Below are 118,885 nucleotides of genomic sequence, written 5' to 3' on the forward strand. Positions count from 1 at the left end.
GGATTTATATCCTTTGTGGCTTTCGAGGAATAATTTTAAATGAAAGGTTTTTTTTTTTCAGAGTTATGTTTTGTATGAAAGTTGTGAATAAAAATGGAGAAGTTTGTGGGGAAAATGTAATTTTTTTATTAAAATAGTGATCTGGAAATAAACAAAACACCAATGTACCCAACTTATAGAGTGGTAAGCTGATCAATCAAATTTAGAATAAAAAATCTGTAGCTTTATAAAGTTGGTAAGAGGCTACTTTTTTTCTCAGAGAATAGGTTCAGGAAGCCCCCCTTTTCAAGTCACCCCTTGTCTTTGCCCCCTATCCACCTCTGAGCACCGTCCTTTGGTAACCAAGTATCATTTTGTGGTGCTAAGTAATTTGTATAGATTGTATTAATAAGCATTAAGATATACACCCTTCTTTCAACAATAGATCCTCCCTTTCAACAATAGACCCCTCCCACAACAAAATGACCCTCCAGTAACAAAAGATCCACCCTAGTAACAACAGATCCACACCTGCAACAATAGACCCCTATCAGCAACAACAGATCTACCAGCAGCCAGCATCAATAGACCCTCCAGCAGCCAGCAACAGTAAACCCCTCTGTCATCAGGAGAACCCTCCCAGCAACAATAAAGCCCGCTCTCATCAGGAGAACCCTCCCAGCAACAATAAACCCCTCTCTCATCAGTAGATCCCTGCCAGCAACAATTGGCCCCCAGCAACTATAGATCCCCCAGCAGCCTGCATCAATAGACCCTCTAGTAGCCAGCAACAATAAACCCCTCTCTCATCAGTAGATCCCTCCCAGCAACAATAAACCCCTCTCTGATCAGTAGATCTCTCCCAGCAACAATAAACCCCTCTCTCATTAGTAGATCCTTCACAGCAACAATAAACCCCTCTCTCATCAGTAGATCCCTCCCAGCAACAATAAACCCCTCTCTGATCAGTAGATCCCTCCCAGCAACAATAAACCCCTCTCTCATCAGTAGATCTCTCCCAGCAACAATAAACCCCTCTCTCATTAGTAGATCCTTCACAGCAACAATAAACCCCTCTCTCATCAGTAGATCCCTCCCAGCAACCATCCCCCCCCCAGCAACAATAGATCCCCCAGCAGCCAGCATCAACAGACCCTCTAGTAGCCAACAATAGACCCTTCCCTCAACAGTAGATTCCTCCCATCAACAATAGATCTCCCAGCCCCCAGCACACCCCAGCACCCATACATACATTCAGTGCAGGAGGTGCCGGAACTGCGTTCCCCCACGCTTCCGCTGGTTTTTAACGGGTAGAACATTGACAGACTTAAAAAACAGCTTTAACCAAAAAAAGAGAAGTGGAGAGTCTATATTTATACTGTATAAGCACTCAAAGTGGTGTTCCACCAACCAAAAAAAATAAAAAAATGGCATTAATGTACTTGAAAAAAGAAAAAGAAATTTACTTATTTTTTTTTCCCTGTTGCTATGTGGTCCCTCAAAATCTGCCTCCTCCAGTGCCTGGGCTCCTGACGTCAGTTCCCTGCAGAAAGGGAGATCGCCTCTTCCCCCCACCCCCCCCTCCCTCTGTCAATCATCTGGGACACATGACAGGTCCCAGATGATTGCGCGGCCAGTCATGGCGCTCGGCGCGGCTCGCGTATGCGCAGTGGGTGTCCGGCTGTGAAGCCACAGCTGGGTGCCCACAGTTAAAATGTTGGCGCCGCTAAACGGAGGGGGAGACGAGCGGGACTTCGACCCCCCGCATCGCTGGACCCTGGGACAGGTAAGTGTCTGAAGTCAGCAGCTGCAGTATTTGTAGCTGCTGAATTTTTTTTTTTATAGTGGGAACATCGCTTTAAGGACAGGAAGGATTTACCCTCTTAATGACCAGGCCATTTTTTGCGATATGGCACTGTGTCGTTTTAAATGACAATTGCACAGTTGTGCGACGTGGCTCCCAAACAAGATTTTTACATCCTTTATTTCCCACAATCAGAGCTTTCTTTTGGTGGTATTTGATCACTTCTGCGGTTTTTATTTTTTGCGCTATAAAAAAGAGTGACAATTCTGAAAAAAAGGAAATATTTTTTACTTTTTGCTATAATAAATATTCCCCCCCCCCCCCCCCAAAATATAAAAAAACGAATTTCTTCCTCCGTTTAGGCCGATATGTATTCTTCTACATATTTTTGGTAAAAAAAAAATTGTAATAAGTGTATAATGATTGGTTTGTGCAAAGTTATAGCGTCTATAAAATAGGTAATAGATTTATGGCATTTTATGGCATTTTTTTTTTTATACTAGTAATGGCAGCGATCTGTAATTTTTAACAGGCCTGCGACATTGCGGTGTACAGATCGGACACTTTTGACACATTTTTGGGACCACTGACATTTATACAGCGATCAGTGCTATAAAGATGCACTAATTACTGTGTAAATGTCACTGGCAGTGAAGGGGTTAACACTAGGGGGGCGATCAAGGGGTTAAATGCGTTCCCTGGGAGGTGTTTCTAATGCCGCGTACACACGAGCGGACTGTATGGCCTACTTAGTCCGTCATACAATCCGACGGACAGTCTGTCATACTTTCGAATGAACGGACTTGACCACACACGGATGCACAAACAGTCCGTCGAAAGTTTGCGCGATGACGTGTACAGCACGTACGACGGGACTAGAAATAGGAAGTCCAATACACAGCAAAGCACCCTTCCGCCGTGTAAATCCTTTCTGGGCATGCGCCATTCTTAGTCCGTCGAACTAGCCTACTCACGAGCGGATTGTCCGCTGAAACCAAAGTACGACGGACAGAATTTCGAAAAATCTGAAATTCTTAGTACACCAGACTGCACGCTGAAAAAGTCCGCTGAAGCCCACACACGAGCGGACTGTCCGCTGAAATGTGTTTCGACGGACTAAGTACGCCATACAGTCCGCCCGTGTGTACGCGGCATAACTGTGAGGGGGATGTGACTGACTAGAGGAGGAACCAGATTGCTGTTCCTACTTAGTAGGCACACACGATCTGTCTCTCCTCTCCTGACAAAATGGTGTTGTGTATATTTACACACACACACACAACCCCGTTCTGGCTCTCGTGCCCACGATCAACGCGTGGCCGGAGGACATTGTGGTCGCTGGCCACGTGCATCGTGTCCCCCGCGCCGTGCAGCGCGCGCCCGCTATGGCTCTTAAAGGAGCCGACGTACAGCTACGGCCATTCGGGGGAACGTGACGACCTGCCGCAGTATAATGACAAGTGGATAACTGTTTGTCTAACCTGCCTGGATGGCATTGAAGCAGATGTAACCCCTCAACGAATGGCATTTAGTTTGCTAAAGCACTGCATATCATAAACAAATGCCATTTGTTAAATTAAACTAGTTTTCATCTTTTTTTTTTTTGGTCCTTTGTTACAGCTTATTGCTGCTGATCTCCGCAAAGCTCTTTGCAGCCACTTTCTGTCTACACAATAATTCGAGCAATGGCTGCATGGCATTTCTCGGGGCAGGTAATGGACCATGCCTGCGCAATGTGTGTTGCAATAGGCACTTGTAGTCTCCATCACAACCCATGTGACAGGGTGACAACAGAGGAGCACATATGAGAGTTGGGGTGCCACCCTATTATTAATATTATTATTATTATTTATAGAGGGTTTAAATAGCCCTAACAGTTTGCTCACCCTATAATTCTATAACAATAAATTCCTGAGGGACTATTTAAAGTGGAACGAAAAATAAAAAAAATAAAAAAATACAGCAGAAAATTGGGCCAATAAGAGCTTCTATAGTATTCACAGCATATTAACACATTATGGCGGACTTATCCTGAAAGCGATCCCCTCCAGTGCTTCGGTGTCAGTTAACCGCTTCAGCCCCGGAAGATTTTACCCCCTTCCTGACCAGAGCACTTTTTTGCCCCGTACACACGAGAGGGATTAAGTCTGACAGACCTCCAAAGGAGTTCCGACGGAGTTCCGACGGAGTTCTGGCGGACTTTTCGACCGAACGGACTTGACCACACACCATCACACCAAACTCCGACGGAGTCGAACGTGATGACGTACGACTGGATTCGACGTAGGAAGTTCATAGACAGTAGCCAATAGCTGCCCTAGCGTCGGTTTTAGTCCGTCGGAGTAGCACACACACGAGCGAATTTTTCGAAGGGGACCGGGTCCGGCGGAGTTCCGTCGGGAAAATTTGAAGCATGCTTCATTTCTAAAGTCCGTCAGACTTTTGCGAAGCTAAAGTCCGTTGCAGCCCACACACGATCGGATAGTCTGACGGACTCGGTCTGACGGACTTTGGATGTTGAAAAGTCCGCTCGTGTGTACGGGGCTTTTGCGATTCGGCACTGCGTCGCTTTAACTGACAATTACGCGGTCGTGCGACGTGTCCAAACAAAATTGATGCCCTCCCCCCCCCCCCCACAAATAGAGCTTTCTTTTAGTGGTATTTGATCACCTCTGTGGTTTTTATTTTTTGCGCTATAAACAAAAAAAAGAGCGACGATTTTGGAAAAAAATCATTATTTTTTACATTTTGCTATAATAAATATCCCCTAAAAATATATTTAAAAAAAACTATTTTGTTCTCCTCAGTTTAGGCCGATACATATTCTTCTACATATTTTTGGTAAAAAAAAAAAATCGCAATAAGCGTTTATTGATTGGTTTGCACAAAAGTTATAGCGTTTACAAAATAGGGGATAGTTTTATGGCATTTTTACTAATTTTTACTAATAATTTTTGGCGGCGCTCAGCGTTTTTTATCGTGACTGCGACATTATGGCGGACACATCGGACAGTTTTGACACATTTTTGGGACCATTGTCATTTATACAGAAATCAGTTCTATACAAATGCACTGATTCCTGTGTAAATTACACTGGTGGTGAAGGGGTTAACCACTAGGGGGCAGGGTAAAGGAGTGTTTCTAACTGTGGGGGGGAGCGTGGCTACCTGTGACACATCACTGATCTCTGCTCTTGATCACAGGGAGCAGAGATCGGTGACACTATCACTAGTTCTGTAATTGTCATCCATCACTATTCCCCCTCCCTGTGTGGGCCCCCTACAAGAGGACCGGTGGTCCCTCCCTATCAGCGGACCTGCCCCACTGTACTTACCTTTGTGGGTGAAGAGCTGTTAGTGCCCATACAGCTGGTGTAGCGGTTCAGGAATTTGAAATCCCAGCTCATCTTTCTGTAGAGATTCTGGGATGAATCAGAGAGATTCTGATTGGTCAAGGCGGTCCTGTGCCAGTGCTCTGATCCATCCGGGAAGCCAGAAGAGCAGGGATTTCAAATCCCTGAACCACTACACTGGCTGTATGGGCACTGACAGCTCTTCACTCACTAAGGTAAGTACAGAAGGGACTCAGGGGGTAGGGAGTGTGTTTGTTTTTATTTTTTTCTGCAAAAAGCGAACTAACCCTTTAAAGAGGTTGTAAAGGTAAACGTTTTTTCACCTTAATGCGTTCCATGCATTAAGGTGAAAAAACATCTGACAATACCGCCCCCCCCCCCCATTATACTTACCTGACCCCTCGTAAGTCCCGCGCTCGCCCCCGACATCCTCTTCGCCGCTCACCCTGGCTGTTGATTGGCTAGAGTGGATGGATTGAAAGCAGCGCAGCCATTGGCTCACGCTGCTGTCAATCACATCCAATGATGCGGCGCGCCGGGGGCGGGGCCAAGTGATACAGCGAGTGGCTATGGGCGCTAGCTGTATCATGGGAGCACACCCGCAAGCACTCCACACTATGCGAGGGAGCTCGCATGAAGTTGTGGAGTCCTTGCGGGAGGAAGCCGAGACAGCCGCCGAGGGACCCCAGAAGACGAGTTTCGGGGCCACTCTGTGCAAAACGAGCTGCACAGTGGAGGTAAGTATAACATGTTTGTTATTTTGAATTTTTTTTTGCCTTTAGTGATCCTTTAAAGGGTAACTCCACTTTCATGGGGAAAAAATAGCAAATAAAAGAAAATTCATCTGGCATATACAATGGGGACACAAGTCATATTGTAAATGAATATCATTAAAACGTGTCTTTTGTTTTCATTCTGCAGTGCTGTAATTTTATTTAAAATGCAATATGGCTACCTGGGGGCGTTCTGTACAAAGATGGTATACAGAGCACCCCCAGATTTGTCTTTTCCTACCTGTACTTACTGATTTCCCCAGAAGTCTGTACTAAGGTACAAGTCAGATTTTGGGCATCCTCTGCAACAAAAATGTTTGTTTTTTTTGTTTTGGTCAGCTACTACCAAAGGGAAATCGCGTCTAAAGTGATGTAGATCCTGCCACTCTCCTCATTAGAGCTCTGCAAGTGCAGCAGCTGATTGAGAGTTATAAAGTCACTCCCACACAGATTCACTTTCCACATGGACACAAACAGCTATTTTTTCAGAATAAGAAAAGGTAGGAATCTGCAACAAAGTTTATTAAAATCACTGCAATGTACATAGATCACCCAGAGGGGAATATTTTTTTTTTATTAACTAAAGTGGAGTTACTCTTTAAGTTTAATTCTGCTTTAAAGCTAGGTTCACACTGTTGCAATCCGGTTTTCAGTGTGATTATATAATGATACTTGGATGTGGTTTTCATATTCTTTGGGGACAAAATCAGGCTGAGGTATATTGATGTGACCAAGCACCATTGAAAATAACGTGATTTCCATTAACATTTCAGAGCCTCGCATGTACCCTTCGTCAGGCATGGGACCTTGGATCACATCATTACAGAAGAAGCAACATTTCAGAGCCTCGCATGTCCCCTTCATCAGACATGGGACCTTGGATCACATCATTACAGAAGAAGCAACATTTCAGAGCCTCGCATGTCCCCTTCATCAGACATGGGACCTTGGATCACATCATTACAGAAGAAGCAACATTTCAGAGCCTCGCATGTCCCCTTCATCAGACATGGGACCTTGGATCACATCATTACAGAAGAAGCAACATTTCAGAGCCTCGCATGTCCCCTTCATCAGACATGGGACCTTCGATCACATCATTACAGAAAAAGCAACATTTCAGAGCCTCGCGTGTCCCCTTCATCAGGCATGGGACCAGCAATCACATTGTTATAGTAGAAGCAACGTTTCCGAGACTCACAGGATCTCTTCAACAGTCATGTGACCAGCAACTGCATTGTTACAACAGAAGCAACGTTTCGGAGCCTCACAGGATCCCTTCATCAGTCATGTGACCAGCGATTGTATTGTTACAGTAGAAGCAACGTTTCCGAGACTCACAGGATCCCTTCATCAGTCATGTGACCAGCGATTGTATTGTTACAGTAGAAGCAACGTTTCCGAGACTCACAGGATCCCTTCATCAGTCATGTGACCAGCCCTTGCATTGTTACAGCAGAAGCAATGTGTCGGAGCCTCGTCGGATCCTTCATCAGGCATGTGACCAGCAATCACATTGTTACAGCAGAAGCAATGTTTTGGAGCCTCACCGGAACCCTTTATCAGGCATGTGAGCAGCAATCACATCGTTACAGCAGAAGCAGCATTTCCTGAGCCTCGCTGCACCCCTACATCAGGCATGGGACCAGTGATCACATAGATACAGCAAAAGCAACATTTCAGAGACTCACAGTATCCCTTCATCAGTCATGTGTCCAGCAACTGCATTGTTACAGCAGAAGAAATGTTTTGGAGCCTCGCCAATCCCTTTCATCAGGCATGTGACCAGTGATCACATCGTTACAGCAGAAGCAATGGTTCGGAACCTTGTTGGACCCCTTCATCGGGCATGTGACCAGCTATCACGTCATTACAGCAGAAGCAATGTTTCAGAGGCTCGTATGACCCCTTTTGAAAGCTAGCAGGATCCCTTCTTTAGGCTTGCGACCAGTGAGCACATCGTTACAGCAGAAGCAACGTTTCAGAGCTTCACCAGACCCCTTCATCGGGCATGTGACCAGCGATCACATCATTACAGCAGAAGCAATGTCTTAGAACCTTGTCGGACCTCTTCATCGGGCATGTGACCAGCTATCACATCGTTACAGCAGAAGCAATGTTTCGGAGGCTCGCAGGACCCCTTTATCAGGCAGGTGACCAGCAAAGCAACGTTTCAGAGCTTCGCAGGACACCTTCAGGAATCCTACGAGATTCTGAAACGTTGCTCCTGCTGTAACAATTTGATTGCTTTTTTAAAGCTTTGGACCCATATTGGAGATCCGTGGAGTGCTGGTGAAATTTTTTTAATTCAGTGTGACTGAAGTCTGATCTGAAATTACACCAGTGGGAATAGAGCCTAAAACTGAAGCTGACTTTTGACTTTGAAAATGATGTGAACATGTTAAAGCTTTTACGATATTTTGCTGATTAGGTTTACATCTCCTTTAAGTAACTTTTAAGTTGGTGAATCATCTATGTCTAATACCTGTCGCCTATTTCTTTATTCTTCCTTGCAGCGGATTAACCCTTGAAGGGGAACACATGTTTCTTTCTTGCTTGAAAAATGGAAGCAAATCCCCAACGTTTCCTGTGTCATATTACTGGTATGTAAACTCCTTCAAGTTTCCACTAAGGGACACCCCTTCCCCAGCTTTCACCATAGCCTGCTTAGATGGGGCACTAAAACTTGGGCTCTCATTGCCTGCTAAGCCTGACTTCTCTCTCTCTCTCTCTCTCTCTCTCTCTCTATGGGTGTGACTTTGACTCCCTCCCAGTTATGACACAACTCCAGTTCCTTTGAATCAGAAGAATAACTCTTCCAAAGTTACAAGGCTCTTTAATTGCACGGTGGCTGCTTTTTGTACCTCTTGTGGGAGCCCCAAAATTTCAACGCTACACAATGTCTAAGTTGCTGTGGATGGTCTGTTTTGGATTATGCTGCTGGATCCGTGTTTCCCAGGCACAATATGGTAAGAGACTCAATTAATTTCATTCATAGACATCAAGCTTTGATAGAACAGTTTATTCACGTAAAAAAATCGGCAACCCTCGTAGAAAGTAGACGTAGCATTCTGTTTATATCATTTCTTCGAGAAGGTAGTTTACTCCAGCAACAGTTGAGTATATCTGAAGAACGAAGGAAGGATCCCACAACAATAACTCTTTTGTTGCTTTTTTTAGTTTGGGATTTTCTTATAGGATATGTTCGGCATCAGAGGAGACAAAAGTGCCTTTATTTTTGATCTTCGGCTGATGGCGGTACTAATGGGAAATTGGATGTTGAGTTCTTTCTCCCTGGAGACTGGCACAAAACTCAGCTCAATACCATTCCATTTTTGGGATTTTCTCGCCTAGAAGCATTTGGGTCTCTTGAACTTTGTCATGTGTAGGCGCAATCTGCGTAGCCTTAGTTCCGACTCGCAGTGATTTAATTTCTCCCACTCCAGGGGGGACTACAAGTTCCAGCAATCTGAGCCAGGCATATTGTTATCATTTTTACGCTTGAATTTTACACAGTTGTGCTGCTAGGGTAATATTTCTTCCGAATTTTTCAATTTTCCATTGTGTACAACTGAGGCTAGAGTATGCTGCAGAGGTGGGAGTATCCGCAGCTGGCAGCATGTTGCATGTGAATGCACGTGTTCCCCATGTAAGCTCCATTGTAGAATTGCAGAGCTGTGATGGGTATGCAGAGCTGTGTCAGACTTGGGGAAGGTCCAGTCTGACAGTCCGGTCTCTGTTCTATCCGGAAGGATTCGGAGGCATTCAGTTTATTTTGGCAGTGTGAAGAGCAATGACAAGGCGTAGAGGCTCATTTAGTCTTTCATTAGCAGCCACAACAATGCCAGATGACTGGTGATTGGCAGCTGGGAGTTTTTTATTTATTTTTTTGTTTATTGCCTATTGTCTTATAATGTCGGTGATAATCCACACTTCTCCATCTTCCTTTAGTTAAAACTCATGAATTTTACTGCTTGAAATGCATTTTAAACACAAAGGCTGTTCTTTTCAATGCAGTTGGTTCACACCTAGAGTATTTTTAAAGGGAAAATATAAGGACCCCTTCACACCTACTGCAGTAGTTGCAATAGCCATGCATAGGTATGAATAGGTCCTAAGGGTGGCCAAATAAAGGACTCGTTTTTAAGCATTGTTTGCCACCTCTAGACCAAGTACATTAACAAGCACCTCCGATAGATGGACCTTGTTCAACAGAGAGGAATAATCAAATGCCACTCCCTCCCTTTGCTATGGGGAAAATAATACACATTTTCTCTGCCCATGGGTAGCTGCCATCCATCAGCTAGAAGACTGTGGTTTCTCCCGATATGCATCATTCAAGGATAGCCAGCTATATTACCACCTGTAATTAAAGCCTTTTTGTGGTCCACCCAAGCCTGACCATGTCTCATGATATCCATTGTTTTAGCATTGTTTGCTACCTCAAGACCAGGTGCATCAACGAGCACTTTGGATCAATGGACGGGATCATCATTGTATGAAGACCTTGTCCAACAAGGTGGAGTAACAAATTCTACTCTTCCCCTTTACTATGGCGAAAAGGGGTCAAATTTTCTCTGTCCATGGGTAGCTGATATCCGTCAGCTGGCAGGAGGACCACGGCTTGTCCAGGCATGACTCATTCAAGGATTGCCAGTTATATACCACCCATAATGACAGCCTGTGTTTGGTCAACCCATACCCAATCATGTCTAATGATATCCATTATCTGACCACCGCTTGTTACCTCTAGACCGGGTGCCCTTAACAAGCACCTCTGTGTGATGAAAGGGATCATCGTTGTATGAAGACCTTGTCCAACAAGGTGGAATAGCAAGTTCTGCTCTTTCACTTTACAATGGAGAAAAGGGGTCACGTTTTCTCTGACCATGGGTAGCTGGGGGAAGATTGAGGCTTGTCTTGGCATGATTCATTCAAGGATAGCCAGATATATTATCACCTGTAAATACAGCCTGTGTATAGTCAACCCAAGACTGATAATGTCTAAAGATATCCATTGTTTGAGCATAGCTTACTAACTTTAGATCAAGTGCCCTAAATGCCGCGTACACACGAGCGAATTGTCCGGCATACTTAGTCCGGCAAACAATACGGCGGATACTCCGGCGGACTTTCTACCGAACGGACTTGGGCCACACACGGACACACAGAAAGTCCAGCATTTGCTAGCGCGATGACGTACAGCACGTATGACGGGACTAGAAAAAGGGAGTTCAATAGCCAGTAGCCAATAGCTTCCTTTTTCGTACTTGCTTCTGAGCATGCGTCATTCTTAGGCCGCGTACACACGGGCGGACTATCCGTCCAACTAAGTCCGTCAGACAATCCGACAGACAGTCCGTCCTACTTTTGAATGAACGGACTTGACCACACACGACGAACAGACAGTCCGCTGAAAGCTTGCGCGATGACGTGTACAGCACGTACGACGGGACTAGAAATACGACGTCCAATACACTGCAATGCAACCTTCGGCCGTGTAAATCCTTTCTGAGCATGCGCCATACTTAGTCCGTCCAACTAGCCTACTCACGAGCACACTGTCCGCTGAAACCAAGTTTGGACGGACAATATTACGGAAATTCCGAAAGAGTTAGTCCGCCAGACTGTCCGCTGAAAAAGTCCGCTGAAGCCCACACACGAGCGGATTGTCCGCTCCGTCAAACAGTCCGCCCGTGTGTACGCGGCCTTAGTCCGCCAGACTAGCATATTCACAAACGTATTGTCCGCTGAAACCCAAGTCCGGCGGAAAGATTGGAGTGCAAAACTACTTTCTAAGTCCGCCGGACTTTACGCTGGAAAAGTCCGCTGAAGCCCACACACGATCGAATTGTCCGCTGAAATGCATTTTGGCGGACTAAGTACGCCGGACAATTCGCTCGTGTGTACGCGGCATAACAAGCACTTCTGATCGATGGACAGGATCATCATTGTATGGAGACCTTGTCCAACAAGGTAGAATACCAAATTCTACTTTTTCTCTTTATTATGGAGAAAAGGTGTTAAATTTGCTCTGCCCATGGGTATCTGGGGGGAAGATTGAGGCTTCTCTCTGCATGATTAATTTCAGAATAGCCAGCTGTATTACCACCATAATTAAAGTCAGTCTTTGGTCAGCCCAAGCCTGACCTTATCTGAAGATTTTTATTGTTTGAGCATTATTTCCTACCTCTTGACCAGGTGCATTAAGAAGCACCTCTGATTGATGGACAGGATCATCATTGAATGAAGACCTTGTCCAACAAGTTGGAATAACAAATTCTACTCTTTCCCTTTACTTTGGAGAAAGGGGGTCAATTTTTCTCTGCTGCTGGTTAGCTGGGAGGGAAATTGTGGACTGACTCATTTGAGGATAGCCAGACTTTAATTACCACCCATAATTAAGGTCTGTTCTTGGTCAAACCATGTCAGACCATGCCCAACGACATCCACATATGACACATATGTAGCCAGTAATGTGGCTGATCTCACTTCTGTTTATTTTGGTTTCTTGGCTAAGTGATTGTCAATGACACCACTAGTATTTTATAACATTCTTGAAAATCTCAGATCGATGAACGGGATTATCATTTCATGAAGACCAACAGGGAGGAAAATGGGTGACTAGTTCTCTGCCAATGGACAGGTGGCATCGCTACCTCTAGACATGGTGCCCATAACAAACATCTCTGTTTGATGGGTGGGATCATCATTGTATGATGACCTTGTCCAAGACGGTGAAATAACAAGATCTACTCTTTCCTTTCACCATGGTGAAAAGTAGTTAATTTCCTCTGCCCATGGACAGGTGACATATGTCAGCTGGTAGGAAGATCACAGCTTGTCCTGGCATGACTCTTTCAAGAGCTATATTATCACCCAGAATTACAGTCTGTGTTGGGTCAATCCAGGACCGACCATGTCTGATAATATCCACAAATGACACATACACTATATTGTCAAGAGTATTGGGACATCTGCCTTTACATGCACATGAACTTTAATGGCATGCCAGTGTTAGTCAGTAGGGTTCAATCTGAAGTTGGCCCACCCTTTGCAGATATAACACCTTCAACTCTTCTGGGAAGGCTGTCTACATCCACAAGGTATAGGAGTGTGTCTATGGGAATGTTTGACTATTCTTCAAGAAGTGCATTTGCGAGGTCAGGCACTGATGTTGGATGAGAAGTCCTGGCTCGCAGTCTCCGCCATAATTCATCCCAAAGGTGTTCTATCGGGTTGAGGTCAGGACTCTGTGCAGGCCAGTCAAGTTCCTCCACCCCAAACTCGCTCATCCATGTCTTTATGGACCTTGCTTTGTGCACTGGTGCGCAGTCATGTTGGAACAGGAGGGGGCCATCCCCAAACTGTTCTCCTAAAGGTGGGAGCATGACATTGACGCCTTAAGAGTTCCCTTCACTGAATCTAAGGGGCCAAGCCCAACCCCTGAAAAACAATCCCAACACCATAATCCTCCCTCCACCAAATGATTTGAACCAGTGCACAAAGCAAGGTCCATAAAGACAGGAATGAGCGAGTTTTGGGTGGAAGAACTTGACTGGCTTGCACAAAGTCCTCAACCCGAAAGAACATGGGATGAATTAGAGTGGAGACTACGAGCCAGGCCTTCTAGTCCGACATCAGTGCCTGACCTGACAAATGCTCTTCTGGAAGAATGATCAAACATTCCCATAGACACACTCCTAAACCTTGTGGACATCCTTCCCAGAAGAGTTGAAGCTGTTATATCTGCAAAGGGTGGGCCAACTCAATATTGAACCCTACAGACTAAGATCGGGATGCAATTAAAGTTTATGTGCGTGTAAAGGTAGGCACATGACGTTTGACAATATAGTGTATGTAGCTATTGATGCAGCTGATCTGACCTCTGTTTGTTTGGGTTCATTAGCTCAGCGATTCAGCGATTGTCGTTCAAGTGTTTGTTAATATCCTTGAAAATCGCTAATATTAAATTATATATTACAGAATTTATATAACGCCGACAGTTTGTGCAGCACTTTACAGAATTAAGAGAAACAAAACAATTACAATTGAATTCCAGACACTAGGGTTAGAAGGGCTCAGCTGTCAAGAGCTTACAATCTAAAAGGGAGGGGCAAGCGATACAAATGATAATTTTAGAATAAGATTGTTTAAAAAAGAACTGATTAAAAGAAAACAGAGGAAGGAGGGAAGTAGAAATTAGGATTGCTACAGATGTTCAGCTATTGTTCAGAAAATGGGCAGACATCGATTCTTCTGTAACGTGAAAGACATTTCCCGTGACCATTTTAAATAGTTTGCCAGATTTGTAGCCTCCATGGGAAACAATGTAAAGAAAAGCCTTAGGGTCCTTTCACACGGGGCGGATCAGTTCTGATCCGCCCCGTGGATATCCGTTTGCTCAGCGGGGATCACTCCGTCGATCCCCGCTGAGCAGGGAGATGACCGGTCCGTCTCTGCACACTGCGCAGGGACGGATCTGTCACAGCGCCGCTCTCCCCTATGGGAGATCGGATGACGACAGACCGCAGTGCCCGTCGTCACCCGATCCGATCCGCAGACGGATGGAAAAATAGCTTTTTCCTCCGTTACACTTTTTCGGATCGGAGCGGGTCGGATGTCAGCGGACTTGTCACCGCTGACATCCGACGCTCCATAGACCTCTACGGAGCACCCGTTCAGGTCCGCCTGAAAAACTGACAGGCGGGCCTGAACCGGACGTCAGTGTGAAAGAGGCCTTATATGGAACTGGCAATGTATGTGGCATTGAGGCCGTCCAACCCCAGCCATGCTTAATAATGCAACCCAATTTAGAAAGATTTGGCGCCACACATGTATGTCCACATCTACCCAATTTTATTTTTTTCTGTATTCACACCACGGTTGCCGGATTGGCCACATATAATGGCCACATACACATGCCACAAATAGTTTGGCTAGTAACAAATTACTGTAGGTCAAATTTCCGACTTCAGTGTGCAAGCAGCTACAGTTAAAGTGGAACTCCAGCTAACTAGCAAAACGTTCCATTGGAATTATTGTCCTTGTGATTCACCCGCCTCTACAGACATAAATAAAAGCCACCAGGGAAAATCCCCCCCCCCCCATGTAAACTTCAGTGGAGAGAGTAAGACCTTCCTGTAATGGCTGTATGAATGAGCTGGGCAAGGAACTAAGCAATGATGTCCTCAAAAGAGATGCAAGAAGCCGGAGGGTAAGTTCACCTACACTATATTACTGAAAGTAGCTACAATCCAAAGCTGCATTGTAGCCATCAAAGGCAACCATGCCACTGTGGGTTGACACCCTCACAAGGTTATTGCATTTTTTTTCCAGCAACCCATCCCTGTGATGTCAGTTGGGAAATGGGTGTATATTATAAAAGAAAGGGCAATTAAATAAAAACAATTTATTTATGCAGGTATCATGAAAGAATTTTGCTGCTCCTTGAATTGGGTGGTGCCATAGGCAGGTTCCTACGTTGGCTATTTCTCAGATAAAATACAAAATGAGCCTCTCCCTTATTTTTGATATAGCTCCATACATCAGTGGTCATCAACCCTGTCCTCAGGGCCCACTAACAGGCCAGGTTTGCAAGATAACTGAAATACATCCCAGGTGATATCATTTGCTGCTCAGTGATTGCAGTATTCTAGTCTGCATCTAAGTAATACATAAAACCTGGCCTGTTAGTGGGCCCTGAGGACAGGGTTGATGACCAATGCCGGTCAAGATGATCGTGTAGTGTTAATAATAAGAAAAATAATAATATTTGTACAGTTTGAGTTTATTCAGCTTAAAGGGGTCTTCTGCCCATAACTTGTATTTCAGTTTTCTGAGGATGCATATACACTATATTACCAAAAATATTGGGTCACCTGCCTTTACACGCACATGAACTTTAATGGCATCCCAGTCTTAATCCGTAGGGTTCAATATTGAGTTGGCCCTCCCTTTGCATCTATAACAGCTTCAACTCTTCTGGGAAGGCTGTCCACAAGGTTTAGGAGTGTGTCTATGGGAATGTTTGACCATTCTTCCAGAAGTGCATTTGTGAGGTCAGGCACTGATGTGGCTGAGAAGGCCTGGCTCAGTCTCCGCTCTACTTCATCACAAAGGTGTTCTATCGGGTTGAGGTCAGGACTCTGTGCAGGTCAATCAAGTTCCTCCATCCCAAACTCGCTTATCCATGTTGTTTTTTTTTGGACGTTGCTTTGTGCACTGGTGCGCAGTCATGTTGGAACAGGAAGGGACCATCCCCAAACTGTTCCCACAAAGTTGGGAGAATGAAATTGTCCAAAATGTCTTGGTTCCCTTTTTACTGGAACTAAGGGGCCAATCCCAACCCCTGAAAAACAACCCCACACCATAATCCCCCCTTCACCAAATGATTTGATCCAGTGCACAAAGCAAGGTCCATAAAGACATGGATGAGCGAGTTTGGGGTGGAGGAACTTGACTGGCCGGACCTCAACCCAATAGAACACCTTTGGGATAAAATATAGAGCAGAGACTGCGAGCCAGGTCTTCTCGTCCAACATCAGTGCCTGATCTCACAAATACAATTCTGGAAGAATGGTCAAACATTCCCATAGACACACTCCTAAACCTTGTGGACGGCCTTCCCAGAAGAGTTGAAGCTGTTATAGCTGCAAAGGGTGGGCCAACTCAATATTGAACTCTACAGACTAAGACTGGGATGCCATTAAAGTTCATGTGCGTGTCAAGGCAGGTGTCCCAATACTTTCGGTAATATAGTGTAGGTGGACTTACCCTCCGGCTTCTTGCATCTCTTTTGAGGACATCATTGCTTAGTTCCTTGCCCAGCTCATCCCTACAGCCATTACAAGAAGGTCTTACTCTCTCTGAAGTTTTCATTTATTAAAAAGTGCATTCTTAAAAATTCAGCAAGATAAGGGAGACTCTGTTGCTGTGATGGGGAAGGGGGGGGGGGGCTGACAGGGCTGGGAACTCCAATAGGGAGATGCAGTTAATGGATTATTTGCGATTATCTGCTCCGGTACCATTCACCTCTAACGGCGGTTAGACTTTAAAGATATAAGAGTTCATTTTTAAAAGTAAGACTCTGAAAATAGATCTAATAAAAGAAACAAGTACGGCCCTAAGACGAGGAGCGCTATAGTTAACACTATATAAATCCGAGACCAAGGGTGTCCCTTTGGAGTGGGTGACCCAGGCCGGTGACCACTGTGCCCTGCCCTACAACTGTCAATGATGGGAATATATAGTCGTGGAATCTGAAGAATGTTTTTGCAACAAAATGCCCAATGGAGAATGAAATGAAGCCTGGAATCAAGTAACACGGAGCGGGGAATGTGGAACCCCACACTCATCATTTGGGTCTTATCTGCCATCGCTGAGTCTTATTAGCTGTGACATTAATAGCAGTGAGTGCAGTTATTGATGGATTCACTGCTGGGAGATTAAAGAGGGGTGCCTGTCCCTATAGAGGGGCCCCGTCTGCAATTCAAACTTGTAGATCTCCTTTTTTTATTGATACATTGTTGCATATTCTATGTGCTATAACTTCTATAGTTAAAATAACAATCTTGAAAAGGAACTTCAAGCCGTAGCAAACCCAAAAATTTAATATATTGCAGCTTACCAACCATTAGATGAGGTGGCTGCATTTGTTTTTTGTTTTTTTAGGCTTTTTTTCCCCCTCTGTTTTCTCCTGGTGATCCGGCCAGTAACACACCTCCTTTATTAGAGCACCCCCAGTCTGGATGAAGGAGCACAGGGGACACATTTGGATAGCAGCATTGTCAGTCTAGAAGGGAGGGGAGTGTTAGATGGACTAGTAGACTAATAAATTAAAGCCAACCTCCAACTAACACTTTATAATCAGTTACAGCAAACTGTTTTTTTTTTCTTTTTTTGGGATAAAGCTTCTACATAAATAAATAAAATCTAATCCTTGTAAGCACCCCTGTCAGTAGTAAATGGTTTGTCTCCTCCCTCTATCTACCTCCTGCTCTCTAGTTCCCTCGTCACCTCCTCCCATGCTCGCCTCAAGAACTTTTCCAGAGCCTCTCCAATCCTATGGAACTCCTTACCCCAATCTGTTTGATTATCTCCTACTCTATTAGCTTTTAGACGATCCCTGAAAAGCCTTGTCTTCAGAGAAGCCTATCCTACCCACACCTATTTTTATTTTCTCCATCAGATCATACCGCACAGTTATTACCTTTTGTTCCACTTGCATAGCTCCCAACTGTCCCGGATTTGGAGGGACTGTCCCTGATTTCGAGGGACTGTCCCTGATGTGGAGAAAGGGCCCTCTGTCCCTGATTTCGAGGGACCGTCCCTGATTTGGAGAAATGTCCCTGATTTAAGATGGACTGTCCCTGATTTAGTGCAATGTCCCTCTGTCCCTCATTCCTCCTCCTTTTGATCTGATCTATATAAATGTATATAAAATACACTTTTTATCTTTCAAAAAGTGTTTCCCAGTGCTAAACTTTTCATCCAAATTCTAAATTGCTGCATTTGTAAATTTTAAAAGACAATATAAAGGAGTAGTAGTGGTAAAAAAAAAAAAAGCTCTTGTGGATTTAATTAACCTTTTGTTTTGGTTAATTCTCCTTTAAGAGGGTGTGGCAGGGGGCGTGTCCTATGCCTACATACGTTTGCTAGTAGGTGTCCCTCATTCCCATCTCAAAATGTTGGGAGGTATGTACTTGACCCTCCCTCCTAGAGTGTAAGCTCTAACGAACAGGGCCCTCTGATCCCTCCTGTATTGGATTGTATTGTAACTGTATTGTCTGCCCTCATGTTGTAAAGCACTGCGTAAACTGTTGGCGATATATAAATCACGCATAATAATAATAATAATAATACTGCATTTGCAAGAGAGCTTGTACATTACTGGAATCGTCCATGTCCTCAGCCGCGCCCCAACAGGCTCGAAGATGTTCTGACTTCACACATACCTCCATATTCCCCTCCCCCAGGGGACCTTGCTCTTGGGAGAACCACCGCTAACCAAGTGGAAGCGCCATACCTCAGATGGGCCCTACAATTTTGTAACCATGTAATTACTCACCTACCCCCCCCCCCCCCAATAGACCCCTTGACCCGCCAACTGCTGTGACAAAATGAACATACACCATTTAGTAGATTTTTATTATATTTTTTATTTGAAATTTTTTTTAATAAACTTGATCAAAACTTGAGACACTAAACACCACCACTACCTGCACACCGCAGTGACCTCTAACACCAGGGTGGGAAGTTGCCTCTTCTTCTGACTCCTTGGAATGACCAAGAAACTAGCTATCCGCAACGACCCTCTCACCTGAACCCTGCCCATTAAACCTCTGCCTCCAATTAGGTAAGTACTACACCCCTACCCACCACACTGACCAAGCTGACCGTTTCCTGACCCTGTTCCTCCTTAGTCATGCAGCCCCTTTGTCTATTTTCTCCTCCCTCTCTTCTCACTTGATTCAGACACTCTTCCTTCATCAGAGATTTAAAGCGGAGTTTCACCCAAAAGTGGAACTTCCACTTTAAGTACTCCTCGCCCACTGACATGCCACAATTGGCATGTCATTTTGACAGGTACCCAGCTCCCACTTCCTAGTCTGGTCACCTCGCCTCCTAGGCAACTTCTCCTCTCCCTGCAATCTTACGGGACACGTCATTAGTCCCAGAAGATTGCCTGGCCACTGTCGCAGCCGGGCGCCCACACTTCCAATGCCGGCGCCGCGGAGAGGCGGGGGAGAGGAGACTCAAATATGGCTAAAATGACTGTAATTGAACCCTAGTGAAGGTTCTAGTCTTTTCCCGCTCTAGAAAAAAAAAAAAAAAAATCTAGCTGCCTATGCATCTCTTGGGCACGTTTCTCTTCAGTTCCAGCTTGGTTTGTCACTTGGAGAAGCAGCAAGAAGGGCTCTCCCCAAAAAGGACAAGCAATAAAACCTGACAGAAGTTTTACCTCTCCCCCACTCCATCTAAAATTACAAAGCTATGGCTGGAGGGGCCTCCCCCTTATCCTCTTTGCATTATTTTGTATAATGCCACGTACACACGGTCGAACTGTTTGACGTACTCAGTCCGTCATACAATCCGACGGACAATCCGGCGTACTTTCCAATGAACGGACTTGACCACACACGGATACACAAACAGTCCGTCGAAAGCTTGCGCGATGACGTGTACAGCACGTACGACGGGACTAGAAATAGGAAGTCCAAGACACAGCAAAGCACCCTTCCGCCGTGTAAATCCTTTCTGGGCATGTGCCATTCTTAGTCCGTCGGACTAGCATACTGACGACCGTATTGTCCGCTGAAACCAAAGTACTACGGACAGATTTTTGGAAAAAACAAAATTCTTAGTACTCCGGACTGCACGCTGAAAAAGTCCGCTGAAGCCCACACACGAGCGGATTGTCCGCTGAAATGTGTTTCAACGGACTAAGTACGTCAAACAGTTTGACCGTGTGTACGCGGCATAAGAATGACCGCTGCCCACCGGTTTATAGGCTCCATTCACACTAGCGCAACTCTAAAGTCCCACGATTTCCAGTGTGCCTTTGAAATGTTATTTTGATGCGACTTTACACTCTCTGGATCCAGGGCCGTCTTTGATATTGATTGGACCCCGGGCAAAACATTTCTTGGGCCCCCTTCCCCCCATGAAGTTTTGCTCTCCACCTGCTCTGAGACATACAATAAATAGCAGCTAGACTCAAAATCAGTGTATCATTATCGCTCACTGACTGGTTGTTAGAGGTTACAGTACACATTACGGCTCACTGATTAGTTACTAGAGGTTACAGCACATGATTTCTGCTTGTTGATTGGTTGCTAGAAATTACTGTGGATATGACCTCAGGGGGCATGATATACATATCATGTCCGCCAGCCGCCACCATTTACATATGAATGCCACTGCTACTTACATATGGATGCCGGTAATTTACATGTAAACACAGGGTCTGTAGGTGAGTCACATGCACACAACAATAAGGCAGAACTGGGCAGCATTAGTAGCAGCACTTCACACTGCGATATCGGGACACAACACAGGACTAAAACCTCAAGGGAATTTAAACCAGGATAGTTGGCAAGTATGAGGCAGCTGCTTTGGGCCCCACAACAAAGCTGCCCCTTTTGCCCTACCTTAAAAACGTCCCTGTCTGGATCAAATATGCATCAAAGTAGTGCAGGCACCTATTCAAAATTCCTTTTTTTTTTTTGTTTCCCCTTGCCCCCACCTTCATTTTTTCTATCTGGGCATAACATTAGATCCTATTTGGTACCTTTTTTCATTTTTTTCAGATATGCCATGCGTTTTCTCCTGATGAGTGGCAAATGGCCACAAAACGGGTAAAGCCTATCAATGTCAACATGTTCCCAACACATAGCTTGACCTCAACTGTGATTCGAACGAATAGGGACACCTATTAGCAAAAGTCTGTTTATTTTTTTTTTTTTATTTATTTCAGGTACTTATACCGCACCGTCATTTTACACAGTGCTTTACATAGAAATTGTACATTCACATCAGTGTTGCTATAAGACATGACACCCGTGCCACGCCCCCTTAAAAGGAGAATTATACAAAATAAATGATTAGTTAAACCCACAAGTGCTTTCTTTTGAAATTTTGAAATGTATAAATTCAGTAATTTATAAATTAAAAATTGGAAAGGTTTAGCACTGGGAAACACATTTTGGAAAACTAAAGTGCATGTTATATACAACTATATAGATCAGACCAAAATGAGAGAAAAATGAGGAGGAAAGAGGGACAGAGGGACTTTGTTCCAAATCAGGGACAGTCCCTAGAAATCAGGGACAGAGGGACTTTGTTCCAAATCAGGGACAGTCCCTAGAAATCAGGGACAGTTGGGAGCTATGGGTAGTAGACCTCAGTTGAACATCTCCAGCGCTCGTACTGTCTAATGTTGAGCAGGATGAGGGTTAAGGGTCAGTGATCCCGTTTATAGAGCCAGCCCTGGTTGCTGTACATAGTCTGCACACATGTGCTACAGCTAATGTTTCTGGGGCCGGGGGCTGGGGAGGTTTGGCTGGAACAGAGCCCCTTTGTCAGGCCGCATGCCTTGAGGTGTATTTCAGGAATCAGTTACATTGCCCTCAGCCCATAGTGTTCCCCTCTATCAGCTTCCTGGGAGATGGAGCACATGGCAGGGACATGCCTGCAAAACGCGTGTGTGTCTACTGATGACCAAAGAAGGTGGGGGGGGGGGGAGGGGAGCAAGCCAAAATAATTAGAGTAATAGGGAACGCATTACAACCAGGCACTGGAGACGAGCCTGTCTTAGCATATGGAAGCTGAAGTCAAAGCATTGTTCTCAACAGTTCCTCATTGGATACCAAATTCCTCTGCCTTTATGTTCTCTACTTTCTAGGTTGGAGGTATAGACCTTCATAAAAAAAATATATATTTAACTACCAAAGTTGTAGAGTACACTAAACCTTTTATTTAATTGATGGAATGACTGCATTTGTTATTTTGAAAAAACATTATAAAGTGTGGTGTGGGGGGTTTCTTCTCAGGTTGTATTGCTTACCAATGAGTTCACTCCAGCCCGATAATCCTGCTTTAGGGCTTCATTGAAAAAGAAAGTAAAAGATCCAGAAAACAAGGAGTTGTTTCCGCCATTTCTTCAAGTACAAATATAGATGACATTAGGCCTCCTGGTTTACTCTTGCAGCACCGTTGCTTAGGCCTCAAGCCCTAACCTTTGGCCTGGTCCCACAGACCAACTCACAGCACCGCTGTGCTCTTACCCAACCTTTGCACCTTATTTTCAGCTCTCATAGCTTATTCAGCCCTCTTGCAGCTCTCTGCTGCACTGGGCCATGTCCTGGCCTGGACAGGGGACATCTTGTCTCCCAGGTGGAGGCATGAACTACTGACACCCCCTTGCTTATAATGGCTGTGCACACCTGCGCAGACACAACCTGCTGGTCTCTGGTAAGACCTGAACACACGATTAAAGGCTTATGTTGTAAAGCGCTTCATAAACTGTTGGCGCTATATAAATCCATCAGTGGTGGCTGGTGCTCAAGATTTTTGGGGGGTGCAAACAAACTTGAAAAATCCTGAAAAAAAAACATTAACTGCAGCCTCACTGTGCCCATCAAATGCAACCACTGTGCCATCAATTGAAGCCCCTGTGCCCATCATATGCAGCCACTGTACCCCATCAAATGCAGCCACTGTGCCCATCAAATGCAGCCACTGTGCCCATCAAATGCAGCCACTGTGCCCATCAAATGCAGCCACTGTGCCCATCAAATGCAGCCACTGTGCCCATCAAATGCAGCCACTGTGCTCCATCAAATACAGCCACTGTGCCCCATCAAATGCAACTACTGTGCCCCATCAAATGCAGCTACTGTGCCCCAACAAATGCAGCCACTGTGCCCATCATATGCAACTACTGTGCCCCAACAAATGCAGCTACTGTGCCCCAACAAATGCAGCCACTGTGCCCATCAAATGCAGCCACTGTGCCCATCAAATGCAGCCACTGTGCCCATCATATACAGCCACTGTGCCCATCATATACAGCCACTGTGCCCAATCAAATGCAGCCACTGTGCCCATCAAATGCAGCCACTGTGCCCATCAAATGCAGCCACTGTGCCCAATCAAATGCTGCCACTGTGCCCATCATATACAGCCACTGTGCCCATCATATACAGCCACTGTGCCCATCCAAATGCAGCCACTGTGCCCATCCAAATGCAGCCACTGTGCCCATCAAATGCAGCCACTGTGCCCAATCAAATGCTGCCACTGTGCCCATCATATACAGCCACTGTGCCTATCAAATACAGCCACTGTGCCCCATCATATGCAGCCACTGTGCCCATCATATGCAGCCACTGTGCCCATCATATGCAGCCATTGTGCTCATCATATACAGCCACTGTGCCCCATCAAATGCAGCCACTGTGCCCCATCAAATGCAGCTACTGGCCCCAACAAATGCAGCTACTGTGCCCCAACAAATGCAGCCACTGTGCCCATCATATGCAGCCATTTTGCCCATCATATACAGCCACTGTGCCCATCAAATGCAGCCACTGTGCCCAATCAAGTGAAGCCACTGTGCCCATCATATACAGCCACTGTGCCCATCAAATGCAGCCACTGTGCCCCACCCAATGCAGCCACTGTGTCCCATCCAATGCAGCCACTGTGCCCCATCATATGCAGCCTCACTGTGACCACCCCTCCCCCCGCTCGCCCGTTCTTAGTCTGACCAGCACTTACCTCATCTTGGTGGCAGGTCAGGCAGCAGGTGACAGCGGCAAGCTGTGGGATGGGCAGTGGGTCAGACGATGGCTCCTGTGTCCTGCTTCCTGTGCATCTCTTCTGCTAGGCATCCAATAGGATCTATCCATTATGCATAAAGGTGGGTAGTGTGATAGAGGGGCCCTTGTGCCCTTAATTGATGGACCGCCCCTGTGTAAAATAATAGTAATAATCTAACCCCTAACCTCAGGTCTAATAAAAAAATCACAATTTAAGATCTACACCTAACCTTTAACCACTGTACCTAATACAGAACGTCAACCTAAAACTACACCTAAGGCAGCCCATAGATGATTCACTTTTTTCCATTCAACCAAGGGGGTTGAGCAATAAAAGATGACTCGATTCCCCCATTCACACATTCAAAGTGGATGGTGAAATCCTCGACGCTGAACCCTTGTATTCTAACAGCGGGGAGACAGAGTAACCACCAAAATTGAGAGTAACCACCACTGGTTGGGCAACACTGAAATATCTGTAGATGCTAAAAACAGGCAACAGGTCGGAACTGTGGCCCAGATCCAAGCCATACACCCCTCTGTCTCATTTTACTAAGCACAGTCTTCCCTGTGGTGGATGACGACCTCACTGTGGCCTAAATTTTGACCCACTTGACTGTACAGTGACCTGAATATTTTACGAGTGAACAAGCGTTTGGTAAGCGTGGCCTCTTCTTGGGGTTTACCACATATGACTGCTGTCAGCCGAGGTTGAAGCCTCTCGTAGTGCAGGGGTGGTTGGGAGTATGACTATGCCTGCCGCCATGTATGTAATGATTTATACCTTTATGTCTCCTGTCTGTTAACACCTCAATAATTAACAGGGTTAAATAAAGCAGCTTAGGTTAAACATAATTAAACAGAAGCAGGGATTGATTTTTCTCCCTTTAGGGCATGTAAAATGAAATCATAAGAGGAACTTCTTGTTTACCGATACAGACAATTAATTCTATTCATAATGGGGAATTCTTTGTAAATTCAGCTCCAGTGGGCCAAGAACAAGCAAATAAGATGATGCCATGAGAAACTGTGGTAGCGGTGCCCTCCGCGGGGTCGCTGTGTGTTTCCATTACCCTGCTTGGCCAGACATTCATCTCAGACACACTTTGTCAGTCAATGATCAGTCTTCGGCTTGTTTGTTTTTTTTGTTTTATTTAGGGGATTAAACTTGGATGGGGAAAATGGACATGGGAAGCCTAAATGATGAATATTACTTCATTGAATAAAGATGATTGAATCTAAATTTACAGTCTTCCAAACTTCTGACTCCTCCAGCACACTGCTTAAGATCACTTTGCTTCTCTGTACAGTCTTAGATTCCGTCACTGTTAGTACATAGTTAGGCCTCACTCTTAATAAGTCCCTACATCTTACCTATAGCCAGGGCTTTTTTTAAGGGGGAACTTGGGGGAAATCAGTTCCACCACCTCTGGCTCAGACCCTTTGGTGCCTACTCACCACAATCACTTGTAAACACAAAAGTCTGGTTTCTGTGTTTACAAGTGACAGCCCTGCACTCTGTATGTAATGCAATCCTGGTATTTAATGCCCCTTTAAGACCCTCCTACTGTTTTCATGAAATTTGACTGAACACACCCATTATCTGATGTGATTTGGAGGGTGTGTGCAGGGGGAGGGGTTTTGTAGGGCCGTGGTTAAGTTCATCACATATTGTTTGAGAAAAAAAGCCCTGCTGATAGCCATTTGCTGGCAGGGGCCTGCAGTCCCATCGGTGGTAGCAACCATTATTGAAGAGAAAAAAAGGACAATGTGCTAACTGAAAATTGGTGGACTACTGCCCACCCTTCTGGCTGCAGTGACTCCAACGACACCGCAGTTTCTCCCTCTGGCTCCACATCCAATCTTGACATGTCTCTCCCAGAGCTTCTCAGTGTGCTCCCAACTCACCGACCCCGGCATGTATCCCTCCTGTATGACTTGCCTGGCAGTGCTTCCAACTGTCCTCCCCCTGTTCCAGGACACCTCTCAATTACCATGTAGAGAGAAGCTCCCTACCAGCTCCCGAACTCCAGACCCGAGTCCACCACTATCTGTATGGCTGAACTCGCAGCGCTACGGAGATCGGATGTGATTTGCGGTGCGAATCACATCCGGATCTCCCCCCGCAGCAGTGTGAACCCAGCCTTAAGGAGAATTTGTCACCTAGAATCTAACTTGTAGAGTACACAACTCTAACTGACAACAAAGGTAAACCTCTGAGGGCTTCACAGAACAGCTGTATTTATACTGAGATTAAATTACACACAGGTGGACTCTATTTACTAATTAGGTGCCTTCTGAAGACAATTGGTTCTACTAGATTTTAGTTAGGGGTATCAGAGTAAAGGGGGCGGAATACAAATGCACATCGCACTTATCAGATTTTTTTTTGTTTGTAAAAAATTTTAATAACCATTTATCATTTTCTTTTAACTTTACAATTATGTGCCACTTTGTGTTGGTCTATCAAATAAAATCCTAATAAAATACATTTATGTTTTTGGTTGCAACATGACGAAATGTGGAAAATTTCAAGGGGTATGAATACTTCTTCAAGGCACTGCAGTTTGGATGTGCTAACACGTAAGCCGTTTGTGATGCCATCTGGTTTGTCCAAATATCTGGTCCAGGTTGCAGGCATCTAGAGATACTAGAGATACTGCTCGCAATTGCTGGAGTATTGATAAGCCTTGTTTTAAAGCTTGTTTGTGAGTATAATCTTTAGAAATACATTTTATCATTGGTAATGCACAAGTTGGTGCGCCCTCCTTCTCTTTTTGAAAGTTTTAGTAATGGCAGTTTTTCTTTTTTTCATAGAGTGATGAAAGGTTTTTAGGTTTTTATTGCTGTCTCCCCACTCTGTTTGTCACATTTTTGAGTTGTCACCAGGGATCGTAAATCCTCAAGTTGGGACACAACTTTCCAAGATAGGCTGTGTCAGGTTACCTTGAGGCGAGGTGACAGATGCACACCGTAGGGATCCGAAGTGCACAGCAAGGTTGTGGACCCTACGGCTGACTGCTGCAGACGGGGGACAGATCCCACTGGGGATAGAGCGTGAGATTCCCTGGGGCGCGGAGTCTAAGAGCCAGCAGGTGTTCACCAGAGCCTCCAGTGGTGAGGATGGACTTGGCTGCAACTGGCTCCAGGTCGCAACCCCCAGGGTCCCCCAGCTCACACCCACAGTAGGCAACAGGAGGATAGGGATGGTGAGGGACAAAGCCAAGGTCGGGGCCACAAGCAGACAAGGATAGTCGGGTACACGCCAAAAGGTCAGGGTCACAGGCAAGCAGGGATAGTCAAGACACGCCAAAGTCAGTAACGGAAACCAGTAGCAGAGCACACGGCAGGAAACAGGAAGCTGATACACAATGGATACACAATGGTTGATCAGCACTGAGGCCTGCAGTGCACAGGTTAATATAGGGCTCCCTGATAGGGCTTGGGGTGGAGCCATGCTTAGAGGAGAGGTTATAAAAACCCCCAGGTGGAAGTGGCTGGCTTCTTAGTCTGAAGACATGGGGGAAGGTAAGCAAACACAGGAAGATCACTGCATAACCATGACAGGCTGTTCATTTTGGAGAATTTTTTTTTTCTCATTTCCTGTTATCCCTTACCTAAAAAGTTATTAATACGATTCAAGTTCTCATTAGGAAAGACCTCAAACAAGTCTGTTTTAACTAAATTCAGGGCTAAGGCAGACGGAAGGAGTGTCCAAATAAAGTTAAAAGATACCATTGTTGTCTTGATGAAGGGGAATCTGCATGACCTAGAAACATCACATGTTTCCCATGACTCCATAATAATTCTGTTTGTGCTCGTAAAATGGTTATATCATTTAATAGTGAAACTAATCAGGCCTTACGCTTCGAATTTCAGCCGTTCCTGAGGAACCGTTGAAAACGTACTCAGTGGGTGGTCCTGCTGGTGGCACCTAACCAGCATCCCTCAATCGAGAAATTGAAGGAGCCAAGCAGAAAATTGTCCACTCAGCAGCAACTGCAACCAATCAAATGCAGCCACTGTCCAGGTATTTTGACAGCCGGTGGAACAAGCTGTCAAAATACAATAACCGCAGAGAAAGATTCATCCAACCCCATTGAATGGTGTGGATGGAGGAATTAACTGGATTTTTGTTTTTCAGTTCAAAATGTAAGCTGAATGGACAAGATCTAAAAGATCAGCTTTAGTTCCTCGACCCACGCTCTTTGGTTTTGCATTAGCTTTTAAATCACATTTAGAAGTACTTTCCTCTATGTTGTTTGGATTTAGTCTACATTATGATTTTTTTTTCATTATATTTTCATTTAAATTACCGTACTTTTTCAGCATGCCATAAAAGACCCAATTAAAAAAAGAAAATATTGTAGAACATGCTCTAACAAATCCATTGATGATAACTGAAAATGTTTTTTTTGGCTCTCAACCAACAGGTCATAGTCCACTGTTGGGCCACAGCTGTGCTTCACTTCGGCCTCCAGTCTAGGGTTGCCACCTGTCCAGGATTCACCTGGAAAGTCCTGGTTTTGAATCATGTGTCCGGGTTTTAGACCACCTGAAACCTTGACACATTATTCAGACTGGACTGTGGCTTCCCAAGTACTTAGGCGGGCGCATGGGCTGGACATTAACACTTGCCCCACAGACCTTACTGGTCTACCACTATCTGGTCCCTCTTAGTGGACCACACCCAACCAGAGGACACCATACCAACTGATTCCCCACTTGTATCCCACTGACAGATTTTATAACCATATCCTAGGAGTCCCAACAGCCATCTCCACGCCTGCACCCTAAAAAACTATTTACCCTATCTCAGGGAGGGAGGGCAGGATGTTCCTCTGATGGCTTTCTAACGTCGACTGCTACGGTACCACTAGGGTTGCCACCTCACCCCTTTAAAACCAAACACATATTAATTACACAGGCTCTGTGACTGATTAAGGTAGTAATTAAGCTCACTTGGTGCCTTATCTTCGTTAAATTAGCCTCAGAACCTATGTAATTCATATGTGTTCGGGTTTAAAGGGATGAGGTGGCAACCCTAGGTACCACCCCTTCCTCCAGTCTTTCTCCTACGCTCCTCCCTATCGCCCCGTCTACTCACCAACAGGGCTGGACTGGGACAGAAATTTGGCCTTGGACTTCATCCAGACCGGCCCACTTACATTTTGAGTGTCCCATCAGCACCCACTTACATCAGAGTGTCCCATCACCAGCCCCCTTACAACAGAGTGTCCAATCAGCACCCCCTTACATGAGAGTGCCCCATGAGCAGCCCCCTTACATCAGAGTGTCCCATCAGCACCCCCTTACATCAGAGTGTCCCATCAGCAGCCCCTTACATCAGAGTGTCCCATCAGCAGCCCCTTACATCAGAGTGTCCCATCAGCAGCCCCCTTACATCAGAGTGTCCCATCACCAGCCCCCTTACATCAGAGTGGCCCACTGAGCCATCGGCCCACCGGGAAACTCCCGGTAGTCCCGATGGCCAGTACATGCATGCTCACCAATCACGTAACTAAGAAACTACCCCTATCTCTTCGCATTGACCCTCAACTGCCTGGTTCCCCTTCCACCCTGTCATGCCAGCCCTATGCTTTATTCATTCCTCCTAGCTCCGGGCCTTCCTTAATTTATCCTAATTATATAAAACCAATAAACATATTTATATGGTATTATGCTATATATCTTTATTTGCAATTACTCTTTTTATGAAATTCCCATTGCATCCTCTCCTAAATGATGCCCACGTAGGAGATTGGGCCTGATCTCTCTCCTGCAGTGGTTCTTCTCAACCTCAGTCCTGAAGTACCCCCAACAGGCCATGTTTTGGGAATTTGGGAAATAGCTATCCAAAATACCAAGCCATTGCTTCTGATTGAAAGTACCTGCGCAAGATAAAGGAGAACCTGCAAACATGGCCTGTTGGGGGTACTAGAAGAGTGAGGTTGAGAACCACTGCTCTACTGCCTTCAGCTTGGCAGTGTTATAATGCATGCATTGGCTTTGGGTGGGGAAGATTTTAAGACCATAAACAAAGTTCAGGCAGGGTTCAGGCTGTCAGGAAATTAGATTTTACAGAAATAATTGTCATCCTTGACAGTAGCTGTCCCAGGGTGGCAATAAACATTTAGGATTATTTTACACAATGCTGTGTGATCTTCATCATGTATAAGGAGTGTTCTGTTCAGGCAACCCATTCATTGTGAATGGACTGGGAGAGCACCTGAAGGACTAATTCCACCCTTCATACAATATTTCATGGTATACCCATGTGTAACATTGTGCCATTCACGCCTCCTCTTGCCTGGATCGTGGGGCTCTCCTGCCCACAAAATGCTGTATATTTTTTGTGGATGGATTCACAGGTTCTATGAATGGAAAACAACAAGTCCCATCCGCCACCATAGCAGAGGGACTCATAGTTGTAGTCCATTAAATACATCCTACATCTGTATAAATTAATTGGACATGCCCCCCCCCCCCTTTTTTTTATGCAGTTCCCCCCAGCACACAGCTACAGTGCGGGTGTGTTTTCCAACAATGTGGTAGTGCCTTCGGTTGCCATTCCAAATGAATAACACCGCAATGCACCATAGTTCAGGTGTTAGTGTGCATTGTGGTTGGATCTTATTGGATCTGGATCTTATGATTGCCAACCAATAGTTATGGCTAGCTCTGGTCTTGTTCAGGACTGGAGAAAAGGAAAAAATCTGGCAGAGGCATCCTTTTAAAGTGGTTGTATAGTCAATTTTTTTACTTTTACCTACAGGTAAGCCTATAATAAGGCCTATAATAAGGCTTACCTGTAGGTAAAAAGAATATCTCCTAAACCTGTACGGTTTAGGAGATTTTCTCCTCACAATGAGCCGCTGACTTCAGCGGGGCATGCGCACCGGGGATTCTCGGCTAAAAGCCCGGCAGATGCCGGACCTAGCCGGAAAGAAGTCTCCCGCATGCACGTGCGGGAGTGGCGACATCGCGGCTCCGGACACTCAGCGACTGAGACGCGGTACCCGGAAGACATGCCGAGGGAAAATGTCAGCTTGGATCGGGTGAGATACCGGCGTCTCGTTCTAAGGTAAGTATTTCATAATGAGCTAGTATGCGGTGCATACTAGCTCATTATATCTTTTCCCTTACAGGTGTAGGAAGAAAAAAAAAAAGTCAGCGGCTTTAATACCGCTTTAAGTGCTGGTTAAGACCCCATTCACACTTGTGCGACTTATGTGACTTTGGACATCAAAGTTGCAGGACAAGTCGTACCCCATGTTTTCCAATGATAACTATTCATATATGTACGACGTAAGGTCACAGTGCCCCCACCCCCCGGTTGCACGATTTGTGACTTGCGACTTGTCATGCGATTTGACAGTATCATATCGCATGACAAGAGTAAGTCGCACCGTATTGCCGCACTGGACTCTGTCAGAGTCGCACCGATTTTGAAAGTAGTTCCTGCACTACTTTTTGCAAGTTCAGGTGCAACTTTTATAGACATCTGTGCATGAAGTCGCACAGATGTCTTCCATGTCGCACCTGAAGTAGCACTGAAATGCTACTTTGATATTGTGCTACTTCAAGTGAACCACTGACTTTGATTGACAGCAGCGGGAGCCCATGGCGCCCGCTTCTGTCTCAGACAATGAGGAGGGAGAGTCCCGGACAGCGGAGCTCACATGCAACATCACTGGATCGAGATAGGGCTCAGGTAAGTATTAGGGAGGCTGCTGCACACGGCTTTTTTATCTTAATGCATAGAAACCTTCTGCCTTTACAACCACTTTAACCACCTCAATACCGGGCACTTTCACCCCCTTCTTGCCCAGGCCATGTTTTAGCTTTCAGCGCTGTCGCACTTTGAATGACAATTGCGCGGTCATACAACACTGTACTCAAATATTTTTTTTTATCTTTTTCTTCACACAAACAGAGCTTTCTTTTGGTAGTATTTGATCGCTGCAGGGATTTTAATTTTTCACAAAAAAAAGACCGAAAATTTTTAAGAAATAAAAAGTTTTTCCTTTTTTCTGTCAGTACATTTTGTAAATGAATTGGAACAAAGGTGTAGGTATTGCGCTAGTCCTACTAGTAATAAAGAGTAGTGAGAAAATTTGGTTCTCCCAATAGGGTCAAAAACCTGAAGTTGAAAGTGAAAAAACTATAATCAATGAAGAAAGGTGTTATACCCTCTGCCGGTGTCCATATAACACCTTTCTTTTATTGATTATAGTTTTTGTTTTTTTCACTTTCAACTTAAAGCGGAGGTCCACCCTAAAGTAGACCTTCCGCTCATCGGAACCCTCCCCCCCTCCGGCGCCACAATTGGCACCTTTCAGGGGGGAGGGGGGTACAGATACCTGTACAGTACAGGTATCTGCATCCACTTCCGGGATAGCTCTCTGCGGAAAGGGGCGTATATTACGCCCCTTTCCGCAAGTGCCCGCCCCTTTCCGCAAGTGCCCCGCTGCCTGCTGGGAAAACACACAGATCCCAGAGGCAGCGGGGACCGTCCTTATTGCGCAGCGCGGCTCGCGCATGCGCAGTAGGGAACTGGGAAATGAAGCCGAAAGGCTCCATTTCCTGATTCCCATACCCAAGATGGCGGCGGCAGCACCCGAGAAACGATCTACAGATCGGCTTCGGGTGCCGACATCGCGGGCGCGCTGGACAGGTAAGTGTCACGATTTTAAAAGTCAGCAGCTGCAGTATTTGTAGTTGCTGGCTTTTAAAAAAAATATAAAACGCGGAGTCCCGGCGGACTCCCGCTTTAAGGTGGGGACTGATAGGTGGCTGATGGGCAGCACTGATGGGCACTGATGGGCAGCACTGATGGAAGGCACTGATGGACAGCACTAACTGGCATCACTTAAGGGCACTTATTGGTTGCACTTATGGGCACTGATTGGTGGAACTGCTCGGGCTTTCCTGTAATCAGGGCACTGATCATCAGTGCCCTGATTACCTGCCCAGGTCTCCTCTGCGTGGAGATGCTGCTGATCGGCACTCCTCGCCACACACTCTGTCAGTGTAAGGCGAGGAGAGCCGAATCACGGCACTTCCATATTTACATGTGATTGGGTGTGATCGGACATTGGATCACATGGTTAAAGAGCCGCAGCTCTTTACAGAGATCAGGGTTGTACTGTGTCCTAGCAACACGACGTGTGCGCGATAGTAGCCGTTCTGGGGCGCCGTCATATGTCGTCAGCCACACTGTCCCTCCGTTATTTGACGGTGGGCAGGCGGCAAACGGTTAATTGAACAAGCTGAAGTTAGAAGCTGATTGGCTACCATGCAGAGCTGCACCAGATTTTTGCTCTCCCCATTATTAGAAAATCAACCCCATAGAAAAGTTGTGCGTTTGCAGAGACCTGTGTCTTCTAGAAAAACGCAGGACTAAGTGGGAATGGGCCCTTTTTTTCTTGTTTCACAGATATATATATATATATATATATATATATATATATATATATATTTTTATATCTTCGATGGCTGGAATGCCTTTTTCATCTCTGGGAATGATAGAGACAATAGAAACATCTGCACAACAATCCAGCGAATGCGTCTCGCGGCTGACCCATTCCAATTAATGGAACAGATTAATAGATTACTTTTTTTTTTTTTGGTAAAAGGGAGGGAGTATTTCAGACATCCGTAATCCTCGATGATAAACTGTGTTGTATAACCAGTGGGAACATGTGAAAGAACTGGCTTAACCACATGCAAGTGTTGTACGCGTTGTTTTATCCTCCGTATTATATAATGAAGTCAGTCTGTGTCCCTTAGATGTCGGCGTTTGATCTCGGTGTCTGGGATTCCAATAAGTGTCGCATTCCAGCCCCAGGAAGATGAGCTGTTCCATAGACACAGCCCAGCTATAAAGTGGCCCTTTATTCTCGGTGTGTCACATCGATCGGCTGCTGAACTGGGCCGCTGCCGCTGGGGTGTGAATACCGATGAGTGCCGGATTGAGATGGTGAAATAAGGGCTCATTCACACTAGTGTTGGTCTCTGAAGAGTGATCTGCGTTAGGGGCATTTGTACGGCAGTTAGGAGGCATTGGGGGGGATTTACTAAACTGGAGAGTACAAAATCTGGTGCAGCTCTGCACAGAAACCAATCAGCTTTCGGTTTTATTGCCATAGCTTAATTGAAGAAGCTGAAGTTAAGTGGTGTTCCACACAAAAAATAAAAAAATGATTAAAATTCCTTAAAAAAAAAAAAAAAAAATGTTTTTTCTTAACTCACCTCTAAATGCCTGTTGCTAGGGGGTCCATCGTAGTCTGCCTCCTTCAGTGGCTAGTCTGATGATATCTCTTCCCCTCGGCGCAGGAAGGGCTCAGCTCTGCCCCCTCCCTCCTGTCAGACATCTGGGACACGTGACAGGTCCCAGATGACCACTTGACCACCCATGCAGTGGGTGCCCGGCTGTGAAGCCACAGCCGGGTGCCCACAGTTGCAATGCTGGTGCCGCCGAGCGGAGGGGGGGGATGAGCGGGGCTTCCCCCGCATCGCTGGTACCCCGGGACAGGTAAGTGTCCGATTATTAAAAGTCAGCAGCTGCAGTATTTGTAGCTGCTGACTTTTAATTATTAATTTTTTTAACAGGAACTCCTCTTTAGAAGCTCATTGGCTACTATGCACAGCTGCACTTGATTCTGAGTGTTCTAGTTTTGATAAATCCCCCTCAATGTATCACTTCCTGACCATCTGCTTTAACCACTGGCTAAAAGACAGAATTCAGAGAGTAGTGGTTAACCGCTTGCGCACCAGCCGCCGCAGTTCTACTGCAGCAGGTTGGCTCCGCTGCGCAAAATCACGTTATTGTACGTGATCTCGTGAGGCTTGGCAAGCGGGCGCGCGCTTGCGCTGCCAGGGGTGCACAAGCGTGCCTGCCGCGAGCTCCGTGAGTACGACAGCCCATCGAGTCCGCGGCCATACCTGCGATCGCCTCACGGAGAGGAAGAACAGAGACATGTTAATGTAAACAAGCATTTCCCTGTTCTCCCTAGTGACACTGATCACAGCTCCCTGTAATCGGGAGCAGTGATCAGTGTCGTGTCACACACAGCCCCCCCCCCCACAGTTAGAATCACTCCCTAGGGCACACTTAACCCCTACAGCTCCACCTAGTGTTAACCCCTTCACTGCCAGCCACATTTACACAGTAATCAATGCATTTTTAATTGCACTGATCGCTGTGTAAATGTGAATGGTCCCAAAATAGCGCCAAAAGTGTCCGATGTGTCAGCCATAATGTCGCAGTTACGATAAAAATCACTGATCTCCGCCATTACTAGTAAAAAAAAATGATTAAAAATGCCATAAAACTATCCCCTATTTTGTAGACGCTATAACTTTTGCACAAACCAATCAATAAATGTTTATTGTGATTTTTTTTTAACCAAGAATATGTAGAAGAATACGTATCGGCCTAAACTGAGGGGAAAAAAATGTTTTTATATATATTTTTTGGGGATATTTATTATAGCAAAAAGTAAAAAATAATGTGTTTTTTTCAAAATTGACGGTCTTTTTTGTTTATAGCGCAAAAAATAAAAACCGCAGTGGTGATCAGATATCACCAAAAGAAAGCTCTATTTGTGGGAAAAAAAAGGACATCAATTTTGTTTGGGAACCACGTTACACGACCGCACAATTGTCAGTTAAAGGGGCGCAGTGCCGAAAAAAAACACTTGTGAGTTTAACCAATCTATTTTTTTTGTGGACAATTCTCCTTTAAGGGGGGTGGCAAGGGGTGTGTCCTATGCCTGCATACATTTGCTGATAGGTGTCCCCAATATGCATGCATCATACATACTAGGGGGGAGTACAACTGGGGGAACCAATGGTGGAGAAGGATCTGGGGGATTTGGTAGATCATAACCTCAATAACATGCAATGCCAAGCTGTGGTTTCCAAAGCGAGCAAAGTCCTTTCTTGCATTAAAGCAGAGTTCCATCCAAAAATGGAACTTCCTCTTTAAAGTTCTGGTGACAACCTGACATGCCACATTTGGTATGTCATTTTTTTTTTTTTTGCAGGTGGGGAGACCCAGTTTTGACAGACACCCAGCTCCCACTTCCTCCCCTGGCGCCGTGGCGCCGGAAGGGAGATCCCCTCTCCCCCTCCCTCCCTCCCTGCAATCTTCTGGGACACGTCACAGGTCCCAGAAGATTGCTTGGCCATTCAAAATACGACTTGTTGCCAAGCATGCTTGACACCGTCTGAACCAAATATGTTTATCTTGGTCTCATCAGACCACAGGACCACATGGTTCCAGTAATCCATGTCCTTAGTCTGCTTGTCTTCAGCAAACTGTTTGTGGGCTTTCTTGTGCATCATCATTAGAAGAGGCTTCCTTCTGGGACGACAGCCATGCAGACCAATTTGATGCAGTGTGCGGCGTATGGTCTGAGTACTGACAGGCTGACCCCCCCACCCCTTCAACCTCTGAAGCAATGTTGGCAGCACTCATACGTCTATTTCCCAAAGACAACCTCTGGATATGACGCTGAGCACGTGCACTCAACTTCTTTGGTGGACCATGGCGAGGCCTGTTCTGAGTGGAACCTGTCCTGTTAAACTGCTGTATGGTCTTGGCCACCATGCTGCAGCGCAGTTTCAGGGTCTTGGCAATCTTCTTATAGCCTAGGCCATCTTTATGTAGAGCAAAAATTCTTTTTTTTTTCAGTTCTTTGCGATGAGGTGCCATGTTGAACTTCCAGTGACCAGTATGAGAGATTGAGAGCGATAACACCCAAATTTACCACACCTGCTCCCCATTCATACCTGAGACCTTGTAACATTAATGAGTCATATGACACCGGGAAGGGAAAATGGCTAACTGGGCCCAGTTTGGACATTTTCACTTAGGGGTGTACTCATTTTTGTTGCCAGAGGTTTAGACATTAATGGCTGTGTGTTGAGTTATTTTGAGGGGACAGCAAATTTACACTGTTATACAAGCTGTACACTCACTACTTTACATTGTAGACAAGTGTCATTTCTTCAGTGTTGTCACATGAAAAGATAGAATAAAATATTTACAAAAATGTGAGGGGTGTACTCACTTTTGTGAGCCACTGTATATATACAGTATATGTATATGCACATAGAGGAGGTTGCTCTGGGCAACATTTGCACTGTTGTCCCAGTTTCTGTGCACTGTGCTGTCTCCATGCGGTCTGACATCAGTTGTGAGTCCTTTTTTTTTTTCAGCTCCCCACACCCTGCATTTAAAAGTGACATTTATCCATGAAGGCTTCTCATAACAAGTGACACAGCCCACGCACTCCATAGGTGGATTTTCCTTTTTCCTTTGTACGGTATTTTGTTAATTGGGTTTTCCAGTGACTTGTACTTTTCATGATAGAAAAACAGGATTACTGCCTTCAACACCACGCCAATGCCACTTCGAGTTCATCGCCAACGGACTCGCTGGAACAAACTGTATCTGGGCGAACTCCTCTACTATAGTTATAATGAGCATTCAAGACAAAAGCAGAACTGTTACAGAAACATTGCACAATAAAAGAAGTCTGAAGTACAAGTACAAAACCTCCATTTAATATATATATATATATATATATATATATATATATATATATATATATATATTTATTGTCAAAAGTATTAGGTCACCTGCCTTTTTTGTGCGCGCCCGTGAAATGGTGACATACTTCAGCACCCTATGTTTTCTATAGAGGACGATGCAAAAGTCCCCTATAGGTCATTAGTTTAGTGTTACAGAGGAGATCTTCTACTAGAATTATTGCTCTCACTCGTGGCCTGTGTGGTTATATGTAACATGCACTATATTAAAAGTATTGGGACACCTGCCTTTACACACACATGAACTTTAACGATATCCCAGTCTTAGTCCGAAGGGTTCAATTTTGAGTTGGCCCATTCTTTGCAGCTATAACAGCTTTAGCTCTTCTGGGAAGGTTGTCCACAAGGCTTAGGAGTGTGTCTATGGGAATGTTTGACCATTCTTCCAGAAGACCATTTGTGAGGTCAGGCGCTGATGTTGAACAAGAAGGTCTGGCTCGCAGTCTTCGCTCTAATTCATCCCAAAGGTGTTCTATCAGGCTGAGCTCATGTCAAGTTCCTCCAGCCCAAACTCGCTAATCCATGTCTTTATGGACCTTGCTTTGTGCACTGGTCCAAATCATTTTGGTGGAGGGGGGATTATGGTGTGTGGGATTGTTTTTCAGGGGTTGGGCTTGGCCCCTTAGTTCCAGTGAAGGGAACTCTTGAGGCGTCAGCATACCAAGACATTTTGGACAATTTCATGTTCCCAAATTTGTGGGAACGGTTTGGGGATGGCCCCTTCCTGTTCCAACATGACTGCGCACCAGTGCACAGAGATTTGAAGCAAGACTTTTTTGATGTCACTGCTCGCTGTCCTCATTGCTGGAAGCCTTGACAAAGCCCTGCCTCTAACAACATGGCCACCTTCAACACAGAACAAGGAATGATAAGTCTGTAATGCAAAACGATCAGCTGCAGGGAGATCAATCACTTTTTTTTTGGGGGGGGGGGGGGGGGGGTTACAGCATCCACAGTTCAGTTCCTTATTGTAATCTTTTTAAATCTGCAGGTTTCATTTAAATAATACCTATCACAGAGGTCCTTGTTCAGCATTTATGGTTAACAGAGCACCTTAGAGAGACTATACTAGCTCCATGCCAATATTTTCCTTGGTTGGAGGTGAACACAGTCCTCCAGCAACCCATATTAACACAGGGACTTAAAGTGGTTGTAAACCCTCCCCCACAACTTTGTCCCATGTAAATCAGCATAAAAAACCCTAATGAACACTGCTTTTAGATATCTCCTTACTTGCTTAGTGTTGTTGTAATCCTTGTTGGTCTGTAGAATGAAGTCACTGAGCATGCCCAGATCTCCCCTGATTTAAGGCACACTCTCTATGTCTTATCTATCTGTTATCAGGACTTGCTACAGCACAAAACTGAACTCTGCTAATCACTCAGAGCTTCCTCCTACACACCATGTGACCTCACATAGTCTAAATATTCGCCATTACTGCAGTTTTATCAGCTGAAGCTGATAAGTCTGACAATGGCAAACATTAGACATTGGCACAAGTAAATACTATGAAATAAACAAGTTAGCTATGAATAGGGGAGCAGGGTTGCCATAGAAACTTTGTATTGAGAAGGAGGCTTGGTTAACAGTACAGGAAGTACTCAATGTAAGGGCGGAAATACACTCCACTGTGGACTCAGAAAACAATACTTAAGATGGCGCTGCCTAACCCCTGGAAACAAGTTTTTTAAAGTTTCTTTAAACAGTAAGTAATATGTGATTTGGGCTGGATTACAGTGGCTATAGTCTGATAATTACTTATTATAATGGACTAAATGAAAAGAAGCATCAGATTGGGAGAGTTTACTTCCTCTTTAAGTGTTGAGATTTGTGCTGCCATTCATTTTGAATGACACCTCAATACCTCTAGTTTTCTCATTACCTCTACCGAGCACCACAAAGCACCCCATAAGGCATGAATGTGAACATTTTTTGTGTTGTGGTGCTTTTTGCCTCCACAGTTGTACTTTACTGATATATATATATATATATATATATATATATATATATATATATATATATATATATATATATATATATATATATATATATATATATATATATTCCTCTAGAAAAATGTTAATTTTTTTGGTCTTATTATTTCTTTGTAGTTGGCATAACTTGGTACTTGGCGGGAGGTCTACCCTTGGCCTACAAAACTTTGTACTAAGGATGTGTCTTCTTCTTCTTCGAATCTCTAAAAGTTGGAAGACATGTTCTTGATCCCTAGAAGGACTAAAAAGGAACTTTACTGTACCTAGATACAACTAAATTCCATCTCTGTATGATAAAGAAAAGATACTTACTTGTCCATGGAGTCGGGACTTGTCCATGGAGTCGGGACTTGTCCATGGAGTCGGGACTTGTCCATGGAGTCGGGACTTGTCCATGGAGTCGGGAGTTGTCTTCCTTGGAGATGAAGTTCTCCTTGAGTCAAATGTGTTTGCGAGATGAGATGATGATGAGTTAACAATGAGATGATGATGAGTTGATAGAGGATTAGCGAAAGGGATAAGGATGAGAGGCATGCAGAGAAATAAAAAATAGAGAGCAGGGAGGAGAGCTATAATGGTGTAATGATTGGCTAAAAAAAAGTTGAATGGAAAAAAAAAAAAAAGAGAAGATAGTAGAGAACTCAATACTGCTGAGGTTACAGGTGACCACGTGTGTGGTATGTGCAATGTAAGGTAATTCACTTGTGGGGAGCACTTCTGTCTCCACACAGGTCTTACATCAGCCTTTTCTCACACTTTTCAACACAGAGGAACTCTTGGAATAACTTTCCGATCTCAGGGAACCCTTATAATTTCTATATCTACAACTCATGATACATTAGTGCAGCCTTTCTCAACCTTTTCAACACAGAGGAACCCTTGAAATAGTTCTCTGGTCTCGGGGGAACCCCTGCTAAAAATGAGAAATCTACAACTCATGATACATTAGTGTGATGGTCAGAGGGAAGAATGGTCCTTGCACTTGGGGTCATTGGGAAGAATTACCTCCTTACAGATAGCTAAAAAGATCAATGTGTGAGTGGGAACTTATCTGATCTAATTTCCCAATGCTGAAGGAACCCCTAGCAACCTCTGGAGGAACCCTGGTTGAGAATCACGGGGTGGTTTGAGAATCACGGGGTGGTTTGAGTTGCCGCAGGGGGGTTCAGTTTAACCGCCCCCCCCCCAAACAAAAAAAACACCAGTTGCCACTATCATGTTGATGCTCTGAGGAGACTCAAATCTGATGGGGCCTATCTATCTCTATCTGCGATTTGGGGAAGGAAGAGATGAAAGGAAGTTCATTTCATGGGTGAAGGGTAAGCTTCTAAAAATATGCTGTGTATCTCTGGCCTAATAACCTGGAATCTTGAGTTGCACAAGTTGCTGAAAATGATGAGCTTGGATTTTCTCATTTCTAGTTTGAATTAGATTTTTTTTTATGTATGTGTGATGATTACCACCTAAAATCAGGGCCACTGAAAGACAGTACAGCCAGTCCTCCTGTACTGGGCCCGAGCACCATCAGTTCAAAAGGGGGCCATGCTAGCTGTACTGTCTTATTGCAGCCTCTGATCCTCTTCTGACTCCCCCTGCAGCACTGCCAGCTTCTCTTCCTCTTTTTCCCTCCGGGTGCACTGCAGGGGGATTGGTCCTAGCACATGAGCCCCTTCCATTTACTGCCCCCCCCCGTTTGCCCCTTTCCCCCACAGCACTCCTGGCCTCCCTCCTCTCCCACTGGCTGCCACAGTGGGCACAAAGGTTTGAGGATTTAGAGCAGCAGAAGGGGCTGATAAATATGTCATTTACTGGCTCCTTCCTTTTTCTGAATGAACACAGTGAGCGATCGGTGCCAGTCACTGCAGTGTCCATTCATCATTGAAGCATAGCAAACTGTGTTTACCATGCTTCAGTCTGCGAATGAGCAGGAAGCCTCAGAGTGTTTTCTATTAATTTATCTGTGCTGCTGAGGCTGCAAAAAAAGGAAAAAAGGAATGATAAAGCTATGTGTTTGAGTCACTTTTGGCCGGTGAGGGGGGGGGGGCCTGTCAGGTAGGCTGTATGGGGCACCCCGTGATTTCTAACAGCAGTCCTGCCTACAATGCAATGTCTCTTTTCCTTCCAGTAGTAGTTTGCCTCAGTGGCAGCTCGTCCATAGGGGGCACCACCCCCCTAATCCATGCTTCCCCCCCTAATCTACATGCAGGGCGCCGGACGCATGGATTCCAGTGGGGGTTTTTTTTTTTGAAGCACATGATTAGAGCCTGAGGTTCTAATTGGCTTCAACAAAGGGTGAGCTCGGGGCGCAGAACACTGCGCCCCGAGCCCACCCAGTTGTATGACGATAGTGAATTAATATTGATTCTCCCCCCGATTCTCCCGCCAATCAGGAAGCAGCTTTTGAGACTCAATTGGCCAGGGAGTTTTAGGACTCCCAATCGTGTCTCAGGACACCCTGCCTCCTATGTTAAGGTTAGTCTCCGCTGCCGCCTTCTCGTCCATCTAACGCCCGGGGGGGGTCATTGCAGAGATTGGCGCCTTCCCGTCGGCCATCTGTCTCCCGCGTGCGTGCGGGCTGGGGGGGGTTCTTTGCTTGCCCCCCCCCCAAGAAATTTAGCACCAGCCACCACTGGGTTGCATGGTGGTGTAATAGATACCAAACCATCTCCCTTACTTTACAGGTGCGAAAAACTTGCGGTGAATACGATTCATCTCTCTCTTTATTTTATTTTTTCCTATTTTTTTTTGTTTTGTTTGGGATATAGAAGTCCTTTGTATAGAGAACGTATGCTTCAATAATTTAGGTGAAAGATTTCCAGGGACAACCATTGGAATCTCACAGCCAGCTCCGTTTGGCAAGCGGAAGCGACTTTTGGCGCCGCGAGTATTTAGTCACACAGTATGAAGCGCACAATGCCGCTTTATTCCGCTTAATAGATTTCTCTCTTTCCACAATGAAGCGTAGCAAAGGAAAACAGTAGCCAGGAATGAGAAGTTTGTGTTCATTGTATAATCTGTACCAGAAAATGATTGGATTATGATTGCTAGAGGAGACACCCTGAGGGTTTAAAAATAAACTTTCGGGCCCCGTTCACACCAGCACGTGCATATTATGGTGTGTATACCGCGCATGCATTGTGTGCATTATGCACATGCGCTGTGACATGTTGTCGCAAAGCATTACAGTGTTTTTTTTTAAATAACTCCTAGTATAACTTTATGAACAACAGTGCGTTGCAGCGTATTGATGTGCGTTGTCGTGCGTTCTGTGCATTGCATATATAGTACTTATGTTGATCCAAAGGCTTCAGTTACACTACAAGTCACCAGCTTGGGTCAGGGATACAGACCAGTTGTTCTGGTTTTCCTATAAATTTACCAGCTTCATGTTTGTGCCAGGCCTGCAATTCACAAAGTAATAGATCTTCATACAGAAGGGGGTCTGAATTATTTTAAAGCACACCCCACCAAATTTCCACCCCTCCACTTCAGGAGTTTCACCCCATGAACTAGGCAGAGAACCCTCCCCCCCCCCCACTCCCCCAGCCTGACTCAGCAGCTCTGCTCCCTCCTCCCAGCAGTGACTAAGCAGCTCAGCTACCATGCTAACCCCTACCAGCAGTGACTAAGCAGCTCAGCTACCATGCTAACCCCTACCAGCAGTGACTAAGCAGCTCAGCTACCATGCTCCCCCCTCCCAGCAGTGACTAAGCAGCTCAGCTACCATGCTCCCCCCTCCCAACAGTGACTAAGCAGCTCAGCTACCATGCTCCCCCCTCCCAGCAGTGACTAAGCAGCTCAGCTACCATGCTCCCCCCTCCCAGCAGTGACTAAGCAGCTCAGCTACCATGCTCCCCCCTCCTAGCAGTGACTAAGCAGCTCTGCTACTGTGCTCCCCCCCCTCCCAGCAGTGACTAAGCAGCTCAGCTACCATGCTCCCCCCTCCCAGCAGTGACTAAGCAGCTCAGCTTCTGTGCTCCCCCCCCTCCCAGCAGTGACTAAGCAGCTCAGCTACTGTGCTCCCCCTTTCAACCATTAATAAGCAGTCTAGCTAACCTGCTTTCCCCTCTGAGAAATCACACAGCAGATCTGCCCCCCCCTCCCAGCAGTGGTCTACCAGCTTAGCTACAATGCTTCACCTTCCAAACCATAACTGAGTAGCTCAGCTACCCTGCTACACCCCCCGCCAGCAATGACCCAGCAGCTCTGATCCCACCTCTCAGCAGTGACATAGCAACTCATCTGCTGTGCTCCCTTCTCCCAACCATAACTTAATAGCTCAGCTACCCAGCTCTCCTCTCCGAGCAATGACACAGCATATCTGCTCCTCCTCCCAGCAGTGATCTACCAGCTCAGTCATAGCTCCCAACTGTCCCTGATTTCAAAGGGGCTGTCCCTGATTTGGAGCAATGTCCCTCTGTCCCTCATTTCTCCTAATTTGTCCCTCATTTTGATCTGATCTATATAGTTGTATATAAAATTGACTTTTTATCTTTCAAAAAGTGTTTCTCAGTGCTAAACCTTTCATCTGATTTCTAAATTGCTTCATTTGTAAATTTTAAAAGCCAATATAAAGGAATAGTAGTCATGAAAAAAGTCCTTGTGGATTTAATTAACCTTTTTCGGGATTAATTCTCCTTTAAGGGGGTGTGGCAGGGGGCATGTCCAATGCCTACATGCGTTTGTTAATAGGTTTCCTCATTCCCATCTCAAAATGTAATAAAAAAAATAAAAAAATAAAATAAACAATGAAATAATAAATTTATTTATTGGCCCCTAACGCTAACCAAACAAACACATAAGTAAATAAACAATTAATTAATTAATTAATTAGCTCCTAATGCCGACATAACAAACAAATAAGTGAACAATTAAATAATACATTCATTAATTAGCCCCTAACGCTAACAAAACAAACAAATAATTAAACACTTAAATAATATATTAATGAATTAGCCCCTAAAACACTAACAAAACAAACAGCTTAGTAAATAAACAATTAAATAATTAATTTATTAATTAACCCCTAATACTAACAAAACAAACAAATAAGTAAATAAACAATTAAATAATTAATTTATTAATTAACCCCTAATACTAACAAAACAAACAAATAAGTAAATAAACAATTAAAAATCCATTTATTAATTAACCCCTAACCCTAATTTCTAAACCCTAACCCTTAATCCCTTACAAAAAATAAAAAATAAATGTAAAAATCTAATAATAAATAAATAATGAATAAAAGCGGATGAAAAAAGCTGAAAAACATAGCAACAAATGAGGAAACAGATGATGTTTTTTTATATTGGCTAATTATAAAACGCCAAAGCTCAAAAACGCTTTAAAGAACGCTCAAAAACGTGCTTACAAACGCTTGAAAAAAAAAAAAATCACTCAAAAGCGCGATGCTCACGTGGGAATGCTAACTGAGCAACTCAGCTACCCTGCTGCCCCCTTTCCCGAGCAATGACACAGTAGCTCTGCTCCCCCCTCCCAGCAGTGACTTTGCAACTCGGCTACAGCGCTCCACCCTCCCAGCCGTGTCTTAGTGTTCTGAAGCAGGCAGAACACCATTCACAAAACGAATGAGAAAATAAGGAGGAGGACCATGTAAAATGACCGGCCTCTCCTCCAATCACAGAGCTTTCTCTGCGGCTCCACATCACAGCTTGCATTTTATGACTGGCTCAGTAAATATGTGTATCCACTCTCTGCTGTAAGTGGGGAGTGTACTTTGCTGAAGGGCTGTGCATCATAAACAACCGCCATGCTTTTATTTTAATTTTTTTTATTTCTTCTTATTTTTTTTTTTATTTTTTTTAAATAAAATACTATTTTCACTTTTCCTCTCAATTTTGACATCTCAAAAAAATAAAATAAAAAATGTCCTCTACTTGTACTTGAAAACTTGCTGTGCACCTGTTAGAATAGAGGTGTGTATGGGTGACGGAAGGCGATCCGCAGAGTTCAGGAAGGTGTCAGGTTGCTTTCTGCGGTCTGCGGCGTGTTCTTCTCATAAACCATCGCCGCTGCCAAACAGATACATCCTGTTACAATGTGCAGCTTGAGGCTCTGCTGAAACGATCGCCCCATAAGAGCAACAACTAAAGAGAAACCCGTCTCCAGCCAAACACAGCACTGATAAACCCGCCCTCTGAAAATGCTTGTTGCCCGGCTGCTATGCTCTGGCTTCCATAGGCTGGAATGCTAACCTGGAACAAGCACGCAGATAAGGACTTTTACTTATTTTTTTTCCTCTGACTTTCCTGATCTGGTCAATATCTGAGTAAAGCGGTATTAACCACTTCAGCCCCGGAAGGATTTACCCCCCTTCCTGACCGGGGCCATTTTTTAGGGATGCGGCGCCGCCATTATTTAACTGACAATTGCGCAGCCGTGCGACATTGTACAGAAACAAAATTTACGTCCTTTTTTTCTGCACAAATAGAGATTTCTTTTGCTGGTATTTGATCACCCCTGCGTTTTTTATTTTTTGCGCTATAAACAAAAAAAGAGCGACAATTTTGAAAAAAACGCATTATTTTTTACATTTTGCTATAATAAATATCCCCAAAAATATCTAAAAAACTTTTTTTTCCCCTCAGTTTAGGCCGATACGTATTCTTCTACATATTTTTTGGTAAAAAAAATATCGCAATAAGCGTTTATTGATTGGTCTGCGCAAAAGTTATAGCGTCTACAAAATAGGGACTAGATTTACGGCATTTTTTGTTTTTACTACTAATGGCGGCGATCTGCAATTTTTAGCGGGACTGCGACATTGCGGTTGACAGATCGGACACTTTTGACACATTTTTGGCACCATTGACATTAAAGGGGTTGTAAAGGTAAAAAAAAAATTACCTTAGCGTTTACAAAAAAGGGGATAGTTTTATGGCATTTTTCTTAATATTTTTTTTTTTACTAGTAATGGCGCCGATCTGTGATTTTTGTCAAGTTCCTCCACCCCAAACTCGCTCATCCATGTCTTTATGGACCTTTCTTTGTGCACTGGTGCGCAGTCATGTTGGAACAGGAAGGGGACATCCCCAAACTGTTCCCACAAAGTTGGGAGCATGAAATTGTCCAAAATTTTGTATGCTGACACTTTAAGAGCTCCCTTCACTGAAACTAAGGAGCCAAGCCCAACCCCTGAAAAAAAATCCCACATAATCCCCCCTCCACCAAATGATTTGGACCAGTGCACAAAGCAAGACCCATAAAGACATGGATGAGCGAGTTTGGGGTGCAGGAACTTGACTGGCCTGCACAGAGTCCTGACCTCAACTTGAAAGTAGAGTGGAGACTGTGAGTCAGGCCTTCTCATCCAATATCAGGGCCTGACCTCACAAATGCTCTTCTGGAAGAATGGTCAAACATTCCCATAGACACACTCCTAAACCTTGTGGACGGCCTTCCCAGAAGAGGTGAAGTTGTTATAGCTGCAAAAGGGTGGGCCAACTCAATATTGAAGTGTACCTATGCCTCCATTTGTACCTATGCCTCCAATATTGAAGTGTACCTGATGTTTGTTAGCCTCCACTCAGAATGGAAATGATCCGTACAACAAACAGTCCCCTGACTCAGCTGAGATACAATCTGGTTGCACAACCCTACAGACAACGCCATGTAATCTGCGTGTGATATTTTATATAACCTGATTACAACATCCACGGCATTGTAATAAAAGAATGGGTGTGATATCACCTCTTATTCCACACATGCACCATACATGGGCCTAACTAAAGCTGAGCTCTAGACAGATCCATACCTCCCAACGTTCTGAGATGGGAATGAGGGACACCTACCAGCAAAAGTATGCAGGCATAGGACACACCCCCTTGCCACACCCCCTTAAAGGAGAATTGTACAAAAAAAAAAAAGATTGATTAAACCCACAAGTGCTTTTTTTACCACTATTATTCCTTTATATTGGCTTTTGGAATTTACAAATGCAGCAATTTAGAATTCGGATGAAAGGTTTAGCACTGGAAAACACTTTTTGAAAGATAAAAAGTGCATTTTATATACAACTATATAAATCAGACCAAAATGAGGGACCAATGAGGAGGAATGAGGGACAGAGGGACATTGCTCCAAATCAGGGACAGTCCCTCGAAATCAGGGACAGTTGGGAGTTATGATGTTACTTTTAATCCCAGATCCCATATAATTTCTAAAAATATTAAAAAGTAGGGGTCCCGACACTGAACCTTGGGGTACACCACTGATAACCTTAGACCATCCAGAGTAAGGGTCATTAACCACGTCAGCCCCAGAGGATTTGGCTGGCCAAAGACAAAGGGACATTGTTCCAAATCAGGGACATTCCCTCCAATTCAGTTGGGAGCTCTAGACAGATATGAAGTATAATAAATACGTATATTAGACATGTGTGATTCAATTTGGTCTGAATATAAATTTAGGCAAATATTTGGTTATTCGGATGTATCCAAATCTCCAAATGAAATAATAAACAAATTTAGGTGAAATCTGTTTCATTTTGTTCCGTATATTCATTTCCTAACAAATTCCAAAACTTCAGAACTATTCAGATTCGGATCGGTCGAAAAACGATCGACTGATTTGAATTCTGTGTGAAGAATCGCTGGTTGTTAAAGCGGGAGTCCACCAGGACTCCGCGTTTTTTTTTTTTTTTTTAAAAGCCAGCAGCTACAAATACTGCAGCTGCTGACTTCTAAAATAGTGACACTTACCTGTCCAGCGCGCCCGCGATGTCGGCACCCGAAGCCGATCTCTAGGTCGTCTGTCTGGTCCTGCCGTCGCCATCTTGGGTATGGGAATCAGGAAATGGAGCCTTTCGGCTTCACTTCCCGGTTCCCTACTGCGCATGCGCGAATCGCGCTGCGCAATAAGGACGCTCCCTGCTGCCTCTGGGATCTCTGTGTTTCCCAGCAGGCAGCGGGGCACTTGCGGGAAGGGGCGGGCACTTGCGGAAAGGGGCGTAAGTTACGCCCCTTTCCGCAGAGAGCTATCCCGGAAGTGGGTGCAGTTACCTGGATTATCCAGGTAACTGCACCCCCCTCCCCCCTGAAAGGTGCCGATTGTGGCACCGGAGGGGGGGAGGGTTCCGATGAGCGGAAGGTCCACTTTAGGATGGACCTCCGTTTTAAGAAAAGGGCTGGGAAGCCGGCCGCCACGTCCTTAACCGCCTCTGGACCAAGCCTATTTCTTACACTTGTTTACAAGTTAAAATCTGTATTTTTTGCTAGTTAATTACTTAGAACCCCCAAACATTGTATATATATATATATATATATATATATATATATATATATATATATATATATATATATATATATATACAGTGGTGTGAAAAAGTGTTTGCCCCCTTCCTCATTTCCTGTTCCTTTGCATGTTTGTCACACTTAAGTGTTTCGGAACATCAAACCAATTTAAACAATAGTCAAGGACAACACAAGTAAACACAAAATGCAATTTGTAAATGAAGGTGTTTATTATTAAAGGTGAAAAAAAATCCAAACCATCATGGCCCTGTGTGAAAAAGTGATTGCCCCCCTTGTTAAAACATACTATAACTGTGGTTGTCCACACCTGAGTTCAATTTCTCTAGCCACACCCAGGCCTGATTATTGCCACACCTGTTCACAATCAAGGCATCACTTAAATAGGAGCTGCTTGACACAGTAAGGTCCACCAGAAGATCCTTAAAAGCTACACATCATGCCGAGACCCAAAGAAATTCAGGAACAATTGAGAAAGAAAGTAATTGAGATCTATCAGTCCGGAAAGGGTTATAAAGCCATTTCCAAAGCTTTGGGAATCCAGCGAACCACAGTGAGAGCCATTATCCACAAATGGCGAAGACATGGAACAGTGGTGAACCTTCCCAGGAGTGGCCGGCCGCCCAAAATTACCCCAAGAGCGCAGCGACGACTCATCCAAGAGGTCACAAAAGACCCCACAACAACGTCCAAGGAACTGCAGGCCTCACTTGCCTCAGTTAAGGTCAGCGTTCATGCCTCCACCATCAGGAAAAGACTGGGCAAAAATGGCCTGCATGGCAGAGTTCCAAGGAGAAAACCACTGCTGAGCAAAAAGAACATCAAAGCTCATCTCAATTTCTCCACAACACATCTTGATGATCCCCAAGACTTTTGGGACAACATTCTGTGGACCGATGAGACAAAAGTGGAACTCTTTGGAAGGTGTGTGTCCAAGTATATCTGGCGTAGAAGGAACACTGCATTTCATAAAAAGAACATTATACCAGTAAAATATGGTGGTGGTAGTGTGATGGTCTGGGGCTGTTTTGCTGCTTCAGGACCTGGAAGACTTGCCGTGATAAAAGGAACTATGAATTCTGCTGTCTACCAAGAGATCCTGAAGGAGAATGTCCGACCATCTGTTCGTGTACTCAAGCTGAAACGAACTTGGGTTCTGCAGCAGGACAATGATCCTAAACACACCAGCAAGTCCACCACCGAATGGCTGAAGAAAAACAAAATGAAGACTTTGGAGTGGCCTAGCCAAAGTCCTGACCTGAATCCTATTGAGATGTTGTGGTATGACCTTAAAAAGGCCGTTCATGCCCGAAAACCCTCTAATGTAACTGAATTAGGACAATTCTGCAAAGATGAGTGGGCCAAAATTCCTCCAGGACGCTGTAAAAGCCTCATTGCACGTTATCGCAAACGCTTGGTTGCAGTTGTTGCTGCTAAGGGTGGCCCAACCAGTTATTAGGTTTAGGGGGCAATCACTTTTTCACACAGGGCCATGATGGTTTGGATTTTTTTTCACCTTTAATAATAAACACCTTCATTTACAAATTGCATTTTGTGTTTACTTGTGTTGTCCTTGACTATTGTTTAAATTGGTTTGATGTTCCGAAACACTTAAGTGTGACAAACATGCAAAGATGCAAAGGAACAGGAAATGAGGAAGGGGACAAACACTTTTTCACACCACTGTGTATATATATATATATATATATATATATATATATATATAAAATATTTGGGGGTTCTAAGTGATTTTCTAGCAAAAAATACAGATTTTATATATATATAATTATTATTTTTTTTTAGCAAAGGCTCTGCAAAATAAAATAAAATGGCGGTCCTTGCAATATTTTATTTCACACGGTATTTGCGCGGCGGTCTTTCAAACACAATTATTGTGGAACACTTCACTGAATTTTAAAAAGACTGAACAGTAAGGTTAGCCCAATTTCTTTGTATATTGTGAAAGACGACTTTATGCTGAGTAAAAAGATGCCTAACATGTTACAGTTTAAAATTGCGCACGCTTGTGGAATGGCGGCAAACTACAATACTTAAATATCTCCATAGGCGATGCTTTAAAAATGTTTAACATTTACCCGTTTAGAGTTACAGAGGAGGTCTAGTGGTAGAATTATTGCTCTCGCTCTTAAGATCGTGACGATATCTCACATGTGTGATTTGAACACTGTTTACATAAGCGGGTGCGACTTAGGTATGCATTTTCTTTGGTGTGCGAGCACGCGGGGTGCTTTAACCACTTATGGACCACCCGCTGTCGTTATACGTCGCTATTTTGACGTTAAATACCATTGTTATGGCAGCAGCTAGCTGCCATATCCTCTGTTTTTTTTTAAACGGTTGGCGGTCCTCTTTTGGATAAAAGTGGTCTCAGCGGCAGATTCACAGCGAGATCACTTTTATCAGGGGGGCCTGGAGAGGGGCTCCCGCCGCACTCCAGTCATCTCCGCCGTTCGGCTCCATAGCATTGGAGGGAGGAAGCAAAATCAAACGTGACTTCCGCCCAATGCTCTTAAAGGGGAATTTTTTTTTTTTATTACATTTAATTATTATTTTTTTTGCATTTTAATGTAAATATGAGATTTGAGGACTTTTTGACCCCAGATCTCATATTTAAGAGGTCCTCATGCTTTTTTTCTATTACAAGGGATGTTTACATTTTCTTTTTTTAAAAGGACAGTGTAAAAAATAAAAAATAAAAAGCTCCCGCTGAGCTCGCGCGCAGAAGCAGATGCATACGTAAGTCGCGCCCGCATATGAAAACTGTGTACATGGAGGTATCGCCGCAATAATTAGAGCGAGAGCAATAATTCTAGCACTAGAACTCCTCTGTAACTCTAAACATGTAAGCTGTAGATATTTTTAAAGGTCGCCTATGGAGATTTTTAAAGGTTTGTCGCCATTCCACGAACGGGCGCAATTTTGAAGCGTGACATGTTGGCCATCAATTTACTTGGCGTAACATCATCTTTCACAATATAGAATACAATTGGGCTAACTTTACTGTTGTCTTGTTTTTTAAGTCAAAAAACGTGTATTTTTGTTGAAAAAAGTGCGCTTGTAAGACCGCTGCGCAAATACGGTGTGACATAAAGTATTGCTATGACCGCCATTTTATTCTCTAGGGTGTTAGAAAAATATATATATATATAATGTTTGGGGGTTCTAAGTAATTTTCTAGCAAAAAAAAAAAAAAATGATTTTAACTTGTAAACACCAAGTCTGAAAAATAGGCCCGGTCGTTTAATGGTTAAAAAAAATTCTTATTTATTTTATTTCATTTTTTTTTTTTTTACACTGTCTCTCTAGAAAAAAGAAAATCTGATCACTTTTATTGCTGTCACAAGGAATGTAAACATCCTTTGTGACAGTAATAGGCAGTGACAGGGACCTGAGTAAAGACACAACACGAGTTTTTGACAAGTCCTTTATTAAAAAAAAAAAAAATGTGTAGAAAAGCGATCCTAATTAGCCCTAACACCTTCTTTCCCTTCTCCCCTAACTAATATTTTCCTGTTGATTGTTTTTTTAATTTCTGTTTTTGTAAACGTTATATTTAAACTTTTTTTGTTTTGTCCATTATTTTTATTTTTAGTGTTGCATTAAAATATTTGTAACTATTTTTTATTTTTTTTTAAACAATGCTTTGTACCAGGATCATAATGTTAGTGTCATAATAAAATGAAAAAATGATAGAATAACATTTATACTTTTTTCTACAACAAAACTAGTTTTTTTTAAATACACTAACACCGATCAAAGTAGAAAAAAGTGAGTTCCTTTTTTTTTTTTTTTGTAGAATTGTTATGTTTGATTGCATCAAATGTAATTCTCTGTGGTCTAACTGCAAATTTGGTGAGCCGGGGGGGAGGAAGGGGGAGGGGGTTCTGGGGCACGTAAGCACTGACTACTACAGAGTTCCTAAAGCGGGCCTTCAGTCATTTTTTCATCTTTTCACCTATTAAATCTTCTGCTCTTGTTGTTTTAACTTTGGATAGTAAAACATTTTTTTTTTTTCTGCCAGTAAATCCCTTATACAGCCCACTTCCTGTTTCTTGACTGGTCATTAGCCTAGGGCAGTGATGGCGAACCTTGACACCCCAGATGTTTTGGAACTACATTTCCCATGATGCTCTTGCACTCTGCAGTGTAGTTGAGCATCATGGGAAATGTAGTTCCAAAACATCTGGGGTGCCAAGGTTCGCCATCACTGGCCTAGGTTTATGACATCATGCACAGCTCTCTCTCTCACTCTCTGAGAGTTTGCAAGGAAGGGAGGAGGGATGAGTCATAAGAGGGCCAATGAGAGCTGCAGAGCTGGAGGTGTGCCTGTGTAAATCCAGGAAGTGGACAGGGAGCAGCTTCAGCTGCCCACAGTTAAAATGGCTGCAGCCAGACTCAGTGGAGGGAGATTTCTGCAGAATATTTGGCAAGTACAGAATCACAGTATGTATAATATGCAAAGTGGATGGAGGGAAGCTTCAGAATGGCAAAAATGTTTCTATTACAAATGATGTGAGCAGACTGCAGTTCTTCTTTAACCCCTTATTAAGCCTCAGATTATCTTAATCAGCCCTAATTTACATAGTTTTTTTTCCTTTTCCCCTTAAAGTGATTGTAAAGGTTTGTTAAAAATAAATAAATAAAATAACAAACATGTTATACTTATCTCCTCTATGCGCTTGGTTTTGCACAGAGCGTCCCAGATCCTCTTCTTTGCCCCCTCAGCAAGCAGCTTCCTATGGGGGGGGGCACCCAAGCTGAGTCACAGCCCCGTGTGTCTACTCAGATATGGAGCCCGGCCCCGCCCCCTCTCTCCCCTGATTGGCTGACTGACTTTGATAGACAGCTGCAGGAGCCAATGGTACCGCTGCTGTGTCTCAGCCAATCAGGAGGAGTGTCCCCAGTGGCTTAGACATTCGTGGACATGGCTGGAGAGAGATGGGGCTCAGGAAAGTAATTAGGGGGGGGGGGGGGCTGCTACACACAAAAGGTATTTTTTTATCTTAATGCATAGAATGCATTAAGATAAAAAAAAACCTTCTGCCTTTACAACTCCGTAAAACTATTATTTTACTGCAGATTTGTTTAAAGTTTATTTTTTTCCAGCCATTAATATTTAACTTCTATTCATTCATTTTTTTGTGCTGCATCAAAAAAAAAAAAAAAGGGAAATTAAAAAAAAAAAAACTTTTATTTGTAGTTTTTCATGAAAAATATGGTAATGCTTTGTACCAGAATCGTAACTTTAGTGTCACTTTAAAGTGAACAAATGATAGAATAACATTTATAATTTTTATCTACAGCAGCAATAAACTAACACTGATCAAAGTAGAATTTATTTATTTTTTTAGATTTGTTGCTTTATATGACTGATATTGATATTGATTTGATTGATATAGATTGCATAAAAAAATAAAAATTCCCCATGGTGCTGCTGCAAATTTGTGAATCAGGAGAGGGAATGTAATGTATGCACTGACTGCTTACAGTATATCACTTAACCACTTAAGCCCCGGACCAATTTGCAGCCAAAGGACCAGGCCCCTTTTTGCGATTCGGCACTGCGTCGCTTTAACTGACAATTGCGCGGTCGTGCAACGTGGCTCCCAAACAAAATTGGCATCCTTTTTTCCCCACAAATAGAGCTTTCTTTTGGTGGTATTTGATCACCTCTGCAGTTTTTATTTTTTGCGCTATAAACAAAACAATAGCGCCAATTCTGAAAAAACGCACTCTTTTTTACTTTTTGCTATAATAAATATCCCCAAAAAATATATAAAAAAAAATTTTTCCTCAGTTTAGGCCGATACGTATTCTTCTACATATTTTTGGTAAAGAAAATCGCAATTAGCGATTATTGATTGGTTTGTGCAAAAGTTATAGCGTTTACAAAATAGCGGATAGTTTTATAGCATTTTTATTAATATTTTTTTTTTTACTAGTAATGGCGGCGATCAGCGATTTTTATTGTGACTGCGACATTATGGCGGACACATCGGACATTTTTGACACATTGTTGGGACCATTGTCATTTATACAGCAATCAGTGCTATTTAAATGCACTGATTCCTGTGTAAAAGACACTGGCAGTGAAAGAGTTAACCACTAGGGGGCAGTGTAGGTGTTATGTATGATGTTATGTGTTTTTTTATTGTAGGGGGTGTGGCCTGGCATATGACATCACTGATCGTCTTTCCCTATAAAAGGGAACAGACGATCGGTGACAGCCACAGTAGGAAGCACGGGGAGAGGTTTGTTTACACAGACCTCTCCTCGTTCTTCTGCTCTGTGACCCGATCGCCGGACACCATCGGCGATCGGGTCGGCTGGTCCCACGGCCACGGTCACGGAGCTCAGGACCGGGTCGGGAGCGTGCCAGCGGTGGCCCGCTGCCGACCCATGGCTGGGCACTTAAAAAGCAACGTACAGGTACGTGCTTGTGCCCAGCCGTGCCATTCTGCCGACGTATATGTGCAGAAGGCGGTCCTTAAGTGGTTAAAGTGAACCTGTTTCTGTGAAAATCATGGCCAATATACAGGTTCTTCTTTTTTTTTTTGGCTGGGTTGAAGGAGAGCACTTGTGAAATATAAGAGCATCCTTCTCACATACGAGTGTCACCACACCTTGTTATGCAAGGAGACCGGGATGGTGAAATATTCTCTGACTGCCAAGGAAACACTACACACCTGTTTTCTCTGCACGGATGTGATTACCCCCCCGGGGGCATCCACTGGAATCGAAATCACATTAACAAGGCTGTGGAATTTTACAGAGCCATCTGGGCCACTGTCACATGAATCCTAAAGGTTAAAGTGTAAGGCCACATAAAGGTGATATTTTATTTATGGGTGGATTGTGAAGGGCTACCGAAAAAAAATGATTTTTTTTCCCTTTTAACCACTTAAGCCCCGGACCATTTTGCAGCTAAAGGACCAGGCCCCTTTTTGCGATTCGGCACTGCGTCGCTTTAACTGACAACTAACAAAATTGACTCCCTTTTTTCCCCACAAACAGAACTTTCTTTTGGTGGTATTTGATCACCTCTGCGGTTTTTATTTTTTGCGCTATAAACAAAAATAGAGCGTCAATTTTGATAAAAATGCAATATTTTTTACTTTTTGCTATAATAAATATCCCCCAAAAATATTTAAAAAAACATTTTTCTACATATTTTTGGTAAAAAAAATCGCAATAAGCGATCATTGATTGGTTTGCGCAAAAGTTATAGCGTCTACAAAATAGGGGATAGTTTTATGGCATTTTTATTAATAATTTTTTTTTTTCTAGTAATGGCGGCGATCAGCGATTTTTATTGTGACTGCGACATTATGGCGGACACATCGGACAATTTTGACACATTTTTGGGACCATTGGCATTAATACAGCAATCAGTGCAATTAAAAATGCACTGATTACTGTAAAAATGTCACTGGCAGTGAAGGGGTTAACCACTAGGGGGCAGTGTAGGGGTTAAGTGTGTGTGTGTGTGTTTTTTTACTGTAGGGAGGCGTGGCTTGGCGTGTGACGTCCTGATCATCTTTCCCTATAACAGGGAACAGACCATCAGTGACAGGCTCACTAGGAAACACTGTGACAGCTCTGTGACCCGATCGCGGGACACTGGTGGCGATAGGGTCCGCGGGTCCCGCAGCCATGGTCCTGGAGCTCAGGACCGGGTCGTGAGTGCGCCGGCGGCGGCGGGCGCGTGACCCACGGCTGGGCACTTAAAGGGAACGTACCTGTATGTGTTTGTGCCCAGCCGCGCCATTCTGCCGACGTATATATCGGCGTGAGGCGGTCCTTAAGTGGTTAAACATTTTTTAAGTAGTTCACAGTGATTTTTGTGCTGTTTTTTTTTTTTTTTTTATAAAATGTGTTCCTAGCTAACCCTTTAGTTTATCCTAAGGCCTGATGCACACTATTAGATTTTCTGCAGATTTTTGTCTTCAGATTTACCAAAACCATATAATATGAGGTCAAACCTTAGGAGTTTCAATTTGTATGCAATCAGGCAGGCCCTTTATCAAAACTACATGGTTTTGGTAAATCTGAAGAAAATAATCTCCAGAAAATCCTGATAGTGTGTATGGGGCCTAAGAGCCCTTTCACACTCAGAGCCTTCGCTTTACCTTCGTTTTAGCTCCATTTTGGGCGCTTTTAAGGGTTAAAAGCATCGGCTTTGCCTTCGCTTCGGCAGCACTGCCCATTGATTTCAAAGGGCAGAGGCGATTTAGGAGTGGTGTATACACTGCTCCTAAAGCGCCTCTAAGCCCTTGTACGCACGGTCGGCCATTCCGATGGAAAATGTCCGATCGGACCGTGTTGTCCGATAATCTGACCATGTGTGGGCTCCATCGGACTGTTTCCGTCTGAAAATCCGACCGACAGAGTTTTAGAGCTGGGCTATAAAATTTTCCGACAACATGATCCGATCGGACTTTGTCTGATCGTTTGTAGAGAATTCCGATCGGACAAAGTGCCACGCATGCTCAGATCAAATTCCTAGACCAAAGCTATTGGCTACTAGCCTGAACGTAGTCCCGCAGTAACGAAATTATGTCATCACGTTACGAACGATCAGATTTTCCGACAACTTTGTCCAACTGCGTGTATGCAACACCAGTTTTGGACAAAATCCGTCGGACAAAATCCGACGGATTTTGTTGTTGGAATCTCCGACCGTGTGTACAAGGGCTAAGAAGCTGCTTGCAGGACGTTTTTTTTTTACGCCCTGCCAGCGCACCGCTCCAGTGTGAAAGCCCTCGGGCTTTCACATTGGAGTGACAGGAAAGGCACTTTACAGATGCTTTGCAGCCGCTATTTTTAGCGCTATAGCGCCTGTAAAGCGGCTCAGTGTGAAAGGGGTCTAATTAGCCCTATTTAACTTTTCTTTTCCCTTTTATCTTGACATATTTGCCGCCTGAATTTTTAAATAAGTTGGCAATGTTTTATAAGAGGATCCTAATTTTTGTGTAATTTTAATTGAGACAAATTAAAGACAAATTATACTGTAACTGTATAAAAGTAGCATTTTTTTTCCCACTTTGATAGGTTTATTAAATACAGATTTCAAAATGTAATTATTTTTGCAAAACAATTAAAAAATAATAATAATAATTGTAAATTGTAAATATATGTGTTATACATGTATATAATATATATAGTATTAAAATAAAATATGGATTAAAAATGATATATGCATTATATTGTTATTTTAAGTAATACAAAAGTTATTGTTGAATAAATAGGCCCATAGCAGAAATGTAAAATTGTGCTGGTCCATTGACAGCATACAGGTGTGAGAGGTGACGTGTATTGTAAACAATTTACTTTTTTTTCTTTATTTTTTTTTAAATCTCACTTTTGTAATTTTTTTTGCCTTTCTCATCTCAGGGCTGTTAATCTGCAAAAACAACAAACTATTTTACTTCCTGCTAAATATTTTTCTTTTATTTTCACTGAGACCTTGATTGGGTTTAGCTAATGATTTGCCTATTGGCAATAACTATATCAAATGTTATTATTTTTTAAATCTTTTTAGGTTGTTTTAACTGACATCCTATGCAGATTAAAGCTCTTTGATCTGCAGATGAATGAAAATAGAGGAAATACAATGTTGCTTTGCATCTCTCGTTCTTCCATCTGCAGTGTTTATAAGCACTTTTCCAAGTGTCCATTTTTTGACAGAAGCAGCTATTACAGCCGTTGCTTTTAACCAGTGGAGAAACTTCCCTGTAAATTGGTGGTCAGTGGAAAAGTGTTCTGGTTTTCCATGGCGTGGTCCCATACATTGGTGGCCACTGGGAGATGGATTCACTTGTATTTTTGGTCAGTGGGAGAAGATTACCCTTACATAGATGATCAGTGGGAAGACTACCCCCTTTACAGGAAAGGAAAAATACTAATGCGTAAAACCTAGACTCACTCAAATAAACAAAATAAGGATAAGAGAAGCTGCCAACATATAAAAGTGTTCCCACATAAAAAAAAAAAAAAATGAGTATAGAGGTACGTGGCGTTAACTAAAAATAAATAATTAATAAGTAAACAAAAATAAGTGTGTTAAACACACGCAACACTTCCAAGACCGTACCCCCTTTACAGACTGCTTAAAATTCATGATGTCAGTGGTTACTGAGACACAGAAACATTTTAGGCGTTTGATTAAAATTTAAGGCTCGTTCACTACCCTTCTGAATTGCGATCTGTTGATCACCTTTCAGAGGCATTTGACAGACGGATCATTTTTTGATGTTTAGCTGATCATTTTCCACCAAGCTCTGTTGACTTTTAACTCCAGTTTTGTTGGCCCATTCGACGCTTGCAGAAATCGGCTGAAATTTTAAAGAGGAGTTCAGCTTAAATAGAAAAATTTAAAGTCAGCAGCTACAAATACTGCAGCTGCTGACTTTTAATAATCGGACACTTACCTGTTCCAGGGTCCAGAGATGCGGGGGAAGCCACGCTCATCTCCCCCTCCTCTCTGAGGCGCCGGCGTTGTAACTGTGGGCGCCTGGCTGTGGCTTCACAGCCGGGCACCCACTTCCCACATAAAAAAAAAAAAAATGAGTATAGAGGTACGTGGCGTTAACTAAAAATAAATAATAAATAAGTAAACAAAAATAAGTGTGTTAAACACACGCAACACTTCCAAGACCGTACCCCCTTTACAGACTGCTTAAAATTCATGATGTCAGTGGTTACTGAGACACAGAAACATTTTTTTGCTTAAGGAACCCCCAGCAACCTCTGAAGGGCCCTCCATGGAACCCTGTTTCAGAACCTGTCATTTTCTCAAGAACCCTGGCAACCTCTAAAGGACCTTTTGGGTTAGCACGCATCTTTTGCTTAAGGAACCCCTAGTAACCCCTGCAGGATCCTTAGGGTTGCATGGAATCCTGGGTGAAAACTTTTCTTTTGCTCAAGAACCCCTAGAAACCACAGTACTCTTAGGGTTCTATGGAACTCTGGTTAAGAACCAGTGTTTTGACCAAGGAACCCCTTGTATCCTGTAAATGATCATTCAGGTTCCATGGAACCCTGGTTGAGAACCTGTCTTTTGCTCAAGAACCCCTAGCAACTTCTGAAGGACTCTTAGGGTTCCATGAAACTCTGTTTGAGAACCTTATTTTTGCTCAAGAAACCCAAAATAACCTCTACAAGGACCCTTAGGATTGCATGGAATCCTGAATGAGAACCTGTCTTTTGTTCAAGGACACCTACCAACTTCTGAAGAACTCTTAGCCCTTGTACACCCGATCGGAGATTCCGACAGAATGTGTCCGATCGGAGCGTTTTGTCGGATATTCCGACTGTGTGTGGTCTGCATTGGACTGTTTCCATTGGAATATCCGTCGGACCAAATTTTCCAACTTGCCGGAAATATTTTCCGACAAAATGCTCCGATCGGACATACTCCGATCATGTGTAGAGAATTCCGATCGGACAAAGTGCCACGCATGCTCAGATCAAATTCCTACACCAAAGCTATTGGCTACTAGCCTGAACGTAGTCCCATCATAACGAAATAACGTCATCACGTTCTGAACAATCGTATTTTCCGAGAACTTCGTCCGATCGTGTGTATACAACAGTTTCGGACAAAATCCGTCGGACAAAATCCGACGGATTTGGTTGTCGGAATCTCCGACCGTGTGAACAAGGGCTAAGGGTTCCATACAACTCTGGTTGAGAACCAGTCTTTTCCTCAAGAAACCCCTAGTATCCTAAAGGATCATTACAGTTTCATGGAACCCTGGTTGAGAACCTGTCTTTTGCTCAAGAACCCCTAGCAACGTCTAAAGGAGTCTTAGGGTTCCATGAATCTCTGGTTGAGAACCTTACTTTTTCTCAAAAAAAACCAAGTAATCTTTACAAGGACCCTTAGGGTTCCATGGAATCCTGGATGAGAACCTGAGTCTTTTGTTCAAGGATGCCTAGGAACATCTGAAGGACACTTAGGGTTTCCTGTAACTCTGGCTGAGGATCAGTCTTTTGCTCTAAGAACCTCTAGTAACCTCCGAAGAACTCTAAAGCCCCATACACACTATCAGTTTTTCTGCTGACTTTTTCCTTCAGATTTACCAAAACCATATAATATGAGGTCAAACCTTAGGAGTTTCCATTTGTATGCAATCAGGCAGGCCTTTCTACTACATGGTTTTGGTAAATCTGAAGGAAAAACTCAGCAGAAAAACTGATAGTGTGTATGGGGCTTTAGGGTTCTATAGAACTTTGGTGGAGAACCTATTTTTTGGTCACTCCTGTGAAGGAGCTTCCATAGAACCCTGGTTGAGAATGGATGATGTTAAGCCTGGCTAGCAGGGATGCTGGAACTTGTGGTTCTTCAAAGGCTAGAAGTGAAGACTTTGAAATTGCTCTAGTTCCAGACAGATCTCATGCGGCACAGAATATATCAGCTTCCTTCCTTTTAAGTTTACATTGTAACATTTTTCTTTGAGTTTGCTGGTAACGGCTTCCCGCGGTCGGCTCTAAGCACATCTGCTAAGAGACTGTTGCTATGCTGTGTGTCCTGAGACAGACTGCAGTGTCAGGTCATTAATTGTGGCTTTCTTCTGTAAATGAAAAGATATTTTTAACCGCCGAAGTCTCAGAGGAATACAAAACAGCTTCAGAGACTTTCTGGTCTGAGTGCAGATGTTGGTGATGGTGAGATGGAGTTTGGTGCATGCAGAGAGAGAACATAAACAATGTCACATCATTTTAACCCTTTCTAAGTACCCAGTCCTGATGGCCCTTTAACTGGTTATTTTTCGCCAGGGGACAGGATGGACTTTCCACTCATATGATCACTGTGATTGGCTGTCACATGATGGGGAGTCCATCCCACTGGTTCCCGATCATAACCAGAGACTGGGAGCTGTATGTGACAGCTTGGTGACTGTGCTTGGCGTGTGCGGGAAGCCACCTCTCAGCACAAAAACCTAAACCTTCATGGATGCATATATGTGGTGTGTGGGTGTTAAAGCCCACCCTCCTTGCTACCATACATATGTATTACATAATTGACTAGAGATTAAAGGACAAGAAAAACAAAGGCAGAAAAACTGTACACAAGGGTGTAAAGAATAGGCGTTTGATTAAAATTTAAGGCTCGTTCACTACCCTTCTGAATTGTGATCTGCTGATCACCTTTCAGAAGCATTTGACAGACGGATCATTTTTTGATGTTTAGCTGATCATTTTCCACCAAGCTCTGTTGACTTTTAACTCCAGTTTTGTTGGCCTATTCGACGCTTGCAGAAATCGGCTGAAATTTTAAAGAGGAGTTCGGCTTAAATAAAAAAAATTAAAGTCAGCAGCTACAAATACTGCAGCTGCTGACTTTTAATAATCGGACACTTACCTGTTCCAGGGTCCAGAGATGCGGGGGAAGCCACGCTCATCTCCCCCTCCTCTCTGAGGCGCCGGCGTTGTAACAGTGGGCGCCCGGCTGTGGCTTCACATCCGGGCACCCACTGCGAATGCGCGAGCCATGCCAGGCTATCATCTGGGACCGGTGACGTGTCCCAGATGATTGCTGGTTGGGTTGGCCACCTCTGATCTAAAGGTTCGGGGGTTTTTTCAATTTTTTTTTTTTTAGATAACATTTCAACCATGGGTTGCAGGAAAGAAAATCCCTTGACTGTCGATGGGGAAATCCCTCCCGTGGAGCCTTTGTGTTCTCCTGGTAAAGCTGGGAAAGACAACCACGTCTGAAGAACACAGTGATTATTGCTAGTGGCCGCAAGCAATTGTGGCATGCCAATGGCTTTGGGTGGGTGTGAGCGTTGTGCCGTCATTACCTTGGCTGGATTTGAACATCTTAAGTGTGTAGCCCGCTTTTTGGATGGGTGATGCCAAAACATACTGGAAATAGAATTTGGGTTTATAAACACTTTTTAATGTTTATGTGGAATATACCTGATCTGTCCAGGAGTGTCAAACTACACCTCGTTATTCTCAGAACAGAGAGAACTATGTACCCAAAGACTCTCGCCAAACAGTTCTGCAGCAGAGCTAATAAAACATAGACAATAAACAGTGACATGCCCTGAGCGGGCACAGAGGAGTGATGAGGATCAGCACCTCCGGTACAGTATATCTCCACTTAATGGGAGACTGCTGTGTGAAACATTGGTACATAATGCTAGAGCAGAAACCACAGATATTCAGTAACAATAACTCATCCCGACAATTACGGTAATTTTAAATACGTTTTTAGGAGAAATTATGAAATGTATTTATTCAAAAAAAAAAAGTATAGTTAAATTATGCAGCATCTGGGAAGTCAAATGTAGAGATCATTTATTTAATAAATCAGCAACATACTATTTACTGCTGCTGTATATACTGCACATGCAGAATTAGATACATAAAAAGCAGAGCCAATTAGCAATGAGATTTGGGCAGTGTTCCATGGTTTATGTATTTATCTATGCTTTATTCATATTCTATTTTTTTTTTTATGTAAAGCCCAACAGCAAAGTCTTACAAATTCTTATAATTACAATATTTTCTTTAGAAAGCAGCTCCAGATGAGTAGAAAAGCCTTCCCACTACCAGCATGTTGTAGAGAAGGACCATTGCTCTCCATCTGGAAGCAGTATTCAGTATGTTGCATAGAAAAGCCTTAAAGAGGAAGTAAAATTTCAGAAAAAAAAAAAAAAAGAACCCCTGCAAGACAAAGGCATAATGAGCTAGTATTCGTAGCATACTAGCTCATTATGAATTACTTACCTGAGATCGAAGCCCCCAAAGCGATCCTCATTCCCCTCCTCCGACGCCGCCATCTATCCTGGAGTGACTTCCGGGTATCGCGGCTCTGGTGCTGTGACTGGCCGGAGCCACGATGACGTTGCTCCTGTGCTGGTGCCGTCACTCCCAAGCATGCGCGCTGGTGACGCCGCTAATGGCATGATCGCCATTAGAAAATGGCACGCTCAGTGCACCTGCGCTCGATGCCGCTATTTCTGCGAATATTTCTGCAAATATCTCCTAAACCAGTGGTCATCAACCCTGTCCTCAGGGCCCACTAACAGGCCAGGTTTGCAAGATAACTGAAATACATCACAGGTGATATCATTTGCTGCACAGTGATTGCAGTATTCTAGTCCGCATCTCCCCCCAAGGTAATACATAAGACCTGACATGTTAGTGGGCCCTGGGCACAGGGTTGTTGAACACTGTCCTAAATCTTTTAGGTTTGGGAGATATTTCTTGCACCTACAAGAAAGCTTTAATCTAGGCTTACCTGTAGGTTAAAGTGGTTGTAATGGGTTTACAACCACTTTAAAGTCCAAATGAAAACCCATATTAAAGTGAATCTAAAGCAGGGGTGCCCAACCAGTAGCCCGGGGGCCACATGTGGCCTGCGGAGTGCTCCAATGTGGCCCGCGACCTCCTGATCTGGGATGGCTGGTTGGCAAGCCCAGATCGTGGGTTGCCGACACGCCATCCCACAGCATCAGGGTTGTGAATAAGTCTTTGTCTATGGCGAAGTGCAGCTAACCCACAGGAAAGCCACAGGTGCACTGTGCTGCACCTGCGATGTGGGTAAACTGCAGTGCATCCATGTGAATGTAGCCTTAGGCCCCTTTCACACAATCGGTCCAACCCAATCGGACCCTCCATTTACCTCCAATCCAATCTGCTAAGAAAAAACAGAAGGGGATCCGTCCCCTTCCATCTGGGCAGATCAGATCAGAGGGCCCATGAAGCAAATTGGGCTGTGTCCATGTCATATGGACCTGTCATCTGCCCGCTCCGCTCATTGTGGCCTGTGACCGGTTACCAAGTCACTTAAGTGGCTCTCACTCTGCAAAAGGTTGGGGCGCACCTCTGATCTAAAAGTTCGCCCCCCCCCCCGTTTTTTAAATAACAAACATTTCAACCACGGGTTGCAGAAAGAAAATCACTTGACTGTGTTCATGGGGGAATCCCTCCCGTAGAGGCTTTGTGTTCACCTGGTAGGGGGGCTAGGAAAGGCACCCACGTCTGAAGAACAGTGATAATTGCTAGTGGCCGCTAGCAATTGTTGCATATAAAATCCCACAGGCTGGTTGTACCCAAGTTGATCGATCAATCAATCAGCCTGCCCATACATGGTTCGAACATTGGCTGGTTCCTGCTGAACCGGCCAAGATTCAAACCATTTATGGCCAACATTAGGGAGACTTAGCTATATTCTCAGTGGCCCCTTCGGTGGTAAGCACTACAATCATAAAGTAATTAAAAAAAAAATTTTTAATAGCTTTTTTGTCCAGGCACCTCCTGGTTTTCAGTGGGCACTGATAACTTGGCCTCCCAGTTGCATGTGCAGTATGAGATCTGGAACGCGTTAGTGAACAATAAGCCCTCCCAGATCACATACCCATACCTCCCAACATTTTGAGATGGGAATGAGGCACACCTACCAACAAATGTATGTAGGCATAGGACACGCCCCCTGCCACACTCCCTTAAAGGAGAATTAACCAAAAAAAGGTTAATTAAATCCACAAGGGACTTTTTTTTTTACCACTACTATTCCTTTATAATGGCTTTTAAAATGTACAAATGCAGCAATTTAGAAATTAAATGAAAGGTTTAGCACTGGGAAACACTTTATGATAGATAAAAAGTGCATTTTATATACAATTATATAGATCAGACCAAAATGAGGGACAAAGACAAAGAAAGAGGGACAGAGGGACATTGCTCCAAATCAGGCACAGTCCCTCAAAATCAGGGACAGTTGGGAGCTATGCATACCCCACACACACTAGGTCTCCTTACGGCACATGTGCCATTCAAGATTTTGGGTGACTTGTTGTTGTTCAATAAGAAGCCAACCCAGATCCCATATGGCGCATACACTAGGTCTAGCACAATGTCATCTGTAGGCCAGCAAAGAGCAAGGATGAAGAAGCCAGCCAAAGATGACTTGATGCAAAACCCGGGGGGGGGGAAAGACCTCTCGGAAAAGGGGCACGAGAGTAAAGAAAAAAACAAAACATGTTTGTATTAGTCTGTTTATTGGTTTCCCTGATGCCTTTAGCTAGCTTACGCGTTTTAGTAAGCTGCTTTAAGGAAATGTGAACTGAACCAGAATAATTATAAATATAGAATTATCCTTCTTTCTGAGGATTTACATTACAGATTGCCGTAAGGTAAACTTGTATTCCTTGTCTTCTCATATAAGCTGTTCAAGCCTGAAGGACGTAGTCATAGTGTGGGTACTATGTACACATAATAGGTCGCCGGAACGCAGTGTGTTGTTTGCTGTGGGTTTCCCCTCCTTGTTACTCCAAGCATGATTCATCCGGATCTCGGTAATACACAGCTGCAGACAGGAGTTTTTACAGTAAGATTGCATTGTGCTGGAAAAATAATGTAGGCTAATAAATAATCCAGTAGGGTTGGAGGAATTAAAACAAAAAAAAAAACAAAAAAAAAAAATACTTACAATTAATTACAGTAAAATTCCATTGTGCTGGAACATGCGGTATAGAATGGAAACATAACCTAGATTATTAATGAATCCAGCAACAGGAATAAAATAAATTACATTTAAAGTGATATATCCAAACATTCAGATGATATCCAGTCTGGAAATTTAGCTTGGTTTAAAGTTTATCTTTTTCATGCTGTGAATTATATTTTTGGGAAATTTGATGTTTTTTCATTTTTCTGCTAGATATATAATTAATAATCGTGGAATTTGTTTAATGACTTTTTTTTTAAATGCATTTGATAATCTGTTGTGCCTAATCAAGCTTGCTAATTCAGCTATTAATATGTGGAGAGGACACTGGTCACTGTGGAATGTGAACTAGGCAGCCCATATGGCCAGCAGCCTAAACAGTGGTGCTCCATTTTTTGGGAAGGGGTTAGCAAACAAACCCCCCCCCCCCCCCCGTTTGCCAGCCCTGCTCGCAAGCCCACCGGCTCCGCACTTACCCCATACAGATAGCATTGGTCGCTTCCCCTGGCTTCTCCTCCAGGCCAATCCAGACGCTTCTCCTCCTGGCTAATCCAGTCTAAAGATCCACTTCCTTTCCCAATTGGCTGGGAGGAGAAGCAGCAAGACAATAGAGAATGTTGATTCGCTATTGTCACAAGTGGGTGGGCTCAGGACGCAGTGCTCAAGCCCAACCTTTTTGAAGCCAACTAGAGCCTCCGGCTCTAATCATGTGCTTCACCAAAAAAAAAACCCTGCATGGAGATTAGGGGCCTGCGCATAGAGATTAGGGGGGCGGCGCCCCTGCACCCCTTATGGACGGGACATCGCTGAGCCTAAACCATATGGAGTTTATTAATAGATGAACTCCAGACAGACGGCTAAAGTTATTTCAGGCTGCCCTGTCTTTCGTCTACTTTCTGAACAAGTCACGTCTAAAGCCCAGTACACACCGCAATATGTTTTAGCTCAGTTGTGGAAAAATGTGTTATGGGCTGATGAAACCAAGGTTGAACTTTTTGGTTATGATTCCAAAAGATATGTTTGGTGCAAAAACAAAAAACTGCACATCACCAAAAGAACACCATACCCACTGTGAAGCATGGTGGTGGCAGCATCATGCTTTGGGGCTGTTTTTCTTCAGCTGGAACAGGGGCCTTAGTCAAGATAGAGGGAACTGTTCCAAATATTGGCACAAAACCTTCAGGCTTCTGCTTCAAAGCTGAACATGAAGAGAAACTTCATCTTTCAGCAGGACAACGACCCAAAGCATACATCCAAACCAACACACCAGAAGAAGATAAAACTGCCCAGCCAAAGCACAGACCTGAATCTGATTGAAAATCTGTTTGGTGATCTGAAGAGAGCTGTGCACAGGAGATGCCCTCACAATCTGACAGATTTGGAGTGCTTTTGTAAAGAAGAGTGGGCAAATATTGCCAAGTCAAGATGGGCCATGCTGACTCATACCCAAAAAGACTGAGTGCTGTAATAGAATCAAAAGGTGCTTCAACAAAGTATTAGTTTAAGGGTGTGCACATTTATGCAACCATATTATTTGAATTTTGTTATTTTTACTTCCCTCCACCTGAAAGATTTCAGTTTGTTGTTCAACTGAGTTGTACAGTTTATAGGTCACAAAGGTGGAAAATTACGATTGTCTGTACCAATTCCGACACGCAAAATTCCTACGCATGCTCGGAAACAATTCGACGCATGCTCGGAAGCATTGAACTTCATTTTCTCGACTCATCGTAGTGTTTGTTGTTGTACGTCACCGCGTTCTTGACGGTCGAAAGTTCAGCAAACTTTTGTGTGACCGTGTGTATGCAAGCCAAGCTTGAGCGGAATTCCGTCTGAAAATAAATTTTTCAAACGGAAAATCCGCTTGTGTGTACGCGGCATTAGCGTTCTAGTTGCTTCTTTGGAGCAGGAATTCACCATGAACTCTATACCTAGATTCCATTGCTTATGCTTAGGCTCTTTGCACACAGGACGTTAAAATAACGTTATAAAAACGCCAGTAGCTTTGCAGGGAGACTTTCAACGTTTTTTAATATTTTTGCAATAGCGCTTATTTGCGTTTTTTTGCGTTTCTCCACGTTAGCATTTTTTAGCCTTTTTTTTTATTTAAATTAAAAAAAAAATTTCAATAGTTAAAAAATGTTTAAAAAACGCTGGGGAGCCACATGTTTGAGCGTTTATCAGCGTTTATCACCGTTTGCCGTTTTTTGTGGTCAGAAAAGCGACTCCTGCACGCGATTTTATGGCGTTCAGAAAACAGCCCATAAACTCCACTGCTGATAAAACATCCAAAAACGTCCATGTGTGCTTGGACACATAGGATAACATAGAGGGGAGTTTATGGGCTGTTAAATATACAAAACGCCCAAACTCCCAAAAAAACGTTGGTTTATGTGCTGCAGTGTGTATGGAGACTTTATTAAATGTAGCGCTGTACAATTAGGGGAAGACTGAGGGACAGGTTTTATAAGTTCATTAACAGACAATACATGTAATACTGACATATAATCACACACATTGGACTTGTGTCTTTTTTCAACCTCACCTACTATGCAGGGCTGGACTGGGACAAAAATTTGGCCCTGGACTTCATCCAGACCAGCCCGCTTTAATTTTGCAAACAAGCACTAAAACAGTATATAAAACTATACGTAATTGTGCAAAAAAACATAAGTAGCATAACATAAGGAGTCCTCACTAACCTCTTTTATTATTTCACTTATTCTCCTGTGTATTTTTCGCATCTTTCTCACATCACTGCGTGAAGTTGAGGGCAAGCCGTGCAGCCATTACTTTGTCACTGAAACTGAGCCATCGGCCCACCGGTAAACTCCTTGTAGTCTCAATGGCCAGTACATGCCTGCTACTATGTAGTTACTATGTATTACATGTGCCACCCAAGTCTTTATATCTTAACCCTTTGTAGGGCAGATATCTAGTTTACAAAGGACAATAAGATCTGCCAGCACAGTGTTAATTATGATCTCCACTTTACCATTACACAGAAATTAAGTAAGATTGTTATTTTTTAAGTAATACATTGTGAATGGGAACAGGTAACAAATATAAAGTTGGTTTTGTTTGAATTTGGCTGCAAAAGTGCAAATACGCTTTAAGTTCCTCTTTACTTCATACTGAAAAAAGAAGAATTCTTCATCAAACTATTGTTCATTGTTCCATGACTTTTATCTCCTGTTTGCTTTTCTGATGAAGTCACACACGGCTTACCTCTCATTGCTTTCAGATATCAGCTGCCGGTTCATGGGTGTTTTCCATGTGGAGAAAGGTGCCAGATACAATCAGACAGCCGAGGAGGCCAGGAAAACCTGTGTTGAGTTGGGTGCCATCATTGCAACTGAAGAGCAGGTGGAGCTTGCTATGAATTTTGAATTTGAGATCTGCAGGTACAGCGCTGTTATTTTCTATTACCGGTAATTGGTAATTGATAACTGTGAAGAGCAATTTTAAATTAATCGTCTATAAACTCTCAGTTTTGCTCATCCCTACTGTCTATCATGGAGGCTCAGCATCACATGTAGGGGGATCGGTGTGCAAATACAGTCTGCGTAGAAATGCCCACTCCTCCGGACTGGCATCCACCCATAAAGGTATTTTAATATTTGCACATCTGCGCTCAAGAGCCAGCCTGGGCTGAGGGCTCTTGATAGGGGTACTGAGGCCGGGTGCTGTGAGGTTTCCAGGAAATTATGTAGGCACTCCAGAACTCTGCAGACCAGATCCTTAGTGAAATTCCTTGATTAGTTCCAGAGACTTTCATTAAACAGCCTCCCGGATTTACCGTGGCTGGGACCTTGACGAGCATAAGTAAAATTTCAGCTTGGCAGCCTAGAAGGGCACCAGCCCTGCAGGCTGGGAACTCTCCTCCTGGACAAGAACTAGGACATCTCCAGACCCTAGATTATTTATGCACTCCCCAGCCACCTTCTGGGCACCATCCCCCAATGATTTGCCTAAGACAACATAATTATTCAGGCTGCTGATTTGCCTTTACAGCCCACTACATTCTAGAATCCTCCAGAAGGCAGGAGGAAACAATCAAACCTGCAACGTGTGGAGCCCAGAACAGCCCAAAGCAATCACAAGCTGCTCCACTGATTACCGAGTTGCCAAACACTGAAAAATACCTTAGTACATTTTTTTTTTTTTTTTAGCACATGGGGGGGGATGAGCTAAAAATTTAAAAAAAGCCATAATTGGTCTTATTAGAAATAATCGGTCAAATCTGAAATATTTGACTTATCAATTAATCTAACAAATTAGAAACCGGCATGGGGCAGCATGTGGCTTCAGAGCAGAAAGTATGCTGCAAACATTGGAATGGGAGACACTTTGTTTGCTACCTTTTGCTACAGTTTAAAGCAATGGTCTCCAAACTGAGCCCAGGGGCTGAATGTGCTTGATTTTATCTGGCTCTTGGGGCATTATTCCCCCCCATTGTCAGTAACAGTGAGGCATAGCTCCTGCCACTGATGGAACACTATTCTTCCCACTGATACCAATCATGGGACACTATTCCTCCCACTGACACCAATAATGGGGCACTATTCCTCCCACTGACACCAATAATGGGACACTATTCCTCCCACTGACACCAATGATTGGGCACTATTCCTTCCACTGACACCAATGATGAGGCACTATTCCTGCCACTGACACCAATGATGAGGCACTATTCCTGCCACTGACACCAATGATGGGGCACTATTCCTCCCACTGACACCAATAATGGGGCACTATTCCTCCCACTAACACCAATGATGGGGCACTATTCCTCCCACTGACACCAATGATGAGGTATTATTCCTCCCACAGATATCACTGATGGGGCACTATTTCTCCCTCTGACACCAATGATTGGGCACCATTACTTCCCCTATTACCACTGATAGGGAATTGTTTACTCCCACTGATGCCAAGTAATTTTCTTCTCCCACCTAAAGTTGAAGGACAGTAAAATGGCCCTTTGTCTACAAAGTCTGGAGACCCCTGGTGTACAGTTTAGGACACATCTCCTCCAAACCTCTACTCCGTATGAGATAATGATGGGGTTGGTTCACAGATATTAATACACAAGTTGACACAACGTAAAATATCTCTAACTTCATCCTGGAGATAATTGTGAGGTTCTTCAAGCTGTCTATTGTGGAGAATAGATAAAGGAACCCCCTCCATGTTCTCACTCAACCTTGTCGATCATCAATGGTTGTTGGCAAGGAGAATATCTGCAGATCATGTCTACTCTATCACAATGGTTGATAAATCTGGCTTTCTTTTACAGGTATGGTTGGATAGACAATAACACAGTGGTCATTCCTCGCTTAACACAAAATAAAAAATGCGCTAATAACTTCGTAGGACTCTATGTGCAACACCCCAACGTTACTACTATGTGGGATGTCTTTTGCTACAATGCCTCAGGTAAGCATGGATAACAAATGTTTTAAGTTGTCATTTGCGTGAAAATACTGACTAATTGTCTATGTGTGGCCCAGAGTGATACAAATCCCTATTCCCTATGCTTCGCTTTTTAAAAAGTTCAAAATTTTTTTTTTTTTTTTTTTTAGGTTTGGATGAAGTAGGAAAAGATTAGAGCACTTGTCAAGTTTTTGTTGTTCAATATTTTTAAGTGTTGAAGAGCATTGGATTACTCAATGGGGTTGATTTACTAAAACAGGAGAGTGCTAACCATGCCATAGACGTCAGACAGCTGCAGCGCGGCTCTGTTGTTCTGAGAGGGCATCCATGGACATCTTTCCAGAACACGCTTCCCCTGCACCCCTTCAGACACAGCGTGAGGAAAGGAGAGCCGGTGACCAGCAAGTCAGCAGGCATCTCGGCCGTTCCCTCGACAGTGCTCTGAGCAGGGCTGATGTCAGCAGGCATCTCAGCCCTTCCCTCGGCTGTGCCCGGAACGGAGCTGACATCAGCAGGCATCTCGGCCCTTCCCTCGGCAGTGCCCGGAACGGAGCTGACATAAGCAGGCATCTTGGCCCTTCCCTTTGCAGTGCTCGGAGCGAGGCTGATGTCAGCAGGCATCTTGGTTGGGCTGATCTCAGCAGGCATCTTGGCCCTTCCCTTGGCAGTGCTCGGAGCGGGGCTGACATCACCAGGCATCTTGGCGGGGCTGATGTCAGCAGGCATCTCGGCCCTTCCCTCAGCAGTGCTCGGAGCAGGGCTGATCTCAGCAGGTATCTCGGCCCTTCCCTCGGCAGTGCTCGGAGCGGGGCTGATGTCAGCAGGCACAATGACCCTTCCCATGGCTCTGCTTGGAGTGGGGCTGACGTCAGCAGGCATCTCTGTCCTTCCCTTGGCAGTGCTCGGAGCGGGGCTGATGTCAGCAGGCATCTTGGTCCTTCCCTTGGCAGTGCTCGGAGCGGGGCTGATGTCAGCAGGCATCTTGGTCCTTCCCTTGGCAGTGCTAGGAGCGGGGAAGAAGAGTTCAGATGGATCACGTGAGTGCCCAGCGCCACTGTAAATAAGATATTTTTCGACAATAAAGTTACAAAGAGAAACTCACTGGACAAGATATAATATTTTTACAAAAAGGATTATATATTTTTGGGATAAAAAATGTCATAATGATGACAGCGGGAGATTGGGAGAGAAAACAGGGGACATAGATAAGACATCCCCCGAAAATAAGCCCTAGTGTGTTTTTTGTAGCAGAAAATAATATAAGACCCGGTCTGATTTATGGGGAAAAACTGTGTAAGTACTTGAGCTTGAGGTGGTAGGAGCCTCTTGTCATCTCCTGTACAGCAGCATTCACACTGGGAGAGGGAGGGACAGGAATAGGAGCCAATCAGATGTGCTGACAAGGAGCTTGCTGACATGAGAGAGAAGAGTAAGTAGAGGAGTGACCTATGAAGGTGCCTCTGCTCCTTTGCTATCCAATCACAGGCTGGAGGCAAAGAGGTGGCCCATTCATTCAGGTCATAAGGCTGGCTGATAAAACAGCTGCCATATATGCATTTCAACATATTTAGCTGTTTGCCTGGAGATCAGTTTTAATCAGATACAGAATAATAACCTGAGAGTTGCAGTGTTCCTCTAAGTCAATCCACTCGTCTTATTTGGTAAGGCTGACCAGCTTCAAACTGACAGCCCTAAAAATGATTTTGAAATAGACGAAACCTGCACACCAGATTATATATATCAGATAGTGTTTGTAATTTCATAACGGCACACCACACCCATCTATTCGTGGTATGGGGTCAGGGTGGAGTGAAGCCATTCATGGCATTGCCTTACAGTGTCCCAGTTTTGTAGGGTGGCAGTTTGGGAGTAACGGTTGGATTGTAAAATGATTATATGATCAGTCACAGATAATCACCGGTAACATAACAGGTAATTAATGTTCATACATAAATCACAGGCCTGTAAATAGTAAATGCATAAATAGCAGGCCCAGGGGCGGATCCAGAGTCTAGTCTCGGGAGGGGCATTTCCAGAAAATACGTTTTTTTGCGGGCAATTTATCGAGGAAATATCGCTTTATTGTGGCACCATGGATGATTAAAGGGGATTATTTCTATTATCACATTGTTATATAAAATGAAATGGTTCAACTCACCATAATGCAGAGTCAGTGGGAGCCCTGAGTGTGTCACTTGCCACCGTCGCCTGCAAACAGATGCGGATTTTCACTTGCCACGTCACCTGCTACACGTTGCGGATTGTCACTTGCCACCAGATGCAGATGGTCACTTACCACGCCACCTGCCACATGTTGCGGATTGTCACTTGCCACGTCACCTGCCACATGTTGCGGATTGTCACTTGCCATATCACCTGTCACCTGTTGTGGATTGTCACTTGCCATGTCACCTGCCACATGTTGCGGATTGTCACTTGCCATGTCACCTGCCACATGTTGCGGATTGTCACTTGCCATATCACCTGTCACCTGTTGTGGATTGTCACTTGCCACGTCACTTGCCACACATTGCAGATTGTCCCTTGCCACGCCACCTGCCACACTTTGCGGATTGCCACTTGCCACCATCGCCTGCCACCAGATGCAGATTGTGGCTTGCCACGCCCCCTGCCATATGTTGCGGATTGTCACTTGCCACATCACCTGTCACGCGTTGCGGATTATCACTTGCCACGTCACCTGCCACTTGTTGTGGACTGTCACTTGCCACATGGTGCAGATTGTCCCTTGCCACGTCACATGTCACTCGTTGCCGATTCTCACTTGCTGTGTCACTTTCCTGCTAAGGTGGGGATTGTCTCTTGCTGTGTCCCAGAGTCAGGCCACAGAGAGATGATGTAATCTCTCTGCTGCCCGTGGCTGCCTGCATAGTAAGGGTGCTCCTGCAGGGATGCAGGGCGGGCAGTGAGAGATGATGTCATCTCTCTGCTCCCCCGCCCGCCGGCTCGCTGATTGGCCAGCCGCCCTCTCACCCACTGAGCCACCAGCTGCCAGGCCCGTCTGTTCTCACACTCGCCCAGCCGCCTGCAAAGCTGCACGCTCTCTCACCCATCCGCCGAGCTATTCAGCTGCCCGACCCACCTGCTCTCCCACCGGCCCGCCAAGCTGCTCAGCTGACTGCCCCACTGGCTCTCTCTTACCCGCCCACAGAGCCGCCCACTCTCTCACCCGCCTTCTAACACCTGCCCCCTAACCCAGCTACATCTAATTTCTCGGGGGGGGGGGGGGGCAGATCTGCCCCTGAACAGGCCATTGATGTATATTAAAGACTGCAATCATTTTCCTAGACTGTAAAAGCAAAGTAGAATATTGAATGGTTGTCCTGTGGGCTTTAAACTAAACTTCAGGCAAACAACTAAATACACAGATGAAATACACACACAGTATGGGGATTGTTTACCCATTAAAGGATTTGTATTTCTGTCCATCCGGTCCTGAAATTTACCCCGCTCTGTCGCAAAGCATAGGCCTGTGGGGTGGGGGGGAGGGGGGCTGGATTTTCTCTTTTGTAGTTTACTATTGCTTACAGGTCTTGTCCCTCCTCCAGCGTGTGACTGGACAGTGAATAGAGAAACAACAGACCAATGAGCTCATATTTGTTTCACTTGTTACTCCTCTCCACTAACAGCGTGTTCCTCCATGTTCTGAGTACTGCAGTACAACTGATTGACTCCCTGTGCTGCTTCTCTTTGTCCCAGCCTCAGCTTTGCTATATAGGGGATTGCTAGAGCTTGATACCAATCAGATTCGGATACTTACATTGCTTGCATTAAGAAAATACTTTTAAGGATGTATTGATTACAGATTTGTGTGTGTTTTATATCTGCCTGGAGCTCGGCTTTAAAAGGTAAAGATAAAGCCAGCTATGGATGGTTTGAATCTTGGCCAGTTGAACAGGGACCAGCTAAGATTCGAACCATCTATGGGTAGGCTGAATGTACCTATGTTGATCCATCGATTGACTTAGGTACAACCAGCATGTCGGGTTTTTTATGTGATTATTGCCAGCGGATACAGCCGGTAGCATTAATCACTGTGTGTTCTCCCAGCAGGGGTGGCTCCCTGTGCCCCTCTGCTGGGAGAACACAATAGCTCAGCGGGAGGGATTCACAGTCAGTTGATGGGGATTGCAGGAAAGAAAATTGCACCAGCTCTTGCGTACAGTTTCTTTCCAGCAGGCACCTGGACTCCCCAGTGGGTACTCAAAGTTAAATAGAACAACAGAAGCACCAGGGCGCACGGGTGCCCACACCCAGCCCCAAGCCCCCCCCCCCCCCCCACGCATGGATTTCAATCAGGTTTTTTTTTTTAAGCACTTGATTAGAGCCGGAGGCTTCAAAACAGGGTGGGATCGGGGCGCAGAGCACTGCGAAGCACTGAAAAGCTCCACACTAAGCGGTGAACATGTTGCTGTAAATGTCGGCTCATCTGAGTTCCTATGAACAATTAGATCTTATACATATCTGTTGGCTAGTTTTAGTCCATTTAAGTGCTGGGAACATTTTCAAGCCCTGATGAATTGTCTTAGCTCCCAAAACACTTTGGCTGTCCATACCTGAAACCATTAAAGTAGTACTAAATGCTTTGTATTTAAACAAATATATATATATCTGTGTTGTTAAGTTCAGCACAACGCAACAAAGTTTTGCGAATAAAATTGTCCAGGAAACGCTTATTTTTCAATGATGTTTGCGCAAGGTTTCTCAACCAGGGTTCTATGGTTCCTCCAGAGGTTGCCATGGGTTCCTTAAACAAGGACCAATTTCCGTCTCTCAGAAAAGTTCTCACTGATACCGTTGATCTTTTAAGATATCTGTAAGAGGGTAATTCTTCCCAATGACCACAAGTGTGAGCAGCATTCTTCCTGCCGACTTTCCAAAATAATTTTTTATTAGTTTGAAGAGTGATAACATGTAGCTCCATTCATAGATATCTGATCCCCTACATGTCCCATATTTCATAGCACAAATTTGCATGAGTGGCCTGTGCAAGATGCTTTCATTGGTCAGAAGTGTGTCTGTTTATCTAGATCTGGCCATGTTTGTCAGGGTAGGCAGCATATTTACATCACCTTGAATGTCTTTTGCTGGAAGATCACTCAAAAAAAAGGAGTCTCATTGGTGTCTCATTGGTGTCAGTGGTGGGAGAAATAGAGCCCAATCGTTGGTGTTAGTGGGAGTAATAGTGACCCATTATTGGTGTCAGTGGGAGGAATAGTGCACCATTAATGGTATCAGCGGGAGGAATAATACCCCATTGTTACTGTCAATGGGAGGAATAGTGTCTTAAGGGCTGCATATAGGCAAGCAAATGACTGCATCTAGCCCCTGGGCTGCAGTTTGGAAGCCCCTATTCTAAACCTTCCTAAACTTGCTGTCTCAGTCCCAGGGAAGGGATTTTTCCTTAGATCCTGTTCTGTCAGTCCCATGTGAAACTCACTATCAAAAACTGGGAACCTAAAAAGTCCACTGCAAGGCTTAACTGCTTGTTTAGTCTAGGCAGTGGTTCTCAATTTTATTGAGACCAGGGCCTGGAAAATTGTGGGAATGCAAAATGTGTACTGAAATTCTGGAAGACACTTTGGGGGATGAGGATTCTGGAGGGGTTTAGAATGCTGCAGAAGACTTGGGGCCCTGCAGAGGTTGAGGTGTCTGGAGAGGTATCTCGAGGAAGCCGGGGGATTTGTAGGTTTGTTATGTAGGGCACTGTGGGAGACACTGTTGAATTGCCTGGAGGACCTACAGTAGGCTGGGGGGCACTGCACCGGGCTTTGCAGAACTGTGGAAGCACAGAGTTGGGAGGGGTGGGGGACTCAGGGAGGGCTGGGGGCACTGATGGGGTTAAGGGACACCGTGGGCAATTATGGAGGGTTTGGGGCACCATGAGAGCTGGGAGGCATTGTGGTAGCTTATGGCATCTGCTGCTGGCTGAAGGCCTAGGAGAAAGAATGCATCAGCCTGATGGTTTTGAATCTAGTAGAAATTAAAAGCATTTTTACTCACCTGGTCCTCCGCTCCCCTGGCAAACAATGCTTCCCTCTGCTTCAGCAGGAGACTGTCCCTCAGCATCCTCATGTCCAATGCAGGACTATGGGGTCTTCTTCAGTCTTGATGACTTCAGAGGAACTTAGACGGCCAGAGCAGAGGGAAGAGGGGGATGCAGGGACCATTCTAGCAGTGTTGAGGAGCCTGAAGGAGCAGATGATTAAATAAATACAACTGCTTTTCATTGTCCCCTAGAAGTAAACGAGCACTTAACTGCTGAAGTGAGAGCACAGCCCAACTGCACTAGAAGACTTTTTCATTTTCCATAGTTGGGCTTTAAAATTTTTAGCTAGAATTGTCTTTCAAGAAGATATAAAAGCGACTAGAGCAGGGGTCTCAAACTGGTGGCCCTCCAGATGTTGCGAAACTACAAGTCCCATCATGCCATTGCCTTTGGGAGTCTTGCTCTTAACTGTCAGCCTTGCAATGCCTCATGGGACTTGTAGTTTTTCAACAGCTGGAGGGCCACCAGTTTGAAACCTCTGGACTAGAGGTTCAAACAATAGATTTACTAGAGATAACTTCTTCTTTATTCATTGCAGAATGATTGTGACACACAACAGGTAATAACATGTAAGAGCTATATTTTTTGGGTTATTTGATTTTCTGTAATGACTAGGTAACTATGGCGTACAATCCGGGTAGATATAATTAGTGCTCTGTTTCTTCCAAGGATGACTCACAGTCTTAACAGTATAAACCTAGACTGCAAAGTGTCTCCTAACGGGAACATTTGTAATGAACAGACGAGCCAAACATGCAAAGCTTGCTGGGCAATCCATATAAGTCCTTTCCAATGTGACAAACTTTACTGTTCTGATGCCTGCAAACCCAAATCTGAAAGCCAGACTGTTCAGGAATTGTATGTGTTTTTGAACCTAAAGGAGCGCCAAACACAAATAATGCGAGTCCAAGTATGCATTTTATTGATCCAGAAATGGCAAAGATATACACTCAAGAAGCCAATGTGTTTCAGGAGCCAAACAATCCCCCTTCCTCAGGGCTGTAATCTATACCACAATATCTACTGGATAAATGTTAAAGTCCTGAGGAAGCAGGATTATTTGACCTCCAAAATGCATTGACATCTGAATGAATAATGGATGCATGCAACAGAGAAGGGCAACAAAGCTAATTAATGGACTGGAGGACCTTAGCTATCAGGAAAGATTGCGAGCACTGACCTTATTCTGGAGAAGAGACGCTTGAGAGGGGATATGATTTAAATGTACAAATACCATACTGGTGACCCCACAATAGGGATAAAACTTTTCCGCACAAGGAAACATAAAGACACGCGGCCATTCACTAAAAAAGGTTCTTTATGGTAAGGCCCCTTTCACACTGGGGCGGTACGGGCACCGGCAGTAAAATGGCACTATTTTTAGCGCCGCTTTACTGTTGTTTTAGCAGCTCTATTCGGCCGCTAGCGGGGTGGTTTTAACCTCCCCTAGCAGCCAAAAAAGGGTTAAAACCACCCCGCATAGGCGTGGATAGACATAGATAGTGTATTCACCGCTCCTTCACCACTTCAAAGATACTGCTTGCAGGAGTTTTTTTAATGTCCTGCAAGCGCACTGCTCCAGTGTGAAAGCCCTTGGGGCTGCAGCTGTTTCAGGGCGCTTTGCAGGTGCTATTTTTAGAGCTGTAGCGCCTGCAAAGTGCCCCAGTGTGAAAGGGGTCTAAGAGTGGTAAGGATGTGGAATTCTCTTCCACAAGCAGTGGTTTTAGCAGGGAGCATAGATCATTTCAAAAAACTATTAGACAGGTACCTAAACGACCACAACAGACAGGTGTATACAATGTAGTATTGACATGAAAGCACACACACAGGTTGGACTTGATGGACTTGTGTCTTTTTTTCGACCTCACTAACTATGTAACTATGTATGAATAAAATACATACTTGGACTCCCATTATGAGTGTTAGGCATTCTAATACACTTGGAGGTTTATTTACTAAAGGCAAATCCACCATGCACTACAAGTGCAGTCGCTGTAGATCTGAGGGGGAAATGCAAGGAAAATTAAAAAAAACAGCATTTTTGCTTGCACGTGATTGGTTGATAGAAATCAGCAGAGCTTCCTCTCATTTCAGTCCTTCCCCTCAGATCTATAACTGCACTTTCAAGTGCACTTGTAGTGCACTGCACAGTGGATTGTCTTTAGTAAATCAACCCCATAGATTACTTGGTTTCTGTGACCCCATTGTTTGGGAAGACCTCTGGTTTTGTGGAAAGCTACTGAACCAAGGATGTATTAGGTCCAACACAAGACTTTCTATTATCTACATAATATATTGAGTCTAGCTCCTTGCTTCTACCCTCCTTCTTGAATTTTTTGTCCTACATTTAGACTTGTGGCAAGATTACCACGCCTATGAAAAGGCGATCCACATTGTTTTAAACCCGTTAATGCTGCACTTGCATTGCAAGTGGTTGCAGAGTTTTTCGGTCAGCTCCATTTGTGAAATGTGATTTGTTTGGAGGTGCTACTGGCTGTAGAGCACAATGGGGGATAATGTTTGCAGTGGCTGTGGCATGTGAACATCTCCATCCATTGCCTTTGCAGCTAAAGATGGTGCTTAAAGGCGATAAACTGCATGTTTTACTGACCCCAACCATGATTCTAAACAAGACTTATCAGTCCCTCACACCACAGCTCAACGTCACTGTACACGGGGATTTGGAAACTGCCATTCTAGACCAACTAGGAAATTAGCAATAGATCAAAGGACCAAACAATAACACTAAATATATGCAATATTTCTACTATGCTTTAGATTTGTACCATGCAGGAGCTCTTCTCTTTTTTCTAGCCACTGTCCAAACAGCCAGCAAAAATAGAATACATGCCACCACTACTTTGTCATTCCACTACTCTAGAAGTCCTTCTCTCAAAGTATCTGTATATCACTAGACATGTGCATTCATTTTCGTCCAAATGCATTTTCGTCCAAATTTCAGGTATTTTCGTTTTCGTTTTGACAAACGATAATGAAAGCGCAGAATCCGAAAAACGAAAGATCCAACATAAATAAATGCTTTATTTTCGTTTTCATTGTTACAACAGTTCGATATAGAATAGGAGATTCGACGTGACTCTGACAATAACAATCTGTGTCTATTGAACCTGTGGTCGAATGTGCCTAACCTTACCTCTATTAGTCCAAGATTATATAGAGAAAAGATTTGACAGAGAGAAAATATTCGACAGACAGAAAAGATGACACCTGACACTGTGAGACTTAGACCATTCATTCAACATGAACGACGGAGATTCGACAAAGCAACGAAAAACCCACACGTTTATAATAATATTCGACGGAGCATCGAAACTGTACGACACTGCAATCGTACATTTCCGGAGTCAAATGCTCCACCTATAGGCTACTGTATATAGAGTTTAGCAGCTCAGTCAAATCTTCTTTATACATTCGACAGACACCATAAGCCTTCAAAGACAGATTTGACCGTAATGCATGTGGATTTTCGGACGAATGCAATTTTTGAATGAAAAACGAAATAAATAAACACGAATTTCGGGAGTAACTAAATAAATATATTTTTCGGACGAAAACGAAATTCCGAAATGAAATATTTCACTCTGCACATGTCTATATATCACCACATTGTAGAGGGAACTCTAATTACACCCTCACACATCTACGAAATGTGTATTTATACCTTAATTACCAACTGTCCTGCATAGTCAAGATGAATACATTGGAATGCCTTAGTTACCAGCTAGAGAAGGGTTTCTCAGCCAGGGTTCCATGCAACCCATGGGTTCCTCCAGAGGTTGCTAAGGGTTCATTGAGCAATGAGCAATTTCTGCCTCTCTGATAAGTTCCCACTGACACCATTGATCTTTTTAGCTATCTGTAAGGGAGTAATTTGTCCTGATGTCCACAAGTGTAAGGAGAATTCTTCCTGGTGACCATCACACTAGTGCAGTGTGAGTTATAAATATAGTGATTTTTATCAGGGATTCCCTAAGATGGGAAAGTTATTTCAAGGGTTCCCCTCTGTTCAAAAGGTTAAGAAAATCTGACCTAGAGTGTAGATGTTTTTTTCATCAACCCTAAAAGTATGGCTATGAGTTTTTTTTTTTAATATGGCTACTAGTACACAAAGATATCTTTTTTTTTAAGGTTTTATTGAGGTTAATAATGACATGTTTCTCTCTTTACATAGACCAAACTGAAAAGAACTGTGAAAAATATGACTTCAAGAACACCAGTTTTGTGTCGCACGATCCAACCCTGGAAGGTACTTCTTTTAGTAATACGAGTAAATGCTTCATCTGGGAGGGTAGTCGTTACTGTGGTAGAAGACCATTTGAATGCAATGATATAAATGTTTTACCTAACTATTTTAGCGGGAAAACCCTGATCATTAAAGAATTCATTTCTGATGATAAAAATCTTATCCACAGCTTGAACTTTGTAGTCCATCTTTCATAGTCTTGTCGTACAGTTCCTCACCCATTTAGTGGTGGTTTAGTCCATCCTCCCTATTATCATGGCCCATCCTCTGTATTGTTGTGGTGTAATCCATCCTCCATATTGCTGTGGTCAATGTATCTTAACTAGCTCACCACAGTTTCTGTATGTTGGGGACTTTCTGACTGTCGGGTGGGAACCAGCATACCTAAAAGGAGAAACTTTATCATAGAAAATGAAATTCTGAAACCATAGAAACATTCTAAATGACTTTGAATTGTTTCAAATGTGTTTGTTGTGGCTGTTTAACATGCACCTGTTGACTACACACAAGGAAGCCACAATTTTGTATGAGACCTACAGGTTCCCTAAGAACCAACAATATTGCTGAGGCTCAAGTGAGTTCCAAATAAATGTATAGCCCCAAAATATTATTCATTTTGAACTCAGAATATGCCTGCATACAGTAAGCCTAATCAGAGCTTGGCTCATTGTAACTTAAGTTTTACTCTACAGAGATGAGTCCAATGTTCAAAGTGGCTTACACACAAAATGGCCGCTTTCACAGTGTCTAGAAAACAGGTACTTAAGGAAAAGTAGACCCTACTGGTCTATGGGGAATACTTCTTCCTTAGTAAGCATTTCCTTGCTCTCTTCCTCCATGTTAGATGCCTCCTCTGATTCCGAGTCCAGTAAGGTGAGTCCAACTCACCCTGGACTTGACGTAGGTCCCACCTACAATGATCAATGGACTGCTTCAGAGGATGTTACGACTGAACCTGAGATGTCTACTGAGCAGTCCGAGCACTCAGGAGATCACAGTGTACAAGAGGATGGAGATATTAAAAATAAAGGAAATGGGGAAGACTGTTGCACTACCGAAGGAGAGGATCTGATCGCAGTTGGCTCTGGTGAAACACACAAGAATCGAGAAGAAGGCAGTGCCCCAGGAACAGACCCATCTAGTCACAGGAACACAGGATCAAATAATGGTAGGAACAAGTCTTTCCTTGGGTGATGGTGGTGGTTTAACCATAGCAAGTCAATCACAGATGATGCAAAGACTATACACTTTGCATTATTAGAGCTTTTTGCTTAATTGCCAACTTTCTGTCAAATTATCCATAGTCTGTAGCTCTGTCCATAATAGATTCTAGGTTATTATACTGTGCTTCATTGCTCTTGTTCTGTTGTTTGTTTCTCAGCTTTGCACGTAAGACAATACATACAAGTCAATCCTCTCAGAAATTAGATTTAGGAACTTGATTCTCGTTATTAGAGAATAGGATCATCACTGGAGACTAAAAGAGATATAAGAAGCTGATAGGTGATTCAGGGCTTCAATGTCCACCGAAAGCTCAATATCTATTTTGAGTTGACTTATTCTTTAATGTTTTATGCAATGTTATTTTGAACAATTGTAATGGAAATGGGCCAGACTGAAGCTTTGTTTTTAGGTCAATAGATTGATTTCTTCGCTGTTTTCTAACCACAAGGTCAGCCTTATGTTTTGGCCTAAATTAGTTCTCCAGGAAACGGCTAAACCTTTTTACAAAAGTGGGCTGTGAACTCCCAACTCCCAGTTGATTGGGGCTGGATTACCTATTAAGCACATTAAGCGTGTGCATAGGGAACCAAGAGAAGGGGCACCATCCTAGCTATCATACTCTAAGCCCCTGTACACACGGTCGGAGAATTCGTCGGAATGTGTCCTATCGGACCGTGTTGTCGGATAATCCGACTGTGTGTGGTATGCATCGGACTGATTCCGTCGGAATATCCGTCGGACCCAATTTTCCAACTTGTTGGAAATATTTTCCGACCAACTGGTTCGATCGGACATACTCCAATCATGTGTAGAGAATTATGATCGGACCAAGTGCCACGCATGCTCAGATCAAATTCCTACATCAAAGCTATTGGCTACTAGCCTGAACGTAGTCCCATCGTAACGAAATTACGTCATCACGTTCTGAATGATCGGATTTTTCGACAACTTAGTCCGACCGTGTGTGTGCAACAGTTTTGGACAAGATCCGACGGGCAAAATCCAACGGATTTGGATGTCGAAATCTCCGACCGTGTGTACAGGGGCTTAAAGGGTACATGCACTTTAAAACAAAGTGCGTTTCTTTTTGCCCCCTTGCCGTGAGCTAACTGATCCTACCCTTCCCCCAATAGATGTATTCTTATTGAAATTTAACCCTGTGGCCTCCATTGTTTAGATCCCATGCTGCAGACCACCTGGTCACACAGTTGTTTTACAGTTGTGGGGCATTGCCTTATGCCACGTACACGCGATCAGAATTTTGGTCGGAAAAAGCTCTGATGGTTTTCCCGATGGAATTCTGATGGGATTTTGGTCAAGCTGTCTTGCATACACACGGTCACATCAAATTCCGACCATCAAGAACGCGGTGATGTACAACACGTCCGACAGGACTAGAAAAAAGGAAGTTAAATACCCAGTAGCCAATAGCTTCCATCTCGTAGTTGAATCTGAGCATGCGTGAGTTTTTGCACGTCGGAATTGCATACACACGATCTGAACTTTTTTCGTCTGAAAAATTGAGAACCTGCTCTCAATCTTTGGCTGGCCAGCAAAATTCCGATGGAGCATACACATGGTTGCATTTTCCGACGAAAAGCTCTCATCGGTCTTTTGCTGGCCGAAAATGCCAGTTGTGTGTGCCCGGCTTTAGGCTGCCCTAGAAGAAAGCTGAAGTAGATTCTTACATTTTTTTTACTTTTATTTCACTTTCAACACTCATTGAGTCATAATTTTTTGTCAGTTAAACAATAGAGTGGCCAAGGGGGGCACCATTATTGGGCATCAGTTGCTCTTAATCTAACCCTGCAGGTGATTAGACAGCTGAGGTTTTTAGAATGTCTGATTCCCTATCTGAAATCAGTCATTTATTGTCACCTGCAGAAAAGACTTGTGCTGCAAAGAAATGGTGGAGAAAATAGACCAGGGTTTCTCCACCAGGGTTCCACAGACCCCTAGAGTTCCAGCCACAGGAGGTCCCTAAAGGTTTTGCCGCCATTGCAGCAGATTTATATCTGCTGAACAGTTACTTCACTTTTCTTATCCAGTTACCGATAGAGGTTCCAAGCCACTTTAGAGGTTCCAAGCCACTTTAAATATTCTGATATTTGTCATGCATATCTTTTATATTTTTTTAGTCTTTATAAAATCTACATATGTATTTCCACTGCATACATACCCTATGTTTCCAAAAGTATTGGGACACCTGCCTTTACACGCACATGAACTTTAATGGCATCCCAGTCTTAATCCATACAGTTCAATATTGTGTTGGCCCACTCTTTGCAGATATAACAGCTTCAACTCTTCTGGGAAGGCTGTCTACAAGGTTTAGGAGTGTGTCTATGGGAATGTTTGACCATTCTTCCAGAAGTGCATTTGGGAGGTCAGGCACTGATGTTGGACGAGAAGGTGTGATGGCGGCATTTGTTTTCATTTTTAGGCTTTCTACCTCCTATTTACATCTGGTGATCCAGCCAGTAAAAGAACAGCTCTCTTGTTACATGGATGAGACAAACCATTTAACCACTTAAGCCCCGGACCATCTTGCTGCCCAAAGACCAGAGCACCTTTTGCGATTCGGCACAGCATCGACAATTGCGCGGTTGTGCCACGTGGCTTCCAAACAAAATTGACGTCCTTTTTTTCCCACAAATAGAGCTTTCTTTTGGTGGTATTTGATCACCTCTGTGGTTTTTATTTTTTGCTCTATAAACAAAAATAGAGCGACAGTTTTGAAAAAATGCAATATTTTTAACTTTTTGCTGTAATATATATCCCCCAAAAATATATAAAAAAAACAATTTTTTTCCTCAGTTTAGGCCGATAAGTATTCTCCTATATAATTTTTGTAAAAAAAATCACACTAAGCGCTTATTGATTGGTTTGCGCAAAAGTGTCTAGCGTCTACAAAATAGGAGAAAGTTTTATGGCATTGGAATTTTTATTAATAATTTGGCAGTGAACGGGTTAACCACTAGGGTGCTAGGGAGGGGTTAAGTGTGTCCTAGGGAGTGATTCTAACTGTTAGGGGGCGTGGCTACGAGTGACATGCCACTGATCACTGCTCCCAATCACAGGGAGCAGAGATCAGTGACACTGTCACTAGGCAGAATGGGGAGATGCTTGTTTACCTCAGCATGTCCCCGTTCTTCCTCTCTGTGAGACGATCGCGGGTATCCCTACTCACAGAGCTTGCGGCGGGTGTGCACGCAATGACATGACAGCAAATTCAAAGGGAGGTACAGGTACTCCCGTTTGCATGGCCAGGCCATTCTGACGACGTAAATGTACAGTCGGCAGGTGGTTAACCCTGGCAGGGGTGCTTAAAATGATCAGATTTTATTTATTTATGTAAAATCTTTATCCCAGAAGGAAAAACTGTTATTGATTATAAAATATTAGCTGCCGTTTGGCATAAATTTGTTAGTGTATTTAAATCTGCTAGTACTTTTAACACTCCCCTTCCCCCAGATTGACAATGCTGCTGTCCAAAGGTGCCTCCTGTGCTCCCTTATCCAGAGTGGGGCACTCTAATACAGGAGGTGTGTTACTGGCCAGATCACCAGATAAAAACAGAGGGGAAAAAGAAAATAAATGCAGCCACCACATCTGATGATTGGTAAGCTGCAATATATTACATGTTTGGTTTTGGGTTTAATACCACTTTAAGGGTAAGAACTAAAATCAAAAATGTAATAGGCCCACATACATGACTATTTATATGGTACTCATAGTCATAAATCATTCAGAGTATATTTGCTTTTATCTAGTAAATTAGGAATAGGAGCTACACCCAAAAATAGGTTCTCATAGGTGTGCGCAGCCTATTGCATTAGCAGGAGTGTCAAACTTTCGGCCCTCCAGCTGTTGTTGGACTACAGGTCCCATCATGCCTCTGCCTGTGCCGGTAACAGTCAGCCTTGCAAAGCCTCATGGGACTTGTAGTTCCGCAACAGCTGGAGAGCCGCCAGTTTGACCACCGAGCATTAGGGTGTGCACTCGGAAGCTCAAACACACACACACCTTTCTCTGCATCCTCAGCTGCACTGGACAGTGAATGAATGAGAAGTGCTCTGTGCTAGACATGTGCAATTCATTTTGTTTATCCAAATTCGTTTTTTAAAGAATTTCAACAAATTTGTCAATTCGGAAAACCGGTTTAACAAATATTTCATATATAAAATATTCATAAATTTGAATATTCGAAATTTCGTACATTCGTAAATTCTAAAATTTGTTAATTTGAAAATCTGTAAACCCGAAACTGTGAAAATCAGAAATGGTAACTAACTATTAAATTATAGGTATTGGAATTTCCTTTCAAATGTGGCTGTTGAAGTGAATGTAACGAATATGAATTTATCCAAAGTTACGAATTATCCCGAAATAACGAATACCATATCTAAATGAATGGAACGTAACAAATTCATAATAATAAATAACAATAATAAAAAAAAAAGTTTTTTATTATTATTTATTATTAATTAATTCCGTTCCATTTGTTTAGCTGCGGCATTCATTATTTCGGATCATTTGTAACTTCGGATAAATTTGTATTCGTTACGTTCACTAACAGCCAAATTTGGAAGGAAATTCCGATACCTATAATTTAATAGTTAGTTATTATTAGTTAGTTAGTTATTATTTAGAATTTTCGGATTTTCTTTCTTATTTTCAAAATTTTTCAGATTTTTGAATTTATGAATTTACGAATTTACGAATGATTTTTTTAATTTACGAATTGCGATCATAAAGAATGACCCAAAAAACGAAAAAAAAAAAGAATGAAACAAAAATGAACAAATTTTGTTAGTGCACGTCTGTTAGTTACTTAGTTATTATTTCAAATTTTCGGATTTTCTTTCTTATTTTCGGATTTTCCCATTCCCATACCTATAATTTAAGAGTTAGTTATTATTAGTTAGTTAGTTATTATTTAGAATTTTCAGATTTTCTTTCTTATTTTCAAATTTTCTCATTTTCATATTTTCGAATTAACAAATCTTCGAACTTACAAATTTATGTTTTTTTTTAATTTACGAATTGTGTTCATAACGAATGACACAAAAAAAAAGAAAAAAAGGAGTGAAATGAAAATGAATACATTTTTCACCAGTGCACGTCTGAAAGTTACTTAGTTATTATTTTAAATTTTCCCATTCCCATACCTATAATTTAATAGTTATTTATTATTAATTAGTTATTATTTAGAATTTTAGGATTTTCTTTCTTATTTTTAAAATTTTTCAGATTTTTGAATTTATAAATTTACGAATCTTCAAACTTACAAATTTATGATTTTTTTAATTTACGAATTGCGATCATAAAGAATGACCCGGATTTTTGAATTTTCAGATTTTTGGATTTTTGAATTTACGAATTTGCTAATTTTTAGAAACTTACAAATTTACGAATTGCGATCATAATGAATGACCCCCCCCAAAAAAAAAAAAAAAGAATGAAACGAAAACGAACAAATTTTTTGCCAGTGCACATGTCTACTCTTTGCTAAGGGGCTTCCCGTTCATTCACAAACTCAAGCATAGGAAACACAGTTTACTATTCTTCAGTTATGAATGGACGCAGTAAGCGAGTGTATTCACTTTGTTCATTTAAAAAAGGGAGATGTTGGTAAATGATACATTTACTAGCCACTTCTCTCGCTCTCCATCCTGAAATATCCCCCGCAGCAGGAGGAGGAGAGGAGAGGAGAGGAGAGGAGGGAAGCCATCAGTACTGTGTGATTACAGTGTGCCCAGGCACACCTGGCACACCCCCCTGCACGTGTCTATTATGGTACCCATTGTGTTTAATCAGAATTCATCATCCAAACTAAATGGGATTAATAACATTCATATAAAGATGGCCCAGATCGCACCCATCAAATAAATAAACACAATTAAATAGAGTGTAAGAAGCACACATACACTGAAAATTGCAAATCAGATGTTCAGCCTGCCCACAAGAGTGAGGAAGCATTCAGGCAGATGTCAGGGAGCAGGATCAAGATTTCTTACATAAAGGTTAGATATAAGAGACCTAGTGTCAGATGCCATTTTCTTAGTAGAGTGTCTATGACTTTTAATAAAATCTATATTTTATTATAAATCTTTACAAAGTCAATAAAAGTAGGGTCCTCCCCAACACTTTGAGGAAGACACACGTTGAGGTTTTGCAGTAATATGTATTCATCATCATGCACCCTGTTTACTCTGATGTTCCATGTGCTTATTCCCCAGAGTTCCCAGACGCACATGATGGCCACCATTCAGATGATGACGCTGAGAGCATGGAACCCATCGAGGAATTAGCTACCGGTGACAATTCAGGATCCACTCAGAACAAACAGAAGAGACGGGCAGCTATTCCAGGTACGGTGGAGGCATTGAAGCTGTTGCAAGGTTACCGGATTGGCTGGTAAAAATGCAGCTTTCTGCTGATGTCGGTAATAGGAAAGAGATCATAGTTCTGGTATTTACCAGGATAGATGACAAACGCACATACCGCTGGCATGCACCGTGATGTATATAGAGCAATTCAATGGTTGCATGAATGTAGGGTCCAGGGGTTCTAAAGTCTTGTGAGTTAAAGGTTCACAGATGCTTCCCTTTTTTTAATGGGAAACTATTGTTTTGGGTCATTTTTTCCTAATTGTGTAACCACTTGAATACAAACTTTCAGTACCAGGACAATTTTCCGTTTTTCAGTGGTGTGATAGCTTGACTGACAAATTATCTGGTTATGCAACACTGTACCAAATTTAGTTTTATATCATTTTTCTTTTGGTGGTATTTAATGACCCCAGTGTTTTTTAAAATTTTTTTTTTAGTACCTTATAAAAGAAAAAAGACCGCAATTTGGAGACAAGCCTAATGTTTTGACTGCTATTGCGTTTCTTGAGGACCCAAAATGCCAGGACAGTACCAACACACCCAAAATTGTTTAGTTAAGTTTAGGGCATAGAATATTCAGTGCAGAAGTCAGAACAGCTTGCAGGTTTTAGCTAGGGGTTAGTGCCCACTTATGGTGGTGGTCAGGGGTGAGTGCCTCTTTAAATGGTCAATGGTGTGTACTCCCTTAAATCTTGATGACCAGTGGTAAGTGTCCCATGACTGTTGGTGGTCAGTGGTGTTTATCCCCCCATAACATTGATGGTAAGCATGCCTCCTTTATGATCAATATGAAGTTTTATTTGTATAGGATTGGCAATTAGTGGTGGAGAAGGAAAAAAAGAGTGTACGCTTTTTTGATTTATATTTGTGATTGCCTTGATTGACCATTACAATGATCACAAATCACAGAGCCACTCTGATTAGCTTTGTACATTTTGCCTGTGATCTGCACTGTCTAATGACATCATAAAACAGGTGTTGTGGACAAAGATGCCATTTATAGGTGGCACTATGGAGAAAAAATATTTTTTTTTCGGTATGGTGGTAATCATGTAGTCAAAAAATATAGGTTTTTTAATCTGTTGTCTACACGTTTTTACTATGTGTACAGAAGTTTTGTTTTACTGGTAGACATTTAACAAAGGGTGGACCTGTGACAAGGGATTCACAGAAAGTTATGGGTTTTCCAAACAGAGAAGAGTTGAGAGGTCCTCTCCCAGCAGGAGCATTTGGATCCCTGGTGACCCCATGGATAGTGTTTCTCCAAAATGATTGGGCAACAGCTCATTCATACTTTTTGTATCTGTACCTTGTTGCTCTTGTTCCCCTCAAATTTCTCAATTATAATTGTCTATTTCAATGGATTGCTTCTTCTTGTTTATATGTTCGAAATAATACAGTCTTGTCGCCTGGGCTTTGTCCACAATAATCGGGCCCTTAGTCTTCGCCATGGTTTTTTCATACTTTTTCTATCTGTATTCAGGCACCTTGTTGCTCGTTGTGTTCTTCTGTTTCCCTCAAATTTTTCCAATTATAATTTTCTGTTCCAATTGATTGTTTCCCCTTATATAAGTCCAAAATAAAACAGCTTCAATCTGTCATCTTAGGTTTTAGTCAAAGGTTGGGCTTGGATTGAAATACCTGCACTAACGCAAAGGTTTAAGGCACACACATCCCAAATTGGACAGTTTAAAGGAAATTAGAAAGGGGGATCTTAATGGTGCCACAGATATACACAAAAAATATATATTTTTAATAACTTTATATTAAATATGTTATTGATATCAAAATATTAAAAAGAGTAAACAAAGTTAACTCTCCAGATCAAAGAAATACATATAAAATTATCACAACAGAATATGGAACAATAATGTGCATATAAAGCTAACGTAGCTATATAAATGCCTGTTGGCCTCTACATGTTTCGCTATATTGCTTCTTCAGGAGCTGTAAGGCATATATTAGCCATCATATGTATGATAAATAGATTTATTATAATCCAGACGTTCAAATGAGAACAGCAAATAGGGAAGCAATCAAAATCCAGCAAAGGGAATCGCAGGGTGAGCACCAGAACATTATCGAAATAATTTCTTAAGTCAATAACTGTAAAGATGCCCAAAGGGAAAATTGTAGCATCATATCACAGGTATGTAGTATGGAAAGCAAAGTTCAAGGCTTTTACCTTCCGAATCTGGAGAGGACATATACTTCCAGACATTGGTTGCTTGATTGCTTCCTTATTTGCTGTTCTCATTTTAACGTCTAGATTTTAATAAATCTAATTATCATACATATGATGGCCAATATATGCCTTACAGCTCCTGAAGAAACAATATAGCGAAACATGTAGAGCCCAACATGCATTTATATAGCTATTTTAGCTTTATATGCACATTATTGTTCCATATTCTGCTGTGATCGTTGTATATGTATTTCTTTATTCTGGAGAGTTAACTTTGTTTACTCTTTAAGATTTTGATCTCAATAAAATATTTTATATAAAATTATTAAAAATATATTTTTTTGTTTATATCTATGGTACCATTAAAATCCCCCTTTCCAATTTCCTATAAAGGTTGGGCTTGACTTGTTGAAAGATCCATTTGTTTGTTCTCCTGTTGTCCACATAATTCTTAGAATTCTTTGTCTCCAAAGTCTAAAGGCATCTATACCGTTCTTTTATTGTTTTTTTTTCATTGTCTAGCTAATATAGTATTAAAAAGCTGACAGAGGTTACAACACTCCTGCACTCTATCTAAAAATAAGTTTGACTGGAGTTGGGCTTTATTACAGCCCATAGGTTGATCAGATATTAATGACTGCCACCCACCCATTCATACATACTGATATAATCCCTTCCTAGCATTCTCCATAATCCTCCTTAAAATGGGAAATCTGCCCACATATATTGAACAGCGGAAAATGGCTGCAGGAAGAATTATGCATTGTGCTCTACTTCTTAAGTCAAATGGAGATCGGAGATAAGAGTCAGCCACCCAAGATAGAGAGAAACTGCTAATGTGATTACCAGTCACCCTCCACCATATCAGACCTGAACATGAAACCAGTTTTACTTTGCAACAAAGTTTAATCCCTTCCCAGATAATTCTCCTTACTATACGGGAGACAACTCCAGATTTGTCCTTAACTGTAAAATCAAGTTGTAAGGGATAACTCGGCAGGTTTGGGACTGTTAACAATGGTCCTATTGCGTTCTTGGAATGCCGACATTCAATGCGATTTGCTAAGAAAGAGCTTTTCATCCCATAAACACTAAATAAAAAATAAACCACATGGTAATACATGTGTCTCAATTTATGGACCTGTCCATTAAAATCATTTAACGAACCCTCCAACCTACTTTTTATATAGACAGTTCCAGTGAGAAGCCATTTGCTTTTTTATCCTGTACTATACTCGCTACTGCTGCTAATATTATTTCATTCTCATCAATTAATCTATTGATCCCACCCATGATGCTCATTTTAAATCAGCTTTTCTCAACCTTCATAACATGGAAGAACCCTTGAAATAATATTATGGTCTCAGGGAATCCCTGGTATTAAATATTATATCTACAGCTCATGATACATTAGTGTTAAGGTCAATAGGAACTATGCTTCTTCATGGTCAGTAGGAAGATTTCCCCTTTTGCCCTTGTACACACGGTCGGACATTCCGACAACCAAATCCGTCGGATTTTGTCCGACTTATTTTTTCCGAAAGTGTTGCATACACACGGTCGGACAAAGTTGTCGGAAAATCCGATCGTTCAGAAAGTGATGACGTTAGTTCGTTACAACGGGACTATGTTCAGGCTAGTAGCCAATAGCTTTGGTCTAGGAATTTGATCTGAGCATGCGTGGCACTTTGTCCGATCGGAATTCTCTACACATGAACAGACGAGGTCCGATCGGATCATGTTGTCGGAAAGTTTTATAGCCAAGCTGGAAAACTTGGTCCATCGGATATTTCGACGGAAACAGTCCGATGGAGCCCACACATGGTCGGATTTTCGACAACGCGGTCCGATCGGACATTTTCCTTCGGAATGTCCAACCGTGTGTACAAGGGCTTAGAGATAGCAAAAAAGAAAGATCAGTGGTGTCAGTGGTTATATATCCGAGAGGCAGAAGTTGCTTATTGCTCAAGGAACCTTTAGCAACCTCTGGAGGAACTATAGAGTTCCACAGATCACTGGTTGCAAAATAATTTTTTTTTAAAGTATATCTACAGGAGAAACTTATTTTTCTAGCTCTGGATGGAGTAGAAAGTAGGTAAAACCCCTGACAGGTTTTTTTTGCAGTCCACGCTCTGGAGACACAACAGGAAGTGAGATAAAATTAAAGAAATTCCCAATTAGTTGTTACCAAAGAAGGTGTCTCTATGTGTTTATCTAAAGCCAATAACAAAAATATATCTTATTTCAGCTTACCAGCCCATAAATGTGGGAACTGTATTAACTTCTTCTATTGACCTATTTTTTCTTCTTTATTTTCACCTGGCGATTTGGCCAGTAGCACACTTCCTGTACTAGGGTGACAACACTCACTCGCTTTTGGAAGAGATAACATTGCAGTTAGTTGGAGGGGTGATAGGCTTCCCTGAAGAGAAGTGTTTTTAGGGATCACCTGAAGGCAGCCAGAGTATGAGATAGCAGACTGATAGAGGTAGAGGATGGGAGAGGCTCTTGAGAAGTCCTGGAGATGAGCATGGGAGGAGAGGATGACAAGGGAGCTTGAGAGAAGGAGGTCCTGAGTATCTAAAGCCAAAAACAAAAATACCAGTTCTTAAATGTGGTAACTGTATTAACTTCTTCTGTTGACCTATTTTTTCTTCTTTATATTCACCTGGCGATTTGGCGAGTAGCAAACTTCCTGTCCTAAGGTGAAAACACTTGCTCACTTTTCTATATTAGGTCAACAGAAACAAGATATAACTATTATTATACGTAATTTATATAGCGCCAACAGTTTGCGCAGTGCTTTACAATATAAAAGGAGACAGTACAGTTACAAGACAATAGAATACAAGAGGGTCAAGAGGGCCCTATTCATTAGAGTCTACAATCTAATATTATAACTGTGGGGATGAGCTGATGGAAGAGATCACATTGCAGTTAGTTGGAGGTGTGATAGGCTTCCCTGAAGAGAAGTGTTTTTAGGGATCACCTGAAGGCAGCCAGAGTAGGAGATAGCCAGACAGATAGAGGTAGAGGATGGGAGAGGCTCTTGAGAAGTCCTGGAGATGAGTATGGGAGGAGAGGATGGCAAGGGAGCTTGAGAGCAGGAGGTCTTGGGAGGAGTGGAGAGGACAATTTGGGTGGTATTTGGAGACAAGATTGGTGATAATTCATTGCATAGAAAGTGGTGGTTTTGTAGTCCTCAGGGAAGATGTCAATTGATAACAGTCAGCACAGATTGAGAGCACAGGAGGTTATCAGCTCACACAATTTCTGTGAAGATCAAGAGGTACTTTTTGGACTTATCATACGGATCTACCAAATGCTTTTATTGGTATGTTTAACAGACCAAAAAGTGTCAGATAAAAGAAGTTGATCATCAGTTTACATACATCTTAAATGATCATAAAGGTTTGGATTTCCTATTATATTCTGTATTGATACTGTGGTCACCAAGAGACGCTGGCTCTCCCCAGTGGGGACATAGACAACCAGAAAAACCCAACAGATTTTTAAAAACCTTCACTTTCTCCAAAACAACAAAAAACTTTTTTTACTTCAGTTTTAATTTAATGAAAGTCTGAGTAGATACGTCAAAATGTTTGCTATAGTGACATAGGAGCTGGTAGAAGAAACCAAAGCATGCAGTGGGGGAGCAAGTATTTATCAGGGATCTGCTACACAGAGGATCTAATAGACAGGGGCAACTAGAAAGGTTAAGTACACTGCATCTCATTTTACCGGGTGACTTTAGTTTAGTTAAAGGTCATGTTAATTCTTGTAAACATTGCCTGTCTTAGCCCACGTACACAAGGTCGGAGATTTTGCCAACCAAATCCGTCGGATTTTGCCCGTCGGATTTAGCCCGACGGATTGTGTCCGAAACTGTTGCATACACACGGTCTGGCCAAGTTGGCGAAAAATCCGATCTTTCAGAACGTGATGACGTAATTTCGTTACGATGGGACTACATTCAGGCTAGTAGCCAATAGCTTTGATGTAGGAATTTGATCTGAGCATGCGTGGTACTTGGTCTACACATGATCGGATTAGGTCCGTCCGGCCCAGTTGGTCGGGAAATATTTCCAACATGTTGGAAAATTGGGTCGGACGGAGATTCGGACGGAATCAGTCCGATGCATACCACACACAGTCGGATTATCTGACGACGCGGTCCGATAAGACTCATTCCGACAGATTCTCCGACCGTGTACAAGGGCTTACCAAAAAGCTACTTCCATTAAATGTGAATATTAGCGCATTCATATACCGGTCTGGCATTTATGTTAAAAATTAAAAGCTTGACAGGGTGACCTTCCTTAGCAATGCTTGCTACTTTTATGGAAATGTCCTGCTATATTATGAATATTATCATTATTATTATTATTTTTAATTGGTCAAAATAGATAGACATGTGACTTTTTTCAACTTGACTAACTAACTATGTTACTATTCAAACCCATATTACAGTTGTACTATTTCTTTGACAGATTGGCTGATCGTGTGTGTATCCCTGGTGTGTTTGGGTTTGGTCTTCTCAGTCTGCATTGCAATCAATGCCCGAAGAATGTAAGTATTATAGGATGAATTGCTGAATGAAGCTTGTAGCAAGGAATAATGGTGTAGTCCGTGGAATCCAGCCATATTCAAAAGCTTTCTCCCCAGTTTTGACAAAAGTGCGAGCATTACACCTGATTGGCTGTTGTGGCCAACAACTGCAGCATAAAATTAGATTCTTTTGGGGATAATAATTATAACAGTGTAGTCTTACCCCAGCAGGAGCCGCATGGTATGATGGGTCCTCTGTTTTCTGCCATGACTCTGTAAACTTCTTTGTCCCCCCTGACACACCAGGATGTATCTTACCGCGCTGCAAGGACCTATGTTAGCTTAGGTATTAGCATATAGAAATAAACACCAGACTACTTGACTACTTGTATGTAAAATAAGTATATTATTACAAGGCAAAATAATATGAAGGCAATACACAAAAACAGTATGTAGGTAAATAAATCTGCTTGCAGTGAACTACATAACATAAATAACAGCCTATGATATTGCAGTTAGTTCAGATCACAGTGGCACTAAGCTAAGTCTATCTGGTATTAGCAGCACTGGTAAAGGAGCACCATAAACCATGCACAATTTGGATATATGTATCCCCCTAAATATAGGCAGGTATATATATATATATATATATATATATATATATATATACAATGCTGTGTTAATGTATTTGCTCCACGTATGTGCCCTTATGTGCGTATGTGCCCTTCTCCTGACTGATAACTTTTAACTATGAGATCCCACTGATGGATTGGAAGCTCTCTGCTGGCCATGGCTTCTGCTGTAGGATGCTACTAAGAAAATGTCAGGAAAGACCTACTAGAACAGCTGAACTTTATTTGGGGTTTTCAGGGGTTCTTCTAAATGATGGCAGGTGTGTACTGACTCCTATTTAACATGAGTTTGAATGTGATTTCTTAATTCTGAACACAGAACAAGATTTCAGTTTGTTTTTCAACTGAGATGTACAGTTTATAGGTCACACTAAAGGTGGAAAAAGTTCTGAAATGATTTATCTTTGTCCCATTTTTTTACCTCACAGAAACCTGACATTTTAACAGGAGTGTGTAGACTTTTTTTATATTTACTGTGTGTGTATTTATATATATATATATATATATATATATATATATATATATATATATATATATATTCTTCTAAGACCTGGTTGCCTCTATAAAGTAACTGTTAAATATATGGTGCCTGACTTGCTTCTTCAGCCAGCTAATGGTGGGGCCCAAGCTGTATAGTGGTGCATTGTTACTATCCCTTTAGGACAATATGCAGAGAATTCCTTTTGGGCTGTTAGGCAAAATGGCTTTCTCCAGTTGTAATGGGTCACTAACAGTGGGAACACAAACACAGCTGAATCCGCTCACTAGGCCTTGTACACTGTGAACCTTGTCTTAGACGCTTGGTGGTTTTCTGTACCCCTGGACCTGGACCTTGGTAACTCAGTCCTCATGACCAGGGCCTCTAGACTCAGCTCTTGCTCTCTGGTCTTCGACTGCTCTGTCTGGGGTAGGCACGGACGCACACAGGCAACAGCAGATCTGCACCTCTCCAGTCCCCAGGAGCAGGAAACTCTTTGGCTCAGTCCTTGGCACTCCAGCCCCCACCAGGCTCTTTCTCTTTGTGTAGGCATGCACAACAACATGTCTGCACACTCTGGTTAACTCATACTGTCTACATCTGTCGCAAAACTAAGGTGAACTTTTTAAACAGGAGCAGATATTGTCATGTATTATGCAGCTGGCATACAGATAATAAATCTTTCCATTACTTGCCATATAAAATATAAGTTGCAACAGATTAGCAACCACAATCATTAAGACAGTACTGATTCATGTTCTCTTATGTTCTTCCTTCTCTCTGCATGTTGGTGATGAAAAGCTACAAGCAGATGTATTGCTATGATCAATGGGCTTATTCTTTCCTTTGTTTCAGCTTTTCTTCCACTTTGAATTCAACTAGCGGATCCTTGTTAGTGTCATATTCATCCATTGACTATGGGGACTGTATAGGGGGTTTGGATGTTGATTACCTACCACCCACTGCCTACCATGCCGCCTAGCAGTGTCAGAGTACTAACAGCTTCCATAAATCTTTTATTATGTTATATGAATTTTGATGTAAAATGTTTAGAACAGTGATGGGCAGCAGCAGGGCTGGGATTAGGATGTGAACAGGGAGAAGGTCTTCAAATTCTGCAGTTACAGCCAGATTCACCGACAGGTAAAGCTTTGCAGCTTCCCAATAGTGCCATATGAGAACATAACACTGACAAGGCGCTCCTGAAATTACATGTTGGTGTCATATATGCACGATATGATAAGACCTCAAGGGGCTTACTATCAGTGATATCAAAAGGCCAGAAACACATAGGACAGTGTATTGAAACAGTCTATGTTTATTCCACACGCGGTTCAAATGAGACAAATGAGATGAACAGTGGTTACCAGTTGATGACCAACCCCATACCCCAGGCATGCAGGATATGTTGGAGAACTTACCGATGAGGACCATGGGACCATGTTGGAACATTCTCGCAGCAAGGGGGCAAGTGGATCCATGTCAATGGAACCAGGAAGTCTGTTGTGGTGGACACTCAGACTGGGACACACCAGAGAATCACGCTGGTTTCCAGGATAACATGTTTCGGTGTTCGCCCGTTTGTCAAATCCTGACAGGCAACCAGCAAGTTGTGCACAGACACCCATCAATTAACAGTTAACCCAGCATACCCCTCAGCCCAAGGATGGTCTGGTCAACTACTGATGGGAAAGGAAACATTAACACTTAAAGTGTTACTAAACCCAGAACAATAAAATCTGTCTGTGTGTGCAGAATAGCATGCTTGCTATACTCATTGTGGAACTTAAGGGGTTCCTCTAAATTGTGTAAAAGGGCTCTTTGATCCTGTGTGGACAGATCCTCCCCCTCCTGCAGGATCTCTCTTGGCAAGGCCAGATAGGACACAGTGAGGGTAGTACCGCTGCACATGCTCAGTTTGCTGGAGAGAAAATGTTTCTGTTGATCAGAGCTAGCCATGTCACATGATATTGACATCACACATTTGGGAGTGTATACAGATCCTAATGACAGCCCAGTCCCTCCCTCCTCCTCCTCCATGCCCAGTAACTAAAAAAGAACACAGTGGGTGAGATGTCACATCTTGATTGATGGATGATCCACCTCCCATAACAGCATGAGGACACAGGCTATAGTGGAAATCTCCTCCTACCTGAACACTCAGTACTCGTGCAAACCCTACAGTTTATCACCTGGTATGCAGATCAGCCAAAAAAGGTATATAGTGGCTGTATTTTAATGTGAAAAGAAGATTTTTAAATTGTGGGCACTGGAGGGGGGGGGGGGGGGTGGTCAGATGGACTACTTTCATATTACTGGGTTTAGTAACACTTTAATAGACCTTGTCAGTGTTATGTTCTCATGTGTTTCTCACTATCCCAGTGGTCACTCTGAGGCAACCCTTCTAAATGACTATTGATATCTGGATTTCTCATGGCGGTGGTCTTTTCATCAAGGTGGAGTCAGTCTAACGCCTTCCAATGTTGTTGTTTGGTCCAGTAGTGCCGTAGCTTGTCCACACCTTCTTCCCTCATGGGCATTTCAATTGACCAGTGAGGCTGCCCACCATAGTAATGGGCCAATAGAAACATATGGAGGTGGGTTATAGTGGCAGAGTGGTGCCTGTCAGAACAGCTGTGATCTAGCCGAGACAAGAAGATTTTAGAGGCTACTACAGGTATGTGTACCTCTAAGGGACCATCTACAGCTTTTTGGTACTTTATTGCGCGCTAGGTTGCACATCAATGTGTATTACGATAAGGCAACCCATTCAAAATGAATAGCTGCTGATGCACCCTTACATAATTAAAATAGCTCATGACCATTGTTTTTTTTTTTATAATGCAGCGCAGCATGTTGCAGCACACTACAAAGCAAGTGTATTACATTAGGTCATTGGGTTGCCGTTGCTAACTCACCAGAATGGTGTAAATGGGCCCATAAAGTTAATATATCCTGGTAGAAACGTAAAGACTGCAATTTCTTACCTCTCCTTCTGCAAATGTTTCCAGGCTGCCTCTTGCTTCAAAGCTTTTGGAATTACCGACTAGGAACAAATTGACAACTAGGGAAGCCGGAACTCTGTGCTCTTATTTCCAGTTGGCGATTTAGAAAGTATTAATTCTGTTGGATCAGCACGAAAACCAGGCAGTTGGAATTTTTCATAAAGTTTTCAGGGGGGCAGCCCCCATATTTGTTTCTCAGGACAGGCTCCCTTTAAAGGATAAAAACATCTGTATGTAAAGTCACCGAAGAAGGTCAAAAAATGAAGACTAGAAGATAGCCAATTCCAGATGGACTGCAGGAAACCCAAATCATTTTTACATATGATATCAATATTTACTAAAACCATGGATACACGTTAAATGATAAAATAGATGTAGATTTCAGACTGTGGTCTGCGTTCTCTGCATCTGGAATGTGTACAATGCATATTTCGTGCTCTTGATTAGAAACAGTCGTCTCGTTTGCTGAGAGTGAATGGACGGATTCCTTAGAGGCATTAATCAGATTTTTAGGACACTGCCAGTACTGCTCCTGAATTGTCAGAGGCTCAGGATATCCCTGTAGCTACAAAGCCATTGGACAAAGAGCTTGTGCGTGCCCTGTACTCTAATTGGTAGGGTTGATTTACTAAAGGAGTAGAGCATATTCACTTTTAAAGTGAGTTTTCACTTATCTTACTGATTGAGGTAAAACAAATGGAAAATTCACCCTGCAAACAATACCCAATGCTTGGATAATAAAAAATAAAACGGAGTTTTGCTTGCACATAAAAGTAGAAATTCACATGGCAAAAAAATCCAATCCTGTGCAAATTTGGTTATAACTACATATAATTAGATAATCGAAGTCAGCACAACTTCACCTCATTCACTAAACTCGGTATGTTTTGTCTTTGCAAAGTACATTTTCATTTAGCTTAGTGAATGAGGTGAAGTTATGCCGGCTTTAATCCTCTAATCATGTGCAGTTATACCCAATTTGCACACGATTGCTTTTTTTTGTGCTAAGTGTATTTTCAATTTGTTTAACTTCATTAACTAAAGAAAGTGAAAATTCACATTACAAAAGAACATGGTCTACTCTTTTAGTAAATCAGGATCATTGTCTTCGATCTTGTTGCAGATTTCCTTTCTATAGGGCTTAGTTCATGGGTGTTCAACCTGTGGCCCGCCAGCTGTTGTGGAACTACAACTCCCATCATGCCTCTGCTGTTGGGAGTTGTGCTTGTTAACTGTCAGCTGCTTGCAATGCCTCATGGTACTTGTAGTTCTGCAACAGCTGGAGGGCCACAGGTTGAGCACCCATGGCTTAGTTCAAATCGGGCATTAATATAGGTTTATGTTATAAAATCAACCACACAGACCAATGTTCAATTCAGCCACCATACTTCTACTAGTTCCCAAACCCACATCACCTCACTTGGGCAGTCACTTACCAAATCCTTAAAGTGATACTAAAGTCTCTTTTTTTTGGTTAAAAATAACAAACATGTTATACTTACCTGCTCTGTGCAGTGGTTTTGCACAGAGCAGCCCAGCTCCTCCTCTTCCTGGGTTCCTCGCCGATGCTCCTGGCTCCTCTCTCCTGCCCCCATATCAATCAGCTTACTATGGAGACACCCAAGCCAAGCCACTGCTCTGTGTGTCCATTCAGACACGGAGCCATGGCTCTGCCTGACCCCTCTCTCTCCCCCCATTGGCTCACTGACTTTGATTGACAGAAGCAGGAGCAAATGGCACCTGCTGCTGTGTCTCAGCCAATTAGGAGTCCCGGACAGTCGAGTCTCTCTTGCAACATCATTGGATTGAGATGGGGCTCAGGTAAATATTAGGGGACTGAGGGAAGCAGCTGCACACAGAAGGTTTTTTTTTTATCTTAAAGAGGTTGTAAACCTCCCTTTGTAAGTTGTACCTATAGGTAAGCCTAGAATAAGGCTTACCTATAGGTACTGTAAATATCTCTTAAACGTGCACAGTTTAGGAGATATTCACTGTTTACTGTGCCAATGATGTCATCAGCGAGCACCCTCTGAAGGAACAGCCGCCTGTGCCGTTTCTTCAGATGAGTGGGCCGTGACTGGAGGTTTCACGCGGGACTCCGTGATGTCACACGGCTCTGATCAGTCACAGAGCCAGAGTGGGTGGCCCCGGAAGGAAGATGGGCGAAGATGGATGCAGCCTGCAGCAGGGACAATGTGGGCTTTGTTTGCCGGTAAGACCCCTTTCACACCGAAGGCGTTTTGCAGGCGCTATAGCGTTAGAAATAGCACCTGCAATCCACCCTCAAACTGCTGCTCCACTCATTACAGTGTGAAAGCCCAAGGGCTTTGACACTGGAGTGGTGTGCTGGCAGGGCATCAGGAAAAGTCCTGCCAGCAGCTTCTTTGGAGCGGTGAAGGAGCGGTGTGTTTACCGCTCTTCCACCGCGGCTCCCCATTGAAATCAATGTTGCAGCACTGCATTACCGCCGCATTTCCTGCAATGCATACTAGCACATTATGCCTTTACTGTGCAGGGAATTAGAAAGGAAGAAAAACCCAGCAGGGTTTACTTCCTTTTTAATGCATAGAATGTATTAAGATAAAAAAAAAAAACTTCTGCCTTTAGAACCACTTTAAATCAAAGGATCTAGATCTGTGATTCCCCTTGTACCAAATTGTAACTGTAACGTCTGTCTTCATTTTGTACAGCACTGAGCAAACTGTTGGCGCTATATAAATACTGTATGATAATAATAATAATAATAATTATAATAATTGCATGTGTTACTATCAAAACAAATGTTTGCCATCCAAGCTCATTCTCATATGACCTCCAGCTCTGCATCCCACACTAATTTTCACACTAAATTCATAGGCTGTCCTCATACGTGGCAACTTGGTAGCTATTCCACTGCTGAAGCTTGCATGAAAACTAAAAATGCCCCCCCCCCCAGCATAAAGCAAAAATCCACAAATAGTATAGACCAAAAGACTTTATTAAAAACTGACCTTAAGATAAAAAGATTTTCCATCGCATTACAACTCATCAGGGGATAGCTCTAAACAAGCACTGGTATTTATAACACTTTTCAAAAATGCATGGTGTACAGTCTTGAAGCAAGAGCTGCTGAACATATAGAGGGATCAGAGGTATTACAATATTTTATGTTTGGCAAAGCCATGAAGCAAAATTACCCCGTTACCCCAACTACTAATATGACAGCTAAAAAAGTATTTTTTTTAGATATTATACCAGTGGTGGGAATCCATTGAGATGCACTGACGATATATCACCTACACCCAGTTGACAACCATTTCTCATTGTGTTCCAATCTACATTTATCTACTTCAGCACTGATGAAGGGGAAGATCATTTGGCCCCCAAATTGCAAAGGTTCAAATACTGGAATTTAAAAAAAAAACAGATGATAAGTTTGTTTTTATATTATCTGGTAATAGTGCTGTAGCCTCCTTTTTTTTTTAGATGTGGCAAAATTCAACAAAATAAGGGATAAAAGGCACAAAACCCAATAGCTAGCTAGTGGCAGAAATGGAAAGGGGGGCAAACTGACATATTCCCCAGTCAGGGCTTTTTTTTCTTAGACAGCAGAACAGTGGTGTAGCGGGCAGCACTCTTGCCTAACAGTAAGACGGGTTGCTGGTTCAAATCCCAACCACAACACTACCTGCCTAGAGTTTGCATGTTCTCCCTGTGCCTGCATGGGTTTCCTGTGGTTTCCTCTCACATTCTAAAGACATGTTGGTAGGTTAATTGGATCCTGTCTAAATTGTCTCTAGTATGTATGAATGTGACCTTAGATTGTAAGCTCCTTGAGGGTAGGGACTGATGTGAATGTAAATTGACAACGCTATCTAAGTACCTGTAATAAATAGATAAAAGGAACTCCCGTCTCCCCTTTATCTGCTCACTACCCACCTCCAAGCACCGTTCCTCATTCCCACCTCCAAGCACCGTACCCCATACCCACCTCTCAATACCACCCCCTCTAGTGAAAGCAGAACCAACTATCATTTTGTGGTGCTAAATAATCTGTATGAAATTTGGTAATTATAAGAAAAGCAGTAGAATGGATCCCATGCAGCCAGCAACAATTGCCCCGCCCCTCCCCCCCAAAAAATAGACCCCCTGCCACAATAATAGACATCTCCAACAATAACAAATCACCCCAGCAACAATAGACCGCTTACAACAAAATTCCACCTCACAAGAACAGATCCACCCCATGAACAATAGACCCTACCAGCAACAATTGACCCCCCTACAACCAATATTAACAGACCCTCCAGCAGCTAGCAACAATAGACCCCTCACTCAACAGTAGATCCATCCCAGCAACAATTGACACACTAACAACATAAGACCCCCCAGCAACAATAGACCACCCAGCAACTGGAATCATTGGACCCTTCAGCACACCATATTACCCCTTGCCACAGCATATATTCAGTGCTGGAGGTGCTGGAACTGTGTTCCCCCACATTCCCGCTGACAAATGCCTTGCTCCTGGTAAACAAAACCACTGAACATGCTTTTATGGATAAATCAAGAGAACATTTTGTTGTAAAAGTTTATGCGGTGTACGCAGTTATTTGACCTTTTTTGGCAACTTTGTAGGGTATGATCCTGAGAACAATCTAGAAAACTCTTTTTATTAGGAGGAGAATAACACGCATCTTTGGTATGCTGTAATATGTAAAACCAGCGAGAATTCCGTTCAGCTGCACATGTGTGTTTTATTTTCCCGTGAGATGCCATGCTGTAAAAATGCTTTGTTAAAATGAAATGAAAAGCAGCGATTGTTCCAGCTGTCTCATGTTATAGACTTCTGTATGTTTTCTTTTCTCTGCTTTCCAACGAAAGATGATCTACACGAAGGCATAATAGGACGATGGTGGTGAAAACGGGTCTTTAGCTTGAGAATACAGATGCTAATCCTAAATTAGAAAATAAATAAATTGGACATTTTTAAAATATTTATAATCAGTACTTGCAGTTAGGAAGGTGTTAAAGAAGAACGTTGAGGAACCCGAGCAATTCAAAATAAGCATAGTATTACAAATTACAAAAAATGTAAATAATCTGTAGATTTAGAAATTTAGACAACTGAAATGTGATACAAAGTTTGACTTTTCTTGTAAAAATTGAGTTTGGGTTCACCTCTCCTGCCCCTGAGTGGTTTTCAGTTAAGGTCACCTCTGCTTATGCATCTTCTTATTATATGAGCCGTTTTAATATTCCAGGTTTAAAACCTTCTTACTTTTACCAGTGCCTTAAGTGTAAACAAGAGCTGTTGACTTCACCCCCCAACCCAGAGGAGCTTAATTGGAGTTTAGTTGGACTTTATGCTAATTTCTCTACCATAGTCAAACTGCACACAAATGCACACACTGTAAAATCAGTTTAGTCAGCTAATAAACCCGGTTTACTTTTTTTTTAAATTTCTCCTCCTCTCTGTGGCTCTGTCATTGGCCGGAGTGACGTGACGTCATTCCCGCACATGCTCGTGGAAGCTGCCAGTCACGGCATGACCCCTATTAAAAACGGCACGATTCTAAAGTGGTTATCGGCGCTCTGCTTTTTCGTAAATATCTCTAAATATCTAAACCGTGAAAGTTTAGGATATATTTCCAGCACCTACAGGTAAGCCTTAATATAGGCTTACCGGTAGGTAAAAGTGGTTGTACAACCACTTTAAGGCTATACATATAGAGTTCCTATAGTCTTTTATGATCTGTTTCAGGTTTTTTTAAAAATTGTATGTTCTCAATCCCATGTCGAAAATACTGCCCCCACAGAATCTTATTTGTACCCTTCAAGTGGTTGTAAAGTCTATTTATAGACTTATAGACTTATAGTATACATAACTGCTCTGTGCTATAGTATTGCACAGAATGGTCCCAACCTCCTCTACTTGGGTCCCCCACTGGCACTATCAGCTCCTCCTCTTCTCTGTGTACCAGCATTAAAAAAAATAATGCTTTTTTTTGGTGGCACATGTGTGGGCTCGCTCCCAAGCTGGGCGTGTGTGTCTACTGACACACACAGCATGGCTCACCCTTGTCCTCTGCTCCCTCCTCGCATGATTTGATTGACAGCAGCTGCTGCCTCTGTCCTGTGAATGCAAGGAATGAGAGGAAAGAGCCGCCGCAGACGAACACAGCGCTGGATTGGGAGGGGCGATACAAATATTGGGACATTTTCTACTTTAATGCAGGGAATGCATTAAAGGAGAAGTCCAGCCTGAGCTCAATTGCCTGGGCTTCCCCTATGGGGAACAGGAGTGCAATTAGTTTTGCACTCCTGTGACCCATTTTCAGCAGAGAGCGGTCTGAAGTCTGCTCTCTGCTGATATCACACAGATTAGTCCAGGCAGCGCGTCATCCCGACTTAGGAAGTCTGGATTCGCCAGGTGCCTGGACTGATGGCAGTCTCAGCCTCTCAGCGAGCCCCTGAGATGGACGCTCCCTGCCCCTCCACAGCTCAGCACTCCAGTGAGTGAGGAGGAGCAGAGCAGGAGAGCTGCTGACTGTCAGTCAGCAGCTCTCTGCTTGAGGAGCTGAGAAAACCGAATTATCAGTGATGTTCAGTGGCTCGGTTAGCACTGTAGAGACCCCGGGGACCGATGCAGCATCGGACTGATGCTGCATCCACCTAGGTAAGTATAATGGGTGAAAAAAAGCCAAACCCATACTTCTCTTTTAAAATGATTGTAAAGGAAAAAATGTATTAAAAAAAAAATAAGAAACATGCCCCCTGCTCCCGCCTCACTGGCTGCGATTGACAGCTGCATCTCAGCCAATCAGGAGAGCGAGTCCTGGGAGAGTCACATCGCTGGATTGAGATTGGATTTAGGTAAGTAATGGGGGAGGGGGGCTAAGGGGGAGCTGCACACTGAAGGATTTTTACCTTTGTGCATAGACTGCTTGAAGGTAAAAAAACTTCAGCCCTTACAACCACTTTAAGGTAAAAAATGTCTAGTCTCAACTGCCTTGATCTATTTAAAGGTTTTAGTGGTGTCCCCTATTTGCCTTGTTCCTTTAAGGCTATACATATAAAGTTCCTATAGTCTCTTGTGATCTGTTTCATCCCTTGCATAATTTTTGATCGTCTCTAAACTTTCTCAATTTTATCTTTATGGACAGCTGAGCACAGATTTGGTAGCCAGATAAATACTGCTTGGGCATGGGCCACAAACATTTACCTGTAACCCAAAATTGAAAGAACAATTTAACTAGACTACAAAAAGTCTGTTGGCTGGCCTTATGACCAAGATGTTTTTCATTTGCACACTCTAAAGACATCATTGTCTGCTAATGAGTTGGTAAGCAATGCCGTCATGATTGTAAACTCAGGCCACGAAATGTCCCTAATTTACAAAAGAGTCTCAAGTGCATTAATTCTGGGAAAGTGAATGCAGAATTAGTCTTTACACGATGGATGATGCACATTTTTGTTAGTGGTGTAATAGGAGTTATAGTACTTATTCCAAAAACTCATCTTCCATTTATAAGGGCTGATTATGTTGTCTATGCTTTCATTGACATTCTTAGCCCCCGTACACACGGTCGGACATTCTGCCAACCAAATTAGTCGGATTTTGTCTGTCGGATTTTGTCCGTTGGATTGTGTCCGAAACTGTTGCATACACACGGTCGGACAAAGTTGTCGAAAAATCCGATCTTTCAGAATGTGATGACGTAATTTCGTTACGATGGGACTACGTTCAGGCTAGTAGCCAATAGCTTTGATGTAGGAATTTGATCTGAGCATGCGTGGCACATTGTCCGATCGGAATTCTCTACACATGATCGGAGTATGTCCTATCGGACCAGTTTGTCGGAAAATATTTCCAACAAGTTGGAAAATTTGGTCCGACGGATATTGCGACGGAAACAATCCGATGCATACCACACACAGTCGGATTATCCGACAACACGGTCCGATAGGACACATTCCGACAGATTCTCAGACCGTGTGTATGGGGGCTTAGTTGCCTTTTAGCTAAGACAGTCAAGTCACAAAATTTTAAACAGAAAATTTCTCAATTGCACCATGGAAATTGTTTCCTAGGAACTGCATTTGTATCCAGAAACTACCTTCTTAAAAAAATTGAAATCTGCAACTACATAATAAAACTTTACTGTCCAGTTTTGTCTTTTTTTTTTTGTCCTATTAAAGCACCTGACTCTTGAATTGTCTTTTCCATAGATGTGGCCAGAAAAAGAAATTGGTGATTAATGGCAACAAAGGATCTCCAGAAGATGGAGTTATCATGGAGCAGAATGGAGACACAGTTAAATCTCAGGAGATGGTGCAGCTAGTATCTAAAGAGCAGACCAATGAATTAGGAGACCAGGATGAGCCTCTGAACCAAGAGAACATACGTAATGAAAAGAACGTGGACATGAAAATCGGAGTCTAGATACTTGTATTACCTTTTGGAAAAACTGCAAGGGGACCTCTGTTGGGAATCAATGAACTGGGACTGAAGTTTTAAAGTATAAAGAGCCACTGACTCTGTCTTAGGATCCTGTGTTGCTTATTTTGCTACTTTGCAAATCAAGCCAAAAAATAGTTGGCTCCTCATTGTTTGTGTGCAGATCGATACCCCTTGATACACCCATGAAGAGAGATTCAAGGTGGTGTGGTGAAAATAGAGGGCAGGTAAACAGAAAAAAAAAAAACAGAGATGTGCAAACTAATTTAAAAGTACTTATCAAAATATGCAAGATCATCAATGAACCTATTATTCTGGACCAAACCCACTGGTGGGGCTAACTTAATATTTTTGAATGGATCACATTAAAATGCTACAGGCAGCAGCGAGAAATGTTAAATAAAGCTACATCTGAAGGTACTTTGTAAATAGAAGCATGTGACCCATATTTATAAATGTGTTTGGTATTCCTCAGAAAATGTGCTTGTCTAGGTTATAGTCTATTGGTATTAGAGTAAGAAAACAAAGTAAAGTAATAGCTTTTTTCCATTTTAAGTCTGGTTGCAACACCCATGTAAATTTGACATTTTCTTTATAGTGTCCACAGTTTCTATTCCTTAGAAACATTGGACAATCCTATTTCATAGACTTTAAAAATGTGGGAGTCCTAGGCTGGGCAAACAGGTTACTAGACTTCACATACGATTGTCAAAGTTATCTTAGGTATATCATGTTTGGCACTGTAGATCCAGCTGACAGTACATGGGAAACCGTGGCTAAAGATGAATCTATGGAGGATACCTGGTCTAGTAGATCTACTACACATGGGGTTTGATAGTGATATTTGATTCTGTTGGTGTATAACAGAGGCAATAAATGAGATGGACTTGGTTTATGGGAGTTTCGGGATAGACAGCCATGTTTATTAGAACTGATATGTACTAATTTATCAAATTGTGGTCCAGACTACCATATAACACCCATAAAACATAGGCACCTCATCCCCTATAAATTTGAAATATAGAAAGAGAAAGAAAGGGGGATTTTTGCTTTAGTACAAATTGAATACATAGAAAATAATAAAAAAAATATTTTTCATTTATTGAGATACAATTAAAATATCGCATATGATGCAATAACACAGAAATATGCACAAACAATTTATACACAAGAGAGGTCCTGGAAGCAAGAGGTGAAATATTTGCAGCACTTTATCCCTTAGAGTGCTGCAAATATTTCACCTCTTGCTTCCAGGACCCCACTTATGTATAAATTGTTTGTGCATTTTTCTGTGTTATTGCATCATATGCGATATTTTAATTGTATCTCAATAAATGAATATTTTTTAAAAAAATTTTTCTATGTATTCAATTTGTACTAAAGCACAGCAAAAATCCCCCTATCTTTCTCTTTCGATATGTACTAATGTTTGGAAGTACTTAAAAATGTTCCATAGTATTGTTATATATGAAAGTCCAGAGTGGGTAGTAAATTTAAGTACACATGTAAACATTGAAAACTGTCTTCAGTCTGTTTTGTTATATAGACATTATTTCATCAAAGTCCAGTGATGGGCTCCAAAATTAGATAAACTTGGTGTATTTTGGGGGCTGAGGCTGGATGCTGAATGGAGCCTTAGGCCGCGTACACACGGGCGGACTGTTCGCCCAACTTTGTCCACTGTACAGTGTTTCAGCGGACAGTCCGCTCGTGTGTGGGCTTCAGCGGACAGTTTCAGCGGACAGTCTGTCGAACAAAGTTTTTCGGAATTTCCGTAAGACAGTCCGCTGAAACTTGGTTTCAGCGGACAGTCCGCTCGTGTGTAGGCTTGTTCGACAAACTAAGTTTCGCGCATGCTCAGAAAGGATTTACACGGCGAAGGTTGCATTGCAGTGTATTGGACGTCGAATTTCTCATCCCGTCGTACGTGCCGTTCACGTCATCGCGCACGCTTTCAGCGGACTGTTCGTTCATCGTGTGTGGTCAAGTCCGTTCATGCAAATTTTGAGCGGACTGTTTGTCGGATTGTTTGACGAACAAAGTTGGGCAAACAGTCCACCCGTGTGTACGCGGCCTTAATGATATGTGAACTTCCCATACAATGTATGAAAATCCAAGGTTGCAAAGTCAATGATTAGATAGGAATGGCTTACATGGTAATCCAAGGCTAGATAGTGATGTTAGAGAGACTTGATTTACGTGGAATTCCAAGGCTAGATAGTCATGATATTTAGACCTGGCTTTCATGGCCAAGTCCAAAGCTAGTTATATTAAGTAGACTTTGGTTTACATGATAGTCCAGGGATGGACAGTCAGGTAGAGATGGCTTAAATGGAAGTCCAAAGCTAAGGAGACATGTTAGGTAGACAACATCCTTGGATTACAAGACTGGATAGGAATGTTAGGAAGACATGACCGACATGGGAGTCCAAACCTAGATAGGCATGTTAAGCCAGGTTGCCTTATATTGGAGTCCAAGGTTAGACAGACATGTTATTTAGACTTGGTTTATATGGAAGTCCATTGATGGTCACCTATAATGTTCTAGAGTTGGACCTTCCCCCTGGTCTGAACTTTTTAATTAGTAGCATGAGATTAACGTTTTGATGAAAATCAGTTCAGTTCATTTTAGAGTAAGATAAAAAGGGTCCAGCACGTAGTTATTTTTATTTTAAAACACAAGGTCAAAGTACAGAAAAGTAAAATCGAAATCATCCAAGTTTTTTGCCATCTCACATGGTCAAGCATGCTTCGTCAAGGTGGTGGAATCCCAGGCATGAATGCATCCATCTGGTCAATCCATTTTTGTTACTAAAATGGATCAACCAGATGTATACACTTTTCAGTGCTATAATACTAAAATGGATTGACCAGATGTATCTACTTTTCAGTGTTATTTCTCCCAGACGATTTGGTGAAAGAGTTAGCTTATTTTATCTTGGTGTAACATGCCACTTTCAGCTTGTTACAAATGAGGCATCAGCCATTAAGAAAATCAACTCATACAACCTAAAAACTCACCTATGTAGCTAAAAGAACTAATGCACAAACTGCTGATTCTTATCCAGAGTTTAATAAAAATTTCCGGACTTCTTGAACAGCTAGTGAAAGATCAAGGTTGGATGGCCATGCTAGGTCACCTTTGTTGCCTCAAATCATTAAAGTTCTGAAAATATAAAGCCCATTTTTTTTTTCAAATTTAAATTTTAAAACTCCTTTCATCATAAAAGAGCAAAGATGGTAGAAGTTCCAATCGCTTCAAAAGTCTTTTTGTCAGGAGTTTATATTTAATAAAATACTTAAAAGACAGGCTTCCTTAAAGCCTAACCTTAGTTATAATTGAATGTTCTTTTAAATAGATTGGGGAAGAGTTTACATTTTTGTCAGATTTTTTCCTCCATTGGAGAGAATTTCCCTAATTTTCTGTCCTTGTTGGACACCCAGACAGAAAACGGGAGGAGCCATTGTCACCAGGAAATTAATGCACAGACTGCAAGAAAAAAAAAAAAACATTGGGGTTGATTTACTAAAGACAAGTATACAGAGACTCCAACCTATTCCTACTCTATACAAAATCTATTTGAAAAGGAATCTATAATTACTAATTGTTCATTATAAAAAAAAAAATCTCCTTCTTTTCATAATATATGACAAATATTCCTCAGGTTTGCACATCTCTGAAGAAGAGGGGACACTATGAACCTATATTACTTTTGGAGGGTGGGGGTGGAATTGGGATAGGGGGTATTTAAATAAGAGCAGGGTTAACCTCTTCCCTGCCATTGTTTTTTGTTTTTGTCCTGCCACTGGTTAGCTTAGTTTCTGCAATTTCAGGTGAAAGCATTAGACCTCTTTTAGGGTCCATCCACACTTAAGCGTTCGCTTGCGGTGTGTGAATGCACACATGTTAACGTGCGTTGCGTTAAAATAGCTTATTTATTGTGAATAGGCTGCCAATGAACCACAGCAGATAACATAAAGTACACAACAACCCTTTTTTAGCAATGCAGCACAATATATGCCATTCATAATTAATGAAACCACAATGCATAGAGCAAGTAGGTTTCCATTCATTTTAGTAAAGCACATCAGCGTGTGCATTGCAATAATGCGCAATTGTGCATGGGCCATCGGTGTTCCTGTCATCCATGCGCAGAGGCAGTCAAATTGAACTGACTTACTAAAGGTTTAGAGCCATGTCCGCTTTGCAAAGTGAATTTTCACTGTGCATGGGCATTTTTAATTAGCTTAGTGATGTAAAGCTGTGATGACTTCTACAATCCAATCATGTGCAAGCAAAAGTCTAGTTTTTTTTTTTTTTTTTTTTACTTTTCATGTGATTGGGTATTTCTTGCAAAGTGAACCACATTCACTACAGTGTAGTGGTTCTCTTCTCTCAATGATGACCAGTGTAATGGGGGCCTTCTCCCAATGACAACCCATGTAATGAGGCCCTTCTCCCAGTGATGACCAGTGTAATTGGACCCTTCTTTCAACGATGACCAGTGTAATGGGACCCGTCTCTCAATAATGACCATTGTAATGAGTCCCTTCTCCCAATGATGAGCAGTGTAATGGAGTCTCTTTCCCAATGACGACCTATGTATTAGGGCCCTTCTCCCAGTGATGGCCAGCATATTAAAGGCCTTCTCTTGGTGATGACCATTGTAATGAGGCCTTCTCCCAATGATCAACGTTGTAATGGGGATCTTCTCTCAAGAACAACCAATGTGATGGGGCCCTTCTGCCAAAAATGGCCAGCATAATAGAGGCCTTCTCCCCATGATGACCAGAATAATAAGGCCCTTCTCCCAGTGATGATCAGTGTAAAGGGTCCCTTCTCCCAATGATGACCAGTGTAGTAAGGTCCTTCTAATGATAACCAGTGTAATGGGGCCTTTGTCCCAATAATGACCAACGTAATGGGGTCCTTGTCCCAATAATGACCAGTGTAATGGGACCCTTCTCTCAGGGATGAGCAGTGTAATGGGGCCCTTCTCCCAATAATGACTAGTGTAATGGGCCCTTCTCCCAATGATGACCAATGCAATGGGGCCATACTGCCAATGATGACAAGTGGAATGGTGCTTCTCCCAATGATGACCAGGGTAATAGGGCAATATTACTGCCAATGAAAGGTGGTCCTTCACCACATCAATTAGGTGAAAATTCCTTTTGCAAAGTGAACATGCTCCACTCTATTAGTAAATCAGGCACACACTGTTAGGCTGGAGCAATATATTAAAAGTTGCACCCATCCAAATTCTAAAACTTGTCATCCAGTATGACATCAAACTCTTTCAGCACAAGATGGCTGCCGGTGTGGTGCATGTGTGACAGGAACACATCAATGCTAAAGTCATATTTTACATTAGGTTAGCATCAACCATATTTAATGGCCACATTTACATATTGCTGGTGTAGCTGCTGTGAGTCTAAGCACATTACCATAAAAAGAGAGCATGTAGATTAAAACCACATAGCCTTTTTCAAGAAGTGTCTTAGTGTTGCTCGCTCAGCCGGAACTCCAAGAAATTATAGACTCGGATAAGAGTGGATAAATGATTCAGAACCCAGGATTGTTTTATTATTTTATGGATGACAATTTTATGCTATTGTCTGAGAACGCGAATGTAAATTTAACCCATTCTCTCCCTCAAAGGAGCCTTTGCTGGCAGTTTAGCAGTTTCCTGGACAGTTAGTGGGTTAAAAATAAAATACAGATCTATTTGTCTAGTACATAAGAATGTTTGTACATATCGTTCACCTGCTTGTTGTATATAAAAGCTTTTAAAATAAGAAATCCTCTGTGTTACCTTGCTGAGTATTGTGTATTTATTTTGTACATAACGGGGTTTGATTTACTAAAGGCCTTTGCTCTATCCAAAATGAAAAGAAAAGTTGTCCATTCAATTCTGATTCAGTCTCCTTGGGTCCCAAACTGTGTTTTCCTTTTGGAGATTTCTCAGTTCTACAGCTTATACTCTACCCCAACGTCAGTGGCGGCTGGTGGTAAAAATTTTTGGGGGGGCGTCAAACAATGTACCCACAGCCACCCCCCCCAGATTGGTCAGTCGGGTCATCAGCAGCACCGGAGGACCTACCCCATCTATGGTGTCGACGGATAGCATCATGGGTGGCTTCCCCTTCCATTGGTCTCCTCCACATGCTTCACAGGCAGCTTGCCCTTCCCCTGCTCCCCTCGGTGGCTTCCTTCTCCTCCCTCCTCCTCGGTGGCCAATCAGAACACTTCTCCTTTCAATCAATCGGGAGATGGGTCTCAGACCCGCTTCCTAATTGACCGAGAGGAGAATCAATGTGAAAAAAGCGAATAGTAATTCACTATTGTCACACAGCTGGGTGGGCTCGGAGTGCAGTGCTCTGCTCTCCGAGCCCACCCTTTTTTGAAGCCTATTAGAGCCTCTGGTTCTAATCACATGCTTCAAAAAAACACACCCTCATTGGGATCCATGCATCCGGCACCCTGTATGTAGATCAGAGGGCCGGATGCATGGATAGGGGAGGCGGCGCCCGTACACCCATAATGGATGGGCCACCACTGCCCAACGTACTAGGTCAGTTGTGTTGGAAAGAAATAGAGATAAATTTGAAAAAAAATAATTTTCTGTTCTTTATATCAATGACATCCCCAAAAATAAATAACAAAGGGTTGATTAACTAAAACTGGAGTATGAAAAATCTAGTGCAGCTGTGCATGGTAGCCAATCAGCTTCTAACTTCAGCTTGTTCAATAAGCTTTGACAAAAAAAACCCTGGAAGCTGATTGGTTTCTATGCAGAGCTGCACCAGATTTTGCACTCTCCAGTTTTAGTAAATCAACCCCACAGTCGGCTGATTGAAATGGTATCATACAGTAAGAGTGATTTTTATGTAGTGTGCTTGAATGGTAACGCTTCTACTTTAGGTGAGCTTTAGTTCCCTTTCAACGCTACATTGCATTGTGTGCAGAGAAAAAATAAATATTGGTTTGTGTTGTTAGTATGACAAGATAAGATCAAGCCAGATTGGTGAGGCTACAATGTAGCATAAAGGCAACTATTTCATGATTTGCAACAGCTAAAAATCAAAATAACATTGCGTTGCATTTGACACTCATGTGGTAAATGCATATGTTATGACCTGGGATTTATTATGGGGAGGAAATGATTTTCATTTTTAGGGAAACAAGAAACAATAAGTATAAAAAATTCTTTATATATATATATATATATATATATATATATATATATATATATATACTGTATATTCCTTGTAGGAGGGCCTTGATTAGTCCCCCTCATGCAGCTGTGCAAAAACAGATCACCTCTATTAGTGTTCTATTCCAGTCTGCAATTAACCAACTACTATTGCAGTGATCTACTGCTGCAATTATATGCTGGATAGAGCTGCAACATCCCTGCCCAAGGATCTTACCCAATGGAACTTCTACTAGTGCTTACATGGAGGGCTTGTAGGTGTGGTGCAGCATGATGCAGAGGCAATAATTCGCACAGGCAGGTGCAAGAGAAGACTTGCATTGAAGTAATGCTGTAACAGCTCACAACAAACCTATCCAGGCTGGGTGCCAAGGCTATCCAACTGGGTGCACTCTGAATTTCCTCTACCCTGCGACCCTGCGATTTCTCTACCCCTTTAGGAACTTTTCTCTAGTGCTAGTACTGTCCCTAACAGACGGGGCACCTTTCCCTATTCTGCCCACTTGCAAAATCTGCACCAAGCCTGCAAGCAAGAGCTTTAAAGAGGCTCTGCCTGATCCAAGATGGCTGCCATAGTCACATGGGGCAGCAGAATGCAAGTTGGTGCTTCCCCAGGAAACCTCTAGACTTCCTCTCCAGCTGCAATACCGCTGCGGAAGAGTGCCACCAACAGTGGAGAAAGTAGACTGCACCTGCCTACAAGCTGTGTAGCAAGATCATTAACCCAGAAAATGCTTGTTTTAAAATGACAGGAGAAGCTCGACTGGTTAAAGGGGAGTTCTGGGCGAAATATGACCTTTAAGATAAAAATACCCCTAGAATACTCATGCCTCATGCAATTTAACAAAGGTATGCTGCAAACTATGCTCAGTTTTCTATCTGTGCAGCATTGTTTTCTTACTTTGTGAAGTTTCTGCACAACACGTTCATCTCCAGTGTGGGCATCTGAAGCCAAAGTGTCCTTCTTCCTGGATTCCGTGCATGCACCTGCCGATCACGCGCATGTGTAGTGCAGTGCAATTTTGGTCAGCTTGGCATGGCACGATTTTCCATGTAAGCCAATGTTAAATGTTACTGGAGCTGTGCAATGCCAAGCTGGCTAAGAATTCCCATAGACGCCAATGTTAAATTTTACTGAGGCCGTGCAATGTCAAGGGGGCCAGAAATTTCCATAGATGCCAAAGTTAAATGGTACTGGAGCCGTGCGATTCCAAGCTGGCCAAGAATTTCCATAGACGCCATGCCAAGCTGACCAAGATTTCCAAGGAGCCAATGCAAAACCGGAAGTGATGTACGGTGCTGCCGCCCCCTAGAGGAGGAAGTGAAATTAGATATAGGCATAAATCATGTAAGTGAACAGAAAAAACAATAATAAATTGCCTCTCCATTTTAAGGATGCACATTAGCACTGCATGGTGAGGACTGAAAAATGTGGATGGAATGCTCCGCTTTAAAGTAGAACTGAGGGCAAAACCTTGTTTGGATAGAGTAAGGGAGTAATTGTTTTTTTTTTTTTTTGCCATTGGTGTCCCATTGGGGAGATTACCCAAAACTTCATGCCCCAATACCAAAACAGAAAGTGAGAGGATATCCCTCAAAAGTGATGGAAATCCCTCATTGCCATCAAGGTCAACAGACCTACGATCCCCATTAGAAGATCTTCTCTCTATTCCTGTTCTGGTGACCACTTAAAATGTTGGATTTTCTATCACTTTCATTTTCGGTCACCAAGACAAATACCTTTTCGAATGAAACCAATACTGCCACAGATTTATCCCTAGTTGCCATTTAATCTATATCAGTTCATTAAATGAATAGACAGACACGACTCAGTTCACATGATCAAAGTGAAAATAAGCTACTATTCAATGGTACGGCCTTCAGGATTACTTCCTTACATGTTCCCTCTTGTAAAATGAACTTCAAATACATTTCATGTAATTGAAAAACACAATTCGTATTTGTTGTACAATGGAGAACAAAGAATACGATCAAAGCTTGAATGCCTGTGAAGCACCTCAAAGACGGAGAGGTCCTTTAGTTCCCCAGGGGACGTAAAACAGTTTTGGGTCAGTACAAAAACAGGAAAATGCTATCTTAGAAAGCTTAGGTCAGCATTTCTCAAATCCAGTCCACAAGTACCAGAAGGACTTTTATTTGGAGGAGCTCTTAGCAGAAACAGAAAAGAGCACTTTAGAGCTCATTCACATGGACTGTGGCTCGTACTGCATGAGTGGTCTTTTTATGCGGCTGTAGTGCAGGCTACCTCATCTATTCATTTACAGATTCATTCACAGGATCTATGAAGGAAAAGACTATAATAATCATGCTTGCAATACTTTGCAGGTTTCAATCTACAAAAATAATATTTATGGGAATTATTTTAACCTCC

General features: G+C 42.8%; 1 protein-coding gene across 2 annotated transcripts; it reads left to right on the forward strand.

Annotated features, from left to right (window-relative positions):
• Positions 1-8,583: 8,583 nt before the first annotated feature.
• Positions 8,584-110,176, forward strand: CD44 (CD44 molecule (IN blood group)). 2 transcript variants are annotated; one of them, XM_077462909.1, is made up of 8 exons: positions 8,584-8,877; positions 69,844-70,003; positions 71,899-72,038; positions 82,298-82,372; positions 83,214-83,537; positions 89,836-89,967; positions 96,664-96,742; positions 109,048-110,176. In XM_077462909.1, exons 1-8 carry the CDS (start codon positions 8,808-8,810, stop codon positions 109,259-109,261), a joined length of 1,194 nt encoding a protein of 397 aa, XP_077319035.1. In that variant the 5' UTR covers positions 8,584-8,807; the 3' UTR covers positions 109,262-110,176. The 2 variants fall into 2 exon arrangements, with proteins under 2 accessions (XP_077319035.1, XP_077319041.1); XM_077462915.1 differs by lacking the exon at positions 83,214-83,537 and having other exon boundaries at positions 8,585-8,877.
• Positions 110,177-118,885: the final 8,709 nt, after the last annotated feature.

This window comes from Lithobates pipiens, unplaced genomic scaffold (assembly GCF_037356315.1).
Source record: "Lithobates pipiens isolate NorthernLeopardFrog02 unplaced genomic scaffold, aLitPip1_a1.2 Scaffold_10, whole genome shotgun sequence".
Taxonomy (NCBI): Eukaryota; Metazoa; Chordata; class Amphibia; order Anura; family Ranidae; genus Lithobates; species Lithobates pipiens.

Bases quoted from the DNA above. Each gene is read 5' to 3' on its own strand.
- CD44 (XM_077462909.1), top strand. From the start codon at position 8,808: ATGTCTAAGTTGCTGTGGATGGTCTGTTTTGGATTATGCTGCTGGATC. The intron at 72,039-82,297 runs GTAAGCATGGAT...CTCTTTACATAG, and splicing joins CTTTTGCTACAATGCCTCAG to ACCAAACTGAAAAGAACTGT. The intron at 96,743-109,047 runs GTAAGTATTATA...TCTTTTCCATAG, and splicing joins GCAATCAATGCCCGAAGAAT to ATGTGGCCAGAAAAAGAAAT.